At 35.4% G+C, this 144,179-nt stretch overlaps 2 protein-coding genes across 5 annotated transcripts; both read right to left on the bottom strand.

Moving 5' to 3' along the window:
- Window positions 1-3,792: 3,792 nt before the first annotated feature.
- LOC145276695 (uncharacterized) lies at window positions 3,793-21,230 on the bottom strand. Its single transcript, XM_080127888.1, has 2 exons — window positions 21,041-21,230; window positions 3,793-4,974 (listed from the first exon to the last, which is right to left on the bottom strand). Exons 1-2 carry the CDS (start codon window positions 21,114-21,116, stop codon window positions 4,481-4,483), a joined length of 570 nt encoding a protein of 189 aa, XP_079984014.1. The 5' UTR covers window positions 21,117-21,230; the 3' UTR covers window positions 3,793-4,480.
- Window positions 21,231-59,876: 38,646 nt separating this feature from the next.
- On the bottom strand, window positions 59,877-121,089 carry LOC145276672 (uncharacterized). Of its 4 annotated transcripts, none has more exons than XM_080127857.1 (3): window positions 120,828-121,086; window positions 75,283-75,379; window positions 59,877-60,521 (listed from the first exon to the last, which is right to left on the bottom strand). In XM_080127857.1, exons 2-3 carry the CDS (start codon window positions 75,356-75,358, stop codon window positions 60,010-60,012), a joined length of 588 nt encoding a protein of 195 aa, XP_079983983.1. In that variant the 5' UTR covers window positions 75,359-75,379; window positions 120,828-121,086; the 3' UTR covers window positions 59,877-60,009. The 4 variants fall into 4 exon arrangements, with proteins under 4 accessions (XP_079983983.1, XP_079983987.1, XP_079984001.1 ...); XM_080127861.1 differs by lacking the exon at window positions 120,828-121,086 and adding an exon at window positions 75,514-75,605; XM_080127875.1 differs by lacking the exon at window positions 75,283-75,379 and having other exon boundaries at window positions 120,828-121,089.
- Between the last annotated feature and the right edge of the window lie 23,090 nt (window positions 121,090-144,179).

Here is a 144,179-nt window from a genome sequence, read left to right as displayed (position 1 = left end):
TATATATATATATATATATATATATATACATACATAAATATATATATATATATACATTGTATCCTATCTTAACACGATACGTTTTAAAACGTTTTTTTAACTGTTCAACAATCTTGTTACTTTCAATTTTCGTGCTTTTATCTTTTTTTCACCGTGACACAGCATTTTCGTATTTTAATCATATTTTCTGCTTTTCAAATTTAAGAGCATTTAATCCACTTGTCAATTTCGTCCATTTATTAATTCACGACTAGCAAATATGTCTGCCATTCAATCTCCGTTGATTGCTTACAAATTTTACTTTTTGTTTCTATTCTGACTGATGGCACCCAAGTCAACTTTTTGTTTAACTAAATTAAAATATCATATTAAAGCGGATTTTACGACCAAGCGACGTTCCCCTCGTCTTCCGTTGTCCCGATTTTTTACGACCGGTCAACGCCCAGTGCCCCCTCGCTTTGTCTTCCGTTGTCACATGTTAAGAGAAGAACCCCTTTTACTTTAATTGCAATTTTTGTTTTCGTATAAGCTGTCCCGCCTGAAGAGGTCTCTGGTTTCTGGTTACTAACTGACGAAAACATGCTCACAGCTGTGTAGCAACATATTACTGCTCAAGTAAAAAAAAATAAACAGTATATCCTTCTCTAATTTAATATTGAACCCTGTTTTACTAACCTCGTTACATTTCATTGGTTTCCTAACTTTCTGGAAAACAATAACCTCAGATTAAATTATATATATATATATATGTGTGTGTGTGTGTGTGTGTGTGTGTATGTGTGTGGGGGGTGCACGAGCAAAAAGTTAATAAAACATGTTAAAAAATACTTTGAAATGAGTTAAAAACATATTTAATCTGTAAAGGAAGCACTAGATAAGTGGTAGATTATCTAGTGTTTCCTTTTCAGATTAAATATGTTTTTAACTCATTTCAAAGTGTTTTTTTAACATGTTTTATTTACTGTTTGCTCGTATTATAAGCTCTATCTCCTATTTGGTTTTATCGAGCGTTTACATCTGGCTGAGATTACTTTATAAATAATAATTCCTTAATATTTATAATATATTTTAGTTTTACCATCTTGGGCCATTTTCATAAATTTAATTGTAATTTTTATTTTATATATATATATATATATATATATATATATATATATATATACTTGTTTATTGTTATATAAACATGTTTACACCCCACTGCTACAAACAGCCACTTGTTTCAATCAAACAACAGATATCATCAGGCAGCGACTTGACTATTCAAATGTTCAATGAATAATCATAAGGTTATTCATTGAATAGTCAAGTCGCTGCCTGATGATATCTGTTGTTTGATTGAAACAAGTGGCTGTTTGTAGAGTGGGATGTAAACATGTTTATATAACAATAAACAAGTATTATCAGCTCTTTTTATTGAGCACTATCTAACAACCTCGTTGAATTCACTAGTCCATTACTTTTGAATAAAAAAAACCCGAGTATATATATATATATATATATATATATATATATATATATATATATATATATATATATATATATAATATGATAGATAGATTGATAGATATATGTTTGTATTTAGCTATCCTCATTTTATGTTTAACACATACCGTTGGGCTGTTTTTATCAAAACCTTTCTATTCTGTATTGTCTATTTTTATCATCTTGGCCTTAAAGGCTTTACTAAAAACAACGTTTATCAAATCTTGTAAAGGTATAACATAATCTGTCACTCGTATTCTTCCGGTACAATGCTTTGCGTATGGTAATCAGTTTTTTTAAGTTCGCTTCATGTTCAATTCGTATAGGTTTCTGGGGTATCTTACTACGGATAAAGTATACGTATGTGTTTCTTTTATAAGCTGGCCATTTTAAATTACTGATAATTCACCATGTTTAGAGACGAAAAGTAACTCCATGAGTTAGGATTTATTGAAAGAGATAGATTGTTCCTTGAATTTCGGATAAAATATACACGGATTATAGTAATGATTCCACGCTTCTGTTCAGTCTTGATGGGCAAATGATACGTCTAAGGGGCAGTAGAGCGTGTGATTGTAGCGCAACAGTTGCGCAATCTCGAACCACACCTTTCCTGAATCGGTACTTTTTGAGTCCAGTGGCAAGCAGAAACCAGGACGACTGGAAACAATGCCAAGATAAGCGGAGAGAACATACAGCATCTGAAAGTCACAAATGGTCACCCAATTAGTACTGACCAGGTTCAACGTTGCTTAACTTCGGTGATCCAGCGGGAACCGGTGTGTCAACGTTATTATGCCGTATAGTAATGATTAGATGTTGCACAACAAGTTGATTATAATCCCACGCCCTGGAAGAATAATCTGATTGCAATACACGAATAAGTTTTGTAATAATGTGATACAGGAAGGTGTCTATGTCTATTTTACGGCCCGGGGTTGATCTAGGCGTTATTGCTTCGTGTCAAAACATATAACACCATATACATAACGACATACCTGTTCTGCTATTGTTTCTTCTGGGAGCTTCTTCAACCCTCTCGGGGAGCCGGACTTGCTTTAAGGGAAACGCTTTACAAAACAGACTAAGACAATGTGTGTTTTTTATATTTTATTAACTCCCAGGCATTCGTCATAGCAGAAATGGAGTGACCGAGAACCTTTAGCTTGGAGTAGTTCTTCTTCGTCTCCATTCTGTTACTTCCCTCCTCGTGAGGAGGCCAATATTTAGCCCATCTGTAATTCTTGATGCCTCGAATTCCACTGTCCACGATGCTTGTGCTAACCGCAACATACGACACGTTTACCTCCGGTCAGCTATTCGGATACTTTCTGGTGCAAACCTGACAAGGTAACAGTTAATGTGTTTGAAAACCTGTCGGAACAGATACTACACTTTGATCCTTTCGCCCGGGCCCCGAAGGGCGCGCGGCCAGTGAACTATGGAAGGCAGTAATTGCAGTGGATGCAGTTAGGAGATTCAGAATTCCTATCTAGTTGTGGTTACCACTTGACCAAGCCAGAGGAAGAGTTGGCAGAAACGTTGTGAAACAACTACGAACATATGAGGATAATAGTCCGCAATAAATAAAATTAAACCTGGAATTATAAGAACATTCTCGTTAGTTCAGTAATTAAAAGAACCAGGGAACATAATTTCCAAACTAGTTGTCAAATATATATGGCGAAAAATTACAAGACCGATACAAATATTTGCACATAAAGGCGCGGTTTTAATCTTAAAAAAATATATCATTTGGAATGTATGAGATAGCGCGGTAATATCTAGCATTCGACTGGATTAATCATTCCCAGCTAAAAGAAAATAATAAGTAAACTAAATAAAAAAAGTTAACCTTTTTTTACATAATCAGTAAGATTATTCTTTGATGATTTTTTTATAAATTTAAAAAATCCATTAAGTTTTACAATAAAGCAAACATACTACGCTTCAGCAGATTTAAGAATTACGCCATAGAATGAGAAAATACAATACTATATAGTAAAATTGATAATGAAAATTATGAGTTGGGTGAAACGAATTTTGACATTTAAATATTTATTTTGTATCATGTTATTATTGTTTTCAGTATATACTACAGTCGGTTTAATAAATGTATAGAATTTGAAATTGTATATATGCATTACAACTGTGATTTTTATCTTGGTGTATGAAACAAATAATGGATATTTCGACTGGCATTTTAGGAATGTTAATGAACTTTAATAATATACTTAAAAAATTGCATTGTTTGAAATATCGGATCAAGAAAGTAAGTTCATCTAAACTCAGAAACACAAATGAATGCAATTTGCGAAATGTAATGGATCATTTAATATTAAAGTTTTAAAATTAAAACACAAACAACATTTCTCAGCAGTTTACAGACGATAGTATTTCCAAAATAATCTCTGTAAAAAACATGTGTGCATAATATACCTGTCTTACGCCGGATGCTATCCAAAAACAAGATCTTTGAGAAATAATGTTATTACAAGAGGCATCAAATGTGGCATATTTCGGATTTTCGTTGAATTCTACCTTGACAACGCATGTAAAATCTTTGATTGTAAACTGCAGTTCAACAACAACTAAACTAAAATCGGAAGCACAAATACATGCATTTTGCGAAATGTAATGGATTCAATTAATATTAAACATATTAAAAATTAAAACAAAAATAACATTTTACAGAAGGTTTCAATCGGAATGTATCTCTAAAATAACCTCTATTAAAAACGGAAGTATTTTCTGCATGTCTTCCACCAAATGTTGATCGAATACCAAATCTTTGAGAAATGCTGCTGTCAACACAGGCATCTGAAATTTATTCCGGATCTTCTCACAATTTTACCCTCGCAACACATGAAAAATAGCTGATCGTATACTGCAGTTCCACAACAGCTGGGATAGATACCGGATTTTATTACAATTTTACGTTGACAGCATATGGAAAGTTTTGATAATATACTGCGGTTCCACAACAGCTGGGAAAGATTCAGGACTTTCTTACAATTTTACCTCCACAGCACATGGAAAACTCTTGATCATATACTGCGGTTCCACAACATCTGGGAAAGATTCCGGACTTTCCTACAATTTCCCCTCCACAACACATGGAGAATTCTTGATCATATACTGCGGTTCCACAACAGCTGGGAAAGATTCCGGACTTTCCTACAATTTTACCTCCACAACACATGGAAAATTTTTGATCATATCCTGCGGTTCCACAACAGCTGGGAAAGATTCCGGACTTTCCTACAATTTTACCTCCACAACACATGGAAAATTTTTGATCATATACTGCGGTTCCACAACAGCTGGGAAATATTCCGGATTTTCTTACAATTTTACCTCCACAACACATGTGAAATTCTTGATCATATACTGCGGTTCCACAACAGCTAGGAACGATTCCGGATTTTCTCACAACTGTTGAATTACAGCACATTTCCACACGTGGGTTGTAAGTGTGTGTACCACAGTGATCTGTAATATAGCAAAAAAATAAAATAAAATAAAAATAAAAATAGCATGATATAAATTCTTATATAAGGGTGACGAATATTTAAGATTGTATTGTATATAAAATTAAAAAAAGATACATTTAAAACGGATTAAAAAGATGGTATCCATATTTGCGTGGTTAATAATTAAATAATATAAAATACTTATATATATAATCACGTAGATAGGTACATACCTTTTATATGTATGGTTTTGTAAACTTACTAACAGCATAATTAGCGTTCTAAATCAGAAAATGAAAAATGAACACATCTCTTAGTAAAAAAAAACAGCGCCAATTTTCGGGGGTGCTGAAAACGAATATCACAGTAAATTTGTTTTATGATATGAGGAAATAACTAGGTGACAAGAAAGTGGTTATTCATTTTACTTGAAATTTATATAGGAAAGTGATCCCCTACGTTTTGAAAAAGTAATTCCTTGATATCAGGAAAACTACTTATCTGACCCAAATTTAAACCTAATATTCGTAATATTCGTTTACAGCACCACCAAAAACCATTAACAGTCGTCATTTTAAAGTTTTAGGGAGAGTTGGAAAGAAATTTGACATTGACCAAAAAAATTATGACCTGTTTATTTTGTGACCAAATACGTTTAAGCAGTCTTTATAATATGGAAGAAGAAATTTTGAAAAAAAAAAAAACATTTTAGCGTGGGGAATAACTTTTCTATATAAATGTAACATAAAATGAAAACTCACTTTTGTCCACAAACATGTCATCTCTAGCATTTTTTCAAGTTTGGCGATCGAGGGGGAGGATAAAACATGACAAATACAAAAATATTTAGTTCTTTTGTGGTGGGGGAGCGGGGATTACATTTGAAATCTAAAATAACGATAAATTTAATTAATTTTTATGAGACCATTATGTACTTTCCCCTAAAAGTTTTTATAAACAGAACGAGCCCCAAAATAGGACAAATTCAATTTTTTCGGGGGGAGGGGATGCTTACATTAGAAATTTAAAATGATGCAAAATGTCATTTAGTTGTTTTTGGAATTAATTTTTGGTAGATCTCTTTTTTTCTATTTTTTGCGATTGCACGGGCATTCACTGCTATTTTTATTCAAACAAATGATTTATGTTAAATTATATTTTCTTGGGAGGGGGTCCAGTGCTAAATATCCGGAGAATAGTTTTTTTCTCTTTGTAGCCCTTCTGCCGAAATATCTGGTGGAGAGGGACTCACATACTTTTTTGGGGGGCGGGGGCGATTACATTTACATATTCCATCCGTTCTTTATATATATAAAATTTTATTTATTACTCGGGGGTAAACAGTTACATATGGTTGCTAAAAATAGCCATCTGTTTCAGTCAAAGAGACATCATCAGGCGACCTGGCAGCTCTCGACGCCAAAAAGAAAAATTGGATAGATAAGAGAGAAAATCATAAAGAAAAATGGAGCTCTTCAAATAAGTATAAAATGTTCATAAGGAGTTTATAAAAAATTGCGAGCTCTCTAAAAAAGAGGATAGAAAAAAGAAAGATGACCAAAAACTCCGGGATAAAAAAGGGAAAGATCGCATTAGGACCTATTGGAGATTATTCAAAACTTTTCACAACAAAATGTAAATTTGAAATAAAAATCGATCATAATTTTACTGGGGCTGTGAGTTGTATAGGAGGGTGGTGTGGAGGAACTTCTACCTGAACGTGTCAGGGTAAGAAAAGGGTTATGCACGTGTGATTTTTACTACGAGAGTTACGTATATATATATATATATATATATATATATATATATAAATGTAATTTTTGGTGCGTTCAAAGTCGATAGAACCATATTTCTACATTACCAATTTAATTGAAATTTTCAGAAAATTTATCTGTAAAGTCAAGGTATGTTTTCATGTTATTAAAATAAATTAAGATCGTTAAGATCGCAAATTATACAAATATATTAAATAAAATAAAATTATTTTTCGTAACTGCAGGATGTCAGCCATTTCATTTCCGGTAGAAATGAGCATTTCACGTGCACCACACGTAGACGACTTTCGAATTACAACATTTAACTATCTAATTAATAGATGGATAAAAAACTCCTATTTTTTAAATTATATATATATTTTTGTACTTTAACCTTACAATTGAATAAAAAAGAACATATCATAAAACTTTAATTGAACATGGAAATACGATTTTAAAAAATAGCGCGGATCGGTAAGTGCACTAGCACCATTTGTTTTTCTTATTTTTTATGTTTAAAAGCTTTTCTAGTGAAGCCTACCTAAAATAAATGTGTCTAATTCTTAATTTCTTATGTTATTGAAAAAAATAGCATCCATTTTTTTCCATCGAATTCATCGGTTGTTTTTATTGAAAACTATTTTCTCCCGGATTTTTGATAAATTTTTCCATGAAGGGCCGTAAGTCTCACGTTCGTATATAACATTTTTTTTTGTAGATTTCGGTGTGCTAAAGACGAATCTGCAAACCATTTCTGTCGCAAAAATAGTATTTTATGATATGAAGAAATTACTTTTTCGAAAAGTAGTCGATCACTTTTCCGTGCAAATTTAACTTAAAATAAGCACCCACTTTCTAGCCACCTGAGGGGGGGATTTTCCTCATGTTTATTGGCTAAACAGCTTTCGTTTATGCTCGCGCGTAGCATAAACGAAAGCTACGGCTGTGAAATGGAAAATAGTCCCAGAGTTCAGGGTTTACTACTATGCAAAAGAAATCAAACAAAAAACTTTTTAGCCAAGAAACACACAGAAAAATGCCCCTCTCTCAGATGGCCAGAAAGTGGGCGCTCATTCTAAGTGTAATTTACTTTTCGAAAAAGTAATTTCTTCATATCATGAAAACTTTCTTTTTGCGACGGAAACGGTTTGCAGATTTATTTCTAGTACAGCGAAATCTACAATAAAATATTTCGTTATATACGAACATGAGACGGGCCTTAAAGTAAAATAATACCGGATTTGGGGGCAGATAAGCCGTTTAGTTGTACAAATATCCTCAAACCAGGTAATCAATAAAAAGGGCACTTAAAAGTCATCTGTATCGAGCAAAAGTTTAAAACCACTTATTAAGTCAGCCTACGTCACAGTAACATATATTTAGTGCGTTCTTAACAGTATTTTGTATAGTTTTTTAGTTTAAACTAATTTTCCTAAAATTTCCCCAAACTTACCGTGTTCGATACAGTCTGCCGCCATTTGTATTTTTCAAATATACCGATAAACACTGAATGTTTTTTGAATTGATTAAACATTATACATTACATAAAAACACTACAATCTTATCCAGTTAGGTAGAACATTTACTTTTCCTGCTTTTGATAACATTTATTTGTTATATATTTATTTTTTGGCAACGTTTTTGTATCTGTGTTTAGTAATACAACCCCTTTTCATTTAATGTAAGGTTTAGTCGGCTCGAAAAAACAGTGTTTATTGGTGTATTTGAAAGATACAAATGGCGGCGGACAATGTTGATTACGATAAGTTTGAGGAAGTGAGTTAAGACTAAAAAAACTATAAAAAAAAAATACTGTCACAAACAGCCTATGTCATGGTAACATATATTCGGTGGGTTTTTGACAGTGTATTGTACAGATTTTAGTTTTCAACTTACTTTCCCAAACTTAACGTATTCAACAGAGTCTGGAACCATTTCTGTTTTTCGAGCCGATTAAACATTTTACATTACATAAAAACACTAAACAAGTATCCAGTTAGGTAGAAACGTAACTTACATCACCTTTGCATTCATTTATTTGTTTTTGGACAACTTTTTCGAATTTGTGTATAGTAACCGCCCCCATCACTCAAATATTAATTACTAACCTACATTTTTGTATACAGAAAACAAATCTAGAAGTGTAAGCCATTTTGAGTTTCAGAACAGTTTCAGATGGTTCGCTGTTACACACAAGTCCTGGGAGGTGACTTGTTTGTAGTAGACAGTTCCACAGAACAAAATATTCTTACCGTGTCGAAACCCGGGAAAGAACATGTGAAATTGCTCCAGAAAAGGTGTAATATTTATGAAGCAATTCTGGTTTCTGATTGGTTTGTAGCAGAACGTGAATTAATTTGATTCGTCAGTTCTTAGCAGCATCGTTTATAAATAGAGTCGTCCGACTGTGTGGGATCATACCCCATTATATCTTTGTCCCAGCGTCCCCCGGTTTTTTCCCCCCGATTTTGGTTCGATAATCCCCAATCTCGGCCCCATTAGGTGACGGATAGACTGTTTTGCCAGCGATGTAGCCCATTTTTGTGGTGTTTGAATAAAGTTAGTTTTCGTGGGACCTACATCTTTTCGACTGACAAAACTTTTTATCCGCCACAATTAGTAGTGAGGGGGTTCTTTTTACTAACCACTTTTTATCATTGTATATTTTTCATCCGATTTTGTAAATAAGATTTTTATCCCCAACCCCCCACATCATGTATATATATTTGTAACTTTCGGGTTTAAAGTAGGATGTGCACAGAGTGATTCTGGTATTTTGGTGAAAGAGTCTAGTTAAGTTAACGTTATGTTTGTTAGGTCAACATTAACCCCCATTCCCCTTTTTCGGCCTTGTGCCACATTTTTATTTGTATAAATTTAATTTTGTCAAATAAAATAAATATTTACCCCATTATATCTCACTATGATGGGGAAGGTCTCCTAGCGACTTCGGCTGCATGGAGACAGGGTAGTACCAGTCAAGGATTCGTAACTTGACACTCAGCCCAACAGGTGAGGGGCCGGGAACCGGCCCAGCACCTGTTGGACTGAGGTACACCGCCTGGGTAATAGCTAGGAGGTCCACCCTCCCAGGCCTTGCCACTGGGCTTTCCGGTGGGGCAAGTTTATTGCTTGCTGCCTGAGGCGCCCTGACCGGGGAATACCGACGGGATTACTCAGGCAATTTTTAAAATTGCAGGAGTGCCCCTCTTTAGGGGAGCCTGCGGGTATCCCACTTTCCAGGCCTTGTGCCAAATAATGCTGAGGTGGGCAGCATTTAAATAACTACCCCATTATATCTCACTATGATGGGGAAGGTCTCCTAGCGGCTTCGGCTGCATGGAGACAGGGTAGTACCAGTAAAGTATTCGTCACTTGACACTCAGCCCAACAGGTGAGGGGCCGGGAACCGGTCCAGCACCTGTTTGACTGAGGTACACCGCCTGGGTAATAGCTAGGAGGTCCACCCTCCCTTTCCTTGCCACCGGGCTTTCCGGTGGGGCAAGTTTATTGCTTGCTGCCTGAGGCGCCCCGACCGGGGAATGCCGACGGGGTTACTCAGGCAATTTTTAAAATTGCAGGAGTGCCCCTCCTTTAGGGTAGCCTGCCGGTATCCCACTTTCCAGGCCTTGTGCCAAATAATGCTGACGTGGGCAGCATTTAAATAAATACCCCATTATATGAACAAAATATTGCAACAGCAAACAAAAAAAAACATTTAGCGTTTCAACATCTTTGCTACGTTCAGCTTTATCCACTGATTGTTGGTCGAGCCCAAGCCAGGATTTACGGTAATCCCGAGGATCAGGATCCAATTCTGCCAGAGTACCATTTTTTTTTCATTTTCGCCTCTTTTTACTTTTTGGAGTGGATTGCTGTACTAAGAATATCAGAAACATGCATTTTCTCTTTTTATTAGAATTTCCATCACACCGAACTGAGCCACAGAAACGCGTGGCACGGTACAGCTAGTGTGTGTATATATATATATATATATATATATATATATATATATGTATGTATATGTATATATATATATATATATATATATATATATATATATATATATATATATATATGCTCTCCGGTTATATCCTATTATTTTCAGCCATTTTATTCTTTTATCACTGAAATCAAGATGTGTAGTTGGGTGTTGCTTAATAGTTCCAGGCGGATGTAATTTTTTTATTACATTTTCAACCCAGACAAGGCACATTGCCACTTTGGTGTAAGGGGCTACTATCAGGGACAAGAACTACTGGTGTACTATGTAGGGATGTGGGCAGCAAGATGTTGGTTCACGTTGCACTTGAACTTCTGCACTTCAGTTCAGTTGGGGAAGCAGGGACCTGGAATGGAATTCCAAAGTCTAGCCGTTCTAGGGAAGAAACTGCTGGAGTAGAAATATCTTTTACATATAGGGATCTGTCCAGTGTGGGGGTGGGATTTAGCAGCCTGTCGGGTCTGTCGAGGGTGTTTACGTCGTGGGGACACACGTGCTTTCAGTTCGTTCGAGCATTGACCATTGTAGAACAGGCAGAGGGATGAAAACTTTCATCGATGTGACAGAGGCAGAATATTAGATGCCAGTTCAGGGCCTATCAGATTTGCGACTCTCTTTTGAACCTTGTCAAGGAGCGAGAGACTAGTAGCAGATGCACCAGTCCAAATATGACAGCAACACTCGATACATGGGTGAATTGTGGCCTTATAGAGGTACAAGATACTTTCGGGTGTTAGTAGTTTTCTAGCATGGTAGAGAGAGCCTATCTTCTTCGCAAATATAATTGTTCCAACTCATGTTTCCTGTGAACGTAAGGACAAGCAGTTTGAAAGATGTACTCTCAGATAAAGAGGCATTGACCATTGCGATAGGTGGTAGAGACGGTTTCTTGTAATTATTGAATGAAACTATTTTAGTCTTGGCGGCATTGAACGTGACCATCGATTTTTGTCCCCATTCCACTACGGATTGGAGGTCATCCTCTAGTAATTCTTCCATTTCTTTAGATGTGTGTTCATTTGTTTTCCTGTCGTGCCTGTTATAGAATGTGGTGTCTTCAGCATATATACCCATCTCAGAGGCAATTTTGTCGCGGAGGTCATTTATGAATTTCAGGGACACTAGAGGTCCAAGGATAGACCCTTGGGGCACTCCCGCACTTATATCATTTTGTTTATATGTACGAGCATCCAGGACAACCTGGATTTTTCTCATATCTAAGAAGGATTTAATTATGTTAAGTATTCTACCAGTGATACCGTATGACTTAATTTTTCGTTAATGACCCTCATGCCATACCCTGTGAAAAGCCTTAGATATATCTAGTGCTACCGCTTTGCCCTCCCCCGCTTTTTCCAGTGAATGGTATATACGTTAAGAGATTACAGTGAGGATGTCTGCTGTGGAACGGGCTTGCCTAAATCCATATTGTTGGTCAGCCAGAAGTTTAGCATCTCTAAGGTGATGAGCTTGAGCATGGTTAATTAAGGTCCCAAATGTGTTTGCAAAAAGTAGGAGGAGGCTAATGGGGCGATAATTTAATGGTTCAGTTCTTTCGCCAGAATTCTTGAATACTGGTACCACAGAAGCAGTTTTCCAACAGCCCGGAAAGCAAGATTAATTAAGACATTTGTTGTAGAGTTTGGAGAGAACTGGAGCTACTTCGGCTGAGTATTTTCAATAGCACATCTGGGATGAGATTGGGTCCCCATGCTTATGAAGTGTCAAGGTTTTTTATGATAGCATGCACCTGAGAAGGGGTGATTTTCAAATCGTCTCGCGTGGCGTCTGTCCGCATAGGAAATTCAAGTAGGGGGTGGTTGGAAGGGTCCAGTGTGGATTTTGAGGCAAACCGACTGGCAAGCATGTAAGCCTTCTTGGTTGCTGAGCAAACAACCTCGTGCTTGTTGGTTAGTGGGGGAATTGTTGATTGCCCATTATTTACTACACTGTTAAAGATTTTCCAGAAGTCACGAGTTCCTAGTTTTTGTGCTTCGATGCGTTTTAGTGGTTTCTGTAAATTCTCTCTTAGCTGTTGCTATTTCTTTCTTAACGTTACTTCTAGCTTCTATGTACTTCTGTCTGTTTGAACTGGACTTATGTCGGTTAAATTTGCATGCTGTCTTTGAGCAATGGCAGTTGCGCAAGTCGAAGTAAACCATTGGGGAGAGTGGGGCTTACTATACAATTTCCGCATGGGAACATGCGCTTCGATTGCAGTTTTGAACCATTCAGTGGTCTCATTTGCGCACTGTTCAGCAAAATTATTTCCCCATGAGGCATCTCTAATAAGATCTCTGATGGCTTTCCAGTCAGCCTTTTTTTTATAATATATCGTTGTTTTGAGCACTGGCTCTTCAGTTTTGGCTCTAGAGTTTAGGGCGATTTCAACCATTATCACTGCATGATCAGCATTCCAAAGTGGGCTGTCGGCATTCGTTATACAATGATCGGGAACTGTGGCAAAAAACAGATCTAAAAGTGATGCGTGTTGTTCTTCCTGGACAGAGAAACGTGTTAGAAATGTAACAATTTGTGATAGGGAGTGAGATATAGAGAAGCTATGAGTTGTACTGCCCGCTGCATCTGTGTAAGTTGAGAATCGGAGCCAGTTTTTTGTGGTGAACATTAAAGTCACCAAATACATGTACTTTTGCGCTAGTGTCGAGGGAGAGTGCGGTGTCTATGCTGTCAGAGATTTTGTTTATTATGGCGCAGTGCTGGGTCGGGGGAGAGCGATAGAAAAGTAAAAGTAGCTAATGTTGTGCTGCATGATTAGTCTAAAGCACATAAAGGCTTGATCATCCGATTCTATGTTTGATTCTCTAGTCAAGGGAAGGGTATTACGAATGTAATTCCAAGTCAGTGTATGTGTCTGTCAGAGTCCTTACGGCAGAGTAGGAGATATTAAAGTAGTTAGAGGGGATGGAGGAGTGTAGGTTAGTCTCACTTAGTGCTAAGATATCCGGGGTATTTGTTAAAAGAAATGATTCAACATCAACTAAATTAGTTCTAAGCCCACGGATATTTGTGAATGCAAGCCTCAAAGGGAGGAGGCAAGTTGGATTGTTTGACCCTAAGCCTGGTTTAAGCTTATTTTTAGATTGTACTGTCGTCAGATTTTTTAAAGAGTTTCAGTTTAGTTAAGGGGGAACTGAACAAGAGGTTATGTAGAGCATCAGACATGCATCACAAGTAGACCATCAGCTGACCTTTCTTCAATTAGGATTGTGACCTCAGGAAAGCCCACCGGGGATGAGTGCAAGGTCCCTTTCTTTGCGCGACATGGCACTACAAACATCCCGATATTATACAACTTTTGATGGAGCAGCCGCTTTAAGCGCTACCAAAGAGTTAGGGCCCTGCACAACCAGTGGGAAACAGCAGCCAGTAACTGTCAATCCGGTACCCTCAACCCATCAGAGGAAGGCCAACCCAATCTAATTGCTCAGGCATATATGGTACTCAAGCACTCTCATGTGCCTAGTTTTAGGGATGGGGTGTGTCGGAAGTGAAGAAAATGGCGTTCGTTGCCCTAGACAAGAAACAAGATCTACCACTGGGTGTTTCTGTCGAATCACTGTGATAGTGTCTCTGCGCCTGACTAATAGGCAAAGAGGGAGTATGAAAGCCGGATTATAGGCAGAACCTATCTACTACTTAAGCAATGTAGGCTTGCAAACCGGTAATTTGTTTGAGTCAGCAGCCTTATGAAGGTTGTCATCCAAGACTGAAGAGGCCTCCCTCCCCTTTGGTTTAGTTTAAGAGTTTTCCTTCTTCTAGATGGATGATCTGGGAAGATCAACTAGGTCCATCAGCACTGAGAGAGTTTGCTCCGCGCCTGGGTTCTAATCCAAGTCTTTCTGCGACCCGGCGTGGTTAGTTAATGTTACTGGGTTAGTTATATAGGTTATATATATATGCTGGGTTAGTTGTATAGGTTATATATATATATGCTTAATAGTTACACTCTTCAAAGTGATTTAGGGGCATTGCTATTTCATTGTTACTGGATAAAGAGGGTCAGTAGAGCTCATGCAGTGTAAGCAACTAAGATTGTAAGAAGGGTTGTTAGAAAGGAGATAATGTGGATTGAGGATTTCCCTTTATATTTTTTATTTTATTTATGTTAGCTTTGGTCTAGGATAACATTAAAGTATGAGTAGGTGTTAAGAATTGAACTACGAGTTGTGCCCAAACTATATTTTAGATGTCAGGAGGGTTTGAGATGCGAGAGCAATATAGTACGGATAAAACAATAAGTTTTGAGTCATGTGTAATCAGGTAAATAGATATATGGGCAGGCTTTTAGTAGATGCGAAATAAAGTTGAAGTTGTAGGTATAAAGTGTGTTTCTATTATTGAGGGAAGATAATTTCAGCTTTCAAGCCAGAGTCATGGACATTTAGCATAACAAGGAGTATCGGTCCAGTTTCGTATTAATCGTTGCAAAACTATCTAGGAGGAGACATAGTTATGTAATGCAGTGCGCTTTGCTTCCGAGTGCATACTTTGGTTTTTAAATAACTAACTGAACAGGAATGAACTCTAATGCATGTCTAAGAGATAGAAATGTATAGATGTTTACTGAGGGCTAGGGGCTCGAAGTTAATGATTCCACTACAAATGCTGTGCAGTGTAGGAGTTAAGTGGCGGCTTGGTGGGAAGGAGCAGGTTGTTACCGTTCAAGAGACAGGGGTCATTTACTTACAAATAACAGTAGATCTCCATTAGGATTTAGAGTTCAGGTAAGGTTTCGTTTGAAGAATTTTTTTTTTGCATGCAGGTTAGACAGAGGTAGTCGTCCTGGAGGTAAAATGTATATTGGGATTTCGTAGCTAGCCGTTAGGTGTTTTTTTCCAGTTACAAGAAGAACTAGTTTATGGCGATTCGGAATTCGTATTCTGTATTTATAGGCAGACATTAAGGTCAGTCACAGAGCATAGCATCCACTCAGAAAAAATAGCCCTAGTGTCACAGCTAAGATACTGCATATTTCAGTTACGAATATAGTGAAAGTTAAATTATAAGCTATGTTCAGTGGTTTGGTATGAATATTCTGGAGGCCACTTTATTAATACAAGCAAGTATATGGTAATTCCAGATATTAAGTATACTACTTAAAAGTTCTGTCTTCTACAGTAGAGAAAAAAATCCTCGCTTCTGTTAGGTTAAGAATTCTCTCTTGCCTAAGCTTTCTACATTTCGAGTCGAATTCCAATAACTACACACGGCTCGGAGACCTCATGCAAGTATGTTCGACCGTTCCAGCTCCACCCCATAATAAATATGCTATAATGGAACTTTTATCGAATTGGAAAGTCTGGTTATTTTTTAACTCGTTTAAAAAAAATTATATTTTTTAAATAAAAAAATAAAAATAAAGCCTCGTATTTTGGAGTTCAGATAATATGAAAATATAATTTGGGAAATGTTCAATTTTTTGGGGAGACTTTTTTCTCTCGTTTAATATAAGAAAAAGTATTGGTTAATAGTATATTTAACAAAAAGATTTAGGAAAAAGATAAGACAACGAGACAAATATTCACGATTAAAGTCAATGCTGACTTATAGGACCCCTCTTCCTGGTGTTTCATTGAAGTAACGGATCAATAGCATAGACATTATAACTACGAAAACACACCCGGAATAGGTGTCCAGAAAAGAGATCGCAGTATGCGAGGGGGGCACTTATTTTTTAAATTTTCTAATTTTTTTATTAAAATTTTTTTTTGTGTCTTACCATGGCTGTTAATATTAAGTATCGTACTTATATAAAGTTATTCTGTCATCTAAATAAGCTAATATATAAGGATTTCCCCTCCCCACTACTGCCTCGATGTGACATGGTAAGAAAAAAACGAAAAAAATAGTCAGGTTATTGTTTTAAAATAAGTGAATCAAGAATGGTTAAGATGTGTCTGAAAAATAAAAATAAAATAAAACTACATAGAATGATATGAGCACACACGAGAATAAAAAGGTTAGATTTATAAATATCAAGCCAAAAGAGTCAGCGTTTATTTTTAAATGAACATGTTAAAAAATACACTACAATATAAAGTATATTAATGATTAAGATTGTTTAGACTGAAGTTGATATTCAATCTATGGTCCCCATCCCAAAACTTTTACGAAAAACACTCGTCTAGCCAAAACCACTATCAATAATTTCGCATAGTCTTTATCTGTGCTTAAACCTAAATGTAGATTAACTGCACTCCTGTGGAACTCTCTTCCGATTGCCTGCTTGACAGCTGACTATATTCTGATTGTCTTCTAGTCCAACGTAAACAGGTTCTTAATGAACTGTTCCCCTAAGTAATCGAAAATTCGAACTTCTTATGTTTACTACGCTATAATAACATTGATTAATGTATACCCATGAAATCTTATCCTTGACTGACCTTCGGACCTTGATAAATGGTGATTCATGTGCAAAAAATTGTAAAGAACGCAATATAAGGGTAACCTGAGTGTTTAAATCCTTTGACTTCTGCGAAGAGAAAGGAATTAGAATTAGCTAGATAAACGAAAATCTAGTAAGATATTGTAAACAACTAGCGGGGGAGAGGCGCCCGGCTTTGTCAGGAAGTAATATACGCTTAAATGTGATATTTTAATTTGTTCAGATTTTGTATATATTATTATTATAGATTCGCCATTTTTTAATTACATTTTCATCCACTACAAAGCACATTGCTACTTTTATATAGGGGGCTATTCTCAGGGACATACTCTACAAGGGTACTATGTGGGAAGCTGGGCAGCGAGATGTGGGTTCACGTTACACATTAACTTCTGCATGTCAGTATAGTTGGGGAAGCAAGAGCCTGGAAGGGAATTCCAAAGTCTAGCGATTCTGGGGAAGAAACGACTGGAGTAGAAGGCTCTCTTACATCTAGTTATCTCTATTGTGAAGGGGTGTGATTAAGCTGCTTGTCGGGTTTGTCGGGGTATTAACGTCGAGGGGGTACGAATGCTTGCAGTTCGTCGGAGCATTCACCGTTAAAGTACTTGTAGAACAGGCAGAGGGATGCTACATTTCGTCGATGGGACAGAGAGTGAAGCTTAGATGACAGTCCAGGACCTATCAGGTTGGCGACTCTCTTCTGAACATTGTCTAGGAGCGAGAGACTAGTAGCAATGTACCAGCCCAAATATGACAACAATACTCAACAGTTTTCGCATTAAAGAAAAAAAAAATTAAAGTTTTATTATAAAGTGTGTATTGACAAAATCAATTCGAGTACCTTCATTATGTAGTAGAGCTGATATTTATGCAATATAGGGTCCTTCAGCCTCAATCACCGTCTCGATTCAGGTCTGGAACGGGGAGCACGCCTTTTCCACTAGTGTCGATGAGTGATCTGCGAATACTCGGCGGATGGCAGTGATCAGCTGGCGTTAGTGTGGTGGGAGGTTATATTTCTGATGTTCTTGAGGGATGACCAAAATGGTAATAATCGCGTTCACGTCGGGACCAGTGAAAGAAAGCTACAATGCGTAGCACTCTTTCTGAAGCCAAGCCTGAGTCTCGTTTGACTGGTGGGGAGGTGCCTAGTCTTGTTGCCACACACAATCTCTGCCAATGGCCACATCATATACACTTTGATGCTGACTTTCAAGCCGACTTGGAAGAGGTGACGTAGTATTATATGGGCCACACTTGAAACCACAACAAAGTCCATAACCGTGTCCGGAAACTTTGTTAAGTTGTGGTTCAAGCGTTGAACCATCCGGATTTGCATTTTGAGGGTGCTGGAAATGGTCCTGTAGTTATTTACTATAAAGCATGAGTTTTACAGCGGCGCATCTCTAACTTTGCTCGTTGAACACTGTATCACTTTCAGACATTATAGAGGCTCTTATCACCCCTAAGATTTGTACACAACTGGTCAATTAGTAGAGGGTCTGTATAAAAAAAAGAATTCCATCGATCAGAAATTATGTCGTCTTTTCTAGGGAAGCATTTTTATTGTTCCACTCTTTACTAGTATCGTTTTAGAAAATGTACTAAATATCGTAAAATCATCAGTGGTAGTTTTCGTAATGGTGCGCATAGAGAATTACGTTCTGTTTATTAAAACTGGATTAAGACAAGCAAATTATTCCTGTAGGTCTTCACAATTGAAAGTTTCTCTGATTGAATTGATGTTGTCATCCTTTACTTGGAGGAACTAGAAAAATAAATCAATGCTAATATATATATATATATATATATATATATATATATATATATATATATATATATAAACTAGCAAGCCGCCAAGCAACGCCCAGTTGGAAGCTACGAGGGGCGTGCAATAAGAAATGCCCCTGACTCATTCCCAGTTCTCTGATCGAGCTGAAATTTTGCATGTGCAATGATTTATATCTCTACGGGTTATGTGACAAATTACAGCTCTGAACTAATTGTGGTTTCTGTTTTACAGGTGTTTGAACTGAGCCAGGTGTGAAATGAAGCTGTTGAATGTCTAGCAGTGATCCGGTTGTTGTATTTGAAAGGACGCACAGCACATGAGACTTTTGATGAAATAAAAGAAAATTATGGTGATAATGCCCCATCATATGACCTTGTAAAATGCCGGCATCGTGAATTCAAGCATAGCCGGAAGTCTGTAGAAACAGCTTCCAGACCTGATGCCCCCCCTTCTGCCATTAATGAGGCGTCTGTTCGTCAAGTTCAGGCTGCCGTTTTGGAAGATTGGCGCATTACTATTCGCCAAATAGCCTAAGATGTCAGGATTAGTACAGCGCCTTTGGAAACTATCATTCATGACCATTTGCATATGCATAAGGTGGCTGCCAGATGGATTCCCAGGTTGATCACACCATTCCAGAAGCGAGGACGCGTCGAGTACTTGAGGATGAATTTGGAGATGTGCCAAGAAGATGAGTCAAAGTTTTTCAAAAGACTGATTACACAGGATGAAACCTGGGTCTATCACTATGACCCAGAGACCAAAACCCAGTCAATGCAGTGGAAGCACTGAAACTCACCACTTCCAAAGATGGCAAGTGCGCAGCACTCCATAGGCAAGGTCATGCTCACACTCTTCTGGGACCAGGACGGAGTAATGATGACAGATTTCCTAGCAAATAGTACCACAATTACAGGAGCCTTTTATGCTTCACTTTTGAGGAAATTCAGAGAAGTATCAAAATCAAGAGGCGAGGCAAGATCAGCAAAGGTACTCTCCTCCTGCAGGACACCGATCCGGTCCACAACTCATATGTAGCCAGATCAGAAGCACAGGCGTGTGGTTATAAAATCCTCCCCCATCCGCCTTTCTCTCCTGACCTTGTACCCTCTGACTTTAACCTCTTCCAAGCCATGAAGTTATTTTTGAAAGGAAAGCGTTTCCCAGATGCCGCAGCCTTGATTTCTGAAGTAACGTCGTGATTGGAGGACAAACCTGGGGTGTTCTACAAAAACGGTCTCCAGAGTTGTATGAAACGATGGCAGAAATGTATAACACTGGTTGGTTTCTATGTAGAAAAAGATTAATAACTGTGCCAAGTTTCGTTGCTCTACTGCTATGGGAAGTGGGTAAGGGGCATTTATTATTGCACGCCCCTCGTACAATTAAATGTCTAAATATGATATTTTAATCCATGCAGGTTACGTATTTAGTATTATATATAGACTATTGTCTTCCGGTTATTTGATTAAGCTTAATATATATAAGCGAGATGAAAACTATATATATATATATATATATATATATATATATATATATATATATATATATATATACATCTATCTATATATATACATATATATATATATATAATTTTCATATCGCTTATATATATATATATATATATATATATATATATATATATATATTAACTTTAATAAAATAACCGGTAGACAATAGACTATATAATACTAAATACGTAACCTGCATGAATTAAAATATCATGTATACATTGTTATATATGACTTGGGTGCTATCATGTAGAATTGAAACCACTACGTACAACTTTCCACTCTAATTCATTGACCTTCATATTCGAAATTGCATATTTTTATACTTGGATAATTTTTCTATTACTAGAATGGACCTCCATTTTAGAATAAATGTTTGTAAAATAGATTGCTTTTTGCTTACAACACAATCATCAAAAATTAAAATAAATATTAATAGCTAAAAATAATATACGGAATTGAATACTTTTCTTAATAAGGACGGTATTTAGTTTCTTGGATAAATCTTTTTGTTAAAAGAATGGCTCCCAATTCCAGAATGTATGCTTGCTAAATAATGTAATCTTTTGATAAAAATCAGTAAAATCTTAAATAAATCGTAGAATCTACTTACGGTTTGAGCTGGAAAATCCCTGGCAAAAAGCAAGTACGGAACATAAAATCAAGGACATTTTCATTATGGCTCGCATGTTTTAAAGATTATAAATATACTGGAGGATTGGAAAAATAGAGATTGTTTTATATACTGTTTAAATTGTAATGGATAATTATATACGTAGTTAATAGAAGGCAACAAAATTGTATCAGTGAAATATGTAATTCATGTGTTCTTCATTAAACAGAACTGATTTACTACGTTTAAGTCTGGTTTAATTACCCGCCCTTGCTTTTTATAAAATAATATCCTTTAATTATCCTCAAAAGTTATTTATGATGCATAAATTACTTTTGTTAATTATGAAAATCTACATTAATAACCAAAACGTGATTGAATCATAAAATTGTATATCTTCATACAAAAACAATCTCAGTGCGACAATAAATTTATGTATTACATGCATTATACTCGAAGTCAGGACCTAAAACGTGAAACACAAAAGACTGGGGCGATATCATGTGGCATGTTTACTATTTTAATATATATATATATATATATATATATATATATATATATATATATATATATTGGTCAAGGTCTAGTGCGGTCATGTGTTAAAAGCACACAGATGTCTTAGCGTCATACTGTGCTTCTCCCAGACAAATCAACCCTGCGTGCACGTCGTGGCCACTGCCATGCAGTCAGGGCTCTGATGAACTGCGAATGTCCTGTGCCGTACAACTGGACCTCCACTTCCTTGCTGGACTATAGAAGGTCCATAGAGGTGACCGTGGTCAAGGTCTGGTGTGGACATGTGTTAAAAGCACACAGATGTCTTAGCGTTATATTATGCTTCTCCCAGACAAATCAACCCCACATGCACGTCGTGACCACTGCCATGCAGCCGGGGCTCTGATGAACTGCGAATGTCCTGTGCCGTACAACTGGACCTCCACTTCCTTGCTGGACTATAGAAGGTCCATAGAGGTGACCGTGGTCAAGGTCTGGTGTGGACATGTGTTAAAAGCACACAGATGTCTTAGCGTTATATTATGCTTCTCCCAGACAAATCAACCCCACATGCACATCGTGACCACTGCCATGCAGCCGGGGCTCTGATGAACTGCGAATGTCCTGTGCCGTACAACTGGACCTCCACTTCCTTGCTGGACTATAGAAGGTCCATAGAGGTGACCGTGGTCAAGGTCTGGTGTGGACATGTGTTAAAAGCACACAGATTTCTTAGCGTTATATTATGCTTCTCCCAGACAAATCAACCCCACATGCACGTCGTGACCACTGCCATGCAGCCGGGGCTCTGATGAACTGCGAATGTCCTGTGCCGTACAACTGGACCTCCACTTCCTTGCTGGACTATAGAAGATCCATAGAGGTGACCGTGGTCAAGGTCTGGTGTGGACATGTGTTAAAAGCACACAGATGTCTTAGCGTTATATTATGCTTCTCCCAGACAAATCAACCCCACATGCACGTCGTGACCATTGCCATGCAGCCGGGGCTCTGATGAACTGCGAATGTCCTGTGCCGTACAACTGGACCTCCACTTCCTTGCTGGACTATAGAAGGTCCATAGAGGTGACCGTGGTCAAGGTCTGGTGTGGACATGTGTTAAAAGCACACAGATGTCTTAGCGTTATATTATGCTTCTCCCAGACAAATCAACCCCACATGCACATCGTGACCACTGCCATGCAGCCGGGGCTCTGATGAACGGCGAATGTCCTGCGCCGTATAACTGGACCTCCACTGCCTTGTGGGCCAAGGTTCTTTTAACCAAAGGCATAGGGTGAATTAACCCTGACGGAAATCTCCAGAGGAGCTAGGCCCTGTCAGCTGCGGCATACATGACCCGCCGGCGTGTGGAATATGCTCTGGTGCCCAGCAACCTAAGTCCCAGTCATGGATCAAATTGCATAGTGGGTGGAGAGAGTTCCCGTAAGTCGTGGTGAAGGCAACCTCTCTAGGAGAAAGAAAACCCTGATATAAAACCTGCTGCAACAGCTGCTTCAAATAATGTTGAGTTGCCCTTATTTTGGTTCAATGTGGCAGTTGTTTAGAGCGTGGGATTGTCTTAGTGCAAAGTCTTTCCTCACTATAAAAAGCTTCAAACACAGACATTACTGGATATGCAATGGAATACACACTTTGCAATCGATATGTATCTCGATAACAAAGAGGCTGGCTGTAGCCTGAAACGGCAAACGGACATTCAATGAGGACTGATGCGGATATGGGCGTGAATAGTAATAAAGCGTCTGAAACTTCCAGGGTGTGGCCTTCTAGGTGTTCAGGGTACCACAGCTTGGACCTAGTAATCAGTGGATGTGCTGGACTATAGAAGGTTCATAGAAGTGACAGTTTTGCACGTGTTGCTAGTTGCGCTCATTTTTGCGTCATTTGAGCCAGAGATATATTAAGTAATGACAATACTCGAGAACGAGTTGCTGCCATCATATATATATATATATATATATATATATATATATATATATATATATATATATAGTCATCCGCATACAGTACTGTTTCGTTGTATCATGTTTCATCAGTGCGGCTTGACTAGAATCATCGCATTGATAGTCGGCAGTTCTACCCATATAGTATGTTTCGTCGAACAAAAGGGATAATTCCTGTTTTTATTTCTTGCGATCCGTCTTTCCATTTGGCGGGCTAATGTTCAAACTTCTGTTCGATTTTAAAAAGAGATTTTCCATAGTCGCGAACGTTTTCGACTTCCATGATTCGTCTTGAAGATTGTTTTCGACTTTCATTTCCGACGATAGCATATTTTTTTAACACTCGAGCAGAACATTCTAATATTAGTCCGCTGGATCCAAAAAACAAATCGCAAGTAAACAAAAAAGAGAATATCACTGATGTTCAACGACTCATTCATAAGAGAAAATGCTACCCAAATATACCAACACACACACAGACATACATATGTGTGTGGTTGTGTGTGTGTGTGTGTGTGTATAAGACATATTGCTTCTATGTGAGGCCGTCCCCTATAAATTATATAACATGTTTTTATTTAATTTTACACGAATACCTGTGTCTAGGGGTTGCTCACAGTCCAGTTTTTTATCGAAATACCTTAGATAAACCTTGAAAATAATTAACCAGAACAGTCCGTTTCAAGAAGAACGCTTGTCATTTATTAAGCTTTACATCATGAGTGCATTTGTGACTTTCACTCATCGCACAGAAAAAGTTGTGCGTATCCAATCAAAAGTAGATTAATAAGATAGAGACGTGTTAAGGATTAACGTTTCTGTTTGTACTGCAATTGAGCCATGATATTCGTATTTGCATTTTACATGTTAATTCAAGCTATTGTATCGATACAATTTTATAAAATTGATAGTAGTTCAACTTAAATTACAATTTATTGTGGATTTACTCAAGGCAATGTGCAACTGTCTCTCGGTGTACTGTTATAAGTTCCCAACTAGATCAGTCAATCAATCGATTTGGTTAAAATTTGAGCATTTTCTTTTCAATTTCATTATAGAATTAAAAAAATGCTCATATTTGTCTATAATAGTATCGGAATGTCGATCATTTGTTGATCGTCAATCAATCTCAGAAAAGGTCAGGTCTCTTGGAATATATATATATATATATATATATATATATATATATATATAACTACTTCATTTATTCAAATAAATTTTATATACGAAAGTATAGATTTATGCGTAAACTTAAAGTATTTACTTCAAAAGTGCTCAATACGTAGGTAGAGCTAGTTAACGATATATATATATATGTGTGTGTATCTTTATATATATATATATTGGTATATTTAAGCAGTATTTTTTTTTCATTCAAGTAAATTAATATTATTAAATGCAACGGAGACACTTTGCTTTATAATACTTTTTTTTTAATTTTCCGATTTTCTGTATAATTTTTTTATATCAAAATTAAAATTATTCATAAAAGTTCCATAATTTTTGCTCTCACGAGCGCTTTCAATTTGTCCACGAAACATCTTCAGGTATTTAAGTAAAAGTGCGAAGGAGCGAAACTGAGAATTAAAAGTGAAAAGTAAAATGTACAGTAAACGGCGTTAGGTGATGGTAAGTTAACATATATAGAGTCGATGAAAAGGCGATCAAAAATAGATATGTCTGTGTGTGTCTTTTAGTATATATATATATATATATATATATATATATATATATATATATATATATATATATATAATGAAAAAAATTCTGTGAGGACAGAATATAGGACAAAATGTAAGGAAGAATAATTTTTGACATGATAGAAATGAGATTGACCAGTCATTTTCTTGTTTTTGTTTACCGTGTATTTTTTTATATAATTTATCGTTTTACTCAGTCACTGACGTTTAAACAATTTCTCGCAAATTAAGAGCTTCGTGTACTCTTACTCTTGACTGATAGTTAACCACTTTTTTCTAAAATAGTATTTATGTAATATAAATGTATGTATGTGTGCCGGGAATAATGCGTCATAAATGGGGATACGTTAACGCAAATAAAATACCCTCAAAAGCCGCGGATATTAGTTGCTATAAAACTGAAATATAAACCACAGTTATTCGTGAATAAGGGATCATTGTTAATTGAAAGGTAGTTTCAATCAAATTCTAAGTGATGTAACCGAAATAAATATAATGGGTTGTGTAAAAACATATTAAAGATGAATACAGAGAAATACGACATATTATCTCCTCGCTTCTGGAAAAAACTTCGCATATAATAAATATATACAAAAATGAAGTTCCATAATTAGCATTAATAATCACTATAAATACTCCCTTATGATTTTTTTATTCGTCTACAAATCCCCAATAATTTATTTATAAAGAAAAAAAATTATGAGAAGAGTCAGTAACAATAATACTACTAATATAATTAAGAATCAATTAAGATGCGAACCCGGTCATAGCTGACAGAACAAAAAAATATTCTACATGCATAATATAGTAAAGATATCGTTTAGCTTACGGAGTTCAATAAAACACAGGTCGGGGGTAAAATCGGTTCAATGAAATATACAAGGAAATTAATAGTCTGAATAACTAATCAATCCAAATCATTACAAAATGTATTTAAAAATAAAAGATGTAATTTAATATATGATTTGTATTTGTTTATTGAAAATATTAATGTATACAAAATGATTATTTAATATTTATATAAACATCAAAATTAAAATAAAACGGAAAAGCTAAATAATAAAAACATTATTAGGACTCAATATTATTGTGGACTGACGTTTCAGCTGAAACCCAACCCCACGGATGAGTGAAGAATTAGGGGAAATAATGTTTATTTTATAGAACGGAATATTTGTAATGCCTATTGATATCCGTAGCAAACTTCTTGGCAACACGTCTTTCGTAACGCAAACAACAAATCTGGCATCAGTATTTACCACTCCATCACACGAGAGGATATGACACAAGGTTGGAAAGCAGGAAAATGAGGCAGCACCCCTAAAGAAGTAGCGCAGTGGTCCTGCAAAAAATAAGTCTTAGTAGCCCCGTTGACATTCCGCGGTGAGAGGGTGCCTCAAACAACAAGTGATAAATTTCCTCCTCTCGAAAGCCGGGATGCAAGGCTTGGGAGAGTGGACGGCATCAGTCCGACTGTAAAAAGGCTAATGAAATATAGTTTACGTGTGCTGCACTCATTAGAGCAACGTTTTTTTTTGTTCTTATGAGGTTCGTCAAACTGCCTGTCTTGGAGCGTTCTCGTTAAAATGTAATCACTTGTAATTATCTTCAATATTTCGTATTAATATTTTATGATGATAGATAATAAGTAGATAAGGCAGTCATGAAACTACGTGTCTCTACATGACTTCGAACAGTCTTATCTTATTTGTCCTCCTCGACTTTATATAAAATATTCTCAAAGTTATGTCATAGAAACGTTCATAATGCAAAATGTATTTATGTGATCAGGCTGGAATTGTGTGTAGCAATTACCGTTGTGGAAAAGCTTAAAATTCATACATACAAATTTTGAAAATATAGCAATAACAATATGATTATTATTTTATAGTTGATTAATACTGTCATACTTAAAAGTCAAAATACGATCGTGTACAGTGGTGGATATCCTCAGCTACAATATGGTTCAAAAAGAAAATCTAAAAGTTAAACAGAATTAAGTTTATAATCAAATGTGTACCTTCCACTTTTGCAATGACGAAAACATTGACGTTTTATCTAGATATCAATCAACTAAATAACTTAGTTCGACCATGGCGAATATTTGATTTAATTTAATGACGTTAAAGTTTGCGAAGTTAACTTTAATTTTTGCGATTGTATTTGTACGAGCATAAAGACCCGACGTTGCCCGAAATTGAATGATGATCAACAAATGTTTCACATTACCTATTTTTATTGTCATCGAAATATGTGAACTCGCACATTTCAAACCAATTTGATGAATTTCCTGCTCCAATTGCAGTGCACTGAAAGTAAGAATCGCCTGCTACCCGCGGTAACTTAGAAAATCTACTGTTGATTACATAAAATTATTTTTATATATAATGGTGTTAATTAATGTAATGTGCATCCAGGAGACAAGCGCCCGCGTGTTTGTGTGTTGTGTGGGTGCGTAAGAGAGACGGACGAAAAGGAAAGACTTACCTCGGGGCCGGCTCGGCGTCACTGACCGAAAATAGAGAAAGAAAGATGAAGATGGCGGCCGCCGTCTTTTGTAAAGGATGATATCTCGCAAAGTCACATGAATTCTCGCAATATGCAAATTTAGCCGGCCTGCAACTGCCATAAAAGCGGGTGATTGAAAGACGTTGGGAGGGCGATGTCGACTTGGTCGGGAATCGTGTTGCTGTTGCTTCTCGTGCCGTGTGGGTGTGAGCATATCTTACCGTTGTTGGGACCGTTCTGAGTAACTGATTGTTGGGTCCGTTCTGAGTAACCGTTCGCGTCCGTCTAGGTACGTTGCTAGTTGGATTCCGTGCAGAACCGGTGTTTACTGGTTATTGAATTGTTTTACGTTGCTGCAACATTATACATCTACAGAGGGCGCAGTACTTTTAAATGATTTTGCTTATACATCTACAGAGGGCGCAGTAATTTTAAAGGACTTTCCTTACACATTTTCTACAAGTTATTTCGGCTATTAACCCTCTAGGACTATGACCGAATCGAAATTCGACTTAAAGCTCATACCCGAGTTTGACGGGTTAACGTCCATTGTCGACTGGGTTGAAAGGGTCGAGCTGACGTGCGAACTTTGTGAGGTAAAAAGGGTACACACTGTGATTCCCCTGAGATTGGCTCGGGGTGCGTTGAGTGTGTATCAGCAACTCAGTGCTGCCGAAAAGGGAGATGCCCGCGCAATTAAAGCTGCGCTGTACAATGCATTCGCCATGGATACTTGTACGGCCTATGAAAAATTTGCTTCCCGAAAACTTCTACCGGCGGAAAGCGTGGACGTTTTCTTCGCGGAGTTAAAGAAACTCGCAGTCCTATTCGGTGGAGGGGTGTCGGAGCGGACGCTCGCGTACGCCTTTGTGGCGGGCCTTCCCACCAGCTGAAGCAGCTATTGAGAGCCTCAACCAGCGTTTCAACAACGCCCATGGAACAATTGATAGAACGTGCTCGAGCCATCATTAAAGATGAGGAGGACCTGGGGGAACCAGTTGTGATGGCGACACAGACAGGCCAGATTGGCGCTCGGGAGATTCCGAATCAGAACCCTGCAAACAATGGGAAATGTTTTCGCTGCGGCCGACGCGGACATTTTGCAAGGAATTGCACCAACAGGGGGCGTGTGCGCTGTTTTAATTGTGGCGGTTTGGGGCATCTAGCCCAAAACTGTGCAGGGAACGTATCAGGGGAGAGGACGTCAGCGCCGCCCTGCTCCCCGAGCAAAATTTGAACAAGGCGCAACCAGTGATGACCGTCTACGTAAACAGGATACCCTGCTCAGCACTTCTCGACTCAGGCTGTTCGCATACTATAGTGAGCGCCAGGCTGTGTCCAAGTTGTATTAAGAGAAAGATCAAAGTCACCACGATAGGAGGCGAGACCCAGACATGCTAGAACTGTCGAGGTCTACGCGGACACCGGTTCAGCCACTAAGATCAATGTGCTCGTGACCCAAGGAAATCTCCTGGGGTTTGACCTGTTGCTCAGATACGATGCCATCAAGGCGCTGGGGGGGGAGTCGCAATTCATCGAGATGGAAAAGTGCGATTCTTGGAGGCCCCAGTGTGTGCAGCGCTCCAGATCGATCGGCCGGATTTTACAGTGGACTACGACTCTCGCAAGAGGGCCTGGATTGCATCTTGTAAGTGTCCGAGGGAAGGGCACCGACTAAACTCAAGAATGGGGTTGCAGAGTACCCTATACCCAGTGAGGCCCGAGAAGAATACGAAAGGGAACTAAAGGCGTGGATCCAAGATGGCTGGTTAAACCCCTACCCTGAGGACAAGCTTGGATCTCCCAAGGGTCTAATACCCTTGATGGCAGTAGTCCAGCATAACAAGTCAAAAGTACGGCCGGTGCTGGACTATAGGGAGCTTAACAAGCATATTGAAGCCTACACTGCCGATGCTGATGTATGCGCCAGCAAGTTGAGGGAATGGCGTCAGAAAGGCACCAATGTCTCGATATTGGATTTGCGAAAAGCCTATTTACAGGTGCGAGTTGATTAGACGTTGTGGCCGTTCCAGACAGTTTGGTTCCAGGGGCAAGGGTACTGCCTTACACGCCTCGACTTTGGCCTAAATGTGGACCACAGATCATGAAGATTATTGTCAACACAGTATTGTCTCAGGAAAAGCCCATGAGGGACTCAACGTCAGCTTACATTGATGACGTATACGTCAATGAAGATGTACAGTCTGCGTCGTGTGTCAAAGAAAAGTTGGCTCAGTTTGGTCTGGAATGCAAGAATCCCGAACGTTTGAGGGAAGGAGCACGTGTATTGAAATTGGATGTTTATGAGAAAGATGGCACCCTACAATGGAGGCGTGGCTGTGAAATTCCACGCATCCCCAACATCGTTACAAGGCGGACCATTTTTTCTTGGTGTGGAAAACTTGTTGGTCACTTATCGGCCTGTGGCTGGCTCCGCGCAGCTGTTGGTGTAATTAAACGCAGAGCGAATTTAACAACCACGGGTTGGGATGACATATCCGATGATGTCGTAATAACTCTGATGATTAAAGAGACACTGGAGAGAGTGGGCAAGAAGGACCATGCCTGTGGGCGGTGGTGTATTAACAGAGACAACGTAGGTGTGTTGGTTTATGCCAGTTCTTTGGCGTTGGGAGTATCGTTAGAGCAAGGAGGAAACGTGTTCGAAGATGCATGTTGGCTGCGGCCCGTACCAGATTCTCAGCATATCAACCTGGCAGAGCTGAACTCGTTGTAAAGGAGATAAATCTGGCCCTGCAGTGACAGTCTAAGAAGTTGACCTTGTACACAGATTCTATCTGTGTCTACCACTGGGTGTCTGACACACTTTCAGGACGGACACGAATCCGTACCAAGGCAGCAAGCGAAATGTTAATACGGAGAAGGCTAGACACGCTAAAAACCTGGTATCTGTGTATGGGCTATCACTGAGCGTCACTCTGGTGCCATCACATTGTAATCGTGCTGACCAACTGACCCGAGTACCTCACAAATGGTATGAAGCCGCGAAGATGTGAATGGAGATTACTGCTCGATCTTGTGCAGTTGCAATCGATCCATATCAAATACAAAAAATTCATGCACAGAGCGGACATCCGGATATCAAGAGGACCCTTTATTTTGCGAGGCGCGTATACCCAGCAGTGACCAAGATGGATGTCAGACAGATCATCAGAAATTGCGAGGCATGCCAGTCTATTGATCAGTTCAAAATAGACTTTGTAGCCTCGTAGGAGATGCCCCTTTCTCTTCCCTGCAACCTCTATCTCACAGAAGAGATGCTGCGAGAGTGTCTCTGCTTTATCGTTATTTTCATGGCAAGTGCTCGACTGAGCTTCAATCTATGGTCCCCCTCGCCAAACTAATTGATAAAAATTAATTATTGGATTTAATTATAAGGTGAAGCTCGAAGATTCAAATCCCGATAGATAACGGCTCCAACATACACACACAACGTCCACCATATCCTTATGTAGCTAGAATGAAAGTCTGCCAACTTCCCACTTCCGATATGACCCTAAAATGGGTAGGTCGCTGTTGCCAGAATTTTCAGCTAAGCTTAAAAAATGTTTCTAACTTTTGAACTTAATTTGTACTAATTACTGCTAACTGTTTTCTTATTACAGCTTTGACTTAATAACTCGTAACTAAATTGTACCTATAATGTGTTGCTTTTTGTTACTTCTGTTCTGATATTTTTGTCAAATATGCTATTAATTTATCTCGTCTTGTTACATGTAAAACGGAGAGAAAAAAAGGAATCTATGAAAACGAGAGCCTCCCAAATTAAAACCTTGAATAATTATCTAAACTCAAATGTAATATTAAGCCGACTTAACAAATTGATAAAAGTAAACTATTGGATTTTAATTATAAGGGGAAGCTCGAATGATTCCAACTCGAGATTTATAATGCCCAAAATATCCACCCATTAATATGGGAGGGGAGATTATCTCCAAAAGCCTCCTGAATTGATAATTGAGCAGCGGACTTTTACTAAGTAGATATTAATAAGCCTCTTGTGGCCATTCACCCCCCTTTTTTTGTTTTTTTAATGGATAGTAGATAATACAGTGGATGTGTTATCGGCAGCTCTAGTAACTCTCACTTCTCCTTTTTTGTCCCTCAGTCCTCATTCAAATGATTCAAAAAAGGGTGAAGAAAAAGATGCTTTAAAGGTTGGTAGTACTTGGTGAACAGTAGTCTGAGATGGAAATTTTTCTGTCTCTATGTCTATCCGTGTGGCCATGTCACGAGTAAGAGTGTTGGAGGTAAACGTTTCGTCTGGGCTGGCGTTATCCGCCTGATAGTCAGGGACCCGAACCTTGGATTAACCACTAAGGAGGTTGTCCTATCAGCAGGCGCAAAGTACTGGGACTGCTGTATTGCCATTTGGTGAATAGATTCTGGACCATGCAGTAGTCTCTGGTGGGGTCCCTCGATGCCATACTAGTGGGTAATTGTTACGGCTTTACCTTTTCTTGTCTTTTTCTCTCGTACTTTCCCTCTCTGTACTTCACTAACCAAGTATGGCGACCTGTTCCAAAAATCCAAAACCTCAACATGAAACATCTCCAGAAAAAAAAACTCGAATAAACCTAGAAACCCATCTTCCAACGTAGACCCCTACTATCATGTCTCCTTCTCCAACACCGGGGGTTTACGTTCCAACCTTCCAGAGGTTGAGACCCAATTTCAGGAGACAACACCGGATATATTATTTCTAAGCTAAACTGGAATAGGGCCAACCACTTCCCTAGATGAGTTCATAATTAACGGATACTCCAACTTAACATCTAAATCTGACTCCCAAGATCGCCATAGGCATGGAATATGTGCCTACATTAAAGATGGCTTCCCATGTGGCAAGGATACATCTAGAGAAGCTCTTAATTTACCTTATATGTGCTTCCTGGTTGCCCTTGTTTACACCACTGTATTTATATTTGCCCTCTATCGACCCCACAACAGCGGAGTTACTATCTTTAAGAGCATATCTGAGAAAATAGACCACATCCTGTCTGCACATCGCTCGGCTAACACCCACATCTGTGGTGACTTCAACGTCCATAACGTGGAATGACTGACGCACTCAAATAAGACGGACGATGAGGGGAGGTTTTGTCATGATTTTGCTATTGCTTATGACCTCACTCAGATTGTTCGCGAGCCCACCCGTGTGACCGATACTACAGGTCAATATGCAAGCCTCCTAGACCTTTTGCTCTCAACTTCCCCTGTGCTATGTTCATGTTCCGTTCTTTCTCCTCTAGGATCCTCCGACCACTCCGTCGTATCAGTTAAAATAAAAATGAAATGTAATAAGTCCCCAGATGTACCCCTCCACCGTGCTGTATACCGATACTCCATGGCTGACTGGGATAGCTTTTGTACATTCATATCTGATTTAACTCTGGACTCTATGTTTAAAAAGGAAGTGTCCTCTATAGTATTAGACCTGACCGAATAGTTAATTGTAGGCATAGACCAATTCGTACCATCTAAAAATTCCAACAAAAACCTAACAGCCAGCCATAGTTCTCCCCAGAATTTTCTTCTGCCATCGCGCACAGAAATCACTTTTTCCATAACTACCAACGCAATAGATGCGCTGAGACTAAAGCTGCTTTCAGGAACGCCAGCAACCACTGTAAAAGAGTAATACAAAATGCAAGACAGCTATATTCCCAGTCTGTTAAATCCAAAGTAGCTGATACGCTGCTTGGTACCAACCAGTTTTGGCAAATAACAAATCGGGTCGTGAACAGAAGTTCACGACCCGATTTGTTATTTGCGTTTTATCTCCACCATTATCAACGGACCAGAGGTCATCTCGTCAGCTTCAGACAAGGCCGAACTATTTGCCAAGAACTTTGCAGCTAGTTCTACCCGATGCGACGAAGGCCATCAACTCCCCATATTTCCTCCTATAACACAGAACACGCAAGGTAACATACACATATCTGTGCATGAGGTCGCCAAGCTTTTCAAGAACTTTGATTCCAGTAAAGCAACTGGCCTTGACTGCATCCCAATTATAGTGTTAAAAAAGCTTCAACCAGAACTTGCTCCCATACTTACGAAACTGTTTAAGCGTTGCCTTAAGGAAAAGTGCTTTCCAACACCCTGGAAAACCTCGTCAGTATGCCATGTATTTAAGAACTCAGGTAATGTCATCTCCTCTCAGTACAGACCAGTCTCCTGCCTGGCATGAGTAAGTTGCTGGAATCCATATTAACAAGAGAAATAGTAACCACCTCAGCAGAAATAACCTTCTTGGTGATATGCAATATGGTTTCCGTTCTGCAAGATCTACCGCAGATGTGCTAACGGTTGTATCTCATAGGATTAGTGAATCTCTGACAAAGGCTTCCTTTCTAGGGCAATTGTTCTAGACATATCAAAGGCCTTCGACAAGGTATGGCATAAGGGTCTACTTCACAAGATTTCCAGCTACGGTAGAACTGGAAATATTCTTTCTATCATTAAATCATTTCTCTCTAATAGGCTCATAAGAGTAGTGGTTGATGGACAAAAATCAGAGGTCTGCAGTATTAATGCTGGAGTCCCTCAAGGGTCCATACTGGGCCCAACTCTCTTCCTTATCTACATCAATCATCTCCCTAAACACATACTTAAATCATTTGTTGACATTTTTGCTTATCCCTGAGTGGCTTCTGGGCCTTGGTAAGAGAAGGAAGACACTTTCAGGTCGTATCTCGTTGTTCCAGCTCACAACACGAAACAGGTCAAAAAGCTGAAATGGATATTGAAGATGAAGGAAGCTAGGATGACATCAATAATTATAGGGACACTACGAACGATCTCGCACATCGTTGTAATAAGACGTGAGAAACTTTAATAAGTGGGATGGATATTAAGATACCGCAGATGGCAATATGAAAACGATTAAATAATGTTGAATATGAAAACAGATACACATGAACTGAAAATGTTAAACAGATACTTTAAAAGAAGTGTAAAAAAATCAGCATAAATACATGTAAAAAAACAACTAAAACTGTATATGCAAAATTTAATTTCTCTACCCCTAAGTATAAAAAAACAAATAATAGAAATTGTAGCACCGGAACGACCTGGCACCACGCCAAATAATTGAAAAACCTCAAGACGGATGAAAAGACCTAGAAAAGAAAGCACGAACCAGACCTCCACAATATTAGCGTTTAGAGAACTGGAATAATGGGTATGATTGTTGCAAACCAGTCAGCGTGAGACCAAACAGCCAAGTATAGTCAAAGAGGAATGGAAAAACCTAGGAGAGAGCACTGATTAAACCTCCGCTGGATGAGCGCAAATAGAACTAGGACCTTGGGGAGTCTTATAGCCACTCCAATTTAAGTGAAGGCCAATAGCCGTTGCCAACGAGAAATCAATGGCAATCAGCTGTTGCTATAATGCAAATTTATTTGCAAATAATATCGAAAGAGGTGGAGAGTACTGGAAATCCGGGGAGATTTGTTGTCTCTCCGCTTCCAGGGAACCTAAAAGGTGTTTTCAAGGAGAGATATTTGATGACCCATGCCAGCGCTCCTTGTGAGCCAATAATAATAATAATAATAATGATATTATTATCATAAATAATAATAATAATAATAATAATAATAATAATAATAATAATAATAATAATAATAATAGTTCGACGAAAGTTCCTTGGAATAATTCAATTTGGAATGGAAGAAAGTTTATGGGAAAAGAATACCTTGGAATCTGATAGATGTGATGGGTAAATATTACACAAATATTATTTGTATCAAAATAATTTCAATACGGCTTATTTGAAGTGTGTTTTTGAGAGCTTCTTTATACATGAAATACATCTTAATACGAGAGAAAGTCCGATGTTTTTGTGCTTCTTTATCTCCTTAAAAATATTCTGGTAAACCAGCAAACAAAAAAATGGTGAAACTTCCAATTAGTTACCTGCCCTGATAAGATTAAGAAGAATCGTTTACATACATTGTGGGCGAACGGTAAATAATCTTCTTAAAATATTTTTTTTTAATTTAACCTAATCGTCGCTAGTATTTAAATTTTAAATATTTCTAGAATACCCCCCCAAAAAAGTAAAACGGTAACTAAAGGTGCTATGTTGATTCCACATAACAAACTCCCGCATAAATATGAGACGGGATGTTATCTCCATATATCCTCCTTAATTAGAATATAGCAAATGATTATCCTAAGTAGATAGTAAGTTTCTCTCTGATTCTATCTCCTCTTATCATGAGCATATGGTTCAATGGGAAAAAAGTAGCTGGTTACTTTCAAGGTATCTAAAAACCAGCTTCTATCTTTCCATCAACAATGTTCGGATCCCCATCTAGCATCAATTGAAATGAACGACTCTCGTGTTGGGGAGGATCCATGTTTTGACAAGCTTCTACGCTTGAACTTTATTCCCGATCTAAAATGGAATATGTACATCAAATCTGTTGCCAATGTCGCTGGAAAAATGATGGGATCTTCTATCATTCTAGTAGACATCTACTTGCTGATGCAATTCTCTACCTATAAAAGAGCCAGGTACGTCCAAGGATAGAGTATTGTTGTCACATCTGGGCAGGAGCTGCTAGGAAGACTTATTCTGCCTTGACAGAGGTCCGAATAGTCTTATAGCCTAGTGGGGGATGCCCTTTTCTCTTCCCTGCAACCTTTTTCTAATAGAAGAGCTCTTGCGAGCCTGCCTCTGTTTTATCGTTATTTTCTTGGCAAGTGCTCGTCTGTTCCCATCTATTGTCCCCCCTCGTTTGGTTGTAAACACTATCAATAATTTCCCCACTCTTTATCTGTGTCTAAACCTAAACGAAGATTCCATGAAAAAAGTTTCTATCTAAGAACTGCACACCTGTGGAACTCTCTTCCGTTTACATGCTTTCCAGCTGATACAATATGGTTTTCTTACAGTTCAATGTAAACAAGTTCTTGATGAGTCGTTTCCCTTCAGTAATCAAATTTACCAAATCTAAACTTCCTACGATTACTATGATATGGTCTTTTTGACCACTGTACACTCTTTAACCCTTATCCTCGAGTAGTCTCTGGGTCTTGATACATGGTGATTCCCTTTTTAAGTAGATAGTAAGCTTTCTCTCTGTTTCTATCTCCTCTTATCCATGAGCATATGGTACAATCGGGAAAATGTAGCTGGTTACTTTCAAGGTATCTAAAAAAACAGCTTCTATCTTTCCATCAACAATGTTCGGATACCCATCTAGCATTGAAATGAATGGCTCTCGTGTTGGGGAGGCTCCATGTTTTGACAAGCTTCTATGCTTGATCTTTACTCCTTATCCAAAATGGAATACGTACATCAAATCTGTTGCCAATGTCGCTGGAAAAATGATGGGATCTTCTATCATTCTAGTAGATATCTACCAGCTGATGCAATTCTCTACCTATAAAAGATTCTTATCCTCGAGTGGCCTCTGGATCTTGATAAATGATGATTCCTTTTTAAAAAAAGCATACCAGTCTTTTTGTTTGCTTTTTGTGTCCGTTTATGCCCTTTATGAATGTGTGATAGTGCACGATATCATCCATATATACAGGGTGACCTCCAAGAACGGGCCCCAACTCTAATTAGGCCCCGTTTCTTAGTGTTTTGTCCGAATGAAACGAAACTTTGGTCATAACTAGTTTATTATATTCAGAACATAACATCAAAAAACAAGGGTCTTTGCCCTTTCTTCTCCGTTCTATAGCATATGTTCTTGATGGACTCCATTAAGCTTTTGTTTTTTTTGGGGGGGAAGGTCACCCTGTATAAGAGATATACCCTTTCTCTGCGTCAAAGCCGCAGGTAAAAACAATTCTGTGCCCACAATATTTTAAAATGTCCAATACAAATAGGACAAACTGTTGGACCCAGAAGACAGATCTGGATGTCATGATCAGTAGGTGCCTCCTCGGTAGCCAGCAAGGGGGGTCCGGTTGTCATCCTGCGAATGCTGCCCCACTTTCTACTTTCAGAAATACAAATAAGACATATGCTGAGCAGGTAAGTATAACTTTATATTTCAGGAACCAAAATACCGACGAAAAACAGCACAGCCAAGATAACCAGCCAAAAAAAAAAAAGACAAAAACAAAAAAACAACATCAGTAGAAATATCACAGACGAAGGACCTTCTAAGACAGGACTCTACATATGTGAAAATCGGGAACAATGAAACAGAGCTAACAAAGAATGACGCAGACTAAAGAGAAAACATAATACAGTTGATGAACGAGAGAAAAAGAAAGCGCCCATCTTTAAAGAAACAAAGAGCAGTAGACATTTACAACAACCATTCACAGACTGGAACCGTTTAATTTACGCAGGCGCTAAGATAGTAAGTATGAAGTTCAAATGAGAAGAAACAGCCAGGGAAAGATAGACAGAAAAAAACCTTAATGGAAAATAAGGCTAGAAACCCAAATTAACAAACATAAAAAAAAATCAAAACTATAAACAGGAAAGAAGAGACATGGAGAAAATAGAAAATAGGAAATTGGACTGGCAAGAAAAGGCTAAACAAGAAACATGAAAATCTTAACCCAAAATTACCAGGAAATAACGGAAGATTGGGACGGTATAGATACAAATCTGGGCAGTGCAAGGAGAACAGGACATTTGAAAACAATGAAAACCAATTCTAAGACAATGTGAACAGAGGAGAAAAAAAACAGAACGACCACACCCGACAGAACCAAAGCTTTACTGGAGTAAGATATGGCAAGAACGACAGGTTCACAATAGAGATACTAAATGGCTGAAAGACACGAAAGAAGAGTTACAACAAATCGAAGAAGGAACAGTGAATCAAATACAAGTTAACCCTACCGAAAACAATAGTAAAATGTCACACTGGAGATCACCAGGGCACGACGGGATACATGTATACTGATTACAATAATTCACAACATTACACGAAAGACTAGCTCAAAACCCGAGAAGATATATACAGGAAACAAGCGTGGCAGATTGGATGACAAAATGTAGACCCATAATGATACAGAAGGACAAAGAGACAGGAATCGCCCCCAGCAACTATAGGCTTATCACGTTCTCATCACCTATGTGAAAAAACACTAACAGTCCCACTGTGGGAACAAATAATGTTGCTTTTTCCCGGAGGAACACAAAGGATGTCAAAAAAGAAAAAGAGGAACACATGATCTGCAGTTAAATGGGCTGGTAAACAGCAAAAAAATAAATAAAATATGAATAAAATAAAATAAATAAGATACACGAAAAGTTCAGCAAGAATTCGTTACTCACAATTTTTTCTCTCAACTTCGAGCGCGCCTTTTTTTCCTCGCCTCTGGTAACAGGCATTTTATTAACAAATTTACGCGATTCTATTTGCATATGTGTGCAAAAGGGCGATGTGATCTCGTGCGATTCCACAAGACTACACCTTATAAAGCCAAGGCCGCCATCTTTAATGTATCTCTCTCATATCTCACTTGAAGGTAAATCGTATAGCTACATAATGCACACACATGTAGGCGCTTTCTTCGTTGTTTATTTACATTCAACTATACATACATATATATATGTATATATATATATATATATAGATCAAAAGATCTTAAAGAGGGTAAAAAGGGGAACTTAGCCATGGCATAGATCAACTACAAAAAGCGTACCACATGATCTCCCAAGCATGGATAATAGAATGCTTAAAAATATATGAAATACAAAGCAGGATCATCAACGCGATTGAGAAGGCAATGAAAACATGAAGACTGGAACTGGCAGCTGATGGTCAACAACTAACAGAAACTAACATACAAAAAGGTATCTTCCAAGGAGATTCACTATCAATATTAATATGTATCGTGGCTCTGAACAATATACTGATAAAGTGTCAAACCAGATACAAGTTCTCTAATACAAAGGGAAAAATGAACCACGTGATGTACATGGACGATCTGAAACTTTCTGCATGTACAGAAAAGGTAATAGAGATACTAATAAAAATATTATGATCTTCAGCCAGGATATCCAAATAGATTGTGGTATGGAAAATGTACATTACTCCTAATATTAAAGGGAAAACTGATGACGACAGAAGGCATTCAATTACCCAAACAAACAGACATGAGAGTACTAGGGAAACAAGAGGCCTATAAATACTTGGACGTTCTTAAAGCAGACATCATGAAAGCGGCAGAAATAAAATAGACAATTGGAAAGGAATACATCAGAACAAGATTACACCTAGAAACAAAATCATATGTCAGAAACCTAATAAAAGGCGCAAACACATTGGCAGCATCACAAGGTAGATACACTGGATCGTTAATTGAGTGGACTAATGAATAAGAGACTGCTTGATCAGAAAACCAAGAAACTCATGACCATGAAAATGCAGACTCTGTGGACAAAGAGACGAAACAATTAACCATATAGTATATAAAAAAGGCACGACGATGTTGAAAGTTACTACACTGGAAATTATGCAAACAACTGTATCTTGTACGCACATACAAATGGTACAAGCATAAGCTAACAAAAGTAATTGAAAAAGGGAATCACAAAAGTCTATGGGATATGGACATATGAACTGATAAACCCATCTAAGTAAGAAGACCAGATGTCGTGATTATTAACAAGAAAGGTCATGTAAAATCGTATACTTCAGTGTTCAAGGTTATCATAGGGTGAATATCAAAGAAAAAAAGAAACGGAGCAAACACACAGATCTAGCCAGATAGCTGAAAGGGATGAGATGATCAAGAAAATCAAAATAATACCTATAATAGAAGGAGCACTAAAAACAATTTTAAAAAACTTGGAAAGCAGAATGGGAGAAATTGAAATCATACAACCGATAACAATATTGAAAACAGCTGAAATATTAAGAAAACCCTTTGAATGCGGAGACTAATATACTTGAGCCACACGTAGACAAAATGCTGCAGAGGCAAAACCTGAAGAAGCCTTACGTGGAACCAAGAACATTAAAGCTGCACATCTACAAGTTCGATATTACCCATTCCCATTATCATATCACTGACCCCAAGGAGGATAGAACGACCGAGGGGAGAGCGCTAACCATAATTACTCTGGGCAAGTGCGGAAGGAACTGGGCCATTGGGGAGGCTTATTGTCACTCAAATTCCAGTGGAGACTAACGGCTGCTGCCAGCGAGTAATAAATGATACGCGACTGTTGCGATAACGCAAATTTATTGTAAAATGTTATCGAAGTAGATGGAGAGTACTGAAAGTCTGAGGGAGACTGGTTGTTACTTAGCTTCTAGGGAACACTACACGGTTTTTTTTCAGGGAGAAACCTTTGATAACCTGTGTGAGAACTACTCGTGAGCCAATAATATTAATAAAAGAGACACTCACCGTGAGTGTTTTTTTACAACGTTTCAGTCGATGTAATTTCTAACCTCATTCCGACGTATAATGTCAAATTTTGCAATATTTCTTCTTGCAGGGAACCGTAGCATCATATACAGAGTACTTGCTTAAATTCAGTTGTAAATTTACACACTTTTGGGAGTTGAAAGTTCAACTTCCATTCCATGCTACGCTAAAAATAGATTTTCCAATTACTTAGGACTTTTTCTCAGTCATGGCTGATGGAATGAGATCATCCTACACGTGTGGATAAAAAAAAAGGTTTCGTTCAAATTCCGGATAGATTTCCGAGTTTAACAGAGATTCCCGAGTTAGACTAAATACACACGAAGAATGCTTCATCGACCAAAACATTATAAAAAATAACAATTAATACAAATAATAAATGCCTATCTAAAAACAATCAAAAATGTATAAAGAATACTAATAAAGGAAGAGCGAAAAAAATAACACATATGTTATTGTAGCAGCTTGCTAAATACAACAGCGTGAAATCTCAAAGAGAATGAAAATACTGATGACGGAGCTTATCACTCAGATCTTTATGGAAATCGACTACACCTACTAGGCATTTTGCAACTCAAATGCCATAACAGGTAAATCTGGTTTCACGAGCAAAATGGTACGAGTATAGTTGTATATAGATGAGCTGCATAAATTAAAAAATATTCAAATGAGCGAAGAACGTAAACAAATATTAGTAAGATCTTAAACTATTATACAGTGATGACATTAGAATCTAAAAATCTATCTATCTACCTATATATATATATATATATATATATATATATATATATATATAAGTGAAAATATCTGTGTGTGTATGTGTGTGTGTGTGTGTGTGGGTGGGTGGGTGCGTGGCTGGTTGTCTGTGTACATTTCCTTACTAAATAACTCTGTCACTTTTCGGTCTACATACTCGTGATGTAACATAAGGAGTATCGAGATTTAGAAATTATTTTTATACCATTTTCGGCCAGAAATTTGGCTGTTAAGGGCTAAATGTTCAACGATTAGACCTTAAAGAATTCTACCAAACTTCTCCGCAAATATTCTGTCTAAACACTTGAACCTTTAGATGTGCATTACCTGGACATGGATCTAACTTTATAATTATATTTAAGCCTTAAACATTAAATGTTAAGAGGTCAAAATTGGGGTCAGTTTAAAAAAATAAATTCTGCGGTCTCTACTAAATTATTCAGCCAGTTTTATTATCTAAACATTCAAAATTGTATATAAAGTGTATTTAGAGAGGGGACAAACTTTTAAATATGTTATCAGCAGAAAATTTGGCTGCTATTGGATCATCGTGTAAAAGATTTGATCTGTTCGGTCTCTAGCTAACTATTCAGTCAATTTTGGCTCTAAACATTTGAAATATTAATTAAAGGGTATTCAGAAACGCAGAAAGCTTTTTGATCAGTTTTGGGGCAAAAAATTAGCTGCCAAGAAGTCAAAGTTGGAAGAGTTGACCATTGTAGTCCCTATCAAACTCCTGCGCAAATTTTAGGTCAAAACACTTGAACTTGTAGATGTAGGTTACCTGGACAAAAGTCAAAATTATATATAAGCACATAAAGTTATGAACAGTATACAGGGCATGAGCAAAGTCGGGATGACTTGCTAGTATGATAATAAATATCTTCATTAACCAAACCATTATATTTAAAGGTATTTTACGACCGGGCAATGTCGGGTTGCTTGCTAGTATGTAAAATTCGAGATAATATGTTTAAAAAAACAACGAAATACATGTACATTGTAATCGATTATATATATATATATATATATATATAATAGCTAAAGTACCCGTCGTTGACTGGGTTCAAACACAGCCTACAGAAAATGGACTCTGATTTATGAAAGTATGATAGGTTATGAAAAAAAGGGTTGTAAAGAGATAGCTTCGAATTTGGGGGTATCAAACCAAAGCAAAATATGATGAAAGTAAAAATAAAATAGATAAACCCCATAATTTTTTATACCATACATGTTCACATTGAAACACCTATCACAATATTCTGTGAATCTATATTATAAAAAACCTTGTTAACTTTGTGACATATTTCCATTCTATGGAGGTCAGGCGCAAACGAACACCCCATAATTTTATTATACCATATTTATTCAAACTGAAACATAATTATCAAAGTATACGTATGCAGATAGATATGAAAAGTCTTTATTAAAGTGTGTGCCAATTTCCATTCTACGGAATCCAGGAACGAACGCAGACCACCCAATTTTATTATACCATCCCTATTTAAGTTAAAACATACTTATCAAAGTTTTCTAATGTACATCTATATCAAAAACACTTGTAAACGTTTTTCCTAATTTTTTATTTTTTTTTATTTCCATACTTTCTGGACCAGGCGCGAACGCAGATCCCACAATTTTAATGAACTATCGTTCTGCCAGATAAAACATACCCATTCCTGGGTTTCGATACATACTCTATCATTATATGTAATCAGTTTTATAAAATAGTCAACCATATAGGAGCCTATTCGTGACCAAACATACACGCACACACAGACATTCAGCTTTATATATAATATATATATATATATATATATATATATATATATATATATATATATATATATATATGTAGGTGTGTGAGTGTGTGGGTGTCTGTGTATGTGAGCACTAACCCTATTCGGGTTTAACCGACTTCCTCAAAAGGACGAATTTTCATGAGAGTATGAAATTCACAAGCGGGCACAAGTCGCACGTATATCCCTGTAAGGAGAAATGACTACGTTAGGTTTTGGAAACTTTTGCAGGGGGTGACGACGTCCTCCTAAATACAGCGGCTAGTATTCTCAAATTGGTCACCCATTTTAGTAATGACCGGGCTCAACGTTGTTTAACTTCCGTGATATATATATATATATATATATATATATATATATATATGTATATATAAGCTGAACGTCTGTGTGTGTCAGGTCACGAATAGGCTCCTATACGATTGACTATTTTAAAAAAACTGATTACATATAACGATAGAAGATGTATCGAGGATCAGGAATAGGTGTGGTGAATCTGGAAGAACGGTGGTTCATAAAAATTGTGGGGTCTGCGTTCGCGCCTGGACACCAAAGTATGGAAATAAAAAATGAAAAAAAAAAGAAAAAACGTTTACAAGGGTTTTGGATATAGATGTACATAAGAATACTTTGATAAGTATGTTTCAAGTTAAATAGGGATGGTATAATAAAATTGTGGGGTCTGCGTTCGCGCCTGTACTCCATGAAAATATGGCACAAACTTTAACAAAGACTTTCCTATCTATTTGCGTAAGTATACTTCGATAATTATGTTTCAGTTTGAAGAAATATGGCATAAAAAAATTATTGGGTGCTCATTCGCGTCTGACCTCTATAGAATATAAATATGTCACAAAGTTTACCAAGATTTTTTAAAAGGGATGAGGGTCCACAATAACACGTTATCTTTAATCTTAATTCACGTTAGCTTTTATTATTTTTTTTTAGTTGAATCATATTGTGTCGAATAAATTCTCCTCATAAATTAACGTTCTTATTAAAGTGAAAGCAAAAAAAAAAAAGTCGGAACATTAGACAATTCGCGACACAAATTTTGCATTACTCTGTTTTTCCTTCTCCACTTGAACGTGGCACTCTTTCGAAAATAGATAAATAATAAAAAAACAAGAACGTTACTTGTTATCGTGTCAAAAGAAGGAAAAAATCCTGCTCACGTGATTACGTGTCTTTTAAAAAAATATTTACGTAACCTTTTTATTTATATATCTGATTAAGCATTTTTTGTCAGTGTACTAGAAGGATTTCCGTTGATTACAACCTTTACTGCGTATTCTTTACATTACAATAGTACAACCCTAAATCCGACGGCACGATACTACACCGTTCAATACTATAAAACTGAAATGAAGCTGTTCTGCTTGAAAAGCGCAATTTTTTCTTATTCATATTTAAATCGATTCTTTTCTTTAAAAAACTAAAGTAATTACGTGTTTACTTTTTTAATATCCCATTTTGCTGTTTCGGATTACTTTACTAAAGTAAGTAAAGCTTCTTTATTTTTAAAACTGTTTTTGTCTTTGTTTTTCGATATTTCGTCGATATTATTTAGTAAGACTGTTTAGCAGAAGAGTCAAGAAACAACTTCCCGACAAAATAAATATACAAGACATAAATGTTACCATAGAAAAAGTTCAGTTCATGTTTTTTTAGTTTTGAAATAGTTTTTTAATGCTCATTACTTGAAATATATTTCAGCAAACCGAAATTAAAACGAAATTTGAGGCGACACCTACTTAAATGAATTTTTATATAAACTGCACATGCCACAATCGATTATTCTCCAAGCACAAAATGACGGAAAACATTAAAATATGTTTATAAATATTCCTTACGTTGACGGAACTTTCTTTGATTGTTAACACAGAATATTCGGGTGTCCCCCTTCAAATTGAAAACGGGGCTCTCCATTTCAAAGTCGCTTCCATTTTAATTTTTTTACACCGGTTCGTGAATTAGAAAAAAACATTTTTTTTTTTACAAACTACTTAAATATACAAACCAATGGACTTTTCTACCATTAAAGTACCTTTTATTGACTATGGTAACATTTATGTCTTGTATATATATATATATATATATATATATATATATATATATATATATATATATATATATATATATATATATATATATATATATATATACATATATATATATACATATATATATATATATATATATATATATATATATATATATATATATATATATATATATATATATTGAGAAGCAGGCCATGGATGTGTCTGAGAAGATTGTGTAAAAACATTTTAAAGATGAATGCAGAGAAATACGATGTATTATCTCCTCGCTTCTGGAGAAAACTTCGCATATAATAAATATATTCATAAATTAATTTCCAAAATTAGAATTAATAATAACTATAAATACTCTTACTTATGATTTTTAACTGTCTACAAATTACCGATAATTTATTTATAAAGAAAGCATTTTTATGGTAAGAGTGAATTGATCCAACTTAATATGTTACGAAACTTTTATATTACGTTTGATAATCTCCATTATTTGGTCTAATATTTACATGGGGCCGTGGCACGGGGGATGAATACCTGACAATAATTAGTCGTTACTGTCAATATTTAGGAGTCGAGGATACTCAGTAACAATAATACTACTAATATAATTAAGAATCAATTAAGATACAAACCCGGTCAAGGCTGACAGATCAAAAACAATATTCCACATGCATAATAATATAGTAAAGATATCGTTTAGCTAAAGGATTTCAATAAAACGCAGGTCGGGGGTAAAATCGGTTCAATAAAATATACAAGGAAATTAATAGTCTGAATAACTAATCAATCCAAATCATTACAAAATGTATTTAAAAAAAGATGTCATTTGATATATAATTTGTATTGATTTATTGAAGTTATACCAAATATTAATGTATATAAAATGATTATTTAATATTATATAATCATCAAAATTAAAATAAAACGGAATAGCTAAATAATAAAAACATGATTACGACTCAATATTATGGTGGACTGACGTTTCAGCTGAAACCCAACCCCACGGATGAGTGAAGAATTAGGGGAAATAATGTTTATTTTATAGAACGGGGATATTTGTAATACCTATTGATATCCAGAGCAAACTTCCTGGCAGCACCTGTTTCGTAACGCAAACAACAAATCTGGCATCAGCAGTTACCACTCCCTCACACGAGAGGATATGACACAAGGTTGGAAAGCAGGAAAATGTGGCAGCACCCATAGAGAAGTAGCACACTGGTCCTGCAAAAATAAATCTTAGTAGCCCCGTCGACATTCCCCGGTGAGGGGGTGCCTCAAACAACAAGTGATAAATTTCCTACTCTCGAAAGCCGGGATGCAAAGCTTGGGAGAGTGGACGTCCTGGGGCTACACAGAACATTTTGCATCATTCCGACTGCAAAAAGGCATACGTAATTAGAACAACTTTTTTGTTCTTATGAGGTTCGTCAAATTGCCTGTCTTGGGGCGTTCTCGTTAAAATGTAATCACTTGTAATTATCTTTAATAGTTCGTATTAATATTTTGTGATGACAGATAATAGTAGATAAGGCAGTCATGAAACTACGTGTCTCTACATGACTTCGAACAGTCTTATCTTATTTGTCCTCCTCGACTTTATATGGAATATTCTCAAAGTTATGTCATAGAAACGTTCATAATACAAAATTTATTTATGTGATCAGGCTGGAATTGTGTGTAGCAATTACCGTTGTGGAAAAGCTTAAAAATCATACATACAAATTTTGAAAATATAGCAATAACAATATCATTAGTATTTCATAGTTTATTAATACTGTTATAGTTTAGCTTAAAAATCAAAATACGATCGTATACAATGGTGGATATCCTCAGCAACAATATGGTTAAAAAAGAAAATCGAAAAGTTAAACAGAATTAAGTCGATAATCAAATGTGTACCTTCCACTTTTGTAATGACGAAAACATTGACATTTCATCTAGATATCAATCAATTTAATAACTTAGTCCGACCATGGCGAATATTTGATTAAATTTAATGACGTTAAAGTTTGCGAAGTTAACATGAATTTTTGCGATTGTATTTGTACGAGCATAAAGACCCGGCGTTGCCCGAAATTGAATGATGACCAACAAATGTTTGACATTCCCTACTTGTATTGCACATTTCCAACCAATTTGATGAATTTACTGCTCCAGTTGCAGTGCACTGGAAGTAAAAATCGCCTGCTACCCGCGGTAACCTAGAGAACCGACTGTTGATTAGATAAAATTATTTTTGTATATAATGGTTTTAATTAAAGTTTTAAACTCTCAGCTGAGAATAGTAAATATCTCTATTTTTTTGTATTTTACACATTAATGCAACTCTTAACTGGTAAATTAAACACGTCTATTGCTTAGTACAGGTTATTCTGAGTGAATTAAAAATATTTTGATTTATTTACGACTTTTTAAACCGCGTGTGCGGCTGTTATTTTAACGTATTGTGCTACATGGATTCCTCTTTATTTAATACTGAACAGATAAATTTACATTTTTTTTAAGTCATCTTAATTTTAAAACTAATGGCACACAAATTTGCTTGGCGGCCAGGTGAGATATTGATGCTAGCGGAAATTTTGAAAATTCTTAAACTAGATCTCTATATAGGCATATTACTCAGCAGTTGCTTCGCGACTCTAGTAGCATGATAAACATCTGATAATCCTCGGGTACAGAAATGACGGATGTAGACAATGAGGAATTAGTTTCGTAGACAGTCCGAACTTTGTCGAAAAGATTCCGACAAGAAATCTTACTTCCCGGTGATGGAACGTCACTTAGCTCTGAAAGGTAAAAGTAACATTGAAGTTACTAACGGGACTTCTAATTGTTCGGTTTACGAATGAAGTAGGATAGTGAAAATTGCAGAGTGCTCACATTGGATGGAAAGACCCTTAAATATAAATAATAACGGTTAACTCCAGTATCACAGAGTAATATTGGAATGTTATACAAAAGGGAAAATTCAATAATTTATGCATAATATGCCATTATCTGATTAAGTCGGGAATACAGATAATATCTCTGGCCCTTTGGGTCAAATGTAAAATTTGATTGTCTCGAAAAATCTCGCCAAAACGGGACTGAGTAGTTAAAAGCCCGAATGAGCAGTAAATGTTTCGAATAACCTCGCCACAAATAGTTAAGCCATAAAGAGATAGTCATAGCACTAGGCAAGAGATTATAGTAACTAGTTTTGTCAAAAAATTCGGGAAGAAAGTTTTAACCAAAAGAAAACAAATTGGGAGGTTGGTTTGAAAATCTCCGATCAACCCAGTAATAGGAGAGAATTATAATGATATGACTGATATAATGGGTAATATAAAAATCAAGTCATGCAAAAAAAAAATAATAATAAAATAATGCACAAAAAATAAAAATCAGACGACCTAAGAAAAGTAATAAACGAATCTTGGAATACAATACATTTACATTGCTGTTATGAAGACTTTGAGGTAAGTTATAAACTTACTTTATTACTAATGAAAAAGATGCCCTGTTAAAGTTTAGGGGGTGTTACCGACGCAAGATAAACTATCGTCATTTGGTCTTCCTTCGATTTAACTGGCTTGATAACATATCGGTAACTTTCAAAACTTTCATCTAGGACAATCAAGCGGAAACATTTCGGCATTGATTCAGTTAAATTTCTGAAATAAAACAACAATAAAAACACACATTATTGCTATTTAAAGGTAAAGTTAAGTTATTCCTTTCCTAAGGTACTAAAGCGGTGTCTTAATCTACTTGGAAAAATTGTTATAATTCCTATTTTATGAAAGATAAAAGAAAAATAAATAAAGGAAATTCTGAGTAAAATATGGTAAAATGAAACGGTCGAAATAACTATCCGCTAAGATATTTAAATTGAATTTTTTACTAACGTTTGTCTTAAGATTAGAGTCTTTTTTTTTTTTTATGAACTTCGCGTAGGTTTTACTAAATAGTGTTAAGCCGTGGCACACATCGCATCAATGGAATAGAAAAAAAGCACTAAGTGATAAGAGTACTTGCAATATGTACCGTCGTAAGGCGGACTCGTGGAAAATACAACCATATAGCATGCTCACCCACCATGTATAAAATTCTTAAAGTACAACTAAGAAAATAAATGCACCACTCTTTTTCTCTCTTACTTTCCCTCTCTGTACTGCTCTAACCATGTATGCCGACCTATTCCACAAATCCCAAAACCTCAACATGAACTATCTCCAGAATAAAAACTCGATTAAACCTAGAACCCCATCTTCCAACGTAGACCCCTACTACCAGGTCTCCTTCTCCAACAGGAGACGACACCGGACATATTATTTCTAAGTGAAACTGGAACAGGGCCGACCACTTCCCTAGATGAGTTCATAATTAACGGATACTCTAATTTAATAGCTAATTCTGACCACCAAGATCGCTATGGACATGGAATATGTGCCTACATTAGGGATGGCTTCCCGTGTGGCAGGGATATCTCTAGAGAAGATCCTAATTTACCCTATATGTGCTTCAGGTTTGCACTTGCTAACACCACTGCATTTATATTTGCCCTCTATCGGCCCCACAACAGCGGGGTTACTATCTTTAAGAGCATATCTGAGAAAATAGACCACATACTGTCTTCACATCCCTCGGCTAACATCCACATCTGTGGTGACTTCAATGTCCATAACGTGGAATGGCTGACCCATTCAAATAAGACAGAGGATGAGGGGTGTTTTGTCATGATTTTGCCATTGCTTATGACCTCACCAGTTTGTTCGCAAACCCACCCGTGTGCCCGATACACCCGGTCAATATGCAATCCTCCTAGACCTTTTATTCTCAACTTCCCCTGAGCTATGTTCATGTTCCCTTAATTCTCCTCTAGGATCCTCCGACCACTCCGTCGTATCAGTTAAGATAAAAACGAAATGTAAGAAGCCCCCAGACGTACCCCTCCACCGTACTGTATACCGATACTCTATGGCTGACTGGGATAGCTTCCGTACATTCATATCTGATTTACCTCTGCACTCCATGTTTAAAAAGGAAGTGTCCTCTATAGTATCAGATCTGACCGAATGGTTAATTGTAGGCATCTAAAATTCATACCATCTAAAAACTTCCAACAAAAACCTAACAGCCAGCCATTGTTCTCCCCAGAATGTGCTGCTGCTATCGCGCACAGAAATCACTTTTTCCATAGCTACCAACGTAATAGATGCACTGAGACTAAAGCTGCTTTCATGACTGCCAGCAACCACTGCAAAAGAGTAATAAAACATGCAAGAGAGCTATATGCCCAGACTGTTAAATCCAAGGTAGTTTATCAGCGGCCTGGTTCCCACCAGTTTTGGCAAATAACAAATAGGATCTTGAACAGAAGTGTGCGTTCTATCCCAACCATTATCAATGGACCAGAGGTCATCTCGTCAGCGTCAGACAAGGCCAAACTATTTGCAAAGAACTTTGCAGATAATTCTACCCTATGCGACGAAGGCCATCAACTCCCCATATTTCCTCCTATAACACAGAACAAGCTAGGTAACATATAAATATCCGTGCATGAGTTCGCCAAGCTAATCAAGAACCTAGATTCCAGTAAAGCAACTGGCCCTGATGGCATCCCAATTATAGTGTTAAAAAAGCTTCAACCAGAACTTGCTCCCATACTTACGAAACTGTTTAAGCACTGCCTTAAGGAGAAGTGCTTTCCGACTCCCTGGAAGAACTCATCAGTTTGCCCTGTATTTAAGAATTCGGGTGATAAGTCCTCTCCCTCTCAGTACAGACAAATAAGTCTCCTGTGCGTTATGTGTAAGTTGCTGGAATCCATATTAAATAGAGAAATAGTCAACCACCTCAGCAGAAAGAACCTTCTTAGTGACACACACTACGGTTTCCGCTCTGCAAGATCTACCGCAGATGTGTTGACGGTTATATCTCACAGGATTAGTGAATCTCTTGACAAAGGCTTCATTTCTATGGCAATTGCTCTTGACATATCAAAAGCCTTCGACAACATATGGCATAAGGGCCCACTTCACAAGATTTCCAGCTACGGTATAACTGGAAATGTTTTCTCAATCATTAAATCATTTCTCTCCGATTAAAAGTGGTGAGGGTCCACAATAACACGTTAACTTTAATCTTAATTCACGTTAGCTTTTATTTATTTATTTATTTATTAGTTGAATCATATTGTGTCGAATAAATTCACCTCATAAATTAACGTTCTTATTAAAGTGAAAGCAAAAACAAAGTCGGAACGTTAGACAATTCTCGACACAAATTTTGCATAACTCCGTTTTTTCCTTCTCCACTTGAACGTGGCACTCTTTCGAAAATAGATAAATAATAAAAAACAAGAACGTTACTTGTTATCGTGTCAAAAGAAGGAAAAAATCCTGCTCACGTGATTATGTGTTTTTAAAAAAAATATTTACATAACCTTTTTATTTATATATCTGTTTAAGCTTTTTTTTGTCAGTGTACTAGAAGGATTTCAGTTGATTACAACCTTTACTGCGTATTCTTTACATTACAATAGTACAACCCTAAAATCCGACGGCACGATACTACACCGTTCAATACTATAAAACTGAAACAAGCTGTTCTGCTTGAAAAGCGCAATTTTTTCTTATTCATATTTAAATCGATTCTTTTCTTGAAAAAACTAAAGTAATTACGTGTTTACTTTTTTAATATCCCATTTTGCTGTTCCGGATTACTTTACTAAAGTAAGTAAAGCTTCTTTATTTTTAAAACTGTTTTTGTCTTTGTTTTTCGATATTTCGTCGATATTATTTAGTAAGAGTGTTTAGCAGAAGAGGTAACAAACAACTTCCCGACAAAATAAATATACAAAACATAAATGTTACCATAGTAAAAGTTCAGTTCATGTTTTTTTTGTTTGGAAATAGTTTTTTAATGCTCATTACTTGAAATAATTTCAGCAAACCGAAATTAAAACGAAATTTGAGGCGATAACTACTTAAATGAATTTTTATATAAACTGCACATGCCACAATCGATTATTCTCCAAGCACAAAATAACGGAAAACATTAAAATATGTTTATAAATATTCCTTACGTTGACGGAACTTTCTTTGATTGTTAACACAGAATGCTCGGGTGTCCCTCCTTCAAATTGAAAACGGGGCTCTCCATTTCAAAGTCGCTGCCATTTTAATATTTTTACACCGGTTCGTGAATTAGAAAAAAACATTTTTTTTTACAAACTACTTAAATATACAAACCAATGGACTTTTCTACCATAAAAGTAACTTTTATTGACTATGGTAACATTTATTTCTTGTATATATATATATATATATATATATATATATATATATATATATATATATATATAATTACAAGAAATATATGTATATATACAAGAAATAAATGTTACCATAGTCAATAAAAGTTACTAAGGATATATATATATATATATATATATATATATATATATATATATATATATATATATATATTGAGAAGCAGGCCATGGATGTGTCTGAAAAGATCAGGTCCGCCTTTCGTCAGGGCTTCTGCTGGGATGCCGTCAGAACCAGCCGCCTTGTTATGGAGCTACTGTATGCAGACAATAACGGCCTTGTAGCCCTCTCAGAAGAGGACCTACAGTGTACACTGTTTGCCTTCACGAGGGCGTACAAACAGCTAGGACTAACAATCAATATTAAAAAAAAACTCAAATCCTCTATCAATCACCACCAAACAGTACTCCAGTCTCACCCCCAAACATGTCGATCGACAACGCTAGACTGGAAAATGTGGACCACTTCCCATACCTAGGCAGCATCCTATCATCAAAAGCCAACATAGATGATGAAATACCACACCGTCTCAGCTGTCCCAGTGGGGCTTTCTCAAGGCTAAGGAAGAGAGTATTTGAGAACCGTGACCTTCTGGCAAAGACCAAAATCATGGTATACAAAACTGTCTGGCTGCCCACTCTTCTCTATGGATCGGAGACCTGGACCACATACGGGAGGCACGTAAAAACCCTGGAGACGTACCACCAAAGATGCCTTCCAAAAATACTCAGAATCAGTTGGAAGGACCGACGCACCAACACCAGTGTCCTGAGTGAGGCTGATGTTCCTACTACCACCGCTACTGTTGATCCACGCCAGCTCAGATGGACTGGTCATGTTGTCCGAATGCCGGATCTCCGCCTCCCAAAACAGATTTTCTACTCTTAGCTTGTTAAAGGAAAGCGTGCCCAGGGTGGCCAAAAGATGAGGTATAAGGACAACATCAAAGTAAATTTAAAGCGGTTTCACATGGACCTTTAGATATGCGAGGACGTGGCTGGGAGCAGGTTGGCATGGAGGGGCGCTGTCCACGAAGGTACTGCACTTTATAGCAGTGACCTAAATCAAGTTGCTAAGGATAAACGCAAGCACAGAAAGGACAGATTATCAACCAGACACAGCCAACCCCACTCCACCATTACTACCTTTATCTGCTCAAATTGCACAAGAAAAATTGGGTCTAGGATTGGGCTGTATGCTCACCTGAAGCCACAACGGAGACAGTCTTACTCGGACACGAGTGACCGCCGATGATGATATATATATATATATATATATATATATATATATATATATATATATATATATATATATATATAAATGTGTGGGTGTGAAATTTAAATGAGAAATATGAAGACTTTTAAGTGCCGAAAATAATAATTAAGTCATTTTATTTACTTTTTTTCGTCATTGTAGTCCAATATTTCGCAAAAAATAGATTCATCGGAGTAGGGAGTTCGATCCGTGATTTTTATTTCTTTTTTTTTTTCATTTGGATGTTAAGGAGGAGGTGATTCCTCGGAGTAAAAAAGAAGAGAAATATACGTGTTATACAATTAGACGAATCAACGACATTACATAGGAAAAGAGCGGATATGACTCTATAGAAAAGAAATGACAAGAGAAAACTAATTACTACACAGAGCCGCATAAGCAACACCGGCATAATAATCTACATGAAGGATATTAACACAGAACGTTTCGGTTCGGACAAGTGTGTAAGACAGTAAGAAACGTTATGATTTACTGCAACTAACTACTCAAGAAAAAACATTAGAAACGAATGGTGTAGAACAATGTAGAAATCTGTACACATTTGCAATCCTAATATCAATTTTTTTTTTACATGGGGGTCACCACTTATCAAGGCCCGAAGGCCACCCAGGGATGAAGATTATTGCGTGTACAGTAATCAATGAGATAGTATTGTAGTAATCATTAGAATTAAGGGGACAGTTTGTCAGGAGTTTGTTTATATTGGACTTGAAGACCTCCAAGTTGTAGTCAGGTGGGAGCAGGCAAGCGACAGAGAGTTCCACTGGCGTGCAGTTCTAAGAAAGAAGCTTTGCTCATGGAATCTACGTTTGGATTTAGGCACAGATAAAGAGTGGGGAAAATTATTGACAGTAGTTTCAGCCAGACGGGGGTTTCTCGTGAAAGATTGGCGAGGACGACGAAGGATTATAGCTCAGACTAGCACCTGCCATGGAAATAACGATAAAACAAAGACAGGCTCGCAACGTCTCTTCTGTGGGAGAGAGGTTGCAGGGAAGAGAACAGGGCATCCCCACTAAACCACGAAGTCTATTGTGTACTCTCTCAAGACAGGATAGGCTGTTTTTAGCAGCTCCTGCCCAGATGTGGCAGCAGTACTCCATCCTTGGACGTACTTGGCTTTTATACAGATAGAGAATTGCATCAGAAGTAAGATATCTTATGGAGCGGTAGGAGGATCCCACCATTTTGCCAACGCCTCTGGCAACAGATTTGATGTACGTGTTCCATTTCAGATCAGGAGTAAAGGTCAAACCCAGAAGCTTGTCAAAACATGGAGCCTCCCCAAGACGAGCGCCATCCATTTCAATTGATGCCAGATAGGGATCAGAGTGTTGATGATGTACAGATAGAAGTTTGGTTTTGGATGCATTAAAAGTGACCAGCTACCTCTTCCCCCATTGTACCACGTGCTCAAGATCAAAGGAGAGAGAATTAGAGACAACTTTGTCATTTACAGCCTTTGATGTCTTGCCATAGATGGGCGTGTCATCAGCATAGATGTCAACGAATGATTTAAGTATGTATTTTGGGAGATCATTGATGTAGATCAGGAGGAGAGTTGAGCCCAGAATGGACTCCTGGGGGACTCCAGCATTAATGCTGTGGGTCTCTGATTTCTGCCCATCAACAATTATTCTTATGAACTAATAAGAGAGTAATGATTTAATGATTGAGAAAACATTTCCAGTAATACCGTAGCTGGAAATCTTGTGAAGTAGGCCCTTATGCCATACCTTATCGAAGGCATTCGATATGTCAAGAGCAATTGCCATGGAAATGCAATCTTTGTCAAGAGATTCACTAATCCTATGTGATATAACCGTAAGCACATCTGCTGTAGATCTTGCAGAGCAGAAACCATATTGCATGTCACTAAGAAGGTTGTTTCTCTTGAGGTGATTGACTACTTCTTTATTTAATATGCATTCCAGCAACTTTCTCATGACACACAGGAGACTTATTGGTCTGTACTGAGAGGGAGATGACTTTTCACCTGAATTTTTAAATACAGGGCATACTGATGAGGTTTTCCAGGGTGTTGGAAAGCACTTTCCTTGAGGCAACGCTTAAACAGTTTTAAGTATGGGGGAAAGTTCTGGTTGTAGCTTTTTCAGCACTATAACTGGAATGCCAGTTGCTTTACTAGAATCAAGGTTCTTGATTAGTTTGGCGACCTCACGCACAAGTTTTGTATGTTGCATAGCGTGTTGTCTGTTATAGGAGGAAATACAGGAAGTTGATGGTCATTGTCGCATAGGGTAGAATTAGCTGCAAAGTTCTTGGCAAATAGTCTGACCTTGTCTGATGCTGGCGAGATGACCTCAAGCATAAAGAACAACAAAAGTGTATACAAGAAAGGTAAAGCCTATCACATAATAGAGTTCTACATCCAAACATGAATCTCTACAGTTTGAATAATAATTAACCAATAGAATCTTGTTAAGTCCTAAAATGAAAATGTAGCATGCAAAAATAGCCGGAGTAAAAATCGATATAGGGGCATAATAACTGTTTTTAAAAATCTAATGAAATCCCATCAAAGTAAAACGTCAAAGTCGTTTACCAGCACTTCGCAATCCCCGGGTCCCAAAAAGTGTGTCTCCTGTATCGCAGCTATATCTACCTCAAGGGCAACGAGATCCTTTAGTACGCGAGCAGCCTTGCGTCGGGATCTCATACCCCTCGCATTTTAACTAGCGAGGTTTAAATTTGTCATTATTCCCTAACTAGTAATGTTCATCTAATACGGGTCTAAAGTCTTCGGGGATGTAGACACCACAGGCCTGCCCGATACTGCCGGTCTACAACTCTGTTGTGTACTGATAGTTCCGGACAAGTCCCCCAACGTCGAGGGGAAATGTTAAGTTCAATGCTCTATAGAAGGAAGGGTTAACATAAAGGGGGACCTTCCCTTCACATTTTGTCTTAATCGGAGTTAGCGATGGGTGATCTTCAACCAATTTCATCCCTGGAATAGCTGATCTTGCCTCCCTTATCATTCTCCAAAGCGGCTTCACCCTAGCCTTTTTCTTCGTTCTCAAAAAGATGATTAACATCAGTGCTTCGGGGAAATTGGTTGGTTTTTGGACTTCCATTCTGTCCACGTGGGTAAGGCTTGCCAATTGTTGTAAACACCTATTTTGCCTTCCATTCAGGTCTGCTTGGGTGTCGACACCATCCGCCTCACATATTCTATCTCCCGGCAAAAAAGGGCATTTTCCTCATCTTGACGGTCCTTATTTTTGGTGGAGATGGTGTGGGTATGACTACCATCGTTTCCCCTGCTTTTTCCTCTTCCTCCTCCTCTTTCTGTCCTTCTCTTCTTCATTATTATTCACTTCCTCCTCCTCCGCTGGCACTTCCATTTCTTTCTCGGGACTATTAAAAAGTTGAATATTTGCGACAGGAAGCGTGATCGTTAGATTACTGTCACTTAATGTCATGAGTTATTATTGTTGCATTCGTGTGGATGAATGACATTATTGATTGACACATTTAATGTGTACAGCCATGATCCCCAGATTATGTAAACCGCCCTCCAAAAAAATAGAGACCAAAGTCCAGACAGTCACAGACACTCACAGTCCCAGTTTGATCGCGTAATAGATTTGCTAAACCAAAAATGCTACAAAAGCAGCAGTGCCTATAATCTCAGTCAGGGTCGTCAATAAGATTCGAACAAAAGAATCAACCACCTGCTTTTCATCAATGACTTCAAACTATACCAGCTCAGACGCTGAATTAAGTCGATTTTTTTATGTTGTACATACCTTCTTCAAGATATCGGAACGATATTTGGGTTGAGGAAGTGTGAAAAGTCATCCAACAGAGCTGGGGAAAAAATCCAAACTGAGACATACAGCTTAGTAATGAAACTGACAGCAAGGACATAGAAAAGCAAGAAAAATACAAATACATTGGCATAGAAAAAACGATTTTATTCAGCATGCCGTGATACCTAAAATATTGGCAGTGAATGCATACGTAGTGCGAGATAAAACCAATGACACAGAACTTACAGGCAAAAACAGAGTAGCAGCTATTAATCTAGTAGCAATTACTCTATTAGCATACATCTTTGTTGGCTCGCTGGAAATCGATGCAAAACAGGCAGGACACTAAAACGATGTAAATGTTGCCTTACTATAGAATAACGTACAGAAATCAGTGTCTATCTAGGTATAAACTGTATTTACCCGGAGGACAACAGGTGTAGACCGCTCAAAAATTTACCATCTAAACCGTTCCACTATTGTGAGCAACGAGCACTATCTGACGAGCTACCAAACGGAACAAATGTTAAGATTGTATATCAACATTTGATTACACGTGTTGATATTAAACAAGGACGATAAAGAGCAACCTTAGTAGTCTCCAGTGATGATGTCTTAAACCTTGCTAAGAGGGGCAAGATAACGAGATATGAACGTCTTATATATATATATATATATATATATATATATATATATATATATATATATATATATATATATATATATATATATATACATCTATATCAGAAACAACACTGGAATCACAAGAACGTCTTCGTTTGCCAAGATTAAAAGAGCAACCGGACAAAATTTTAAATTTTTTTTACAAATTATATCTGGTGAGCAAATGCAAGAGCGATAAAAATTCTTGCGCTTTAAAGGAACCGTTTGAATCTTTAAAAACGATATTTCGGCTGGAAGGTATGATGTAGCGTGGAAATATCTAGCATTCCTAGCAAGGAATAAATAATAAGTAAACTAAACAAAAATGGTAGCTTTTTTTTCTTTTTATAATCAGCTGAATTATTCTTCGATGCTTATTTTTTTCTACATGGTAAATATTGATAAGGTTTTAAAAGTAACATTATACGCTTGAGTACGTTACAATTTGTTGATTGTTTGTTTTAGGGTATATCAACCCTTTTAAGTTTATTTCATGCGGAATCCAGTGATTTTGAAGAAAATTACTTTAATAGAATATATATATATTTTTTAATTTTTGCAAGTTGGTTTCTATTTAACCCATAGTTGGGAGCCTAACAGGTACTACCACTGTAGTTTATGGTGGACCTGAGAACAGTTGCAATTCAAGGAGCTCCACGTGGGGCCTCACCATAGGATATAGTTTAAGGTCATATCCCGGATCTGAGTAGATTACAGTATTTCAATATACACCATAGAATGAGAAAATACAATACTATATACGTAAATTGATTATTAAAATTATGGTTTGAGTGAAGAGAATTTTGTCAATTAAATATTTTTTTGGCTCGTGTAAATGCGGTCTTCAGTATAAATAAATACGGTTAAAGAACGGTATAGTATTTAAACGTTTATATCGATTGCATTATAACTGTTAATTTAATCCCAGTATATAAAAAATTAATGGATACGTTGACTGACATTTAAGGAACTGTAATAAACTATAATAATATATTTAAAATATTGCATTGTCGGAAATATTGTGCCAAAAATCCATCTCATCTAAACTCGGGAACATAAACACATGCAATTTGCATAATGCGATAGATTCAGTAAATATTATGCACATTTAAAATTAAAACAAAAACATTTCTCAGCAAGTTTCAGACGGAATTTATTTCCAAAATAATCTCAGTGAAAAACAGGTGTACATCATATTCTCGTCTTCCGCCAGATACTGGTCAAAAACCAGATCTGTAAGAAATGATACTATTATAAGAGGCATCAAATTAACATCTGGGGTATATTCCAGATTTTCCTTGAATTCTACCTTGACAACACATCGAAAATCTTTGATCATATACTGCAGTTCCACAACACCTGGGAGAGATTCCGGATTTTCGAGAAATTTTACCCTGACAACACATCGAAAATTTTTGATCGTATACTGCAGTTCCACAACACCAAGGAGAGATTCCGGATTTTCGAGAAATTTTACCCTGACAACACATCGAAAATTTTTGATCGTATACTGCAGTTCCACAACACCAAGGAGAGATTCCGGATTTTCGAGAAATTTTACCCTGACAACACATCGAAAATTTTTGATCGTATACTGCAGTTCCACAACACATGGGAGATATTCCGGATTTTCGAGAAATTTTACCCTGACAACACATCGAAAATCGTTGATCGTATACTGCAGTTCCACAACACCTGGGAGAGATTCCGGATTTCCTTACAACCCTGGAGTTACAGCACAATTCAAACCTTGGGCTGTAAGTACGTGTGCCACAGCGAGCTGTAATTAAACAAAAAGAAAATGGTGTGACATAAATTGAGACATAATGCGTGCGAGTATTTAAGATTGCATTGTATATAAAGTCGTAAATGTTCAGATTTAAAATAGATTAAAGGGATGGTATCAATAAATGTTTTATATATATATATAATATATATATATATAATATATATATATATATATATATATATATATATATATATATCAAATTGATAAGCACATGCGTTTTAGATCATTAATGTTAAGCGACGGTGAGACAAACCAGTAATGTATATGCTCTCCGGTTGTGACTCCATTATTTCCAGTCATTCAATCCCTTTATCCCTGAAATAAAAGGGTGCGGTTTGCCTTCTACATTAAAAAAAAATTGCCCAAGTTTTATTCCTTTCAGAACCGTCCGCCGAATTGCTTAATATAAGAGAGTTGTTGTAGCGCTCTTCATTAAAGTGGGTCCGAAACTAAATGGGAGGGATTAAGCCAAAAAATAATAAAATCATTTTTTATTTTCGATTTCATAAAACCTATTTCTTTTTATATATAAAACCCATTTCTCGACACTAACCCTGAATTACGTTCAGATAAATTATCATTTTCATTATTTTCATTCACTTTGCATTTGACTAAATTTCCGCCGATGTTTTAACGTTTTGTCTGTTTAATACTTTACGCCGCTAAAGTATAAATTTACCCTGTAATTATATTGCCTACGGATATACATATTTGTTATATATTGTCTTTTGTTTTCTTTTTTTACTAGTGTTGTTTTTTTTGTTTAGTTCTCTTTTCAGACATTATCTTTAGTTACTATTTTACCTTAGTTTTAACTACACCATTCCCTTTAAACTGACGTCTTCTATAGATTTTAGACTATACTGAAAGAGACAATCTATTCTAACTTCGATGGGGATTAGGAATTTTCGAGATATAATGACAGGCATTATGTACTTTAATTCATTGTTCAACGCATGCGCATTAAAAAAAAAGTGAAATTCTCTCCGCACGATATTGCCAGCTATCCTAATTTTTTTTTTTTTGTTTATAGTCTTTGTGGGTGGGTATGATGTCAAGTTAAACTGGAGGCAAATACATGGACTGTCTCCACCTCACAAAATGGGGTGTTTATTCCAAAAGCCGTTCTTTACCATGGCGAGGTTGGCCGTGTTCATTTATTACGACGTTCTTAATATGAGGAGGTTAGAGGTGTTTATTTCGAACTTAACATAAGAACCTTTGGGATTGGCCACCAACAACAACAACCATAGTCTAATTTTTATGAGGATGGAGGAAGGTTTGCACTGGACAACGCTGGTTACCACGTCATTGTAGTTTAAAATAAAAGTTTGTGTGTGTTATAAATGCATGTTTGATTAAAACCGGAGTTGAATAAAATTCATCGATAATGGGCGATATTTACATCTTTACTACAAGTGATAAGATCCTGTTATTTTATTAAGCAAATGTAAACCTAAGAGAGCTAGCTAAAAATATTGAAATATCCCTGGGATTACGAAATTACATTTAAAAACTAATAATTAATCATGATATATATCATCGTTGTGTTTTATCCCGCTGAATAAATGACATAATTGATAGATATGAGATTATATCAGTTATAGAAATCTAATATACAAAAGGCTTTATATATGTCTCCCTGTCTCCATATTTTCAACCTCTATCTCCTTCAAAAATAAAAGTCACAAATGATGGGATATTTTGTGGATCTTACATGGGATTTTAGCCGGTAAACATACTTTTTAAGAGGTGACAAATGGGTCAATATTAAAGAAATCATTTTACATTTTGTACATTCAATTTAGTTTATTTTAATTTCTTAACTTTTAATCAATTCATTTCTGTGTCACGTGTGTACAATGATAGCGTAACCAGCTTTAAATGCTAGTGTTTTGCTTTCGGTTTCGATTCTGGCTAATGGCACCCAAATAAATTTCTTACTTTCGAAATCACGAATCAATAATAATAATAATAATAATAATAATAATAATATATACGAATTCCGGACTAATCAAAATAGTATATTTAAGCCTATTTTACGCCCGCATAAAGCCGGGAACCCCTCTCGCTAGTACAATATATGTAGCAAAGAAAAAAAAGGGTCAATAAGTGTTCACATTAAATATTGAGTGAAAAGAGTCTGCGCATTGTTTTACATGAACATATTTTAAAAAAGAATACACACCAATGCAAAGTACATTATGATATACAAGCGGATGTGCTGTGTCGGTACACACAACACCGAGTCAAACAAAAAATCGAGTACACTCAACATCAAGTACACTCAACATCATCTTACCATCAAGGCTTACCATGTGAACTCGGGGCAGAGGAAATTCCCATATACACAAAAAATCATTGAATAAACCAAAATACCCTAACTAAGGGTAAGGATAATGAGTAAACGTTGGATGAAATGATGGTTAACATTATTACGAACTTGTCAGGCTTCGAACTTGGAATCTTCTGATCCATAGTCAGACCCGTTATCTATTGCACCACAAGTCCTGTCCGTATTCCGAAAGATGTTACCGCGACTATATACAGACAGTGCTAAAATCCGTTGAAATAATAACTTTTTGGACAAGTTTACGAAACGGCACAAACCCCCTTAATTCGGGCTTTTTTTGTGTGACTCGCCGTTGTTCGTTACGAACAATATATGGAAAAGGATAATTTAGGGACTCACACTTGTCAGGGAAAAATAATTTTTCAATTCGGTGCATCCGTTCGTAAGTCTATAGGCACACACACATAAGTGAATGAATAATATCTAGAATTGTATTTAAAGTATGGATTAAAAACACTTAAATTTTTTACATTGCTATTACAACTGAAACGAAAATGATATAAAAATGTACAGGTATATAGTTTTAACTAAATAAAGTGGAGAGAAGCGAATATAATGGACAGGCAAGTGTTCAAATCTTAAGAATATTGCGAAGAAGAAACATAAACATAAGCTAGGCGGCACCAAATTTAGTAAAATATTATAATCAATTTAAGTATTATATAAGACTTACTTACAATAAAAATATAATCGAATAGGTATTTTGTTATCAATAACCCGAATGAAAAATTCATATTATCATACTTGCCTGATAGAAAAATATGCATAAATATTATATTTAACTACATGCAGCGTTCTTAATTACCATTATAGATAAATACACTGCTGGTTCTTATCCAATATATAGTAAGGATTTCAAAAATTATGAAACTAACCGAACATATAAAGTTTAATGTTGCAGTTCTAGCATGTATCCATGTCTCCAGTGTCTTTATGATCTGAACTACCTACAGGCGGATATGAAAAGGTAAAAATAATCTGACTGAGCTATGAATGCGCAAAAGAAATAGCAGGGGTAATGTTTTATTCGACTTACTCTAATAAGTTCAACTGTTTTGTTTGGTAATTGTAAAACCTTTGAGATGATTTCTGTTGAATAAAAAATAAATACTAGTGTGCTACAGGTCGAAATATCTTATATCTGAAATTTCAACTCGGTAGAGAGTTTTCACACACATAAAAACAATATCGCTATATATATATATATATATATATATATATATATATAATATGTATACATATTTATTTATACATATATATACATATGTTTATATACATGCACATATATATACATATATATGCATATATGTGCATACATATATATGCATATATAGATATCTATACAAATATATACATATAACTATACATAAATATATATCCATATACATATATATACATATATACATATATACATGTATATACATATACATAAATATATACACATATATAACATAAATATACATATATCTATAAATATATATACACATATATACACATGTATACTCATATATATACATATATATAAACATAGATATATACATATATATACATATATATACACTTATGTTTATATACATATATATACATATTTATAAAAATATATATATACTTATATAGGTATACATATATATATAAACCACACACACACACACACACACACACACACACACACACACATATATATATATATATATATATATATATATATAGGCTTGTTTGTAATATACTGAGTTTTACTGGGTTCGTATAATTCAGTAAATTTTCATATACCAATATATTTTAAGCCAAATAGAGATGAATTAAAAAGTAAGCTACAAAATTATCATATTTCATAATTGAGCATTAATATACTGTATTAACAAAACGAAGACTTCAAAAAAAGAATTGATAGCAACAAAAAGTGTATTTCATTGTAAGTTACAATTGTTTCAATACCAGTTCGACAATTTCAAACATTATTGCGTTTGAAAATTTTCACATAACCAGCCTTTTTTCAGACTTCTTGAAGAAAACACTTTGACAACAGAACACTGTTTAAAGAAAATTCCCTTAACGGAAATGAAGCATGCGAAAACAAAAGTCAAAACTCAATTCAATTATTAATATATCACCTAATTTTCGTATCCTTATTTAAAAACGAATCATAAGAAGTTTCCAAAAACCCCGTTGCAATTTAAAATCTTTTAATAATACTATTCATTGAATTCCTTTATTGCCCATAATTAATTTTAAAAAAATACTTTTTTGAATTTTCTTTCTATATTTATAATATGGCCAGAACAACCTTGCTATGACGTTACGGTTAATTTGTAGTTTCGTATTCGCTCATTGGTGGCATCAATGTTTACATAATATCGATTATCTTATTACTTTGGTTTAAGACCAGTTTAAGGTTAATATTTTATTAAATAGCGAAATAATGAATGATATTACCTTATATTTATTAATCTTCATACAACATACGAGTAATGGATCCTATTCTATTTTTTATTATTTAATATTTTATTATTCATTATCGTTCTAATCTAATATGGTTCTGGACAGTTGTAAAAAAACTAACTACGAAGGGAGAAAATCCATCACGTTGTTAAGTATTAGTTAAAAAAAATTATGAGGAAATAAAGGTCGTATTTAGTGCTTATAACAGTTAAAAGGAGATTTTCCACAATCTCAGTGGACATTATGTCAAATCCTGAGTCTCTAGACCGAAAATTGGCAGAGTAATTTGATAGGGAAATGTACACGGACACACACACACACACAGACAAACACTTTCACTTTTATAGATATACTATCAGTGTTGTCTGGCTTTGCTCGAGCTATATGTACTGTTCTTAACTTTATGTGCATATGTATGAATTAAAAAGAGTGAATATGTACGGTAATACCTTTCTATGTAATAGACTCTCTAACCTACCATAGAGAAAAGTTGGTAGAAACCGCACACATCAATTTTTTTAACTTTGACCTTAATTTTGACCCATTTAACACTAATTGTGTTGGGCTCAAATTGAGTTAAAATATTTGATCCATGTCCGAGTAACCTACATCTAAATTTTCAATTGTTTAGACCACAAGTTGGCGGAGAAGTTTGGTAGAGTCTGCAAAGGTACACCTACGTAAACCTTGAAATCTTGCCAGACAAATTTTCGCTCAAAAACTTATTAATAAGCTTGCTGCGTGTAAGAATATTTTTCATGTCAAATTTCAAAATTTTAGACCCAAAATTGGCTTTCAAATGTCATATCTTTTGAACTTTGAGACCTTGAAAGATGATTCTACGCAAAACAACGAGTAAAAAGCTTGCCCCATGTCCGAATACACTTTATATGAAATTTCAAATTTCTAATCCAGAAAAGTAATTTGGGCATATTTTTAAATTTTGACCCTAATTATACTCAATATTGGCGGAAAAGTTTGGGAGAGTCTCGAAGGTCAAATTGTTGACTTTGACCCCTTAATAGCCAATTTTGTTGCCGAGTTATTTGGTAGGGAAATGTACGCAGACATACAGAAAGGCACGCTGATATTTTCACTTATATATATATATATATATATATATATATATATATATATATATATATATATATATATATATATATATATATATATATATATATATCCGTGTGCTGGAGCTTTTCATCTTAAATTTTACGCAATTATGCGTATTTATATATACGCATATAAATATACATATATATATATATATAAGATAAATTTTATGTATGTCAGTCTTTATATGCACATTTCCCTACCAAATTTGTCTGTCAATTTTCAGTCTACAGACTCAAGAATTGACATAATGGGTAGTGAGGTTTAGGAACATCTTTCCAATCAGTTCTCGGCCAGAAATTTGGGATCTAAATTCACCAATTTAACCTTGGAAAACTCTTCAGCCAATTTTGTGTCAAAACACTTGAAATCTTAGATGTAGCTTTATTGAACATTGATCAAACTTTTAAACTTCGTTTGAGTTCAAAACAGTAAATTGTAAGGGGTTAAGATTGTGGTCAAATTTTAAAAAATTGACCTCAGAGTCAATTTCTGGTCTAAACATTTTGAATTTTACATAAAGTGGGTTCAGAGAAAGGGCAAGCTTTTTAATCGGTTTTTGGCCGAAAATATTACAAAGGGGTCAAAGTGTATATGAGTTGACCATGCGGTCTCGTGCAAACTATTCAGCAAATGTTGGGTTTAAACATTTTAAGTTTTACATAAAAGCTATTCAGACATGCGGCAAACTTTTTAATCAGTTTTTTTCCGAGAATTTGGCTGCCAAGACGTTAAAGTTGAAACAGTTTACCTTGGCATATTACCAATCTCTTCTGTACATTTCGGGTGTGGCCACTTGAAATTTTAAATTTAGGGTACCTGGACACAAGTCAAACTTATATATATATATATATATATATATATATATATATATATATATATGCACGTAAAGCAATGAACAGTACATATGACCCGAGCAAAGCTGGGCTGAACTGCTAATGTATAGGTAGAATAATAGTGAATTTATTGAAGTGTAGAGATTTGAAATATGAATGAGGCGCAAGAAATGTCTCAACGACAATAGATGTAAAAGTATAATAACTGATTCGAAATTCTGATAAAAACATATAGACTATTAGTATTAAAAAACACTAGTCAATGATTAAACTAGATAAGATATTTAAAACTCTTATCAAACAAAAAGTAAAATAAATATTGTCTGAACACAGTGAACAACGTCATGCAAGTTGAAATAAAATCAAAATACGTAAAAAAGATCATCACATCGAACCTTACACTTGTATCGATAAAATACTATCCATCTGACCAATCTCCAGCAAGAAAATCATTAACGAGACCCAATATCGGTTTGTCTAAGAGGATGAAATGTACAAGAAATGATGACATAATATGAACACGCCTAGAAGAGTACGGTGAGTATTTTTTACATTCAAAGTACGATCATGTTTATTATATCTATACTCCTATATTTTTTGTGTGTGTATATTGATATTTAAAAAAAAAACCTATCTCATATTTATTTAAAAAGAAAAGACAATTCGTTATATATGGGTCGTGGAATTGCAATCATCTACAAACGATCTAGGTAATGTGCATATCATTTTAAACATTTATTTTAATTAATTTCCTATTAGTTTGTTTTCGGTTTTTTTATGAGATGTACATCTTTAATTTACTATTGCGTGTAATTTTATTTATGCAAATATTCTACATGATTTATAGCTGCGTAATATTTGTGTGAAAAGATTATAGTAAACGCTGACTTCTTTCTATCTATATTTATGTATGCGAATATATATGTGTTTAAAAATGTCGCCTCCCAAACTCCTTTGTAATTTTTTGGATTACAAACATGAAATTTAATATATAGAGTATTCGAACGCATGCGAAACTTTTTATGGGCTTCTCCACATTAAACATATAGCCCCTAATTTAGCAACATATCTATATTTTTGACTATACATTCAACGCAATTGATTTGCTTAAATTATGTGACTCCAGCTGATAATTTCATTTGACGGAATTTTGCCTTTTCGATGACCTCAAATATCTTCCAGTAATAGGATTATTTTATTTCTGAATGCCGGAGTTTTACCACGCTTTTAAGGGATGGGAGGTGCGTCATTGAATATCCTACTCTTCACTCGACCAACCATTCACGTGAAATCATTTTTCTTTTTTCCCCCATTCCTCTACTTCACTCTCTTTTAACTTTTACCGAGTAAGCTCTATGGCTCACTTGCAATTTCCTTAACCACATGCTTAAGGCCATCAGAATCAAACAAATTAACTATCGTATCATTAGACATTAGGACATGGCTCCAGTAATCTATAGGGTTTGTTGAAATGTCTTCAGCAAACTGTTTGCAAGCCTCTGGTGTATAACCTTTAGAAGAAGCTTCCTCCTTGAGTGTCAGCCATGCACACCAATTGCAAGAGTACAAAGATAAGTGTGTCATGCGTACAGTCAAGCATGGTGGTGGGAATGTAATGGTCTGGGGCTGCATGAGTGCGGCAGCTATTGGAAAGTTACATTTCATTGAGGGAAACATGAACTCTATGTACTGCCAAAAACTGCAGCAGAGCATGATTACCTCCCCCCAGTCGCAGGGCAGTGTTCCAGCATTACTATGACCCAAAACACACATCTAAGACTACCACTGTTTTACTGAAGAAGGTGGACTAGACAAGCATGTCTCCGAACTTGAACCTAATAGAACATCTTTGGAGGTTCCTCAAGCAGAAAATGGGGGTGCGCAAAGTCTCAAATATACGCTAGCCCCCCGACGTCGAAATTGAAGAGTGGGAGTGCACTCCAGTTGCTACATGTAAATATCTGGAAAATCCATGCCCAGGAGATTTAAGCCAGTTTTGGATAATGATGGTGCTCACACAAAATATTGTGAATTGACATGTTGTGTGTTAATATTGATAAGTTTTCGTAAGGGGTGCAGTCATTTTTGTTTCCAGGGATTTAGATTTAAATGGCTATATTTGGACTTAATTTGAGTGAAAAACAAATTAACTCTGTTATACATGTACAGACAAAGAACTTTTCATTGTTTAAAAAAATCATTTTTGCAGTGTTTCCCATGAAAATATATACTTAAATATTTCAATAAATGGGAGGGGTGTACTCATTTTTGTGATAAACCATATATATATATATATATATATATATATATATATATATATATATATATATGCGATAAGGTCAGCCTGTCTATGGTAGGGGCCAATGTAGTGTTCGAAACTTTATGTGCATATGAATATGTATATTAAAAAGTTTGACTCATGCCCAGGTAACCTAATTTTAAATTTCAAGTGTATAGACCCAAAATTTTCGGGAGAATTTGATAGAGTCTGGAAAGTCAACTTTCAAATTTGAGCTCGAGGCAGCCAAATTATCGCCCAAACGCAGATTGAAAAGTTTGCTGCATGGCTGTATATCCTTTATGTAAATTTTGAAATGTTCAGCCTCAAAACTGACTGATTAGTTTGCTAGAGACCGAATAGGTCAATTCTTTTAGCTTTGACCCTTTGGCAGCCAAATTATCTGCCAAAACCTAATTAAAAAGTTTGTCCTATGTCGAAATTATCTTTATGTAAATTTTGGAAACGTTTAGATCAAAAATTTATTGAGTAATTTGGTAGAGACAGTTTATTTAACGCCAATATGAACCTCTTAACATTAGTTGTTTTGGGCTAAAATAAAATTTAAGAAATTCAACCATATCTAAGTGACCTACATCTAAAATCTGAAGTGGCCAGCCCCAATATTAGCAGCCGAGTTTGGTAGAGTTTTATAATTGTCGAATCGTTGAATTGTTATCCCTTGACAGCCAAATTTCTGGCCGAAGACTGATATAAACATTTTTCAAATCTCAAAACGCATTGTACCTAATCTCGAGTCTGTAGACTGAAAATTGACTGAGTAATTTGGTAGATAAATGTACACACACAGACATATATATATGTAGATAAATATACACACACACACACACACACATATATATATATATATATATATATATATACAAGCAGGTCACCCCAGCTTTTCTCGGGCCCTATATACTGTTCATAACCTGCCCTACATGTGGATACACTTAAAGTTAGATTTCAAATGTTTGGACCAAAATTTGTCTGAATAATTTGGTAAAGATCGCAGAGGTATTTTTTTTTAACTTGACCCTTATTTTGATTTAGTATGGTTAAACCCAAAATTGGCTGAGTAGTTTGCTGGACACCATAAAGGTAAAATCTTTTGAACTTTGACCTCTTTTGCAGCTCAAATTTTTCAGAAAAAAAAATTAAGAAGCTTGCCATATGTCTGAATACACTTTATGTAAAATTTGAAATGTTTAGACCAGAAATTGATTGGGTAATTTGGTAAAGACCACAGAGGTAAATTCCTATTAAGTTTGACCCCAATTAGGACCCCTTAACATTTATTTTGTGGGGCTCAAATCTAATTAAAATGCTTGATCCATGTTCAAGTAACCTGCATTTATAATTTCAAGTGTTACACCCAAAATTAGCGAAGGAGTTTGGTAGACTTCTCAAAGCCCAAATCGGTGAACATTGACCCCTTGATAGCCAAGTTTCTGGTCGAAAATCAATTATAAAAATTTCCAAATCTCCATACTCCTTATGTGAAATCTCAAGTCTCTAGACAGAAAATTGACAGTTATTTGATAGGGAAATGTATACAAACAAACACATACATAAAACATATATATATATATATATATATATATATATATATATATATATATATATATATATATATATATACGTTTGTGTGTGTGTGTGTGTGTTTTAAGGCAGTCCGAAGTGCAGAGTATATTTTAGTGTAATAGTAAATTAATACAATTTAAAAAAATAAAACAGTGCTCGTTGCAATGCAGACATATAATAAGCTCGATCGGCCCATATATCTTTGAGCTATTTCAATATTGAGTAAGATTTTGGATAATTTATAATTAAAAATTAAAATTAAAAATTAAAAATCGGTTTCATAAGGAAACCCCTTTTGCTTGGATTTGTTTGTTCTTCCTTATGAAACCGATTTTTATTTTTTTATTTTAATTTTTAAATATAAATTATCAATGCTCTTACTCAATAATATATATATATATATATATATATATATATATATATATATTTATTTATATTACGTTGCCGTCTTGATATATATAGTTGAATTTCAAAATACATTATTTTTGCAAACATTTTTTTATATATGTGTGTGTGTCTGTGTTTATGTGTGTTTGTTCGCCGATTTTGGGTCCAAGCGCTTGGAATTTTTTTATGTATATTATCTGGTCACGATTCAGACTTTTTTAATATATATATATATATATATATATATATATATATATATATATATATATATATATATATATATATATATGTCCATGAAGTTATGAACAGTACATAGAACCTGAGTAAAGTCGAACTGAACTGCTAGTATATATATATATATATGTATTTATATATGTATATATATATATATATATATATATATATATATACTATAGGTTTAAGTAAATACACGATTTTAGGAACTAAGTAAAATGATTCACGGACAACATGTGAGAATAGCCGGTAAACTTAGTTAAACTAAAGGATATATTAGGATAAAACAAAAGAATAAAAATAAAAGCATAGAAAATACTTTGTACACTTCATAACTTTGATAATGGGAAAAATGCAAAATGTTTTCTATTTTAAAAACAATGCAATAATAAAAAGGCTTTGACATTAGATAAAAAAAAAGTTTCATATGAAGACGCACAGATAAACAGGAAACCAAATATCGCTAAAATAGAAAACATGTAAAAGGGGAAAATATGTGGACAATAAAAATAGGTAATTCTTGTTTCATACATATGAATATCTTACTTTCTTTTACTATACTTATCTCGTACTTTCTCTTTCTCTCCGTATATATATATATATATATATATATATATATATATATATATATATATATATATATATATACTAGCAAAAGTACCCGTCGTTGACTGGGTTCAAAAACAGCCTACAGAAAATGGACTCTGATTTATGAAAGTCTGATAGGTTATGAAAAGGAAGGGTTGTAAAGAGATAGCTTCGAATTTAGTGGTATCAAAACCAAAGCAAAATATGATGAAAGTAAAAAAAAAATAGATAAACCCCATAATTTATTATACCATACCTGTTCACACTGAAACACTTATCACAACATTCTGTGGATCTTTATTAAAAAACCTTGTTAAACTTTGTGACATATTTCCATTCTATGGAGGTCAGGCGCGTACGACCACCCCATAATTTTATTATAACAAATTTCTTCAAACTGACACATAATTATCAAAGTATACGTACGCAGATAGATATGAAAAGTTTTTATTAAAGTTTGTGCCTATTTCCATTCTATGGAGGCCAGGCGCGAACGCAAACCACCCAATTTTATTATACCATCCCTATTTAAGTTGAAACATACTTATCAAAGTATTATTATGTATATATATATATATATATATATATATATATATATATATATATATCAAAAACATTGTAAACGTTGTTTTTAATTACATTTTTTTTTATTTCCATACTTTCTGGACCAGGCGCGAACGCAGACCCCACAATTTTAATGAACCACCGTTCTGCCAGATCAAACATACCCATTCCTGTGTCTTCTATCATCTTCTATCATCATATGCTATCAGTTTCATAAAATAGTCAACCATATAGGAGCCTATTCGTGACCAGACACACACGCAGACATTCAGCTTTTTATAATATATATATATATATATATATATATATATATATATATATATATATATATATATATATATATGGGGGTGTAGGTGTGTGGGTGAGTGTGTATGTGGGCACTAACCCTATTCGGGTGTAACCGACTTCCTCAAAAGGACGAATTTTCATGAGAGTATGAAATTCACAAGCGGGCACTAGTCGCAGGGGAAATGACTACGTTAGGTTTTGGAAACTTTTGCAGGGGGTGCCGACGTTCTCCTACATACAGCGGCTAGTATTCTCAAATTCGTCACTAATTTTAGTAATAACCGGGCTGAACGTTGTTTAACTTCGGTGATATATATATATATATATATATATATATATATATATATATATATATATATATATATAAGCTGAACGTATGCGTGTGTCAGGTCACGAATAGGCTCCAATATGGTTGAGTATTTAAAAAAAAACTGATAACATATAATTATAGCACATTTATCGAGGATCAGGAATGTGTATATTTGATATTTGATAACAAATAAATGCTCTTATTATTTTACACTAAACGTTGCCCATAATTTATAAGCGTTTATAGGTTAGTTGGCTTTTGTTCTACGACATATCAACCCTTTTTGGGTCATGTAATGCCAAATCCAGTTATTTTGAAGAAACATATTTTAATAGGATATATTTTTTTCAAGTCAGTTTTTATTTAATCCATAGTTGGGACCCTAACAGGTTCTACCACTCCGAGTCAGAGTGGATCTGGGAGTAATTGCAATTAAAGGGTGGCTCCACACTCCCCAAACCCGCACACTGGGGCCGCACCATCCAGGACCAAGAGTTAATAAGAGACTGGCAAGCTATAAGACTATAACGGAAATTTATACTCGCTCTAAATTGGATTAGCATCGGTTCACTCAGCGAAATTTTTTAAATATAATTTGAGAATGTAGAAATACACGAGAGGTAAAACTATACAAACATTCACTGAAGAATTATTACAGTTTCAAGGGCCTACATTTATAGGAAATACTAAAAGATGTAGCCATATATATATATATATTTAGTCAGAAATCATTAGCAGGAATTCTTTACATTAGCTTGTGTAAAAACATGTCCTAGATGAATAGAGTGAATTTGATCTATTTTTCTCTTCTGGACAACCCTATAGATACCGAATCTCGTTTTTAACAATACCCCCTCCATATTTTTCTACTTAATTCCAATAATTTATTTATACTTAGCTTGCATAATTATATTTGATAAATGCATGTTTACCACTTCTGTACTTTTTAAAAGAAACGTTGATAACATTAATTATTCGGACGAATGCTTTCAAGAACAAGTCATCCAAAGGATAATATTATAATAATAAGTCTGAGGTGTCAGTTTTCTGTAGTTGTATGTTCGATACATAGTACGGACGCTGCTACCAATATAATTAATAAACACTTATGACATGAACCTGATCATGACCAACAACGCGAAAAATCTCTGTATAAGTATTTAATAGTAAAGTGTTTAAAATTATATACAGATTCACAAATAGGTCAAAACACACCGGAATGGTCAAAGTTAATATTGGTCGAAGTATTGGACAGATAACGTAACAGATGAAAAGTAGACCATATAACTAAATAATCCTAATTTCTAAGTCTGTCTTGTGAGATATCATACTTGATAATTTTCTATAACAAGAATGTCTTTAAACTCAAGCGAAGGAATCTCAACCCGTCAGATATTAATATCGTTAAATAAAGTATAATTAATGCCATTAGATTCTTAAAACACAGCTGTTTGTCTTTACATGTATATGGAGCTCCGTTCTTTGGATCATGACTTGGTTTAACTCTATTACATTTTTACATGTTTTATTTTTTTTTATAATTAACACTTTCTCTTACTGTATTTATGTCAGCATTTACTTGCGAAAAGCACACTTAATATTCAAAATTAAACACTTCGTGGGTCGTTTTTGCTTTAACAAGAATGAGTCTCAACTTGAGAATAAAGGTTTGCAAAATAAATTCCATTTTGTTTACAAAACTCAACAAAAGTTAAAACAAGAGTTAATAGTTAAACAAAATAATAAATCAGTTACGATAAATTGTATAGTGAACTCACGTTTTGATGTACGCCATGCCTGGCTTAAAGCAATCAGGGACCAAAAGAAGAAGGCAATTTTCATTATGGTTCGCATTTTTCAAGCATTCGGTGACGACTGAAAGATTGTAGAAAATCGTAAATATTTTATATACTGTGAACATTTTTGTAAAATGTTATATGCGTAACAAATGAAAGACAGCAAAAGTTTAATGGGAAAATTATAAGTCACGTATTATGTACTTGACAAACCTGTTTTGCTGCTGAGATTATGAGTTAAATTACCGTTATTGAGGTTTTCTATTTATAATACAATCATAACTTATTACCTTGAAAATATATTTACTATGAATAAATTAATAGCATCAATCTTTATGACTCATATAAAATAACAAAAAGTGGCTCAATCATGAGATTGTATAACACAACAATGTAAACATATTTATTTTAACGCACCATATTGTATGAAGTATAACCGAAGTTATAATCTAGAAAGGTTTGTAACAAAAAAGAGGATAGTAATATATTGCGTCGTCTTCGCTACTGCAATTTACACACACACACACACACACACACACCCATATATATATATATATATATATATATATATATATATATATATATATATATAGACTAACAGTTCAGCCCTGCTTTGCTCAGACCTTACATACTGTTCAAAACTTTATGTGCATATGTTATGCATATATATATGTATATATATATATACATATACATATATATATATATGAATGTTTGACTCATGCCCAGATAACCTACATCTAGAAATACAATGTTTAAACCCAAAAGTTGCGGAGGAATTTGGTATAGTTTTCAAAGGTCAAATCGTTGAATTTTACCCTGTTTAAAGACAATTTTTTTGTCTGACGACTAATCAAAAAGATTTTTCTAAAACTCAATACCACTTATATCAAATCTCGAGTCTGTTGTCTATATATACTATATATATATACTAGCAATTCAGCGCGACTTTGTTCGGACCCTATGTACTGCCCATGACTTTATGTCCATATATATATATATATATATATATATATATATATATATATATATATATATATATATATAATAAGCAATTAATACTTGAATCGAATAGTTGCCTCTATATTTTGTTTTTTTTCAGAATTTAAAAATTAAACCACGAAACTTATATATTGCTCTATTCTTAAATATTGAGCTTTTCCTTTTTGGTTAAAATCTCTTTGAAAATAATATTTCAAGTAATATCTATCAGGATTTTCATCTGAATTCTATCAGTATCTTATCTCGCTTATATATATATATATATATATATATATATATATATATATATATATCTTGGTACATTTTCGGCCAAAAACTGGTTAAAAAGTTTGCTGCATGTCTTAATACCCTTTATGTAAAATTTTAAATGTTAAGGCCCAAAAGTGGCTGCACAGGTGGAATCTTTTGAAGTTTGAGCCCTTGGCAGCCTCATATTCTGCTAAAATCCCATTAAAAAGCTTTCCCGTGTCTGAATACACTTTATGTAAAATTTCAAATGTTTAGACGAAAAATAGGCTGAGTAATTTGGTAGGGACCGCCGAGGTCAAATTTATTCTAACTTGGACTTCCAATTTGCCTACTTAACAGTTATATCCTTTGATTCAAATCAAACTAAACTATTTGATGCATATCCAATTGGACTACATCTAAAATTTCAAGTGTTTAAACCAAAAATTGGCGGAGGAGTTTGGTAAAGTTTTCAAAGGTCAACTTGTTGAACTTTGACCGCTTGACAGCTAAATTTCTGGCAGAAAACCGATTAAAATAATTTTCTCGAAATTTCAATACCCTTATGTCAAATCTCAAGTCTGTAGACTGAAAATTGAGTGAGTAGGTTTGTAGGGAAATGTGCATACACTGTCACACACAGACAGAAAAATTTCACTTTTATAGATATATAGATATAACGATAAAGTACACTATGTATAATGTAATAAAAAATTGTGCAGATAGAATGTAAAAAAAAACAATTTTCAGCGTTATAAAATTAAATTCATTATCTGATTAATATTTTTGTTGGTTGGTTTAATATCTATCCTATCACTTCTGATATCATTCTCAAGTAGAAATTTCAGTTAATAAAACTCTTTAAATAATCTCATAGCGGGTGTATTCTCCTTACATAGTAATTTATATAATAAAAATAAGTAAGTTTTATAAATTAATACTTGAATAGCTATATGTGATACATGATTGATGCAAAAACACGGATAAAGTAAAAAAAAACGTGAATACTACTTTAAGCTTTGTTGATATTTGTTGTTAAAAAAACTATAAATTGCTGTTATTCTTACATGAAAGAATCTTGATTATGAGTATCGACTTCAAACAAACAAATAACAACAGTAATTATTTTGCACGAATAACTGTATTTTATTAGTATGCGCTTCATAACATCCTGACAGAAAGAAAACAATTAACAACTCACCATAACTTCTGAAAATGAATACATACCATTATTAGGTAATAAAATTAAAAAGTTAGGAAGATTTTGTGAATGTTAAAATAGAGGGGGAGAGGTATAACAATACCAGTCTTGACTCAGAAAAGTACTAGAAGTTTTGGAAAAGAGTTGCAGTTGATGAAAAAAACACGGATAAAATCCAAAAGAGTGCATACTGTTTTAATCTCTGCCTATATTAAAAAAACAAAACAAATTATGAATTGCTATTATTCTCCCGTCAAAGATGCTTGATAATGATTGGGAACTTCAAACGAAAAAATAACAACAATAGTTTTTGCGCGAATAACTGTATTTAATTTGTATGCACTTTATAGCACCCTGACAGAAAAAAGAATACTTAACTCACCATCAATTCTAAAAAATGAATATATATAAATATTAAGTAATAAAATTCAAAAGTTGGGGAGGTTTAGGGAAGGTTGAAATAAAGGGGCACACGAAGAACAATACATACCTCGACTCGGAAAAGTATTAGGAGTTTGCTAAAAGAATTACAGTTAAATTATCAACGATGTAACTAAACACATCAATGAGTTTTGTCAACACATTTTAAAGTGGAATACATGAATAATTAATACAATATACAAAGATGAATTCAATAATTGGACATACAAGAAAGCAAATTGAAAAGCACAAGAGATAATTGGAAAAGAAACCACATACATACACGTGTTTACATGATACACACACACACACACACCTTAAAAATGGTACACTTATTTTTTTTGTAGTTTATAAAAAGAAAAGCACAAAATTAATTTAGTCTGGTTTTATCTGGATACCTTTCTTTTCGGCTATAAAAATAGTATTCGATAAATTTGATTGAATGCTTACAAGCATTGTTTTTTTAAAACAATATTTTACTCATTTATATTTATAACTTCCATTACTTTTAGAGAAATCTATTACAAAAAGGATTCCAACACAATTTAAAAACATAAAAACAAAGCATAATATACTTTGGTGTCAGGATGTTATCAAACGCATAGAAATAATAGATAGTTATTTCGTGAAGAATAACTATTGTTCTTATGTGTTCTTTTGAAGTTCTCAACTAAATCATTAAGAATGGTCTTTTTACCGAGAAATAGCAATGATTTCCTTTTTAGTTTTAAGACAACAACTATCCACATATATTTAAGAAGTATGAATCCACCTTATAACATATTAATGTCATTGTATCAAGTTAGTGTTTTTGCATTAACTCTTTACATAGATTCCCGTAAGAATTTTGTTTTTCTGTAACACTGTAAAGCGTCTGAGGTAAATCATTGGAAGGCGCGGAAGAGAAATCGAATCTGCACGTGGGTTTTGGAATTATTGATACTAGTTTGTAAAATAAATAATAGAGTTGAACAGAAAACAAGAGAAAAAGTCAAAGTTTTGTAAACAGAAAGTTATCGCTAAAATAGATCGGAGAAAATAGAAAAGTTGAACGATTAGACATTTGATAGGTATGAATATGCTATTGAATGTATGGTGTGCGACCCGATAATTGACCGGTTGAAACACTTGATACGTGAAAGAACGTGAAAAAAAAAGTGACGTAGTTGCTGTTGTGTCCATCGCCACACAAAGTGGTGAAAGTTAAAATTAGGGTTAGTCAATCGAAAAGAGGGGATGACTTTCGAAAATATCGGCGAAAAAAGTGTTCCCTCCTTTAAGAAAGTGGCAGATACCGATCTCGCGAAAATCTGTCGCGTTTGTCGAAAGTTTTAGGCAGACATATAAACATACATACGTACATACATATAAACGGACAGGATAGATTTATATTATAGACTAGCCTTGGTGCCCGGCGACACCCTGGTGTTTGGAGGGGTATGTTGAACCAAAAACAATATTGTAGTAGGCAGGCAGGCTCGAACCCGTGACGCGAAGGTGGAAAAGAAAGTTGTGTTGTGTGTATTGGTACAGCTAACAAAAAAAAAGGGAAACTTGTGAGCGCAAAAATAAATAGGAGTAGTTAGCATGTTCGACCTCGTAACGCGCCAGAGGAAAAAAGAAGTGAAAAACCAAACGTGATTACCGCGGTTGTGACGTCATGGGCGGTCGAAATAACGCCTTTTATACGCTGTCGTTTACGCGAGTATTAAATGACTTGCAAAAAATGTCAGAGTAAAAATGTGCCTTCCTTGTAGAAAACTGCCCAGTCGAGGGTGAAGGAATTCATGTTTTTGATCAATTTTTCGGTATTTGTCGTCGGAATGATCACGCTTAAAAAAATCGATCTTGTGAAAATCCATCACCTAAGTCGAAAGTTTTAGGCATACATACATACATACATACATACATACATGCATACATACATACACACATTAAAACAGGCAGGTGAGATTCATATAATAGACTATCCTCGGTTGCCCGGCGTTGCCCGGGTGTTTTGATGTGTGTGTTGAGGAAAAAAAGTATTAGTAGGCAGGAAGGCTCGAACTCGTACCGCGAAGGAAAAAAGAGAGTGAAAAAAACGTGACGTGTTAGCTGGTGCGCCCATCGCAAAACTGGAAGTTACGTAGGTTTATATTAAGGCTAAACAATCGAAAAGAGATGATGACTTTCGGAAATATTGGCGAAAAAAAGCGACCCCTCCTTGTAGAAATGTTCCCGGTTGAGGGGGAAGGAATGAGTGTTTTTGTTGATATTTGTCGTCCGAACAGTTGGGTTTCAAAATTAAAATCCTTCGACTCAGTCAAAGGATGTTACCTGACATACAAGCATACATACATACATACATTTAAACAAACAAGTGAAATTTATATTATAGACTAGCCTGGGTGCCTGGTGGTTCCCGGATGTTTGGAGGTGTGTGTTGAGCAAAAAACAAAAAGTGGAAGTAGGCAGGCAGGCTCGAACCCGTACCCCATCGAAGAAAAGAACGTGAAAAAAGTGCAGTCTTTGCCGTTGTATCCATCTCCAAACCGGAAGTGGCGACAGTTTAACTTTCGGCTAATCAACCGAAAAGAGGTTATAACTTTCTAAAATATCGTCGAAAAAAAACGACCCCTTCCTGTAGAGAAGTGTCCTATTGCGGCTGAAGGGACTAATGTTTTTAGCTAATTTTTCGATATTTGTAGTCCGAAGAGTCGAGCTTAAAAAAAAAAAACGATCTTGTGAAAATCCGTGTCCTCTGTTAAAAGCTTAAGGCAGATATACATACATTTAAACAGACAGGTGAGATTTATATTATAGATTAGCCTAGGTGCCTGGTGTTGCCCGGGTGTTTGGAAGTGTGTGTTAAGCAAAAAAAAATAAGTTGTAGTAGACAGGCATGCTCGAACCCGTACCGTGGAGAAGGAAAAGAAAGTGAAAAATACGTGACGTGTTAGCAGTTGCGCCATTTCAAAATTTGAAGTGACGTAGGTTTAAATTAAAGCTAGACTATCGAAAAGAGGTGATAACTTTCGAAAATGTCAGCGAAAAAAGCGACCCCTTCCTGTAGAAAAATGCCCAGTTGAGGGTGAAGGGATTTTTGTTTTTTACTAATTTTATGATATTTGTGTTCCGAAAGGTCGAGATTACAAATAATATCAATCTCGTGAAAATCCGTGGGCGCTGTCGCAGGTTTTTGCGATACATACATACATACATACATACATACATATGCACATACATTTAAATAGACAGGTGAGATGTTATCGTATAGGAAATGCAATTAACCTTCTTGTAAAATATCTAAAATTAAGTAAACATATATTAACAAAAATATTAAAAAGCGGGTGATGTTATGCATTTATTTTTATTATATTGTCCATACACATATATCTATAGACGCACTCACAGACACACACAAACACACACACACACACACACACATATATATATATATATATATATATATATATATATATATATATATATACACTACTGTACCTAGCGTTGCTATGGCTCAGTTGTTTAAATGGAACACAAAGAATAAAAAAACAAAATGTCTTATGTTTAAGTTCCTAATACTTGTGGATACACAATATTTTGAGGCGTTCTCTTTTCTGAGCAGATGTAGAGATTGTCTGATTTGCTGACTGTAGAACACGCAAAATATACTTGTCCCTGTGAGAAGCAATAAGAGTGTAGATGTAAGCCAGACAAATGTAAGAATTTTCTCTAGGCTTTGTTAATGGTCATTGCAAGTGCAAAGCGAATTGTGAAGTGCAATACCCGTAATTAAATTGTTGTATACGCTGAAATCATTCAATGCACGTTCACTGCCCATTCTTCCTGAGGTTTTCAGAGAAAAACATTAGGATTTAATTTCACTATGTGAGAACACAATAGAGAATCTTGCAAATTCAAAAAATTAACCGATTTTGTTTTTGTATTAAAGTAAAGTATAGTTAATTCAGAAGGAAAGCGAAAGAAGAACAGAATGTAAAGAATGGAGAATAAGTTTTTAATATAGGAAATAATTTGGCAAACTGTTGTTTTTTTATTCAAATAAATATCGTTATTTTAACACATTTTGGGAGAAAACATATTGCTTTCAAATATAATTAATGAGAATACTCGTAAACATTTTGGGATTTCTTCAGTATTGTAGCGCAACTGTGAAACCGAAATATTGACTTGTGGAAAAGGTTAGCTCCCAGTTCCGAATCCGTATTGAGGCGCTGGTTGAGGTTGAAGGCGGCTACTTGAAATAGAGGTCACGTCTACTACATAACCACTTTACCTGAATTAGTTTTTTTTTCAATAATCGTTTTAAAGTAAACGTATAGCGTTGTTTTATTTTAGGACAACACATGTATCGTTTCACCCTGCACTACGTTTCTTTGTTAATTTGGTTTTCATTTTGCCAACATTACGACCAAGTTAAAGTTTTCACAGGTTAAAGTTTTTACAGGTTAAATTTTTCACAGGTTAAATTTTTCACAGGTTAAAGTTTCCACACATTTTTTTTGTACAAGTCGAGGAACTATAATTCCTTGCTTTGTGTACGGAGTCGACATCTTTCAACTCTCGACGGCTAAAAAGTACTTATTAATTCATTGTAATGTGTTTTGAAATACCAACTTCCTAAAGAAAGAAGGTTTTGATATGCATACTCAAAACTTCGGCATTCTCGAAAAAAAAATTAAATTGTTTTGCTTGGCTGTATTTTATGACTGAACAAGAAAATCGCTTCACCACGTTTTCAAATAGCTATGTGGGGATTTTGCTTTCAATTTATAGTAGGCACGGTTAAAACAGAAGTGGGGAGTAAATAATAGTTGGCATAGCGTCTCTTTAAAAAAAATACTAAAAATCAAGTAATTATCGAATTAACACGAAGTTGTTATTGATTATTAAGCGAGGAATGATCTTGGTAACGGTGTACTTTTTTCATTATATATATATATATATATATATATATATATATATATATATATATATATATATATATATATATATACTAGACTACTCGTGGCCCGTTGGGTCAGTATGTTATATTAGCTATGGAATTCATGTATGAGCGTGACACTTGTGACGTAAAGAATTTTTTTTTTACGTAACAGAAACATTTCTATGAAAGTATATTAAAATGGAAAATCACGGACGGATTACTCAAACATGAATCAAAATCCACCCTATTCATGTAAAGTTACCTATTTTTCCGAATAATACCTCACAAATCGAAAATTAAACATGATTTTCCAACGAATCGAAGCCGACTAAAGTCATTTAGCAGCAAAAAAGCACATGAACCTATCGATGAGAAATATAAGAATGAAAAACCCATATTGGAATCCTTCAAACAAGTTGTAGAAACTTAAAATCTAAAAATAAAAAATAAATGATAAAACCTGAAACAAAAAATAAAACCTAAATACATAAAATAAAAAAATAAAACTAATATTGAAACAGATTAGTAAATGTGTCAACAAATTCACCGTTCTCACACAACTATTTTTTATCTAGAAATGTAAACAAAAAATAAAAAAAGAAAGAAGGAAAAGGGACGGATAGAGAGTAGTAGTAGTAGTAGTAGTAGTAGTAGTAGTAGCAGCAGCAGCAGCAGCTTTGTCTTTACTACAATTGTTCTTATGTTTGTCAACGGGTTACAATTATTTAGAATTTTATTAAGAAAATAGCGACAGTATAGTTGCAATAAAGAATAGTTGCAAATCACCTTACCTAAATCTTCCCATGTTAAATAATAATTTCGAAATAATAACGTTAATATTTCAGTGCGCAGGTCAAAATCTGCAAAAGAAGCGATTTATGTTTATTTATTCACGTTCTTATGGGTTAATGTTTATGCGCGCATGCGCAACCGGATGTCGTAAACCGAAAAGAGGGGTACAACACTCGTTAGAAGGGCATTTGAGTTTTATAATTATATATATTTATATATATACACACACACACACACACACACATATATATATATATATATATATATATATATATATATATATATATATATGGGGTATTTATTAACTTCCCAACTGGAACAGATACTACATTTTGATCTCGACCCGAAGGCCAAGGTATTTATTTGTTCTCCAACCGAGCAAATTAGGCACAAGCCCGATGTTTAATGTGAGGAGTGAAGGGGAAATGGGGGCCAACGCCCCGAGGAGTAGGGGAGCTGGATAGTGACAATTGGTATGAAGGGTTGCCCTTCATTGACTAAGGTCTTATATGTGGGGTTACCCCCACATATGGTCTTTGCTTCTAGTATCTGCCGGAACAGATTCCGAAGGTCAAGAACAACATTTTATTTAGTGCTTGGCCCCGGGCCTGGCATTATCTACTGCCAGGTCCTCATTTGGGGTCCAAGGCACTTACGCATTGAGCCGGTAAGGGGAAGTGGGGGTCGAGTATCATTCTAAACTAAAAGCTAGGTCTTTGATAAGGATTTATTAAATTCCCTACACTAAGACACTATCACCATAATACCTCATTCTTACCATGGAGTTTATCTACTTAAAATCTCCCCAGCATATCAGCCAGCTTTATATACACTCTGTAATATGAATATTTACATGTTAACAAAACAAATTCGTATGTACAAATAAAAGGTGTTTATTTTTTAATAAAACTAAGTGAGGGATGAGATGATGGGGAGGGGGAGGGGCAAACTAAGATACACCCAAAAAGAAAGAAAAATAAAACAACTAAACAAAATGTCTATGTGGGCGGGTTAGTAAGGGATCCTCCCAACCTACTTTTAAATATGGAGCGCCAACTGTCTTCCGGTCCCGAAGGTCGAAAGCAAGTAGGTCGTTCCCTAGTGGGGAATGGGGGACCTAGTGACGATATTTTGAAAAAAAATTAGATAGGGATGGGCGGCATAGGGAATGGACGGCGTCTTCCAAGATAAATGTACGTATAGGGGCAACAGACCGGGGACAAAACAAAGGGTGGACTGGGCATCTTTGGAAGCTATCCTAGTGCCGATGAAAACTCAAATCGGGGACAGGATCAACTATCATACTTTCCCTAGTCTATCACCTAATAAAGTATTTCCACTCGAAGTGGGTACAACCTAACTAACCCTACTCTAAAATCTTTGCTCGGGGCTGGGTTTCGTAAGAACCTTAGCACCGCCTGATCAATATCACTAGGGTGGGAAAATAAACTTAAACCTAGCGCCTCGTCGGATGCACAAACTAGTGGTGTGCACCCATCTCTTATCAAAGTCTACGCGATGCAATCTTTTCCAATCGCATCAGATGTTGACTTTAAGCTGATGCTTAAAGTAAGCGACCAGATCCCGATTCGAAACAGATTCAACCCCATAGAATATGTTAAGACGTGTAACCCACGTCACCAACCTAGCTACAGCTAGGATCGCGAGAAACACCAACCGTTTCTCCCCAATATACGGCGGACCCATGTGATCGACGACGTATGCCAAATCAAGTGGCACCAACTGATCAAGGGACCTCTCCGACGTACTCCCAGAGCCCTCGAACTCCGCTGCAAAGAAAAAAGGCATGATCCTCGCCGCGGGAGCAAAAGGGGACGTATTCATCCCTCCTGCAGTCCCTGACAAGCAAGCCGAAAAGTGGCAACGCATTCCGGAGGGGCCTCCATGTCAAAGCGGATCTTTTGCGGTACCCACCACTAAATCCCGATATAGGCCCTTCCTAGTCTATGCAAGGTTACTGGACCCCGGTAATGGCCTAAGTACGGCTCGGCATTCGGAGAGGAAATGCCCTTGCCCCACTGGTCTTCTGCGACCTTCAGCAACAGGGGAGGATACGAGCTGTGGAAAAGCTTGCTCCACAACTGGTACCCAGTGCAATTCCTCAAGCAATATCCGACTCAGGAACGCCAATCTTTTGGCATTCCCAAGCCTCCCTCGCTGAGTTTCTGTGTACAGACCTGTCTACGGACATACGCCTTCCCCACTTTCCAAAAAAGTTTGAAAATGAGTTGCTCCAAAGCCTTACAGCGGTCCGAAAAAGGAAGTGCTGACAAGTGGTAAAGGATCAACAGAAAGACGTAAGTTTGGCACGCCTCCGCACGACCATTCAGGGATAAGTCCCTGCGAATCCAAGTCCTTACTGATGACTCTACCTTCATTTATACTTCCGACCAATTTTTGTCCAGCTGGAGTCCAGGCCCGAACCACACCTCGAGAATCTTTAGCGGGCCATCCGTCCAGCCCAACCCACGTGGAAGCGAGTTTACCCTGGTCCAGGCGCCCAACCGCAAGCCAATGGACTTGCTGCTATTGACTACGGCCCCTGTGACACTTTCATACTCAGCGCCCGCCTCCATCACCGCTTTAATATCGATCCTTCGCCACACGAAAATGGTGACATCATCAGCGTACGCGGACACCCTGGCGAATTGGTCTAGTCGCCTCGTGCCTTAATTTGCGAAGGACGAGATATACAACTGAGGACACACCGGATAACCCTTCCGCACCGACCGAGAGACCCCTACCATTTACTTGTATCGCTACCGCAGGACCACCATACAGAACGGAAATCTACTTGCGGAAGTCCGGACCAAAGCTGGCGATCTCCATAGCAGATTCCAAGAAACCATGGTCGAGCCTATCGAACGCTTTCGACTTATCTAAATGGATCAGCGCGGCTCCTGTGTCGTCTTCTTACACCTCTAAGATCGTGCGCACCAAGTGCAAATTGATTTGAATCGATCTCCCTTTCACAGAACAAGTCTGATCCGGTTCGACCAAGTTGCCGGTAACAACCTGCAGTCGGTTTGCAAGAACGCAGGAAAAAAATTCCAACTCTGTGTTTACCAGAGTGAAGGGTCTATAATCATCTAAGTCATCCTCACTATGCCGCTCTCGTTTCTTCAAAAGTTTCGCCACTCCTTTGGATACCTGTCCAGAGATGGGTCCCTGAGCAAACTAGTTGTTAAACACACCGGTCATAAGAAGAACAAACATGGGCGACAGCCTCAAATACAGTTCGTAGGGCAGACTATCAAGCCCCGGAGATTTGTTATGACCAACCTGCTTCAATCTCACGCTCCGTAACTATCCCATCACAGTTAGCTGCTCGGGGCGCAGTAAGGCGGGGCGAGCCGGCTAAATAGCTGCCAAACTCCTGGCCGCGGAGTCTGGGTAATTGGGCAAAGCGCTCCTCCAAATGTTGCCGAAACCCATTGCAATTTTCCCGAGTCGATACGAGGGTATGTCCTTCCAGGTTTTTCACCTTCCGGATGTACCCATTGAGCCGCGTCTTAAGGCGGCCCTTCGCTCAACAGCGTCAACGTTCACGGCTTCGTTAGAGACTCTGTTTAACCTAGCTCTAACTACTTGACCTTCGTAACGCTCGCTAGCCAAGCGATGGAGGTCACCCTTACCTACTGCTACCTCTAGGGAATCCCCACCAGCGACCGCCCGAGTTAGCCTATCATCTAGGTGCCTTTTGGTACGTGCCCTAGTTAACGCGATTCGTTGGCTATATTGGACGCAAAAGAGCCTAATGATAGCCTTAAGTCTAACCCAGCAGCTACTCCCGGTAACCGCCCCCACTAACTTCTGCTAAATTAATGTTGGCAGCTGTTTCCGGAAGTCGTTGATCTCCAGTAAGGAGGCGTTCAACTTCCAGTAGCCAGCCAACCTAAACCTATTAACTACTCTCAAACGGGCTATTACTAATTTATGGTCCGAATGACCTAGCCAGTGGATCGTGGGACAAGATAAGGAATCTATGTTGCATTTTCTAACTAACATCCTATCCAAGTACGTACTTGAACAGGAGGCCTCACTTTTTTGCCACGTCCACATATTTCTCCCCGGGTGATCCAAACGGAATCTGTCGACAAGATTTTACGAGGCCATCGGGTCAGACAGGTTGCTTTCACACCTCTCTGACCCTCTATCCCACCCGAACTTATCTATCTTGGTGTTCAGGTTAGCATTCCAGTCCCCCATTAAAACTACCCGCTCTGGACTCGCCGATAGGAACACATCCACCGCCGAAAAAAGGAAAACCTGTCCCAGCGATATTGAGCGCGTAAACAGCCCAAATCCGGAACTTACCGCTTTTAATGACAACATCGATCACGACCAGCCTTCCATGAGCGTCCGTGTGGACTACAGTAACCGTTTAACTAGGATGCGACTCACTATAACAGAAACCCCACGACTACGGAAATGGCCATATGCTGAGTAAACGTCAAAGTCGTTCACCAGCACATCGCAATCCCCGGACCCAACAAAGTGGGTCTCCTTTATCGCATAAATATCTACCTCAAGGGCCACGAGATCCTTCAGCACGCGAGCAGTCTTGCTTCGGGATCTCATTCCCCTCGCATTTTAACTAGCTAGGTTTAAATTTGTCATTATTCCCTAACTAGTAATATTCGACTAGTACGGGTCTAAAGTCTTCGGGGATGAGGACGCCACAGACCTGCCCGATACTGCCGGCCAACAACTCTGTTGTGTACTGACAGTTCCGGACAAGACCCCCAACGTCGATAGGAAATGTTAACTTCAATGCTCTATAGAAGGAAAGGTTAATATAAAGGGGGGCCCTCCCTTCACATTTTGTCTTAATCGGAGTTAACGATGGGTGATCTTCAACCAATTTCATCCCTGGAATAGCTGATCTTGCCTCCCTTATCATTCTCCAAAGCGCCTTCACCCTAGCCCTTTTCTCCTTTCTCGCAAAGGTGATTAACATTGGAGCTTCGGGGAAATTCCATTAACATCGGAGCTTCGGGGAATTTTTTGACCTCCATTCTGTCCACGTGGGTAAGGCTTGCCAATTTTTGTAAACACTTATTTTGCCTTGCATCATCTTCCTCGTCTTGACGGTCCTTATTTTTAGTGGATAGGGTGTGGGTGTGACTACCATCGTTTCCCCTGCTTTTTCCTCTTCCTCCTCCACCTCCTCCTCCTTTCCTTCCTTCTCTTCATTATTATTCACTTTCTCCTCCTCCGCTGGCACTTCCATCTCTTTCTCGGGGGTATTAAAAAGGGGAGGGGTTTGCTTATTCCTCTGGGTCGGGGATTGGGGTTCTAGATGAACAATGTTGTCGTCTTTAACTCTTGACATTTTTCCTTGGTGGATTTCTCTTTTTCTTTGTCAGCAGAGCCAGCCTCCGTCTCTGAGGAGAGATGTGGGAGTTTCCTTTCGTCCCTGTTTTCTCCTCTTCCGGGTACTTCCCTCTTCTGGTGGCGGTGGCTTTTTTCGGCTTGCCACCGCACTCCAGCTTGTTTCCGCTTTTTTTGTCTCTACCTGCTTAACTGGTGTCTTCTCTTTCACTTCTGGACTCTCTGCTGGGGAAGGTGCTGCTGTTTGGACCCCTTTTGGGGCAAAACTTAGCCATATGGCCTGGCACGTGACAGTTCTAACATGTTGGCCTCCTCCCCTACACATCGCTAGACATCGTCCATGTCTCACAGGTGAGCTGAGCCAGAATCGCCTTAAACCCTGCCCGGTCAACGCGCATTCTTAGGTGATAGTCCCCTGTGAATATGTTTCGTTGGCCGCGTGCTGCAAGTACTTCCTCGACGTAACCATACTGCGAGAGAATAGCACCGATATGCCTGGCACTGACGTAGCATGGGACTTCCAGCACTGTCACTTTGGTCCTTCTCTTCGTCATATACTCTGGTTTAAGAGAGAGAACTTGAATGCCTGCTAAACCCTATCCTCGAGTGTCTAAGGTCTCTCTGTACAGGGGTTTGTCAGAACAATCTGGCATGAGGATACTTTTTCGATAGAAGTAAACCCTGACCAAATATTCAAAATCACAGAGTATTCGCTTCCCAAATAAGATCTCCTCACTACGGTTACCCAACATTATCTTTTCCGAGGAATGGTGCAGCGTCTCCAAGTGATATTACCGCAAATAATAGCACGAAGCTGGATACTCAACCAGACTAGATAAATTCTTGTCTTGGAATCCAGTAAGATCAAGAGACCAACATGAAATATATGCTACAACGTATGAAAATGGTTAGAAGAAAATTATGTTCTCAAGTTCTTTACTAACTCAGTGTTTGAGAGATAAAGAACTTTAATGGAACATTCGAATATCTATGCATCTCATATAGACTTCAAGTGTTAGCCCCTGGTTGTGGGCCCCTTGATTTCTGAGAACGTCGACTGAAGGAAAAAAAACATATTCTTGTTTAAACTTAAGATCTTTCCAGTTGGTATTGGTCTTTGCTAATTTGGTCGAATCTTCTGCTGTTGGAAGAAGATCCCACATCGCAAAACTCCTTCTGACTATATACCTTGCCGGTATATTTTGTTCCACTATCATTGCGAGCATTTTTCTGTGGGGGGACCGCAACTAGCTCCTTCTTTTTTCCTCGAAGATAACGAGAGAGACAATCCTTTCTTGTAACTTCTCCAGATTACCTGGGGCCAGCTTTATGTTGTTATCCTCCGTCAAATTCTGATATTTCTTTTTGAAGAAACTTCTCTACTCTTCCGGGGTATTTTGTTGCTGGGGTCCCTAAGTTGGTCCCCTTTTCTCCTGGCTCTTTTCTTTACTTTTACTCGCTGGCTGCTCTTTCTCAGTGTTGGAAGAACTTTCTTCTTTGTTTGATGCGTCCTCGGCAAGTATAACTTCTGCAGACTACTATTTCCGCAACGGTGTATGCTCCTACCTTAAACTGTTTTGTACAGACTGCGAGCTCCTCATCTGCCTACCACACTCTTTCCAGCCGGCAAATGGGAGGGGACTTCTTTTTCTCGGCACTGTCCATATTCCTGCCGAGGATTCCCGTAACCAGCTTCTGAGGCTATCCTGAGTAGAGTCTCTCCCCTGGATTGCAACTCTTCCAGACATTGGAATCTCGCTGGACATTCCCAACAACATACTCTCGTCTAGGGTGTTCCCTTTCACCCATGTAAAATTTTGGACCTTCAGAGGCGGGCATGTCATAGACTAAGGCGGCAGGTGACGCGAGTGTAGCCCCTCCTGACGCAGACACTGGGGTACAACCGGATGTGGTACCCCCCAACCGAGACACGATCCCTGGGTTACCACCGGGTGTGGTACCGTCCGACAATAGCGTTGGAGTGCCACTGGAATGGCACCGGATGTGGCACTCCCCGACAACGGCGCTGGAGCACCACCGGGTATGGTGCCCACCAACAACGGCACTGGATTATATTTATTTGCTGTCCACTCAGCAAAATGTGGCACAAGGCCGGAAAGTGGTAACCTAGCAGGCTCCCCTAAAGGAGGGGCACTCCTGCAATTTTAAAAATTTAAACAACGGCACTGGAGTGCTATCGGATGTGGCACTCCCAAACAACGGCACTGAAGCACCACCGGGTGTGGTGCCCCCCAACAACGGCTCTGGAGCACCACCGGGTGTGGTGTCCCCCCGACACCAGGGGCGTCCCCCATGGTGGCAGAGCCAGAAGCCTGCCTCCTCTAGTTGTTGGCCCAGTGCCCTTCTCCGACCCGCCGATTTGGAAACTATGGGGACCTTCGTCTAAAAGGCTCGTCAGTTTCCCCTAGCCCGGTCGGCTACTTAAGGCGTATCCAGACACTGGACTATCTGTAACAAAATAGAAAAAAACAGTTAGTGGTAACAAAAACAATGCCTTAAGGACCACTTACCCAAAGAATAGGGTCGGTGCTTTCAGACCGAACAAAAAAAAAAAACGCTTGAACTTGACCAAAGATTGGTCAAGTGGGCGGTCGCTGGTCTTTGAAAAAGAGAAAGCCCAGTATACTATGAGAACAAATACTACACTTTGATCTTGGTTCAAAAGGACAAGAACAACAGAAAAAAGGCAATCCTCTTTTCTATTAGTCAGGCAACCCTCTTAGTCATACGCATACAGCACTCATCGCTGTTTCACAGCTCATCAGTGCGGCTGGATATTCCTACAACCACCCATTCTTTATTTGTGGTTACAAATATGCTAATAATAATCAGCCAAACCGGAACTAAATACATTGTATTGTGGGGAGAGTAAGGACTATAGAAAAAAGTCCACGTATCGTATTTTAAGGTTGAAAATCCGAATTTTGACTTTGTTTAATCTGTTTTTTCTCTTGTGTTTTGAAGTTGTAACGTCGTTGAATATGGTAATTATTTAGTATTATCTTTTTTCTTCTGGCAAAGAACAGAAAAGTAAATGTGTAGTATCAGAACAGATATTACTCATTGTTTCTAGCGAGAAAAAAAAAACAATTAAGAGAAGCATTTATTTTCGGGGAATTTATCTACCGTACTTACACGTTTCTCCAGCATCCATAAACACGTATGTAATTAAGACGGCAAAATAATGAATGGATTTTTACTATATAACTCAACGTAATATTATTGCTATAAATTAATGATAATAATAATAATAATAATAATAATGATGATAACAATAATAACAATAATAATAATAATAATAATAATAATAATAATAATAATAATAATCGCGAATCGTTCACATATTTTAAAAACGTAGTTTTGATAACATGTTTTAACATTATGTCAATCTGCCAAATGGTTATCGTATTTAACTCACTGTCTTAGTTTTTTGTTTCGATGATAGCTCGAGTACTTTTTTACTAAAAAAAGTAAACTGTTTGGAAAAACATCACACGCGTATTCAATAGATAAACGGTTCTTATAATAATAAATACTTAATCTGCATGAATGAAAATATCATATTTAAACTAATCTTACGGCGGCTGGCCTGCTATTGTATATATATATATATATATATATATATATATATATATATATATATATATATATATATATATACATATATATATATGTATATATATATGTGTATATATATATATATATATGTATATATATATATATATATATACCATACAACGCTGTCGCTAGAAAAGTAGATAATTTGTCAAATAGCGATTTATTTTTACAAAGAAAAATTTTTACAATTTTTTTCAGAGACAAATGTTATATTATACTCATAGATACTCAACTCACTGCAGCGTTTTAACCTAGAAATTCAAGCTCGTGTGGCGTTTTGAAGGGTAACTTGTGGGATATCATTTCAAGCTCTTGCCAAGCACGTTTTCAAGTCAGCAATAAAGTGTATGTAACGTCGACAGTTCTGCGTGTCTGTTAATAACAAGCACCAAGCACAGTAATCCATGACATTTAAGTCTGGACTTTTTGAGGACCAATCTTCCGGTGCAATGAAATCAGGAGTGGATTTCCGAAGAAACTGAATTGAAGCATTTTTATTCATGATCTAAGCTGGCCTTCAAATGTCCTTCTTTTCTAGCAACCACCCTGTATGTATATATATATATATATATATATATATATATATATATATATATATATACATATATGTATATATATGTGTGTGTGTGTGTGATAAATTACAGATAATCGATTTTTATACCTACAGACATTAGTGTCTCATGTATTCGCACTCATCTGTGCAGGAAATGACGGCTGCCACTGATCGAAGTTTCGAAACAGGCAGGAAGTTACCTTTGAATCTATTTGCATAAATGTGGCAATCAACAATGCCATTAATCTACACGAATGCAACAATAATAACTCATGACATTAACTGACACTAATCTGACGACCGCTCTTTCTGACACAAATATTCAACAAGGAATATAACCGGCCTAAGAATTCAGAGAAATTTGACGTTTTAAAGAACAATTTAAGATGTTTTGAAATAGAATAGTTGTTATTTGAATTTTTAACAAGAATTTACGTGGATTAATTGTAATATTTGGATGTTGTCCATCACCGAACTTATTATAGATCCCACGCACTTGGAGAATAATCTGATTGTAACGCAAGAATAAGTTTTGTAGTACAAAAATTAACAACTTTGGCAAATGGTTTAGTAGACAGCGTGTAATATTTTTTCTTAAAATATTGTCTTTGTTCATTCAGTGTGAAAAGCCTTTGCTATATAAATGTAATTGTTGATTTTAATGGCGGTGAGATATGCGTGTCACTCTATTTAAATCGTAACTCGTTGAGTCCGTTTCCATATATTTTTTTAATGTTATGCGGTGATTAGTTATCTATCAAAACAACAATAAAGTGTTGCAAGCATTCAAAGGATACTCGTTCTTCTATTCAGTTAAGCTGTCAGCGACAAAACAGTCTAAAGATGTTTAATTAGGGTTAGATATATTATAAAGGCATACACGTATCGGCTTCCATGAGCAATAGACAGACTCCGCTGGAAAACCTCATCACAATTCCTATCAGTAACTAAAAAAACACAAGTAAAACCACACACCATTAATCTATCAGTCAGTCTTTAATATCTCATCACGACACTTTAACATGAATCAAACTTACAAGGATCTTATTTGTGCAATTGCTCCCTACATGTATTTTTACCATTAGTGTAACAAACACAAACAGCCTTTCATTGGCTCTTCCGCACTACTCAGCAAGGAGACTACTAGCAAACACTTCTATCAGCATCACTTTCTTAGGAATTGCATATACGAGATTATTAGTAATTAGCCCTGGAAAAAGAGCTATATACGACCATTGAGAAAATCCAGAAAATGCAGCTGGACGCCAACTTCGAATACTTTTGACGGCCCTTACTCAGATTATAGGCACTCCGGTTTCTGTTTAGCTGTTAGCTTAGCAGAGCTATCGCTGGAACAAATAGTAAAAAAGATAACCTATATTTTTAGAAGATTCCGAGTTGAATATTTGCGCCAGGAAGTGTGATCGTTAGATTACTGTCACTTAATGTCATGAGTTATTATTGTTGCATTCCTGTGGATGAATGGCATTATTGATTGCCACATTTTATGTGTACAGCCATGATCCCCAGATTATGTAATCCGCTCCACAAAAAGAAAGACCAAAGTCCAGACAGTCACAGACAATCACAGTCTCAGTTTGATCTTGTGAGAGATTTGCTAAACAAAAAATGCTACAAAAGCAGCAGTGCCTATAATCTCAGTCCAGGTCGTCAATAAGATTCGAACAAAAGAATCAACAACCTGCTTTTCATCAACGACTGCAAACTATACCAGCTCAGACGCTGAATTAAGTCGATTTTTCATGGTGTACATACCTTCTTCAAGATATCGGAACGATATTTGGGTTGAGGAAGTGTGAAAAGTCATCCAACAGAGCTGGGGAAAAAATCCAAACTGAGACAACTTAGTAAAGAAACTGACAGCAAGGACATAGAAAAGCAAGAAAAATACAAATACATTGGCATAGAAAAAACGATTTTATTCAGCATGCCGTGATACCTAAAATATTGCAGTAAATGCATACGTAGTGCGAGATAAAACCAATGACACAGAACTTACAGGCAAAAACAGAGTAGCAGCTAATCATCTAGTAGCAATGACTCTATTAGCATACATCTTTGTTGGCTTGCTGGAAATCGATGCAAAACAGACTAGACACTAAAACGATGTAAATGTTGCCTTACTATAGAATAACGTACAGAAATCAGTGTCTATCTAGGTATAAACTGTATTTACCCGGAGGATAACAGGTATAGACCTCTCAAAAATTTACCATCTAAATCGGTCCACTATTGTGAGCAACGAGCACTATCTGACGAGCTACCAAACAGAACAAACGTTAAGATTTTATATCAACATTGGATTACATATTGATATTAAACAAGGACGATAATGAGCAACCTTAGTAGGCCCCAGTGATGCTGTCTTCAACCTAGCTGAGATGGGCAAGATAACGAAATATGAAGGTCATATATATATATATATATATATATATATATATATATATATATATATATATATATATATACTAGAGGGGGTACCCGGCGTTGCCCGAGTGTTTGTTTCCGGTACGGGGGGGGGGGAGTTTTAAAAAATGTTATGGTAGGTAAGTAGGAAGGATCAAACCCGGAGTCATGAGTAAAAGTAGGAAAATAAAGTGTGAAAAAAAAACAACATTTGCAACGTTAACAGTTCGGCCACCAAGAAAAGTCCATTCCAGTTGTTTAGGAAAAAAAAAAAAAAAAAAAAAAAACGACTACGGTAGGTCGGCGCGAACGTGAAAATATAATGTGAATTGTCCAGCACGCTAACCACTACGCCACAGAGCACTGCAGCTTAATTTAGTGATTTTAAATAACTTCACATGAAAGAACTACGAAGCCAAACCGGTGTTCTCTTCTCAACTGTTCCTTGTGAACGATCCCCAAACGGTGTTAAGTGGTGGCAGGAGGAGGAGGACGACGAATTTATTAGAGAGAAAATATTTTACCACTTCCATTGATCTTAACCGATTTTGGCCTTGACTTCTCAGCAGAAAAAGTATAGAAATCTAAGATTATCGAGGAATTTGATAAATAATAAGCCTATAACACACCTCAGATATTGTTCTGCCGTTTGTGCATATTATATTTGCATGAAATATCTTGATTTTTAATCCTATTAAAGTCAAAATCCGACGGGAAAAAATGAGTTCCTTTTATTTATATAGAGAAGAGAAGATATATATATATATATATATATATATATATATATATATATATATATATATATATATATATATATATATATATATATATATATATATATATATATATATATATATATATATATATATATATATATATATATATATATATATATATATATATATATATATATATATATATATATATATATATATATATATATATATATATATATATATATATATATATATATATATATATATATATATATATATATATATATATATATATATATATATATATATATATATATATATATATATATATATATATATATATATATATATATATATATATATATATATATATATATATATATATATATATATATATATATATATATATATATATATATATATATATATATATATATATATATATATATATATATATATATATATATATATATATATATATATATATATATATATATATATATATATATATATATATATATATATATATATATATATATATATATATATATATATATATATATATATATATATATATATATATATATATATATATATATATATATATATATATATATATATATATATATATATATATATATATATATATATATATATATATATATATATATATATATATATATATATATATATATATATATATATATATATATATATATATATATATATATATATATATATATATATATATATATATATATATATATATATATATATATATATATATATATATATATATATATATATATATATATATATATATATATATATAGCAGAAGCAACACTGGAATCACAAGAACGTCTTCGTTTGCCAAGAATTAAAACAGCTACCGGACAAAATTTTTTACAAAAAATATATCTGGTGAGCAAATGCAAGAGCGATAAAAATTCTTGCGCTTTAAAGTAACCGTTTGAATCTTTAAAAACGATATTTCGGCTGGAAGTTATGATGTAGCGTGGAAATATCTAGCATTCCTAGCAAGGAATAAATAATAAGTAAACTAAACAAAAATGGTAGCTTATTTTTCTTTTTATAATCAGCTGAATTATTCTTCGATGCTTATTTTTTTCTGCATGGTAAATATTGATTAAGTTTTAAAAGTAACATTATATGCTTGAGTACGTTACAATTTGTAGGTTGTTTGTTTTACGGCATATCAACCCTTTTAAATTTATTTCATGCGGAATCCAGTGATTTTCAGGAAAATTACTTTATTAGAATGTATTTTTTATATTTTTTTGGCAAGTTGGTTTCTATTTAACCCATAGTTGGGAACCTAACAGGGACTACCACTCCAGGTCACGGTAGGATCTGAGTAGATTACAGTATTTCAATATACACCATAGAATGAGAAAATACAATACTATATACGTAAATTGATTATTAAAATTATGGTTTGAGTGAAGAGAATTTTGTCTATTAAATATTTTTTGTCTCGTGTAAATGCGGCCTTCAGTATGAATAAATACGGTTAAAGAACGGTATTGTATTTTATATCGATTGCATTATAACTGTTAATTTAATCCCAGTATATAAAAAATTAATGGATACGTCGACTGACATTTAAAGAACTGTAATAAACTATAATAATATATTTAAAATATTGCATTGTCGGAAATATTGGGCCAAAAATCCATCTCATCTAAACTCCGGAACATAAACACATGCAATTTGCATAATGCGATGGAATCAATAAATATTAAACACATTTAAAATTAAAACAAAAACATTTCTCAGCAAGTTTCAGACGGAATTTATTTCCAAAATAATCTCAGTGAAAAACAGGTGTACATCATATTCTCGTCTTCCGCCAGATACTGGTCAAAAACCAGATCTGTAAGAAATAATACTATTACAAGAGGCATCAAATTAACATCTGGGGTATATTCCAGATTTTCCTTGAATTCTACCTTGACAACACATCGAAAATCTTTGATCATATACTGCAGTTCCACAACACCTGGGAGAGATTCCGGATTTTCGAGAAATTTTACCCTGACAACACATCGAAAATTTTTGATCGTATACTGCAGTTCCACAACACCAAGGAGAGATTCCGGATTTTCGAGAAATTTTACCCTGACAACACATCGAAAATTTTTGATCGTATACTGCAGTTCCACAACACCTGGGAGAGATTCCGGATTTTCGAGAAATTTTACCCTGACAACACATCGAAAATTTTTGATCGTATACTGCAGTTCCACAACACATGGGAGATATTCCGGATTTTCGAGAAATTTTACCCTGACAACACATCGAAAATCGTTGATCGTATACTGCAGTTCCACAACACCTGGGAGAGATTCCAGATTTCCTTACAACCCTGGAGTTACAGCACAATTCAAACCTTGGGCTGTAAGTACGTGTGCCACAGCGAGCTGTAATTAAACAAAAAGAAAATGGTGTGATATAAATTGAGACATAATGCGTGCGAGTATTTAAGATTGCATCGTATATAAAGTCGTAAATGTTCAGATTTAAAATAGATTAAATGGATGGTATTAATAAATGTGTTATATATATATATATATATATATATATATATATATATATATATATATATATAATCAAATTGATAAGCACATGCGTTTTAGACCATTAATGTTAAGCCACGGTGAGACAAACCAGTACTTGTATATGCTCTCCGGTTGTGACTCCATTATTTCCAGTCATTCAATTCCTTTATCACTGGAATAACAGGGTGCGGTTTGGTATTGTACAAGGAAAATCTTCTTTTACGTGAAGTACGTATTGTATTACATGATTGAACAGAGGCCGTGTTATGCCGAGTAAGGATAGTACAGTAAACGATGAGAAATGTCTGGAATTCAAGGCAGTTTTCTTTTAACAGTCTGTGATTTATGAAATTCATCAGGTTTAATCTCCTATATATTATAATCTGATTGCGGAATTTTCCCCTATGGACCAAATTACGGTAAGTTTGCAATAATAGATGCTACATACAAATTTATTATGTCTAAACACACTACCTTATGTAACTTTGCACTTTGTTACAAAAACATTTATTCGTTATAATAAAATCATATATTTATTCCTCCGAGCGACATCATCACGATTGCCAAGGTCTATAGAGAAGTAGTTGGTTGTTTCCCCTCTACCTGAAAAGTCCTCCCACTCTCCCAGTAGAGTTGTGGTAAATATACAACCAGTATAACTATATTCACCTGATGCCCTTATTAACTAGATTAGACACTCACGCACATGCAACTACCATTTCACGACACTATTTGAGAATAATGACTTCTCCCCAACAACATTCCGCCTTTTCTCATTGGCTGGTTCATGAAATGCTATTAATCCGGATCTTTCAAAAACCGGAAACCCGCAGCCCTAATTCCTTATGAACGATTCATCATCACACATTGATTTAAATCTGGTTTACTTTCATATCTTCTTATCATATAGGGGTTGATGCGTCCTATGGTCAGCAACGCTAAAATGAAATAACCTCTTGGAAACAATTAGTAACTGTTCTTCGTAATCGAGTATTAACAGAAAAAACAACGAACCACTAATACTCTTATTACAGAAAAACATTCACCTTGGAAAAGAGGCGCCTTCTTCTTCGACTAAACAGTAAGTGATATGGTACGGTTTTTTGAAACAATTACCAAACATACAATATTTCCAGCCGGTCAAAATAAGCTGCGACAACTATTTATTTTGCTTATGTTCATATATTTTTGCGTATTTATTTATATATTTATTTTTGAAAAGTACAAATTATGGTAAGGTTTGCAAACAGTTTGCCTTCTACATTAAAAAAAAATGCCCAAATTTTATTCCTTTCAGAACCGTCCGCCCATTAGCTTAATAAAAGACAGTTGTTGTAGCTCTCTTCATTAAAGTGGGTCCGAGACTAAATGGGAGTAATTAAGCAAAAAATAATAATAATAAAATAATAATAATATCATTTTTTATTTTCGATTTCATACAACCTATTTTTATATATATAAAACCAGTTTCTCCACACTAAGCCTGAATTACATTCAGATAAATTATCATTTTCATTATTTTCATTCACTTTGCATTTGACTAAATTTACACCAATTTTTTAACGTTTTGTCTGTTAAATACTTTACGCCGCTAAAGTATAAATTCTTCCTGTTATTATATTGCCTACGGATATACATATTTGCTATATATTGTCTTTTGTTTTCTTTTTTTACTAGTGTTGTTTTTTGTTCAGTTCTCTTTTCAGGACTCCTTTTTGACACTGCCCAGACATTATTTTAGGTACTATTTTACCTTAGTTTTAACTACACTATTCCCTTTAAAATGACGTCTTCTATAGATTTTAGACTATACTGAATGAGACAATCTATTTAAACTTTGCTGGGGATTAGTAATTTTCGAGATATAATGATAGGCATTATGTACTCAATTCATTGTTCAATGTCCGCGCGATGAAAAGTGAACTTCTGTCCGCACGACACTGCCAACTACCCTAATTTTTTTGGTTTATAGTCTTTGTGGGTGGGTATTATGTCAAGTTAAACCGGAGGCAAATACACGGACTGTCTCCACCTCACAAAATTGTGCGTCTATTCCAAAAGCCATTCATTACTATGGCGAGGTTGGCCGTGTTCATTCCATACGACGTTTTTAACATGAGGATGTTAGAGGTGTTTATTTCGAACTTAACATTAGAACGTTTGGGATTGGACACCAACAACAACCGCAGTCTAATTTTTACGAAGATGGAGGAAGGCTTCCACCGGACAACTCTTGTTAACACCTCATTGTAGTTTAAAATAAAAGTTTGTGTGTGTTTTAAATGCCTGTTTGATTAAAGTCGGAGTTGAATAAAACTCATCGAAAATGGACGATATTTACATGTTTACTACAAGTGAGAAGATCCTGTTATTTTATTAACCAAATGTAAACCTAAGAGAGCTAGCTAAAAATATGGAGATATCCCTGGGATTTCGAAATTACATTTAAAAACTAAAAATTACTCATGATATATGCAAAGTATATTTATGATATACAAGCGGATGTGCTGTGTCGGTACACACAACGCCGAGTCAAACAAAAAATCGAGTACACTCAACATCAAGTAGACTCAACATCATCTTACCATGAACGATTACCCTGTGAACTTGGAGCATAGGAAATTCCCATATGCACAAAAAATCGTTGAGTAAACCAAAATACCCTAACTAAGGGTAAGGATAATGAGTAAACATTGGATTAAATAATGGTTAACATTATTACGAACTTGTCAGGCTTCGAACCTGGAATCCTCTGATCCGTAGTCAGACCCGTTATCTATTGCACCACAAGTTCTGTCCGTATGCCGAAAGATGTTATCACGAGTGTATCCAGACAGTGTTAAGTTCCGTTGAAATAGGCAGATAACTTTTTCGAGAAGTTTACGAAACTGCCCAAACCCCCTTATATACGGGCTTTTTTTATGTGACTCGCCATTGTTTGTTATGAACAATATATAGAAAAGGATAATTTAGGGACTCACAGCTTTCAGGGAAAAATAATTTTTCAATTCGGTGCATCCGTTCGTAAGTCTATAGGCACACACACATAAGTGAATGAATAATATCTAGAATTGTATTTAAAGTGTAGATTAAAAACACTTAAGATTTTTTACATTGCTATTACAACTGAAACGAAAATGATATAAAAAGGTACAGGTATATAGTTTTAACTAAATAAATTGGAGAGATCGGAATATAATAGACAACCAAGTGTTCAAATCTTTAGAATATTGAGAAAAAAAAACATAAACATAAGCTAGGCGACACCAAATTTAGTAAAATATTATAAATAATTTAAGTATTATATTAGACTTACAGTAAAAAATATATAATCGAACAGGTATCATTGTTATCAATAACTGTTGTGTCTGTATCAATAACAACACGAACGCAGAAAGTAAAGGTAAAACAAATATATTAAGACGCAAATATAATACATATTTACAAAGGTGCAGTTGTACTGCAGTTGGAAGATTGTCTGGCAGAGGGCGTGTTAAAGTCTTTCATGGAGCAACCGGCACATTCGTCTTGCCTATCCGGCGTTCGAACACAGCTCTCCGGTCTTGCTGACTTGATACCTTTATCTATATCTTGTTCACCCACGTATGCTAAAAAGTGGGCGTCTCCACAACACCCCCTCCACAGATTTGAAGTCGTGTAGATTTCAATAGCTTTTCCTTTTTGGGTTCATTATCATTGGGTCTATATCCTTTCTTTTCCTTCCCGATCTCCTCGGGTCGGGCATGGTCTGTGGTAGTTCAATATTAAACGTTTCGTATACTATATCAATTGGATCTTCCTGCTCCTCAGGTGTGTCATGTTCGTTGTCCTTCCTATGACGTTTTCTCAATTGATTTTGGTGTTTTTGTGTATCCCTTTTGGACCTTTTATCATGTAGACAAAGTCGCCTATACGTTTATCTACCGTATCCGACTCCCAATATGACATATTATTTTTAAAACATTTAAAATATACCTGATCACAAGGTTTAACCCTTTTACGTGATGTGTGTGTCGTTTTATATACGACTACTTGCTTTGGTATTAATTGATCAAATGGTGATTTTATTTTTCTCGCAAACATTAATTCTGCTGGCGATAATTTCGACAGTGTATTTGGGTTCTCAGTTATCCTGTATATTTGCAGGAACTGTTGTAATGCTGTATCCTATCGATTTTCTAAGGGCACGCTTTATCGTATATACGAAACTTTCCGCTAATCCATTTGATCTCGAATGGAACGGTGGTGTAATTATATGGTTTACCTTAAACGATTCACAAAAATCCTTGAAAACACTTGAAGTAAATTGTGTTCCGTTGTCTGTGACTACAATGTCTGGTACCCCAAAACGTGCAAATATTTCATGCAGAAAAGTTATTGTGTTATCTGTCGTTGGGTTTTTGACCCGCTTTACTTCCGGCCATCTGGAAAAACTATCTACTATGATTAGGTAGTATTGCCCCTTGATCGGTCCAGCAAAGTCTAGATGAATTCGTGACCATGGATGGTCAGTTTTTTTCCAAGGTGTATGAACTATCGGTGGTGCCTTAGCGGCTAACGCACAACTTTTACATTTATTTACTCTTAATGCAATATCCACATCCATATTACGCCAGTAAACATAACTCCTCATAAGTGTCTTCATCTAATTTATACCGGGGTGTCCTGAATGAAAATCACGTAAGATTTTTTTTCTGCAAGGTTTTCGGTACAACCACTCTTTCACTATATAATAATACCTCATTGCATAAGGAAAATATACTTTGCGTTTTTCCGTTATTTTCCCTTAATTTTTTCTTTATGTCTTTGATGACGTCGTCATTTTCAGCCTCCCTTTTTATATCGGTAAGCGTGACTGGTAATTCTCTCATTATATTCGCCACCATGTTTTTTTCCTCATAATTGGAACGTATAGCTGCAATTACTGACTCTTCAAAGGTTGCATCTCTTTTCGGTATAAGGCTTGACAATCCATCCGCATGATCTAGTTTTTCCGAACGTAGATGTTTTATTTGACAATCATCATTTAGCAAGATCGTACCCCAACTGAGTAACCGATTTGCCGTATATACTGGTAAGCCCTTTTTTAGCCGAAAATAATCACTAGGGGCTTGTGGTCTGTTTCCAGTATAAAATGTCTTCCGTACAGATTAATGTGGAATTTCGTCACCGCGAAAATAATGTTTAATGCTTCCTTTTCTATTTGGGAGTAAGCCTTCTCTTACGGAATTAGGGTTCCTAAAGCGTGCGCTATAGGTTTCTTCGTTCCATCTGGCATGATATCCTGTATACATGCTCCTATACCATACGAGCTCGCGTCACTCGCAACAATTATTTGTAATTTTGGGTCGTAATAAGTTAAGGATAAATCTGACGTCAAAATCTTTTTAATTTCCTCAAATGAGTCTTGACATGCTTTTGTCCATATCCATGGTGTTTCTTTCTTTAATAATTCGTTCAGCGGAGCTCTTAGGTTGTGCATGCCTTTGATAAATACTTGATAGTAGTTCGCGAGGCCTAAGAAGCTCTGTAAAGAAGCAAGTTTCTAATTGCTATCGCTCTTTCTGGATCAGGGCGCCGACCATCTTTACTTATTTGTCCTAAATACTTGATTTCGTCTAGACAAAACTCACATTTGTGTTCTTTCACCTTGAATCCGTACTCGTTTATTCTTGTGAACACTTGTTTTAAATACTCTATATGTTCACTTATGGACGCGCTCCTTATGAATATGTCATCCAGGTATGCACAAGCACAATCTAAACCGTTCGGCATAGTGTCTATTGCTTGCTGGAATATCGCCGGCGCGACTTTTACCCCGAACGGTAATCGGTTATACTTGAATAACCATTTGTATGTATGCATAAAATCTTTGAGCATTTTTCTTCTATCGGAATTTGCAAATAGGCGTCGGACAAATCTACTTTTGAAAACATTTTCCCACCATTTAGTTTGGTAAAAATCTCTTCCGGGCTTGGTAAAGGGTAATGGTGATCTTGTAGCATATTATTTAACCCGGTTGAAAAGTCTCCGCTGACTCGAATTTGTTCTGATTTCTTCTTTACGTACACCGTAGGCGCTGCCCAAACGCTAGTTTCGATTTTCGATAAAATGCCCGTTCTTTCAAGTCTGTCTAATTCGCTATCTATTTTGTCTAATCCGGCGAACGGCACGCTCCGTTTTTTCTTAAATATTGGTGTTGCATCCTTTTTTAGCTCGAACGAAGCTTTAAATTTATTACATCTTCCCAGTCCCATAGTAAATATTTCTGGGAATTCGTTCTTTAGTTCATGCTTAATATTTTCTGATGTTGTGGTGCAGCTGGTTATTTTTTTACAAAAAGCGTTCATCGGTTTATCCCAAAGGTTGTATTTTTCAATACAATCTGTTCCCAATAAATTCTCGCTTTCTTTAATTACGAAGATTTTCAATTTCTTCGTCGTGCCATTTAAATTAATGGGCAGGACGAATTCTCCTTCGAATTTGATTTCGTCTCCTATCACCGGTCTTGCACCCTTACTTGACTTTTTCAGAGTCGGTTTATCCAGTTTTTTCCAAGTGCTAACGTTTATTACCGACAAATCTGCTCCAGAATCAAGTTGACATTTTATTTGTGTGCCAAAAATATTAACCAACACATATTTTCGTAAATTGTCTTTCTCTTTGTCGTTTGTTCTCATTTGGTGTATTCTATATCTTGTTCTGCAACAAATACTCTTATGTCCGACTTTGTCGCAATTGAAACATCTGATATCTTTGTAAGGACAATACTTTCCTTAATGTTTTTCATCAAATCTTCCGCAATTATTACTTGGTCCCGATTTTCTATAGTTCCTTTGACTTGAATCGTAATTTCGTTTTCTGTAATTAGAGTTTGAGTATTTATAACTCGTGTAATCTTTTGGATTTTGACGAGTCTCACATTTTTTTGCCCTGCGTTTCTGCCAGATTTTTTAATCTTCCTTATGTACGACACTTCTGCTTCTTCTATATCTCTGGGGTCTTTTTTTAGTGATACTGCCCTTTGACAATCGTGTGCTAACTTTTGCAGTGTCAGACCTTTTTCTGTCTCTAATTTTGAGAGAACGCGTCTTCGGATCTCTGAATTGTTTGTAGAAACTAGCCCTTGTGCAAAAATTAAACATTTGAAGTCGTCCACCGAAAGTTCTGATAATTTAAAATTGTCGCAGTGTTTATTCACTATTGACGCATATGTCAGGTAGTCCTGCTCCTCCGTTTTCTTAAGGTTCATATACGACCATCTCTTGTGAAAAAGAGACATGTTCGGTCCGAATAACTTCTTAAGAAGTTTTACGGTCTCAGCGAAGTCTAACTGATTCGTTCTCCTTGGCAATATGAAATCAACAGATTTTCAATGTTTACTGGTGCCAAGCTTTCGAAGTAATAAACTTACTTTCTTTGCGTTTGACCAGCTTTCGCAATCTGTTTCGAAAATACCTCTTGAAGTATGCCTCAAAAGTGTTATCCTCTTCCGGTAGGTACGTGAACACATCTATGCTATTCACAATTGTTGCGTTGGAAAAAGTCGTATTGCTTTCCTGTGCAGAATTAGTCGTAAATCTTTCCAACAATCTTTTTTAACAACGTTGCATTTGCTCTATACATTTAAGAACCGTCCATTATGTCTTTCGTCTCTTTCTTGTAGTTCTTTTTTCTGTAATTTTTCTCTTTCTTGTAGACGCCTTCTCTGTACTTCGTCTCTTGCTTGTTGACGCATTTGCATTTCCGCTATTAACTTGATAAGATCTTCCATTTTGTTTTTCAAATTTTACAACTTCTTTTCTATAATAACAACCGATTTTCTATAATAACAACCGATTCCTTTTGTTACGTTATTAATTATGTACAAGAAAGAAAAAAAATTCCTTCTTAGTACAATGAGAAAAAAATTAGTTTTCTTTCAAAACAGTCTACCTAATAAGTTCACGTTATCCTAGCGAAACACTTTTTTTGCACTTTGCAGAAAGTGTTACTGTAACTAGTTTTTTTTTCGTAGGCACTTTGAAATAAAGTGCTTGCTGTTTTTTTTTTCAAGTTTCCCGGGGTTTGAATTTACTTTTCAAGTAGTCACAACAAAAAATATTGGTATTTTGCAAGTATCCAGCGCTTGAATATCGCGTTCGGCAATTTCGTAGTTGCTGCGTTTTAAACATTGAATTCCCGAGTAAATTTTTTTTCAATTTTTGACGAGTAAGTATTTCCCCGAATACCACTGTTGAGTTTGATAGTGTATTTTCTCACGCGTAAATCTTTTTTCGAAATCCCGTCGCCACTGTTGTGTCTGTAAACAATAACAACACGAACACAGAAAGTAAAGGTAAAACAAATATATTAAGACGAAAATATAATACATATTTACAAAGGTGCAGTTGTACTGCAGTTGGAAGATTGTCCGACAGAGGGCGTGTTAAAGCCTTTCATGGAGCAACCGGCACATGCGTCTTGCCTATCTCGCGTTCGAACACAGCTCTCCGGTCTTGCTGACTTGATAACTTATCTATATCTTGTTCACCCACGTATGCTAAAAAGTGGGCGTCTCCACAACAATAACCCAATGAAAAATTTATATTATCATACTTGCCTGATAGAAAATTATGCATAAATATCATATTTAACTTTAATGCAGCTTTCTTAATTATCATTATAGATAAATAAACTGCTGATTCTTATCCAATATAAAGTAAGTATTTCAAAAATTATTAAACTAACCGAACATATAAAGTGTAATGTTGCAGTTCTAGCATGTATTCATATCGCCAGTGTCTTTACGGTCTGAACTACCTACAGGCGGATATGAAAAGGTAAAAATAATCTGACTGGGCTATGAATGCGCAAAAGAAATAGCAGGGGTAATGTTTTATTCGACTTACTCTAATAAGCTCAACTGTTTTGTTTGCTAATTGTAAAACCTTTGAGATGATTTCTGTTGAATAAAAAAATATCATAGTGTGCTACAGGTCGAAATATCTTATATCTGAAATTTCAACTCGGTAGAGAGTTTTCACACACATAAAAACAATATCGCTATATATATATATACATATATATATGTATTTATAATATTTATATATATTTATACATATATATACATACGTATATATACACATACAAATATATACATATATACGTATATATGCATACATATATATGCATATATAGATATCTATACACATACGTATATATATATATATGTATACATATATACGTATATATGCATACATATATGTATATATTCATATATAGATATCTATACACATATATACATATAACTATACATACATATATATCCATATACGTATATATACATATATATATATACATATATAAATATATATAGATATATATATATACATATATACACATATATACACATATATTACATAAATATACATATATATACACATATATATACATGTATATACCTATATATACATATATATAAACATATAGATATATACATAGATATACATATATATACACATATATTTATATACATATATATACATATATATATATTTATATATGTATGCATATATATATATAAACTCACATATATATATATACATATATATATATATATATATATGAGCTTGTTTGTAATATACTGAGTGTTACTGGGTTCGTATAATTCAGTAAATTTTCATATACCAATAAATTTTAAGCCAAATAGTGATGACTTAAAAAGTAAGCTACAAAATTATCATATTTCATAATTAAACATTCATATACTGTATTAACAAAACGACGACTTCAAAAAAAGAATTGATAGCAACAAAAAGTGTATTTCATTGTAAGTTACAATTGTTTCAATACCAGTTCGACAATTTCAAACATTATTGCGTTTGTAATTTTCACATAACCAGCCTTCTTCTTTCATATATATATATATATATATATATATATATATATATATATATATATATATATATATATATATATATATATATATATATATATATCCATGTGCTGGAGCTTTTCTTTCTTTAATTTTACGCCATTATGCTAACTGTTTCAATATATATATATATATATATATATATATATATATATATATATATAAAACATTTCTGTAAATGTCTTAGGAAGCTAAAGATGGCCAAAAAGATCGGGCGGGTAGCTGAAACAATAATGTAACTGTACAGAAAGATACGGTAATAAAAAATCAAACGTATATATATATATATATATATATATATATATATATATATATATAAAGGAGAAATTGTCTGTGTGTCTGTCTTTATGTGTACATTTCCCTAACAAATTTGTCTGTCAATTTTCAGTCTACAGACTCAAGAATTGATATAAGAGGTATTTAGGTTTGGAAAATATTTCCAATCAGTTTTCGGCCAGAAATTTGGCTACCAAGGGATCAAAATTCACCAATTTACCCTTTGAAAACTCTTCTAAACTGTTCAGCCAAATTTGCGTCAAAACACGTGAAATCTTAGATGTAGGTTTATTTAACATTGATCAAACTTTTTAACTTGATTCGAGCCCAAAACAATAAATGTTAAGGGGTTTACATTGTGGTCTAATTATAAAAACAATGACCTCTGAGTCAATTTCGTGTCTAAACATGTTGAATTTTAGTGGGTTCAGACAAAGGGCAAAGCTTTTTAATCAGTGGGTTCAGACAAAGGGCAAGCTTTTTAATCAGTTTTTGACCGAAAATATTGTGACCAAGGTGTCAAAGAGCAAATGATTTTACCCTTGAGGTCTCGTGCAAACTATTCAGCAAATGTTGGGTCTAAACATTTGAAGTTTTACATAAAAGCTATTCAGACATGCGCAAGCTTTTTAATCAGTTTTTGTCCGAGAATTTGGCTGCGAAGACGTTAAAGTTGAAATAGTTTACAAACCTCCTCCGTTAAAGTTGAAATAGTTTACCAACCTCCTCCGTTAAAATTGAAATAGTTTACCAACCTCCTCCGTCAATTTCGGGTGGGACCACTTAAAATTTTAAATTTAGGTTACCTGGACACACGTTAAACTTCGTATATTAATTTTATGTGAGTAAATGAAGTATATATATATATATATATATATATATATATATATATATATATATATATATATATATATATATGCACGTAAAGCTATGAACACTACATAGGGCTCGAGCAAAGCTGGACTGAACTGCTAATGTATAGGTAGAATAATAGTGAATTTATTGAACTGTAGAGCTTTGAAATAAGAATGAGGCGCAGGAAATGTCTCAACAACAATAGTTGTACAAAACCTGATAAAGACATATAGACAATTAGTATAAAAGACACTAGTCAATGATTAAACAAGATAAGATATTTAAAAAATGTTATCAAACAAAAAAGTAAAACAAATATAGTCTGAACACAGTGAACAACGTCATGCAAGTTGAAATAAAATCAAAATACGTAAAAAAGATCATCACATCGAACCTTACACTTGTATTGATAAAATACTATCCATCTGACCAATCTCCAGCTAGAAAATCATTAACGCGACCCAATATCGGTTTGTCTAATAGGATGAAATGTACAAGAAATGATGACATAATATGAACACACCTAGAAAAGTACGGTGAATATTTTTTACATTCAAAGTACGATCATGTTTATTATATCTATACTCCTATATATTTTGTGTGTGTCTATTGATATTCATATAAAAAAACCCTATCTTATATTTATTTAAAAGAAAAGACAACTTCGTTATATATGGGTCGTTGAATTGCATTCATCTACAAACGATCTATGTAATTTGCATATTCTTTTAAACATTTATTTTAATTAATTTCCTATTAGTTTGTTTTCGGTTTTCTTATGAGATGTACATCTTTAGTTTACTATTACTTGTAATTGTATTCATGCAAATATTCTACATGATTTATACATGCGTAATATTTGTGTGAAAATATTATAGTAAACGCTGACTTCTTTCTATCTATGTATGCGAACATATATGTGTTTAAAAATGTCGCCTATCAAACTCCTTTGTAAGTTTTTGGATTACAAACATAAAATTTAATATTTAGAGTATTCGAACGCATGCGAAACTTTTCATTTGGGCTTAATCCAGGGAAAATCGGTGCAAAAATGTGAAAATTAAAAAGATGGAATTTGCCAGGTGAAGGTCAAACGACGGTATTACGAATATGCATGCGTAACGTAATAGCTATTGGTTCATGTTTTACTTTTCCCCTTGCAGCTAAACATTTTTCGCAGCCCAGGCATTACCGTCAAAGGAAAAAGTAAATCATAAGCTAAACGTTTTGATTTCGATTCTCGGTGCTTGCGCAAGAGTAATTTTTACTTAAAAAAAAAATTAATTCATTACAATATATTGGGTCCAATATAATACAATTATGAATACGAAATCTGCATAAATCAAAATATATTTAAACGTATTTTACGCTTAAGCAATGACGGGCAATGCCGAGAAACATGCTAGTTTTGTATAAATCCATTAGTCGTGCACTGAAGTAATTAATTTTAGACGTTTTCTTCGAGAACACGGATTTATAACGCGAGGAGAACTACTTAAATATGTGGAGTTTTTTTGTGGTAAAATTACAGAGAAACCCGCCGTTATTCTTACAGCAAATAAATAAAGGACAACAAAATCATGTTCTAATTAAAATTTAAGAATTCAGATGATCGCTTATCACCCTCTCAGTACAGGGCAATAAGTCTCCTGTGCGTCATGAGTAAGTTGCTGGAATCTGTGTTAAATACAGAAGTAATCAAACATCTCAACAAAAATAACCTTCTTAGTGACACTCAATATGGTTTCCGTTCTGCTAGATCTACAGCAGATGTGCTTACAGTTATATCTCATAGGATTAGCAAATCTCTCGACGGAGGCAACCTTTCTAGGGCAATTGCTCTTGACATATCTAAGGCCTTTGATAGGGTATGGCATAAAGGTTTACTTCATAAGATCTCTAGCTATGGCATTGCTGGAAATGTCTTCTCAATTATTAAATCATTTCTTTCTGATAGGTTCATAAGAGTAGTAGTTGAGGGGCAAAAATCAGAAGCTCACAGTATTAATGCCGGTGTCCCTCAGGGGTCCATCCTGGGCCCAACTCTTTTCCTGATCTACATTAATGATCTTCCAAATCATATCCTTACATCATTTGTAGACATCTATGCTGACGACACTACCATTTATGGTAGCACATCTAAGACAGTAAACGACCAAGTTCTCTCCAATTCTCTCTCCTCTGATCTTGAGCACGTAGTACAATGGGGTAAAGAATGGCTGGTTACTTTTAATGCATCTAAAACCAAGCTTCTCTCTTTACATCATCAACATTCTGATCCACATCTGACATCAATTGAAATGAATGGCTCTCGTCTTCAGGAGGCCTCAAGTTTTGACAAGCTTCTTGGCTTGACCATTACTCCTGATCTTAAATGGAACACGTACATCAAATATGTTGCCAAGGCCGCTGGAAAAATGGTGGGATCTTTCTATCGATCCGGTAGATATCTCACTGTTGATGCTATTCTCTATCTATATAAGAGCCAGGTGCGTCCAAGGATGGAATACTGTTGCCACATCTGGGCAGGAGCTGCTAGAAAGGACTTGGCCTGCCTTGATAGAGTTCAAAATAGACTTCGTAGCCTCGTAGGAGATGTCCTTTTCTCTTCCTTGCAACCTTTATCTCACAGAAGAGATGTTGCGAGTTTGTCTCTGATGTATCGTTATTTTCATGGAAAGTGTTCGACTGAGCTTCAATCTATGGTCCCTCCTCGCCAAACTTTCACAAGAAACACTCGTCTAGCTGTAAACACTATCAATAATTCCCCCCACTCTTTATCTGTGCCTAAACCTAAACGTAGATTCCATGAACAAAGCTTTTTTTCTTAGAACTGCACGCCTGTGGAATTGTCTTCCGTTTTCCTGCTTTCCGGCTGACTACAATATGGTTGTCTTCAAGTATAACGTAAATAAGTTCTTGATGAGCCGTTCCATATAAGTTATCAACTTTACCAAATTTTCATTACTAATGATTACTATAATGTCCAATTTCTACTGTACACTCTTTAACCCTTATCCTTGAGTGGCCTCTTGGCCTTGATAATGTGGTGATGCCTATGTAAAAAAAAATTATGTCTCGCAAAACATTAACTATAATATATATATATATCTTGGCCTTTTGGTCAAGATCAAAGTGTAGTATCTGTTCCGGCAGATACTGCAAGCAAAGACCATATGTGTGGGCAACCTCACATATAGGACCTTGGTCAATGTAGGGGCAACCCTTCATACCAATTGTCACTATCCAACTCCCCTACTCCCCGGGGAGTTGGTCCCCATTTCCCCTTCACTCCTCACATTAAAAATCGGCCTTGTGCCTAATTTGCTCGGTGGGGGAGCAAATAAATACCATCTGTTCCGGCAGATACTACAAGCAAAGACCAGATGTGGGGGCAACCCTACATACCTGACCTTTAACCAGCTCCCATTTCCCACCTCTCGGGAGCTGGTCCTCCTTTTCCCTTCCCCCTCCCTTCACTCCTTACATTAAAAATACATGAAATGCATCGATCATACGACGCACTACAATATCCCCTACTATTTCCTTACGGTGACGATGGATACCATTTTCACATACCATGTCAACAAAACTTGGGACAAACGACCATCAATCCCAAAACTATTACATGCAGAGCATATTACGCATACAGACTGATGGTTCGCGACGACGATTTCAACACTCTCCTTCGGAGTGGACCTCTTCTGCAACAATACATAGTCGACATGGCAGCAAAAATGGAATCTGAAAGGCTCCTATATATTCGGGTTCACCAAAAACAGCTTCGGTCGTCTTCATACATACATCTGCACGATGGCATGAGAAATGAAACTGACCCTAACACTGTTGGAAAACTGACAATTCTTCCGTCCACATACATCGGTGGCCCGCGTTATATGCATGCCCGCACACAAGACGCAATGACGTACGTCCGCTATTATGGCCGACCGGATTTGTTTATTACCTTCACCTGCAATCCATCATGGGAAGAAATACGAGATGAACTGTTTCTGGGTCAAGAACACTACGACCGACCTGATCTCATTGCCCGTGTTTTCCGGCTTAAATTGTGCAAACTCATGGATCTTATAGTCAAGGGTGAAGTCTACGGCCGAGTAAGGTGCCACATATTCACTGTAGAGTGGCAAAAAAGAGGCCTTCCGCATGCCCATATCTTAATCTGGCTGTGTGAACGGATTCAATCCACTGATATTGACAAAATTATCTCAGCCGAGATTCCCGATCCTGGATTAGACCCACAGCTTTACGAAATTGTCAAAGCAACGATGGTTCATGGACCCTGTGGTCCTGGCCAGAAAGCTCAATCATGCTGTAAAAAGAAATCGGTGTGCGCTTGCGGCTACCCACGGAGATTTGTCAATGCTACACAAACAGGAGGTGATGGTTACCCACTTTACAGGCGACGGAGTCCAGGTGATGGCGGCCATACGATGATAGTCGGTCGGAGCACTGTTGATAACCGATGGATAGTACCGTACTGTCCCTTGCTGACGAAAATTTTCCAATCGCACATCAATGTAGAGTTCTGTCACTCAGTGAAATCCATTAAATATATCTGCAAATACATCAACAAGGGAAGCGATGCTGCAGCGTTTGCTGTTCAGCGCGACGGTTCTCGAGACGAGCCATCTGCTCATGTCATTGGACGTTTCCTGTGTTGCGGTGAAGGTGTATGGCATTTTTACTCATTTCCCTTGCACCAAAGATATCCTGCAGTTATACAACTCGCTGTTCACCTTGAAAATGGGCAAAGAGTTTACTTTTCTGCCGGCACTGCTAATCAGGTGGTGGAGCATCCACCAGAAACTACGCTTACTGCCTTCTTCAAACTATGCGGCCATGATGAGTTTGCAAAGACGCTTTTGTATCCACAGATCCCTTCCTACTACACTTGGAATAACAAACAGTGGACTCGCAGGAAGTGTGGAGACCCTGTCGATGGCTTCCCAAGGGTTAAATATGATTCCTGTCTCGGGCGAGTTTACACAGTGCCACCACGTCAACATGAGTGCTTCCATCTTCGTCTTCTCCTTCACGAAGTCCGTGGCCCTATAAGTTTTGATGACATAAAAACTGTCGATGGCGTCCTGTGTGAAACCTTCCGTGATGCATGCTCCCAGTTGGGACTACTTGAAAACGATTCTCAGTGGGATGCCGCCATGACAGAAGGAAGTCTATTCAAATCTCCCCATGCTCTACGGTCGCTCTTTGCAATTATGATAGTATGGTGTGACTTGAGCGATCCAAAACATCTATGGATGAAATTTCGTAACTTCATGACCGAAGACATTTCCAGAAGAGCCCAACTTGAGAATACATCGGTGGAGCAAGACTACTCCCAAGTGATTTACAATGAAGGGCTAATTTGCCTCGAAAACCTCCTTTTGGAAATTGGTGGTTCCACTTTACCATCATATGGCCTACCTGCCCCCATCTGCCATGAAGGGAATAGTTTGAGCCTAAATTTACTGCGTGAAATATGCTACTCACCTACAGAACTTAATGCGTACATTGCTGAGAATGAGCCTAAACTGTTGCCTGAACAACTGAACGTCTACCATATGATCAATGAAAATGTTCAACAGAACCGTGGAGGAATATTTTTCTTGGACGCACCTGGTGGCACAGGAAAAACCTTTGTCACCAAATTAATACTTGCCCATGTGCGACGGAGTGGAGCTGTCGCTATAGCTGTTGCAACCTCTGGAATTGCTGCAACTTTACTCCCTGATGGCAGAACGGCACATTCAGCTTTAAAATTGCCCATCAACTACACACAAACTGAATTCCCAACATGCAACATCGAAAAGAATTCGGATAAAGCTGTTTTGTTACGCAGATGCAAACTCATCGTATGGGATGAATGCACGATGGCGCACAAAGTTGCGTTGGAAGCATTGAACAGGACCCTTCAAGATTTACGCAACTGTGACAACATCATGGGTGGATTAACAGTTCTGCTGTGTGGAGATTTCCGACAAACACTTCCTGTTGTCCCAAAAGGGACACGCGCTGATGCTGTTCAAGCATGCCTGAAATCGTCGATACTGTGGGATCAAGTTCACCATTTAAAACTCACAACAAATATGCGTGTCCACCTTAGCCGCAACCCAGATGCTGCTAATTTCTCTAATGCACTTCTGGAACTTGGTGAAGGACGTACTCCCACAGACACTGAAGATTACACAAATGTTGAACACATATCAACCATCGTTGAAACGCCAACCCACCTATACCAGGCAGTTTTCGAGAACATTCAGAAAAACTACAGGGACTTTGATTGGCTCGCCACGAGAGCGATTCTGGCTCCAAAAAACGCCTCCGTCAATGCGATTAACTACAGACTTTTGGAACTCATCCCGGGAGAGGAACGTGTCTATAAATCCATTGACCGCACACCTGATACTGCTGATCTGGCTGATTACACGGTGGAGTTGCTAAACTCCCTAGAACCACCTGGCCTGCCACCCCACATACTCCGACTTAAGGTTGGAGCTCCTATAATGCTCATTCGTAACCTCATACCACCAAAGCAATGTAATGGAACCCGCCTCGTGGTAACATCCCTGTCACCTAATATTATCGAGGCCAAAATATTGACTGGCTGTGGAAAAGGAGAGACAGTGCTAATTTCGAGGATACCCCTATATCCATCAAATCCAGACCTGGGCATTTACTTCAAGCGATCACAGTTCCCTGTGAAACTGTGCTTCGCGATGTCCATCAACAAATCCCAGGGCCAAACCTTTGACGTTGCAGGCATTCATTTACAGGAGCAATGTTTTTCTCACGGTCAGCTCTATGTAGCTGCCTCACGTGTGGGCTCACAATCCAAACTCTTTGTGTTTTCTCCTAAAACACTTGCTAAAAATGTTGTTTACAAAGAGGTTTTATAATTTTTCAACAATTTTACACCTCAATTTCTCCTCTCTATTAACCGTGTTTATTCCTTCTAAAGCTTTGCCAGCACCCAGTAAAGAATTCACTAACCTGGATTCTTTTTTGTAACAAAATGAAAACAATTTCATGTATTTACACAGTAACCTCTATGGAAAGAGAAATAGAGTGAAAATATGAATTTGGCAAAACCTAGAGTGCCCTTAAATATATTCAGAAGCATTTGCGGTCCTTATAATTCTTTCGTCTTTATTTGGTTGCCAACTCTGCATAATTAGATTCATTCTGATCAACCCTAAACAATTGTATTGGCTATGGAATAACATTTTAGCAGTACAAAAGTAAATTATTTTTCTGTTTTTTGAACGTCCATTGAACAAACAACTGATCCTGAAGAAATTGCAAAACAGTCTACACACATATTAGTGAAAATGTGATTCAGAAGTTTCAAAGACATTGGTCTAAAAAACATAGACCTCATCAACCAAGCATAAGTACTATGCCCGGCAACATAAGGTAAGGAATTTTTTGCCATAGTTGACTAATTGTAAAACTATACAGCTACAACGACATAAATTCTTAAAACGAATAGATGGTCAATATTGAACCTGTGGTTTCTTTCGCATAGAGTTAAAGAAATACTGGCTCCCAAAACCTTACCATAGTATTTGGTTTTGAGCTGGAAGAATAGCTGCTAAGGGGACAAATCAGATGTGGAAGCTACATTGATCAGTAAGACGTCAATATAACCAACTTTACTAAAATAATTTAAGGATTACAAAAAAAAAAAAATACTGAATGTACAGACAATAAGCATTAAGATGGCATTAAATCACCCCCCCGAACAACGTCGGGTAATACTGCTAGTATATATATATATATATATATATATATATATATATATATATATATATATATATACCCATTATGACCGAGTGGCAAGAGAAGAATATTTAATTCTTCATCAACTTTAAAATTTCAATGTGTCAGCATAAATAGTTGAAGCTAATTTGAAAAGGTAGAAATACATAAATGAGATAAGATTACACAATCCTTCACTGAAAAGTAATTGAAATTTCGAGAATTTTCATCCAGAGCATATACTGTAGCCAGAAATTATAAGTGAGAATTCTTTACAAAAGCTTGTGAAAAACATGCCATAGTAAAATAGAAAAGATGGCATATTATTAGATGTTCTCTTCTGGACAGGCCTATGATTACCTAGCTTGTTCTTCAATGAATTTCTATTATTTGAAGTAGAAATAATTTCAAATAATATTCTGTGTTTTTCTACGCGTTCCCGAAATGCTAATAATGTATTTATATACAATATTATAGTTAATACGCCCATTGTAAACTACTATGGATTTATTTTAGTAAAGTTAAATAACTTGAATAATTTCGACTAAGGTTTTCATGGCTCCGTAACCCAACGAATAATTTTAGTAATAACGGGCCTGATACACAAAATAGACATTAGTATAATTTAGAAACAGTAAAGATTCAAAGCTGATCATTGCTGAAGGAAAGAAAAAATCTACGTTGTGTTTTTTATAGGAAAGAGCTCATAATTCCGTTTGGATGCACAAAAACGTATATACACACCTTAATGGTGAAACTAAACATCGGCCGAAACATTAGGCGAATAATATTCCAGATGAAGAATAGACCGTATAACTAAATCATTTACATCTTTGAAGCCTCCTCATAATTATGCAGATTTGATCATTTTCGACCACGAAGGAATCTAGCATTTTTTCTATACCAATATTGGCTCTCAGCTTAGGAAAGTAAGAACAACTCAATCTGATACAGGGTGAAACGATACTTTTTTTCGCCTTAAAAATGCAATACTACAGCTTTCTTTGGAAGCTTTTATTTTAAAAAAATCAATTCAGGTAGATTTATTATGTAGCTGACATATAATCGAAATATCCGCCTTCAGCCTCACTCACCGCCTTGATAAGTGTCCGGAACTGGGCGCTTGCTTTTCACCAAGCGCCGGCGGAGATTAGCAAATACTTGGCGGATAACGGCGATCAGGCTGGCTTTGGTGATTCATTGGTGATGTTCTCGATGTATGCCCAACCAAGTTCAGGTCGGGACTGGACTTGTAGGCTACGCCGAGTCCTGCTTCAACATCCAGGGTCTGCGAACGGCCATCTGATTGCATGAATGAATCATCACACTCACTAGCACGTCCAGGTACACTTTATAATTGACTTTTCAGCCGACTTGTTCGGTACTATGTAGTGACCCTCACTTGAAACCATACCACAGACCATAAATGTCGCTGAAAATTCCGTTGAGCTGTGCCATCAAGCGTTGAACCGTTACTATTTGCGTTTTGAGGGTGTTGCCAATGCTTCTGTTGTCATAAATTTGATCGGTAGTGAGCATGAGTTGTACAGCGTCGCATCTTCAATTTTGTTCGTTGAACATTGTGTCACTTTCAGACATGATAGACGCGCCTATAGCTATTGGGATTTGAACACCACTAGTCAATTAGTAGATAGTCTGCAATAAAAAAATGTTTTCTTCAAACAGAAATGACATCACGTCGTCTTTTCTAGTGTGACATGTTTATCTTTCCATCCTCTACTAATATCATTTAATAAAATATATGTCGCTAAATCATCAATGATAACTTTTCGTAATGTAATGCATAGAGACCTACCTTCTGTTTATTAAGACTGGATAATTACTAACACATTCTTACTATAATCCTTTATAATTCTAAGTTTCTCTGATTGGATTGATGTTATTAGCTTTTGCAGGGAGAACTGCACTTTATATTTAAAAATTGAATATTTTTCTTCTTGGATGATTTTATTATAATAAGAATCGGCTTCCACTAATTAATGTTTGCAAAAAGAATAAATTTTGCTTACAAAACATCATCAAAAATTAAAATATATATAAATAGCTAAAAACAATATACGGAACTGAATACATTTCTCATTAACAGCGTTATTTATTTTGCCATATCTTCTTGGATAATTTCTCTATTAGAAGAACAGCTCTCTTTTCCAGAAATAATGTTAGTAAAATGATTTATTTTTCTGCTTATAAATATCAGGAAAATCTGAAAAAAAACAGTTATTAGCAAAAAGAATATAATTACGTTGGAAGCTGCATCTAAATATATAAATATGCTGTTTTAATTCATGCAGGTTACGTATTTAGTGTTATATAGACTATTGTTTATCGAGTATTTGATTAAACTTAACATATATATTACCGAGATCAAAACTAAATATATATATATATATATATATATATATATATATATATATATATATAAATATATATATATATATATATATATATATATATATATATATTGTTATATATGACTTGGGCGGGATCAGCTAGAATTGAAACCGCAGCATACAACTTTCCACTCTAATTCATTAACCTTCATATTCGAAATTGAATATTTTTTTAGTTAGATCATTTTTTTTTTACTAGAATGGATCTCCATTTTAGAATAAATGTTTGTAAAATGAATGCATTTTTCTTACAAAAAATCATCCAAAAGTAAAATAAATATTAATAGCTAAAAATACTTTTCTTATAACGGGTGGTATTTAGTTTCTTGGCTAAATTCTATTATTAAAAGAATGTCTCTTTATTCCAGAATTAATACTAACTAAATTATGTAATCTTTTGATAAAAATCAGTAAAATCTTAAATAAATCGTAGAATCTACTTACGGTTTGAGCTGGACAATCCCTGGCAAAAAGCAAGTACGGAACATAAAATCAAGGAAAGTTTCATTATGTCTCGCATATCTTAAAGATTATAAATATACTGGAGGATTGGAAAAATAGAGATTGTTTTATATACTGTTTAAATTGTAATGGATAATTATATACGTAATTAATAGAAGACAACAGTGAAATATATAGTTCATGTGTGCTTCATTAAACAGAATCGATTTGCTACGTTTATGCCTTGTTGAATTAATTGCCTCTAAGAGAGGGTTGCTTTTTATATAGATGAGTGCTTGTAATTATCTTAAAAGTTATTTATGATGCATAAATTACTTATTATTAATCCTGACAGTCAACATAAATAACCAAAACGTGATGCAATTATGAAACTGTATATCCCTATATAACAACAAAACATATTTTAATAACTTTAAACCTACGCATCGTATGACCTACAAAAGATATGATAATATCTCGTGTCGTATTTATTATTTTAATGTACACACACACACACACACACGTATATATATATAAATATATATATATATATATATTTATATAATTTTAGTCATTCAAAAATTTAAAAATTTGTGACGTGAAATGTTTACATTTCAAACCAAAATATTTTATTAATCCATGTAAGACAAAGAATACATTTGAAATATTATAACTCCTTATCCTCTAGGGTTTCGATGTCTACCATCTTTTCAGAGGAAAAAATATTAGCAAGTAATTATAATGGTTTACGCCTTATTTGCTAAAGTCAGTGAGATATGGAAAATCACAATTAAATTTTTAAAAGTATTTAAATGGCATAGAGTAAAAGGAGTTAACGAAAAAGATATGGAAAATCCACATCCTAATTGCATGGTAAAATCCTAAATGAATGTCGTTGATAGCAGTGTGGGAAAATGATCCATGATGATGTGATTTTTAATATCTATTTCCTTAACTTCCCATACTCAATGATATTCTCGGTGAATGATAAAAAAATCGTACAATTAAAGACAGCGGAGAGTACAGAACTACCAAACTACGGGGAAGTAAAGGGCTTGCATGAAACTTGGAACTTGTGGAAACAGACACAATCAAATCAGTGGAAATTGAAAGAAATCGAAAACAGGCTGATCTTAGAAGCTAAATAACATACATAGAAACTGATAACACATTAATATTATAAGAAGTGAGATACTCTGGACCATTCATCTGCTGCACCAAAAACATAATTAGAAAAACGCAGAACATGGAAAAGTTGATCACCGTAGCAGGAGACACGTAAAAATTAGCAAGAGAGGGTAAGTGATAAGAAACGAAACGACAAATCGCGAGAAAAACAGCTACACCAACAGTTCATGATAATGACGAATGATTAGACTCATGAAAAAACTTGAATATAAGTTATCGAAAGAAGTAGAGACTACAAGCAGTTTGAAAGAACTCCATTACTTGTCAGATGATGACCTGTGTGAGGACTCCTAGTGAGTACACATCATCATCATCATCATCATCATCATCATAATAATAATAATAATAATAATAATAATAATAATAATAATAATAATAATAATAATATATTGGAATCAGAGGGATGAGCGAGAAGACGCAATGGATTTCAATAATGAAAACTGCAGAAATGTAAAGGAAATCCCTGGAATGAGGAGACTAACACCACAAATAAATTACATATAAATTAGACAGAGAAATAGTTACTCTTGTTTTTTTTTTAATTTTGAAAAACTAAAAAAAACTGAAAAAAAAACACCGAACCGATCGCTTCGACATTTTGGTATAGTACTTTAAGAGTTCTCATGCGTGATTTTATATATCTATTTTTAATTATAACATAATACTTCATTTTTGTTTAATAAATTTGGTGGTTTTATTTGGAACTATGTGGCCATTTTTTATTTGGGGAAATATTAGCATCACTGCCCGCCTCACGTGACATCGCATAAAGGAACTTTGCGTCTCGCTTCATAATGTGTTTACACTATTGATAAATTTTAAATGGATAGCATTTAATTACGTGATTATTAAAAATGTAATCATGTGTGATTGAAATTTTATTTAAATTAACCACGTATGATCGCTTTTTGTCAAATATTCATCGAAAATGTCGACATTTCACATGTGAACGGTGTGTTGGACTACAGAAGTTCAAGTGTAACGTTAACGGACATCTTGCTGCACAACTCCCCACATAGTACCCCTGTAGATAATGTCCCTGATAGTAGCCCTACATCAATCAAAGTGGCAATATGCCTTGTTTGGGGCGAAAATGTAATTTAAAAAATCATGCTTCACCGTCAATTTTGTTTTTTAATATTAAATATCCAAGTGTTTTTGTTATAGGTTATTTATGTATCATATATAAATATTGTTCCATATGGATTATCACTTAGCTTCTTTTGTTTTAGATAGGAATTTGGAACGAACAATTTTACTTGATTATATATCTTTGTAAATGTTTATTTTAGACTGTTTGAGTGATTTCAATTCTCAGCTGGAATACTATCTACGATTTAAAAAAAAAAACAATTTACGGAATACTAAAGTTTTAATATTTTCAAAAAAAACTTGCAAAGGTTCGCAAGACTAGAATAAATGTGTAAATAATTGTAATATGCGAACAAATACAATGTATCATGTGTTTATGAAGTATTAAAAAGTAAATTGCATTTGAATTTATTTCTATAAAGAGTAGCATATCTATTCTAAGCTTGTGGATCGATTATACTTGACTATTTATGCTACCATTGTGAAAACGGATTATCAAATATGAAGATATTTTGCTTTTTTTATTTTTACGTGTATTATAAGGAACTAGAAAAACAACATGATCATTCCTTAACACGCGCTATGAGGAGCAACTTATAAATAATTTATTTGCGAGGTTGCTAACCGTGTCTAATGTTTTTGTCACCAGTATTTTACGACTTGAATTCAGATAAATACTCGACACTGAAATACTAACATTTAAAGTCGTTTTAATTTTAAAATAAATGGCAAGTAATACAACGGAACGGTCACGTAAGACACTTGGCATGAAGGAAATTATTCTTTAAAACTTAAACTCTTTATGACGACAGTGGGTTGGTTTATGAAAAAAGCTTAGATAATAGCGGAAATTAGAGACTAGTGAGTGAATAAACAGTGCTTCAGCTTAATAATAAGGTAACACTCTATTTTTACAGGAAAAGAGGAAAATACAATAATTTTGGTATAATCTTGATTTCCGAATAACTAGGAACTGACGTATAATGCTTCAAGCCCGTTGGGTCAGGCGTCAACCGTAACTGTCTTTAATAAGTTCGCCAGCCAAATAATGAAGATTTTAAGAAAAAATGGATGAAATTGTCTTGAATAATTTCGGCAAAAAGATACCGAGTCGTCAAGAGACAAAAAAATGCCGTGGAATAAACAAAAGGTTTGGATTATCTAGCGCTCTCTCCAATAATCTTGTAAAAATTATCAGAGCAATAAAGAGACACATGGACTGTATGAATTGGCAAAAAGTTATGCTAACTAGTTTCGGAAAAGATTTTAAAGAGGAAGTTTTAGCACAAATACAACTATTGAGGCAGTTGGCGTAAAATCTGTCAAACGAGCAAACACGGATTGTTATGACTAAATTGTTAGGACAATATATTGAAAGCGGTTAAAATATTACTTCTATATGCTGACTACCAGTTTAATAAAATTAATGTACTTTCATTTTTTTTTTATTTTTGCTTATTTGAATTAGTTTTACGAACCTAAGATACCGAAACAAACCCTGTCACTGAGACTAAAAAATAAACAACGACAAAAACATCCAATTTAATCGAATTACATTAAGCGTAAAAAAGTATTATACGAAGTTCAATTGACATTTCTAGTTTTGTACATTCTTCAAACCTCAAACGTCCAAGATTAGGTGAATAAGCACGGTTTTTTTAATCACTTCCAGAAAAAAGAACCGCTTTGTTAAACACGTATATTTTTCATCGAATCATTATTTTCTATGTCTGCGTGTTTGTGTGTAATTAACACGTTTTTCCTTTTTACTGTTTATTTCTCCTTTTCTAACGATGTAGCCCTAACTTTGTTCAAATCGCATAAATCAATAAGGCTGCTCCGGCGATCAAAACTCATGTGTAAAATTAAGGTGTTAATATAACGCTCCCGCCATGCCTTTAAAATATGTATGTACCAAATACGAGTATGTTATATACGCATGCCAACACGTGCTCCATAAAAATGTACATACAATCATAATTCTGTGTATGTATTTTATATACTCCGTGACTTTTAATAGTGTATATTCAGTCTTTAACAATATATTCATAAATTGCATCGCGCTTTATCGTCATAATCATTGGAAGAGAATATACTTGTCTTTTAAATGTATAAAGCGTGTGTGAAGGTGTGCGTGCACGTGTGTGCTTAACACATCCGTAACAATTTAATAAATTATTAACGTAAAAAAATCACGTTCACATGAAACATATACACAATGACCTATCGATAACGGACTACTATTCTCAGCACCGTTTAGCACACTGTATAAGAGAATATGCTTTATACAATTTCACACTTGTTTCTTCTCTTCTCGCTACATCGCCTCGTCTTGGGAATGCTGAAATAAAGATTTTTCATGCGAACAGTAACACCAAGTAAACCTGTTCATTTAAGTACTAAGTAAATTTATCTATTGTGCATTTGTTCAGAGTCGTTTGCCAAGCTTTCTTTAATTTCTACATCTATGACGTAAATGCACCTTACCTAACCGGATATAAAAATAACAATGTTATCATTCAGTGTCACTTTCAGTAACTGGAAACTCGAATCCTGGTCTGACTAGTTAATCTAGATGCAATCAAAACGATTCAAACATGTTTACGCAATCTTTTATGTCTACAAAATGTCAATGTTTTCTTATTTCGTAAGCATTTTTTGTACATAAATTCCAAACTGGTCACACTTTCACACCCTGCACCTTTGTTTTTTATTTTCCATTACCTTGTTTATAATTCTTATTTTATTATTATTTTTTTCGAATATACATTTCTTCATTTTTGTGTTAGTTGCAAACTTTAAAAAAAAACTAGCTAACGTACTTCGCAGGATCTAATTCTATTATAGTAAACCATGTAAGACAAAAAATTTTAACACATAATAGAATAAGTATGATAGATAAAATAAAAAAAAGTATTAATTTGATTATTAAATTAATAATCATTAAATGAATAAAAACGGATCTAAGGTAATAATAATAATGTTTAAAAATTGAATAATCAAAATAAGATAAAGAAATGAAACGAAATATGTACATAGGCGTCACATGACTAAGTTTACGTAATAATATTAATGTAAGAAACTGTACATCTATTCCAAATTAGTTTCAGTTTCCTCGAAATCGTTTTAAACATAAACGCAATTAGTAAACAGTTATTTATTAAATTCAAATAAATACAAATAATGCAATTATGCATGAAATAAAATAAAGAAAGAAATACATACAATTAAATAAATAAAACTTGAAATAATTAAGCAAACATGCATGAATTTAAATTAAAAATAGATAATTATAAATAACGTAATATAAAATTTGAATAACGAAAATGAAAACCTATAAAACTTAGAGAAAACACAACGAATATTAAAATAATTACCCAGAAAAATAAAATAAATAAACAAATAGATACGAGTTTGATATAACTGTGTGTATGTGCGGCTACGTATACTTGTGTGTCTTTATGCACAAGCACATGTATATTTCTGTGTTAATGTGTTAATTAATCCTTACAATAAATTATCTCCCTTTATCTTGTTGAAAAAGTCATTATCCCTTAATAGTTAAATCTAATCGTTAAATAAGAGCGCCTAAAAATAAAGTTAAGCTGAAACAAATGAGAATTAGTCATGAATACACAAAAAGAAATAATGAAACTAAATCATGACAATAAAATAAATAAATAACATTGAGAATCAATAAAAGCCATATACTATTAAGTTTTAAACAATAATTAATTTTCTAAAACACATAAAAATATTTTCAAATATCTGCAATATTATTCATGTTTACAATAGTTCTAATATGACCGTTTTAAACTGGAAAAAATGTCTGACTACAGTGCGAGTTTTCCAGGATATATAACAATACGGATCTTCTAGCTGAGCATACTTACACAAGTAAGGACAAAGTAGATGTAAAATTATAAATATACATACGCACACATACAAATACAAACACGCACGCACGCACACATACACACACACACACTACACACACACATATATATATGTGTATTATATTTAAAATATGATTATCCACTGATACGTGTTTCGTCGTCTACAACTCATCAGAGTGGCTGAATCTTATTCGTATACGACGAAACACGTGTCAGTGGATAATTATATTTTAAAAACTAATATATACGCCGCTCCCCATGTGGGGGTACCAAATTGGTTAAAGGGAAAATTATTCCCAACTCGTATTTAGGTAAAAATGCACTTTCTTAAATAATTGTCACTCAAACAAATTACCGGATTGCACACCTAAACTGGTTAAGGAGCTGAACAAATGGAAATTGTTCTTTCGGGCAATTAAGTAGTCTAAAGAAAAACAATTAAACCGTAGATTGCTTGGTGAACGCACAGTATGTTATCAAGAAAATAGATTTGGCTTTTAATTTTATACAAAAAAAAAGGGCAATAAAGATTTTTGATCCCCCAACTAAATAAAACTTTGCATGTGTTATACAGAAAACAAAAAACAAAAAAAAATCTGATTTAGCGTACAAACATTTGAAAAACGGTCGGCTTGGTCATGATAATCTAGGCATGCAAGTGAAGTCTAACAGTTTTGTTGAGCCATATTTGAAGGAAACGTAACTGGTTTTCTCACCGTTCCTTATTACAGCTGGATTGTCGAAATGCATGAAGTTGGATATCAGATCGCTGGAAAATTTATGAGACGGAGAGCAAGAGGCAGGTCATTTTTTTCGTGTGTCAATAGGTCGTCTACTTTGTAGTTTTGCCCACGATGTACGGTGGGTGGGGGTGAGCAGTATTTATTTAGAGAGGAGCAGCTCAGTGACTCCCTCTAAATGTTACGTGTATGAGAGAGTGAATGCAAATGGAAGTGAATTAGGAATCTGCAGTAGCGATTCAAATCGGAATATATTTACGCGGATCTATAGGCAACAAATGCGGCATATTGCAGTTTTACGTGGCGCGCGTGTTTCAAAAGCTATAATATAATTTTCTAAAGGAGAAATTTCTGCAGTCCTTTTATTATATATGGAGATATGGGTAAAAATAACACTGAAACAATATTGTTGTAATTTAACTCCCATGAAATAACTGAATCAGTTTTCAATTTCGTGGTCTAGAAAAAAGATAAAAGAATACAGACGCATACTCTTTCTGAAATATTTTTCACTCACGTGTCACTTAACCAACAACACCTTATATAGTCGCAGACTAAAGCATTACAGCAAATAAAAATAGTTTAAAAGTAAACACAAACACACGTTCAAACATTCGATACTTGGAAAATTTATCGCCACTCCCTGAATATAAATGAAATATGAATATGAATATGAAAAGAAGTATGACGTCATTTATGTTTCATATATTCGCACACGTGCGTTAAGAGAAGTATAATTAACTTTTTCCAGTGGATGCATCGCTCAAAATATATAGAATCAACAAAGTAAAACTAGCAGCAGTGCATCCATCGCATGCAGCCATTAATTACAGAATATGCGAGGTAATTTTCCATGGACGTCGGAAAGAAGACTAAGTCTAAAACGAGTAAAGTTGTACATGGACTAGTAAGTTATTCAGCCAATAATATACTTTGATCAACGCCTAAGCATAAGAACCATCAATTCAACCTCTCACACCAACAAAAGTAAAGACTAACCTGCATTTTCAAATCTCTAGACAAAATTCAAAATGATGTATTGTCACGATCATGCAGGCAGTTGCAGATTTGACTGCAACAAATAGATGAGGGAAACGATCACGACAATTAGACGTTAGTTGACTCAGCTAAGTCCATTAACTAAACCAAAAGTTCTTTTTAGATAAGGCACAACCAAAACGAGTACTGATGCAATTGTAATTATAAGCGTCAACAGTGAAGACCGACTTGAGCTCATCAATTTAAATAGTGCAGACTCTCTTGTAGTACAAACTTCTAACGCCAAAATGAAACCAATTGTTACTAACCGTAAGAATATATACTTTTAATGTATGCATCTCATAGGGAACAGATTTCCACAAATGCGCCTTTTCTTTATCTTTGGGGAGTAGTTGAAGAATTCACTACGCTTTCTCAATGACAATTACGCATACACACTAACAATAGTCACGATAGAATAAGAATGTTTCTGCTTCTTGTGGTTTTCACATTTTTAATTCAGATGAAAATATCTCGGATCAAAAAAGCATTTATTGATCGAACTAAGCAGCATCAGGATGAGCAAAGTTTTGCCAACGCACAAGTGTATTTATGCCAGTAGCGTAAACATCTTGCGCTCTGGTGACGTTGATGGTTCTGAATGCGTTTTTGATATCGCTTAGGCTTTTGAATGATTTCTCACGCAAAAACTTTGTCGAGATGCTTGAAAAATTCATAATAGGTAGGTGAGAGGTCTGGAAAGTATGGCGTCTGACAAAGGATAATTCGTTCAATTTCGCCAGGGTCGGTTTAGCAACGTGCGGTCGAGCATTGTCGTGGAGAAGAATTAAACTCTTTCTGTTGACTAATGCTGAGTGTTGTCGTCGAAGTTTTGGATGCATGTTTTCCATTCCTTGAAAGTACTCCTTCGTCATAACTGTTTAGCCTACATAAGAAAACTGTGATTGAAGAGACAGCTCGCATAATGTTATTTTGATGCAATCCTTGATTCATAAAGTGTCGTTGAGCTTCGTCGACATCTAACTACTAACCTGGACGTCGCTAGTTGTCGTAAAGAACTCACTTTTAATCGCAAATCACAACCAGGTTAAGAAATGGATCGTTCGTAAGAGTAGGGAAGATGCCACTTCCTAAGAACGTTTCTTTTGGTTGTTGTGAGGCACCAAATTACCAAGTTTTTGTCTTTCTAATCCCTCTCGAGGGCTTAGAAATCGTCGTGTTTAAGAAAAAAAAACTAAGGAGTAGTGGCAACATTGTAGGCATTTACTATCTTACCCACGATAACACAGACACAAATCGTTTTATATGAATGTTAGATCCAGCTCCAACAAAGAAATTTTGGATTGAGAGGTCAATAATTATTTCTAATTTTTGACGAAGAAAGAATAAATGCAGTGCTTTGATGTTAATAAAATGGCAATGAAACGTTACAGTTTTTTCACTGTTAGCTTTAAACGACGCCAGAATTGACGCATGTTCGTTTTATGTATGGGATATCCAGCTCTTCAATAAAGATGGAAAACAATATTAACAATTAAGAAGTGTACCTCATCTTATAAATAAGGAGATAAGTAATACGGAAATGCTATCATATTCTAAAGACTGGAAAGGGAGTTCATTGCCTCCTACGTAGGAAATGAAATACGCAAGCTTTTATGCATAGGCATCTGGCTCCCTTAAAAACAACTCTTGATAAGACAACACTGAATATACGCTTGTTTCTGAAAACAGGAAAAAGTGAAAATCAGTGTACATATGTATTTACCTTTGAGCACTGCTAAAATAAGGCAAAATATCGTTTTGTGCATTTTGCTGGAAAGGTGCTTCTTCACTATAGCATCTAGATGAAAATAAAACAAATTCTAACTCTAGACGGACAGAAAATTCAGCACAACAGAAATTTTCTTAAAAGAATCGAGCTTCTTCATATAAAAATTTGAAAAATGTACTTGTACCCATGAAATAAGGTACTTGTACAGTATAGTACCCATATGAAAAAACAAAGAACATCTTACCTGTGACTTCCATAAGTTATCTAAACCGAAAATCATGTAATTTATTCGAGTAGGATGACATTGATATAACAAAATAAAGTTGCCTTACCTTTTGTACCTAAGGACTCAAGAGAAAAATAAACCCACAGTTCCTAATTTAATCTTTCGCGATGCTAGCCTATACCATTTTTGAAAGCGTGTTAGCCGAAACTATTAGTGCACTTTGTCTCCGCATAAAATTCTTACGTTCATTCTGAATAGTGTGCCTTCCTCAAACACGTACTCTGAGAAAGAGGATAGAAAGCACTTTCCCGTTCTCACAATTAAATTCTCCCACTCCTCTCTTTCTCCCCAAGCAGTTTCTTATCCTGTATAATTTTTGTTTTAGTAATGCTTCCTCTCAGAAGTATTAAAATCCATTATTAAGCTTAACACGATTTCGTTCTTTTAGCAGTTCTTTAAATTATTACAACATAATTCTATATACATATTAGATTTTTAAAACTTACTCTGTCAGTCAGTCCCCATATTTTCAAACTGTATCTCTTCCAAAACTAAAAGTCGCAGTGACGCAAGAAGCCTCGAATGATTGGATTTTTATGGACTGTACTTTTATGTGTCTTTAGCCGGTTAAAATATTTTAATGGGGTCAAATAGGGGTAGGAATTGAAAAAATCGTTACACATTATGCACATTCATCTTAGTTTATTTTAATCAGTCTATATGTGTGTCATGTTGGCAATTTTGCTTTAGTTTCGATTCTAGATGACGGCACTCAAATACGTTTTTTTTTCTTCTACGTTTGAAATCACGGTACTATAATTATATATACAAAATCTGGACAAATTAAAATATATTTAAGCGTGTTTTCAACGGGCAAAGCCGGGATCAGCCCGAATGGTAATTCATAATTATTACATTTGTTTAAACCATTCATATATCAAGCATTATGAATTAAACACCAAATTATTATTGCGCTTAAACCCATCCATACAATTATGAATAATTATAGGTGGTTCGTTATCATCCTCACATAATATCTTTAACGAACTTGTCAACGAACTTGGATAATTGATGGTATTTTCCGAAAGCAGTAAGTGCATTTCTTTAGATTTCAATATTTTAATATTAAAAATGCAATTAAAATAGAGTTTTAATTTTTAAGAAATAATAAAGGAATACGTTTGTTACACAGCAAGCCTGTTTGTTTGTTTTTTGTTTTGGTTTTACCACGTTATAAAATGTTTAATTCTAAACGTGATAATAAGAATCGACATAAAACTGTTATATCGATTGTAATAATCCACCTAGTCTTTAATATACACGTGGAGCTTAGGAGAAATACTGTAACGCTGAGATAAGTTTTTATTTTTTTCACTTCTAAAACAAAATTTTATTACATTGATTCTGATGCCGAACCAGATCATCGGTCAGTTTTGAAAAATAATCCTAAACTCACACAATTTTTATTCTCATATCAAAATGTTTATTTCAGTGTTTTTGCTATAATTTACAAAAATATACATTAAATTTTGCATCGATTCATACACTATACTTCTTTTTACTATCCTCGATCAATTAAATAAAAATCCTTACAATTCGGTAATTAATTTTCATCCGATGAGTTATATTTTCCTCCACTTCTGTCTGTTTAAATATCCTTATTATTTTTATTCTATAATTGTCCTTATTTTCATTCTTGAATTGTTTTTTGCTGTTCTCGGTACAATTTTTATTTCTCGTATCCTTCACTGAAACAAACACCATTCTAGACTGTGGCAATGTTCTGTTCATCATCAAGCTTCTGAGCTGTTTTTTTTCTTTCTCAATTTTAGAATTACAATAAAATAATGTGTAATTGTATTTATCCTGATACTACAATTAATATTATCTATCAATGTCTAAGATATTGTCCTAATATTTCACAATTTCTCTTCTTTTCTATTATTGTGCGGGAGAAAAAGATGCATTCTTTTACTTCGTCTGGCTTCATTTTCTTTACAATAATAACAGATTGAGTTCCCTTTAAAGCTTTATATTTTTATCGGGCAACGACGGGACATACGTTATCCTATAATTTTCACGTATGGATAAATATTAAAAGAGGCATAATTTTTGTATTACCATCATAATATTGTTAATTAATTAAAGAAAGAACAACATGCATCTTAAATAATTTTAAAAATATTTTTTAATCAATTAATTACTCGCAGTCAACGAAATTTCAGTGAGGAATTCTTTTCTATATTTCATCATCATTTTCTATTAAAAAATATACAATTTGAGAATTGGATTAAAGACAAATAGCGCATCTATTTCACTATAGATTGTAAATCAATATAACGGATTTCCAGTATTAATTAATTGAAAACAATTTTCAGTTGATTTGACCATTGTATTATTGTGTTACCTATATCATTATTATTATTATGATTATACTTTTCTTGTTGTTGTTACTATTGCTGTTATTAAAAGTGCATGTTAGAGAGTCTTATTAAGTGATAATCTTATTACAAGTGATGTTGTTGCGTGTTAGAGAGATGTTGTTGCGTTCCGTGTTCGTGTTATGAAGAGATTCATATATATAAAATCTTTATACTTAGAAGTGTAATAGAAACTCTTAGAGTGAGGAGACAGTCTTAGTGTTCAAATTGTAGTTATGAGATGTCAAGACGTGTATGTAAAGTCATTTTTAAACACATGATATACAAGGCATATAATAACAATTTTCACTTTACATTTTGGTAGAATTACAACACAAAGACGACGTTTATAAAAACACATGATGGGTTCATTTCTTCTCCCGACCGGTCGTGGTTTTCTGAGTCAAGAATTAAAAGCTTCACATTCTAGGTTTCAAAACTGACCGTCTCGCCTCTAGACGTTCGAATCCATGTCTGGACTGTCGTCTGTCGTCTTCAGACTCTCTCTTTGACTCCCACAGTTTCTCCTTGCTTAACTTTAAAGTTTCCAACTATATCGAGAACTTCTCATTTACCATGACCTCATACACATGTTAAAACATGTGTCTTCTTTCACGTGTTCTGGAAATGCGTGTCCAAAACTTTTTCCTTTGTTTACAAAAGGAATTATCACCTATATTCCCAGTAACCTATTTTCCAATATGTTATAAACATGTTTATTAAATTATCTTATAGTTGCATTCTTCAATTGAATTTTCATAACAGAATTGACAATGCACATTCTTTTCTTCAAACTATTTTATCTCTAAGCTAAACAATGGTTTGTTTTACATTCCATTTGCTAATTCTCTCTCGTAATATATTTCTAAACCTAAATTACGAGGTTCGAATTTCGTCTATTCTATTTCATTTTCATTTTAACTAAATCTTTCTATTTTTTATACTTACCTGAAAAGGGGACAGCTCTTATCATGTAACAATTGTACATATTTCGATACAATCGTAGCCCCGACCTCCTTCTACCAAATAGCTCGTTACATATCTCGTCTGTATGAAGTTTGACTGAAAACAAAGATGAGACGCTGTCTAAAATATCGCTTCTGGTATCATATTTCCCATCAATTTACATATATATATATATATATTGTTTAATATAATAATTATTAAATACCTACAGACACTAGTGCTTCATCTTTTCGGAAATCATCAGTGCAGGGTGTCACGATTAACGCCAGTCGAGGGATTCGAACCCCGGCAACAGAAGTAATGTCTGGCTTCATTAGCAATGATCCGAACTATTCGGCTACGTAAACCGCGAGAAATATAGTTGAAATTTAAACATTTATTCTTATTAAAGGCTTTTAACGTCAGTCCGAATTGTAACATAAGGGGGGTACCAAATAACAGATATGTTACATAAGGGAGGGAGAGGAAGTGGATTTGACTTGGACACTTTACTTGAGGGATACTGGTACCCTGGTGATGACGTGTCCATTTTACTAATGAAGAGAAGAAGTTTACGACGATGAGAGAGAGAGATATTACGAGTGTTAAGAGACGAGAGAACGGGACCCAAGATCCCTTAAACCGTTTGTCTAGTAGTTAGGACGCTTGTTGTGTATTTATGTGTTTGAATTAAAGAAGATTCATACCTGGTTCCTCTACTCTGGGAGAGTCTTCATCTGGGTGGAGCTCTCTTGCTGTTTTCGCCGGAAACACAAGATGAAGACAGATGTTGGGTTTTCAACCTTTTATTCTCCCAGGCATGATCTGCAGATGCCGCCATCGATGGTCTCCACTGTGGGTACCTACCACGTCCCACGTCTGGGGCGCGCATCTACCCCCTTACTTAGGAGAGAACCATTTTAGACTTCTGCTCGGCTCGGCATTTTCTGAGACTCAACGTTTCACCAACCTTGCCACGTAGCATCACATGACATCCGGTTAGATGAAACGTCACTTCCTGCAACGTGGATTAACTACAAAAATATCTCTGACCTCCTCCCACCCTCTCCCTCTCTCTCTCGATCTACTATCTAATAGAGACACAGAGAGAGAAAATAGAGAGAATATGAAATAGCCAGAGAGAGAGAGAGAGAGAGAGAGAGAGAGGAGAGATGCTCTTTAACATTTCTCCACCCCTTTTTTATCAAAATGTATGGCAAAGCCATACATTTTTAATAACTAACTTACTAAACTAAGGAGGGAATACATACGCTACCCGCTGGCAAGAAGACTGTCCTACGATAAATCGATAAACTCAAAATTAAATAAATACAACAATAAAATTGCTATGTAGCGCTACCCTGCGCTCTTCAAGGTCAAACTCCTTTATGACCCCATGGCTTCTTCGTACCCATCTCGTGACTTCCAGAGCATCCTTTGCTCCCGGTCGACACTACTCGTGGTCGATAATTTCACGGTTCCTAGCCGAACAACAACAAAACACAAAATCGAGGTCCATCTGCCTCCTACTTACATCTCAGGATTTACGGACAATCTCCTTTACTCCTAGGTAGCACAAAAACAAAAAAACAAAAAACTCCCATCCCAAACCTTCACTATTTCATATCAAATGTTCTTAATTAATTTCCATCCTCTATGACTATACTTAATTGGTCCAAGAGTAATCAAGTCGGTTTTATTTATTCTACCCCATTTACCCCCCGTGTGGTTAACACACAATGGACACGTCCTCCGACTGTCCATATTAGTTACAGAGATCGCCCATTTCTCTATAACTATCTCGTGCTTCCCTGAGCACCTACCAAAATATGGATTTTTTTAAAATTTATTACGAGGACGTTCTGTACCGCCCTCCACCGAATTACGCATCCGGAACAAAAAAAAATCTGTCGAAACAACAAGAACAAAACAACAAACAAAAAATATGTATACATGACCACCTCGAAACTAGAATAAATACCGACTGACTTCCTGACCTCATTACTCATAATCCAGCAAACCGTCTGCCTGTCCAACTACTGTATTTCGATTTTAAAAAAATTCTTATTCCTTATTCTTTTGTCTTCCGACATCCTCCCATTTTAAAAATTCTCATTTATGTTTTCCTTGCATAATCCCGTTATCTCAAAAATTATTATTGATAATTGATATACCTCTATCCTGTCATCATCTTATTTTTAAAAAATAAATTACATTGACACCACGTGGCAAGACCATCGATGCCCCCATCTGCTATACAAATACAAGATAACAAAAGTACAGAAAAAAATACAGAAAAATACACATGGCAACTCAACAATACTTAACAATATTCAATAATAATTAATATATACTTAATTAATTCACTTGTAACTAACAACTTTCAGCAACGTTCAACAAAATTATCACTGATCAAATTGTCCACGTAAGCAAAGTTCAAGAGTTTTCTGAAACTAAAAAAAAATCATTATTCTTTTACAATTAACCACAGAATTAAATTAAAAAGTTCCGCTTCTATTATATTCATATAATTATAATTTACTTAAAATTAATCCGGAGGGATGCCACATCACCAACCTGATTTTTATTTATCACCTAATACTTTCGACAATAGTGTAATTTCTTCTTTTTTTTCAAATCTAAAATGACATCTTGCTATTCCGAATGCATTTAAAAGTTCACTGTGCCTTATTTTTGTAACTCTTTGCTAAATTCAACAATGTCAAATGACTGACAGGTTTATAAACTGTGGATCACCTCGATGTCATTTTGCCTCAACAAATGTTCGTTTGTGTTGTCTTGTCTATTTAAATATATATATATATATATATATATATATATATATATATATATATATATATATATACGTTTTTTTCTTTCTCTGTGTTTTCAATTCTTTCTCTGTGTATTTCAATTCCCACAGTTTTTATTTTTAATATGGTAAATTAATTTTCTTTTCTCTTCTGTTTTTCAATCGTTTTCAAGGTTCACAGCGTATTTTTAATTTTGGAGTTTAATTTTCTTCTAAATGCGTATGGTATTCTTCATGCCTTTGCTATCTTTTTCAACACATAAATGAATCATTTTTTCTTCTTCCTTCCTTCCTCACTCTCTCTATCTTTCTCTCTCCCTACCCTTTTTTCACTGTTCTTCCTTTATTCCCTTTTGCTCTTCATTTTCACCGTTCTTTCTTTTTATTCCACTGTCTCTTCGTTTTTTTCTCCCTCCTTTTTCCTCAATTTCTCTTCTTGTCTTTATTTTTCCTCGTTATCTCTTTTTCTCGTTATGTCCGTGGCAATCCAGATTTCGATATATGCCCCATGCGGGGACAAGAAGGTCAACGGCACCAAATAACAGATATGTTACATAAGGGAGGGAGAGAAAGAGGATTTGACTTGGACACTTTACTTGAGGGATACTGGTACCCTGGTGATGACGTGTCCATTTTACTAATGAAGAGAAGAAGTTTAATTCGATGAGAGAGATATTACGAGTGTTGAGAGACGAAAGAGCGGGGCCCAAGATCCCTTAAACCGTTTGTCTAGTAGTTAGGACGCTTGTTGTGTATTTATGTGTTTGAATTAAAGAAGATTCATACCTGGTTCCTCTACTCTGGGAGAGTCTTCATCTGGGTGGAGCTCTCTTGCTGTTTTCGCCGGAAACACAAGATGAAGACAGATGTTGGGTTTTCAACCTTTTATTCTCCCAGGCATGATCTGCAGATGCTGCCATCGATGGACTCCACTGTGGGTACCTACCTCGTCTCACGTCTGGGGCGCGCATCTATCCCCTTACTTAGGAGAGAACTATTTTAGACTTCTGCTCGGCTCGGCATTTTCTGAGAGACTCAACGTTTCACCAACCTTGCCACGTAACATCACATGACATCCGGTTAGATAAAACGTCACTTCCTGCAACGTGGATTAACTACAAAAATATCTCTGACCTCCTCCCACCCTCTCCCTCTCTCTCTCGATCTACTATCTAATAGAGACACAGAAAGAGAAAATAGAGAGAGTATGAAAGAGCCAGAGAGAGAGAGAGAGAGAGAGAGGAGAGATGTTCTTTAAAAGAATGAACTAATCATTATATAAAGATGTGCGCATATAAGCTAAATTGATCGATTTTATTACAACTGCGCACCGATAAGAAACAAGTTTCTTAAAGGATCTGACATCATTATTTACTATAATAAATATTAAATACCTACAGACACTAGTGTTTCATCCTTTCGGGAATCATCAGTGCAGACTAAAAGTTCAGCCCGGCTTTGCTTGGACCCTTTATACTGTTAACAACTTGCTCTACGTGTGAATACACTTTATGTACGATTCTAAATGTTTAGACCAAAATTTGTCCTAGCATTTTAATAAGACCGCAGAGATCAATTTTTTAACACTTTTACCCCTAATTTTGACACTTTAACATTTATTATTTTTGTCTCAAATCGAAATACAAAATTTACCCATGTCCAAGTTACCTACATTTTAAATTTAATTTATTTAAACACAAAATTGGAAGAGGAATTTGGTAGAATCTGCAAAGGTAAACTTTTTACACTTTGACCTTTTTGGCAGCCAAATTTTCGCCCCAAAACTAATAAAAATGCTTGCCGCATGTCTGAATACCCACTATGTTTAAATTTCAAATTTGTAGATCAAAAATTAGCTGAGTAGTTAGCTAGACACCGCAAAGGTAAAATCTTTTAGAACTTTGACCATTTTGCAGCTCAAATTTTGGACAGAAACCGATTAAAAAGTTTGCCTTATCTCTGAGTTCCCTTTATGTAAAATTTCAAATGTTTAGCCCAGAAATAGGTTAAATAATTATTAGGGATCGCAGAGATCACACTTTTTTTTTAACTTTGACCCCAATTTTGATTCCTTAACATTTATTGGGGGGGGGCTCGAATCAAATTACAAAGTTTGAATCATGCTTAATAACCTACATTTAAAATTTAAAGTGAATAGACCTGGCGAAGGAGTTTGGTAGAGTTTTCAAAGGTCAAGTCATTGAACTTTGACCCCTTGACAGCCAAATTTTGTGCCGAAAACCAATTAAAAAAATTGTTTCGAATATCAATACTCCTTATGCCAAATCTCGAGTCTTGAGACCGAAAATTGACAGTGTTATTATGTAGGGAAATGTACACAGACAGACAGACACACATACACACACAAATACATTTTCACATACACACACACTCATATATATATATATATATATATATATATATATATATATATGTATATATATTGGGTATATTAATTTTTTAGATAATTAGTCAAATTTTATTATATCTTATTTATGTTTTGTAATAAAAATGTTTGAAATTTATTATTATTATTATTATTATTATTATTATTATTATTATTATTATTATTATTATTTCTGCCAGGAACTTTGTTCTATATTTTGAATATGTAAACGTTCATTGAAATGAAGGAATTATCAGAAGATTTAAAACATCGAGTTAAATTTTACTCTTAACATTTAAAAATACTTTTGCTAAAAATCTCTATTGTTTTTATTTACTTTTGCAATTATTGTACTTTTTTCATTTAATTTTATTTATTGTTTGTTTTCATTTTAACGTCTGTATTGCTCGTTTATATTTAACTCTATCACTGCTGGTCTTCAAGCAAACTAAATCATCATTCATTTGAACACATTATCTATTGTTTACATTTGTGAAATTATCTATCGTTTTGTTTTGATTCGTTTATTTGTTTTCACAATTTTGTTTCGAAATTAAGTTTTTGCAATACTTGATTGCATTCTGCTTTAAAACAAATGTAATTTTACATGCATTATTTTCGTTATTTCTATATTGAGGTCCAGTGTCAGTAGCATCGTGCTTATTTCTTTTCTCTTTAAAATGCAATTTTTAGTCTCTCATTATTATCAACACATCTTGTTTGTTATACAACGTAATGACGTCACATTAAAAGTTGGCAGGCCTTATTTAATTTAAGATGGACACGATAGGACTAAATTAGGACCCCCTGAGAAACTGATCAAAATGAACTAAATAAAGATAACATAATGTCGGGATTATTTCACCAAAAAGAAGAGGCGGGGGGTGTAAGAAAAGGCAGTAAGAGCTTGCAACGACATGGTGACGTTGCTTACAAGCAGTCTTTTCTTTCCTTGTAAAGGTAACAAGTAACAGGTAACGTTTGCCGAACAACAGTAACGAGTTAATCAGCCTAAGAGACGCCAACCGACTAGCAAGCTAGGTAAGTAGGTTCTTAACTAATTACTAACCCGTAGTTAGACAACTCCTTTATACATACTAACTCTCAGTGGCGAGAATTCTAACGTGGTTTCCAACCAGATTAGAATGTCTATTTAACTTAGTAGGAAATAGACACCCAGTTCCTCAGTAACGGCAAACAGCAGTTTAGTGTATTTTCTTCCCTCCGACCAACTCCCGGTAATTCGAATCAATTTCAATTCTTACAATAACGATACACATTCAATTATCATTATAACTTATTATTGTGTTCTCTGTCTGGATTAAATGGTACAGTAGGCTAAACTCCCCTTGTTTGTCCAGATAGTCAGAGATAAAGGCAGTCTTAGAGTTATCTCTATCTCTTCTTTGTTAATACCGCCGAATTTTAAGGTTCCTCGACTCAAAAGGGTTAAATTGAGCATGGATGTTTCACAACATTTAATTTATTTAAGATTGCACTCATAAACAGAAAAATCTTATCAACTCAACACAATAAGTTTTGTAGTAATAAAATTAACAGCGTTAGAAAATGATTTCGTCGTCACTGTGTTATAGTGTTCATTAAAATATTTTATTTGATCATTCAATTTGCAAAGCCTTTACATTATAAATTTTATTGCTGATTCTATATATATGTGTGTGTGTATATATATGTATATATAATACATAGTTATATACGTGTGTATATATATACATACATAATTATATACGTGGGTGCATATATATATATATATATATATATATAACTATATAAAGTGAAACTGTCTGTGTTTCTTTGTGTGTGTGTGCGTCCGTGTGTGTATATTTCCCTACGCAATAACTCTGTCAATTTTTAGTTTACAGAATCGAAATTTGATATACAGGATACTGAGATTTGGAAAAATCGATATGATGCGTTTTAGGCCAGAAAGTTGGTGATTAAGGGGTCAAAGATCGACGATTTGATCTTTGGGAACTCCACCAAACTCCTTCGACAATTTTGGGTCTAAACACTTAAAATTTAAGATATACGTTCATTGTACAGTGATATAACTTAATAATTTGATTTGAGCGCAAATCAATAAATTTTAAGGGGTCATAATAGGTATCAAACTTTTTTAAAAATTGACCGCTTTTCTTTTTTTTTTTTTTTGCCTCAACACACACCTCCAAATACTCGGGTGCGCCGGGCTGAAATGCTAGCATATCTATAAAAGTTAAAATGTCTGTCTGCGTGTATCTGTATCTGTGTGTCTGTGTGTGTACATTTCCCTACGTAATAACTCTGTCAATTTTAAGTCTACAGACTCGAAATTTGATATACAGGGTACTGAGATTTGAGGAAATTGAGGTGATTAGTTCTGACCAAAAATTTGACTATGAAGCCGTAAAAGTTAAACAATTTTACCTTTGAGAACTATACCAAACCTCTCCGACAATTTCGGGTCTAATCAGTTGAAATTTAAGATATATGTTCTTTGGAAAAGGATCTTACTTAATGACATGATTAGAGCCCAAATCAATAAATGTTAAGGGGTCATAATAGGGGGCAAATTAAAAAGAAATGACCGCCTTTTTTTTTGCTAAACATAATCCTCCAAATACCCGGGCAACGCCGGGAACCCATGCTAGTCTATCTGTATATCTATAAAAGTGAGCGTGTCTGTCTGTGTGTCTGTGTCTCTGTGTGTATACATTTCCCTACGCAATAACTTTGTCAGTTTTTAGTCTACAGACTCGAAATTTGATATAGACGGTACTGAGATTTGGGAAAATCTTTGTGATCCGTTTTCGGTCAGAAATGTGTCTGTTAAGAGGTCAAAGTTCAACGATTTTACTTTTGAGCACTTTGCCAAACTCCTCCGAGAATTTTTGCTCTAAACACATGAAATTTTAGATAAAGATTCCTTGGACATTCATATTAATCAACATAATACAATAATAATTCCTGGTGTTCAGAACTTCCAAACGGATACGCTATCTTATTTACTTTTTGGTCTGGCGAGAGATCTGCTAACTACAAACTGAGCCAAGCTCGTAGAAAATAGTCAAACAAAAGAGTACACCACCTGCTTTTCATTGACGGCCTGAAGCTACATGCCATGTGAAACGTTGAATTTTGTCGAATCTCTCTGGTCGTTCATATCTTCTTCATGATATTGGAATGAAATGAGAACTGAGAAAAAGATAAAACGAAAAACATACAGCTTTCTGAAGATACTGACAAAAAACGTAAGAATGCACAAGGCGTTAGAAAGAAATCTGTAAACTTAATCTTATAACAAAAATTTGCCAGACCTGTGATAACATACAGTTTTCGGTATTGCTGACTCGCCACAAAAGGACATAAACAAACAGGACACTAAAACGAAAACGTTGAGAACCTCCAGAATAATATACAGAAACCACTTCTTTCCTAAGCTGTACAACCTAGCGAAGAAAAAAGTATTGTTTTCTCAGCAATTGACCACCAACGCAGTGTCAGTCTCGTCAGCACCGGGCAATATCTAATGAGCTCCCAAAATCCGAACCTTAATATTGTACATCAACATTACATGACATAATAATATGACCTCAGAAAAAATAAAGGAGCAAGCTTAATATTTCCCAGTAATGCGGTCTTTAGCAGAGCAGAGCTGGGAAAAGGATAACTAATCAGGTAGGGCTTATGTACGACACGAAAAAAATAGACTAATAAAAGGATAACTAATCAGGTAGGGCTTATGTACGACACGAAAAAAATAGACTAATAAACGGATATTCGTCGTCCCTATAACTATAAGAGCAACCAAACTAATCAGAATTAAAAAAATATATATATCTGAGAATTATACCTGGTAACCAATTGCAATAAATATACAAATAAACGGACGTTCAGTCTTTTAAAAATGTCTCTCGGTTGGAATGCACGAGTTATCGCATGGATTTCTGGTATTAGGAAAGATGCATCATTTCCAGCTAGAACAATTAAAAAATTGATAAAAATTTAAGAGAACTTTTAGTAATAGTTTTTATATATAATTATCTGAATAGTATTTCGATGCTTTGCCTAAATGTTCGAAATCGATTCAGTTTTGAACGCAAAACGGTGTACATGGGATGGTTTTCGAATTCACATATGCATCATGGAATGAGTAAATATATGAATATAAATAAAAATTGATCATTAAACTTATGTATAGTGTAGAAGAAATTTTAAAATTAAATACTTACTTAGTTGCATGTAATTGTTTGTTTTAATATTTGCTAAGTATATTAAATAACGGTGTTGAATTTAAGAGTTTATACAGTTGGGTTACAATTGTATATTTGATCTTGTTATATGAAAAAAGTACTGACTACTTTTATTGGCATTTTATGTATTAAAATGGGCTATAATAATACTTTTATGATTATTGAATTGTTGGAAATATTAGGCCAAGAAATTCATCTGATCCAAACTCTGGAACATAAATACATGCACTTTGCGAAATATAATGGATTCAATTAATATTTGACACATTTTAAATAAAAACAAAAACAACTTTTTAAAAAGGTGTTGGACAAAATTTATTTTCGAAATATTCTTAACCAAACGCCTGCGCATTATAAACATGTCTTTCGCATGGTGCTAGGCGAATTCCGGGCATTTAAAAAAAATGTCAATAGGACAGGTGACAGCTAGCGTGTATTCTGTGCATTCTTAAACTGCTACCAGGACAACACCTTAAAAATCTTCGATCGTATGATACGGTTCCACAACAGCTAGGAGAGAATCCGGATTTTCGAGAAATCTTTCCTTCACAACACATGAAAAATTTTTTATCGTATCCTGTGCCTCCACAACAACCGGGCAAGAATCCGATTTTTCGAGAAATTTTA

Source organism: Euprymna scolopes, chromosome 1 (assembly GCF_053919585.1).
Source record: "Euprymna scolopes isolate OS-2025 chromosome 1, ASM5391958v1, whole genome shotgun sequence".
NCBI classification, from domain to species: Eukaryota; Metazoa; Mollusca; class Cephalopoda; order Sepiida; family Sepiolidae; genus Euprymna; species Euprymna scolopes.
The sequence above is the reverse complement of the archived record's forward strand: the minus strand, read 5'-3'. Positions and strand labels throughout refer to the sequence as shown.

Coding starts and splice junctions, on each gene's coding strand:
- LOC145276672 (XM_080127875.1), bottom strand. CDS start 120,903: ATGCGAGACATAATGAAACTTTCCTTGATTTTATGTTCCGTACTTGCT. Junction 60,522..120,827: donor GGGATTGTCCAGCTCAAACC/GTAAGTAGATTC, acceptor GTTTAATTACAG/CTCGCTGTGGCACACGTACT.
- LOC145276695 (XM_080127888.1), bottom strand. CDS start 21,116: ATGCGAGCCATAATGAAAATGTCCTTGATTTTATGTTCCGTACTTGCT. Junction 4,975..21,040: donor GGGATTTTCCAGCTCAAACC/GTAAGTAGATTC, acceptor GCTATATTACAG/ATCACTGTGGTACACACACT.